The 144,179-nt window shown below is 40.7% G+C and overlaps 1 protein-coding gene across 2 annotated transcripts; it reads right to left on the minus strand.

The window, feature by feature from the left end:
* Positions 1 to 19,495: 19,495 nt before the first annotated feature.
* On the minus strand, positions 19,496 to 107,528 carry RASGRP3 (RAS guanyl releasing protein 3). 2 transcript variants are annotated; one of them, XM_030800109.1, is made up of 19 exons: positions 76,027 to 76,057; positions 74,662 to 74,827; positions 71,598 to 71,730; positions 68,244 to 68,440; positions 66,823 to 66,925; positions 63,112 to 63,174; positions 62,417 to 62,548; positions 60,998 to 61,145; positions 59,044 to 59,217; positions 58,552 to 58,668; positions 55,707 to 55,982; positions 48,401 to 48,478; positions 43,322 to 43,438; positions 38,962 to 39,077; positions 33,227 to 33,374; positions 28,191 to 28,227; positions 25,743 to 25,868; positions 25,049 to 25,407; positions 19,497 to 21,340 (listed from the first exon to the last, which is right to left on the minus strand). In XM_030800109.1, exons 4-19 carry the CDS (start codon positions 68,311 to 68,313, stop codon positions 21,332 to 21,334), a joined length of 2,073 nt encoding a protein of 690 aa, XP_030655969.1. In that variant the 5' UTR covers positions 68,314 to 68,440; positions 71,598 to 71,730; positions 74,662 to 74,827; positions 76,027 to 76,057; the 3' UTR covers positions 19,497 to 21,331. The 2 variants fall into 2 exon arrangements, with proteins under 2 accessions (XP_012357028.1, XP_030655969.1); XM_012501574.2 differs by lacking the exons at positions 74,662 to 74,827; positions 76,027 to 76,057 and adding an exon at positions 107,305 to 107,528 and having other exon boundaries at positions 19,496 to 21,340.
* Between the last annotated feature and the right edge of the window lie 36,651 nt (positions 107,529 to 144,179).

A 144,179-nucleotide genomic window follows, 5' to 3' on the forward strand; every position in this document is an offset into this window, starting at 1 on the left:
CTTAAATAAATGGAAAAATGGCTCTTTCCAGGTTTTCCTTTTATAATAATATAGCTAGAAACCGTCACTACTCATCTCTGGCCACTGGGTGTAGCTGTTGCTACACATACTAGGCAAAAATGTCTTCAGTTTTTAGGGTTTTTTTGTTATTTGCTTCTCTGTTCTTCCTAAGATTGGGGGACTTTTTTTTAAAAAGGAAGTAACAAAATATAAATGTGTTTATCAAAAGAGAAATTGTGTTTCCTTTCTACTAAATTGGGCTTTTTCAAAGAATCAACTCATGTCATGCCATTTAAAATAATCTACTTGCTACTGAGATAAGCACATTCTTCTGATAACTAAAACCATCTTTGAAAACCCACGTTGATCGTTTTAACTTTACCTGTTTATTTTTCAGCTAACATTTACAATTATTTTTAAATGTTCAAATTTGAAGACAATTTCAAGTGTTTTATCATTAAAGTAAATTAAGGTTTTAAGTTGTCTTGAATGTTGTGTTGGTTTCTTTAAATGGTTAAGTAATTACGTTTATATAGGATTTCCTATTAAAATAAAATTGTCAAGGTTTCATATCTTAAATGTATCATATCTTAGGATGTATTTATATTTAGTATTTGCTTTGATCTGTTTTGTAGCCTCAGACTCCACAATATAGCTAATGAATACAGGTTTCATTCTTTTGAAAAATATTTTGATTTATCTTGACGGTTGATAGATTGCTTTTTTGAATATAAGCATGTAAGAACGCAAATGATACATTTCTCCCTGATAGTTCTGAAGTCTGCAGCTCCTGCTTCAAACTAGATTTTCCCCCAACATTATTATTTTTTTAAAAACTTTTATGTTCGGGGTACGTGTGAAGGTTTGTTATATAGGTAAACTTGTGTCACAGCGGTTTGTTGTACAGACTATTTCATCATCCAGGTATTAAGCCCACTACCTGAAGGTTATCTTTTCTGTTTCTCTACTTCCTCCCACCCTCCACCCTCAAGTAGACCCCCTATCTGTTGTTTCCCTCTTTGTGTTCATGGGTCCTCATCATTTAGCTCCCACTTGTAAGTGAGAATATGTGGTATTTGGTTTTCTGTTCCTGTGTTAGTTTGCTAAGGATAATGGCCTCCAGTTGCAGCCATGTTCCTGCAAAAGACAGGATCTCATTCTTTTTTATGGCTATATGGTATTTTATGGTGTGTACATGTACCACATTTTCTTTATCCAGTTGGTCATTGACAGGCATTTAGGTTGATTCCGTGTCTTTCCTATTGTGAATAGTGCTGCAGTGAATATATGCGTGCATGTGTCTTTATGGTAGAATGATTTATATTCCTCTGGCTGTATACCCAGTAATGGGATTGCTGGGCCGAATGGTAGTTCTGCTTTTAGCTCTTTGAAGAATCGCCATACTGATTTCCACAATGGTTGAACTAATTTGCACTCCCACCAACAGTGTATAAGTGTTCCTTTTTCTCTGGAACCTTACCAGCGTTTGCTATTCCTCCCCCGCCCCTCCCCATTCTGAAACCATAAAAGACTTGAGTTTTTTCTCTGGAACATAGATCAAGTTCTCTAGAAACAGGATATTTCAAACCACCAGTTAGTTTTATTGTTATGTTAAAGTTCTTAGGTTTTGTATAGAGAGTATCTTTTGATCTTCTACACATTCTTAACCTTAACTTGTAAATAATGATTTACTGGAATAGGGCATATGAGAATTTCTTAGAGAAACAAGTGAAAAATATTAGGAAAGAATTTTTAACATGAAATCTTAAACTGTTATCTCTTAAAACAGATACAGTGAGACAGACAGTACCTTTAGTTAATGTTCTGTTTCCTCCTACTTCTAGGAACTAGAATAGGATGTCAGTATTCTCTATGAAAACTATTAAAGAGGTACCACTATCATTTTTATTTCTTGCTCTAGATCCAAACTAATCTAGTGGCCAACTGTGGCAGACATAGAATAGACAAATTCTTGCTGAGGGAAGGCATTTGAATCATTTCTAGATATACTTAATTGATTTCCCAGTGCCCAGATTACCTCCATCCTTAGACTTAAATTTATTTTTAGGTTGTGCCCATTATATCTTTCTGGATACTTTGTCTATCTATATTACATCCTTTTGAAAATAGATTTTAAATATGTTTATATTATTTAATCATACCCCCGCCTCCCACTTTGGGTAATTTGGATAGCATTTGATCCATTTGTTTTTTAACAGAGAGGGTTACCTAAATAAAATTTAGGTATTTATTTGTATTTTACCTAAATGAAAAAATGAGTTTACCTAAATAAAAAAATACATTCATCACAGAATACTTAGCATTTTATGACTTCTTATTTTCCTGTTTTTCTTGTTTTTCTCATTCCTCATTATCATGGTAATAACTAGAAATGCTTTTTTTTTCCTGTGGTTTCCATATTTGTATACACTAATGTATTCCTAGGGTTCAAATCACTGATTCAAACAGGTATGCATGTCAGTGTTTGAACTCACTTTCCCCTTGCACAATTTTAGTCACCTGCAGATGTGTGGTTGTAAGTTGGAGTAAACATAACTGTTGGTGTGAGAACTTCCACAGTAAATCATTCCCTGCCCACTAAGTGTATAAATAAAGAGGCGGGGGGCAGAAATAGGGAAGAAGAAAAAAGGCCTGGCCAGGCACGATGACTTAGCCTGTAATCCCAGCACTTTGGGAGGCTGAGGTGGGCGGATCATCTGAGGTCAGGAGTTCAAGACCAGCCTGGCCAACATGGTGAAACCCTGTCTCTACTAAAAATACAAAACTTAGCTGTGTTTGGTGGCGGGCGCCTGTAATCCCAGCTACTTGGGAGGCTGGGGCAGGAGAATGGCTTGAACCCGGGAGGCAGAGGTTGCAGTGAGCCGAGATTGCACCTCTGCTCTCCAACCTGGGCAACAGAGGGAAACTCCATCTCAGGAAAAAATAAAAAAAGAAGAAGAAAGGCCTGTAGTTCAGTTCAATAAAAATGAGTCTCTGCTATATTCTAGCACTGTGCTGTGCTGAGGTAGAAAGTCCATGCCTTGAGAAGTGTCTCAGCATGGACTGAGTGACAGAGCCAGAAACATAGGTAACTGTAGCATAAATAATAATGAAAGTTATGTGTGGGTACTAGGAGAGCATGGTGTTTCTGTATTGCTTATATGGGGTGGAAATTGGCAGAAATTGGAAAGATTGCAGGGGTCAGGTAATAGAGGGCTCTCCATGCCGTCCTGAGTAACTTGGAGCTACTTTGTGTACCAGTAACACAGCATATTCAAGTTTGGCTCTGTGTAAATTTTTGGCTCAAGAGTAGGGGATAGACTCAAGGAGGAGGGCAAAGATTGGAATCAGAAGCATAGAGCTTAAACTAATGTGGTAGATATAGTAAGGATATAGAAGGGGCAGATTTGAGAATTATGTAGGAGGCAAATATAGGAGTGTATTAGAACAAGAAATTTAGTATGAACCTTGGTTTTTGGTTGTTTTTTTTTTGGTTTGTGATTGAGTGGATGATGAACTACCAATTGAAATCGAAATTATAAGAAGGGGGAAAGGTGTGCTGGGAGAAAGGACTTCAGTCTGAAACTCCAGAAAATGCCTGGAGACAGAAGTTTAGGAATGATCTACATCCACTGATTTTTGCATTGAAACATTTCATCAGAAAATTGATTGCGAATTAAACCATCCAAAAAGGGAGGAAAGGGGCAGTGGACCAAGGATGGAATCTTAAGGATTAATCAGTTAAGGGATAGATGGAGCAAGGTCACAGAGTAAGAGGGACACCTAGAGAACAGTGGCGTGGAAGCTTCGGGTTGGTAGTAAGAATGGTAATTTATGACTGTTATTACTGTTTATTGAGAGCAACATGAGTACTATTATTACCCCTCTTTTCACATGTAAAGAGTATGAAGCCAGGATAGTTGAGAAGACTTGCCCATATCCATATAGTTAGTAAGCAGGGGAGCTGGAAGAAACCTAGGGCCATCTGGCTCCAGAGCTCAGTAATGCACAATTCCAGATGCTACAGAGAAATTCAACGAACTAGAGCTGAAAAATAGCCATATGTCTTGCAGCGTTTTTGTGTTGGTGTTTTCTTGTGGCATTTTCAAGAGCAGTTTCAGAATAAAAATGAGACCAGTTTTCTGGAGTTTAATGAAAGAATGAGAAAAGGAACCATAAATTTAGATTATAGTTGACCCTGAACAACAGGTCCACTTATATGAGAAAGTTTTTCAACCAAATGCCGCTGGAAAATACAGTATTCACAGGATGTAAAGACCTCCGTATAGAGAGGGGCTGATATTTCATATATGTGGGTTCCACAGGGCTGACTGTGGACTTGACTATGTGTGCATATTGGTATGTGCATTAGTTCAGGGGTCCTGGAACTAATCTCCTGTATACCAAGGGACCACTGTAGTTCTAGAAGCTTCACTGAGAAAGGACAGAGTAAAATAACAGTATAACATTTAGTGGAATGAAGTGATGTACTCTGAAAGGTTACAAAAAGCCAGGGAAGTCTTAAAGAAAATGTAACTGAAAATCTTTAAGAACCCAAAAGTATCAATAATAGAATTATTTAGGGGTTCAAAGCAAGCATATCTAGTACTCTCTGTCCCTTTATTTATTGGTTTATAAATGAATAAATGCACAAACGACAGGCCTAGACTGGAGTGATCATAGCTTACTGCAGCCTCGACCTCCCAAGCTCAAGTGTTCCTCTCACCTCAGCCTTCCGAGTAGCTGGGTCTACAGGTGGGCGCCACCACACCCGGCTAAGTTTTTTCGTTTTTCATAAAGCCAGGGCCTCGCCATGTTGCCCAGGCTGGTCTCAAACTCCTGGGCTGATGTGATCCTCCCACCTTGGCCTCCCAATGTGCTGGAGTTACAGGTGTGAGCCACAGCGCCTGGCTTCTTACTTTTATTTATGAGGCATTTACAAAATGGTCGAGATAACAGGCTTTTTTTGCAAAATGTATGAAAAGTACTATCAAGTCCTCAGAACAGGTAAGTTTATTCCCAGTTATGCAAAGTTTCCAGCACTTATCAAGGCCTTAGTCAACACCAGCTGTAATATCTCTCAAGGCTTAACTGCTTCAGAATTGTTTCTTTTCCAATAGAAACCAATTTATGTGGTATGGTGTGGAAGATGATCAATCACAAGTTAACTACACGAATGTCTAACTGTAGAGAAATTTGCTTCATTCTAACCCTCAATTAGTAGAAATTAGTGAAAAATTTTGTAATGAAACGAACAAAAAGTAAATTACAACCTAAAAGGATGATGAGCCAGGGCTTTTCTAAAAATCTTATTTATAATGATAATGAAATGTAATAAATTTAAATTTTGTGGTGCCACTCTTTTAAGGTTAACACCTTATCAAGTTATTTAAGTGCTTACTCTGGAAAAAATAATAGAAACCATTTTTCCCCTAGACACCTACTCTATAACAAACAGGCAATGAAATTTGTACCTGTGTTAAAATTTGAGAGCAATGGGTGGATGCAACAAATATTTGCTTAACAATTCATTTCAATTACCAGGAGGCAGTCTGGTACACTAGCTACGTGATGTTGAGCAAGTTATTTAACCCATCATGTTCCAATCTCTAAAGTGAGAGTAATTCCCACCTTCTTAGAAGAGCTGGGAGGATTAAGTGCGATGATCCCTAGAAAATACCACAATGTATAGCACATAATATACACTCAGTGTTTATTATCAATACAGAGGTAACTAATATTCAGGAACTTCCTAAGCACAATCTTAGGGAGAAATCTCTTTACTCCTCCTGGTTCAGGTTTGGAACAAATTTGCAGAGAAGGGCATAGCACTCAGTGATTTCCCCTTCCTACAACTTCAAAACAGCCTAAGATATCCTGAGTACCCAGACATAAAGAATCTATGATGGGCATTCGGCTCTGCATCTGTTTGCTTTTTTTTTTTAAACTGTACAACATGATGTTCAAATTTGCTTTTGTATTCTAGCTTTTTTTCTAATAAATTGTTTTCCATAGTATTCAGTGTGTGACTATGGAGAATAGAGCTGCTTTGTAAGAGCATTGTTAAGGACAACAAAGGGACTGAGCTGAAGATTGGGCGACTTTGCTCACTGGCTCATGTTACAGAATTTTTTTTTTTTTTTTGAGACAGTGTCTCGCTCTGTCACCCAGGCTGGAGTGCAGTGGCACTATCTCGGCTCACTGCAACCTCCACCTCCCGGGTTCAAGAGATTCTCCTGCCTCAGCCTCCTGAGTAGCTGGGACTACAGGCACATGCCACCACGCTGGCTGACTTTTTGTGTTTTAGTAGAGACGGGTTTTCACTGTATTGCTAGGATGGTCTCGATTTCCTGGCGTCGTGATCCGCCCGTGTTGGACTCCTAAAGTGCTGGGATTATAGGCGTGAGCCACCACACCCGGCCACAGAATTCTTTTCATGTCCCTTTAGAACATTCCCTCTCATTGGTCACACTTTTATTTTCTCATCAAAAACAAAATAGGCTGGGTGCAGTGGGTCATACCTGTAATCCTCGCACTTTGAGAGGCCAAGGTTGGAGGATCACTTGAGGGCAGGAGTTCAAGACCAGCCCAGCCAACACAGCAAGAGCTCATCTCTAAAAAAAAAAAAAAAAAAAAAAAAAAAAAAAAATTTTTTTTTTTTTTTTCATTAGCCAGGCATGGTGGCACATGCCTGTAGGCAGGAGGATCGCTTAGGCCCAGGAGTTTGAGGCTGCAGTGAGCTATGATTGTGCCACTGCACTGCAGCCTTGGCAACAGTGAGAACTTGTCTCTAAAAAAATAACACGGCCAGGAGTGGTGGCTCACCTGTAATTCCAGCACTTTGGGAGTCCCAGGCAGGCAGATCACCTGAGGTAGGAGTTCGAGACCAGCCTGGGCAACATGGCGAAACCCCATCTCTACTAGAGATACAAAAATTAGCTGGGCATGGTGGTGCGCACCTGTAATCACAGCTATTTGGGAGGCTGAAGAAGGAGAATCACTTGAACCCAGGAAGGGAAGGTTGCAGTGAGCCGAGATCAGGCCGCTGCACTCCAGCCTGGGTAACAGTGAGACTCCATCTCAGAAAAATAAAAATAAAAAATAAAAACACAATAAGAAGATAGAATGATGCCTATGATTTAACGTGTTTTCCAAAATGGAATAAGGAATAGTGCATGAAGTCACTGCAAGAGATATGCTGCTAAGTCAAGTAAATTTAAGCAACGGAATCGGTTTCTAGATCATCTTCCACAGTTACTTTTTACCAAAACTAGCTGAGAAAACAACTTTTCCCAATTTACATAAAGAAGGCATTCTAACCCTTTAAATCCTTTTGTATTGTATGTATTTCCCTTAAGGATCAAATTGACCTGTCTGGGGATATTCTGAATTCAGACCAACTAAAACAATATAGGTTAGTTATGTGGGTTGTTTTCAATATAACCAGAATATTTTATGAAAACCAAATCTGTTAAGATACACTAGATAAAATAGATAAACTGATATATGACTTCTTTCACATTCAGTGACCTCTATGCAATAAGCTAGTTAAAACCTATGCTATTAAATCATGTCATGAAATATTTATTCCAATCAGTCAATGCTCATTTCATCTTATAGCAAACAATAAACTTATTTAAATTTATGATGAAATATTTTGTACATAAACTTTAAAACAATCAGGTAAGCACAAGGGCTTAAAGACCACTAATGTGGTAAATGCCTTTATGTGTGTCTGAGGGATACTTCATTATAATGCACTGTCCCAGACCAGAGAGGGGTTTCTCTGAATATGGTAAACCAGATCAAACTTTTTCAGACTATAACCTCTACCATTTTCTGTGATAGAACACAACCTTCGAAGTCATTTTAGCTACAGGAAAAATAAGAGTGATGGAAAGAGAATTGTATTGGGAGTTTTTAAAAGCTTCTTGTCTCAGTTCTGCTAATAACTAGTTCTGGGTTTTTCTATTTCATTAAGTGAGAATCAAAAGGATAGCTGCACATTCTGCTGTAGTCAGTCCTCACATTTGTCATTGTTACCTTGCCTCCCTTTGTTCCTCTGTGACATAGACCCTAAGGAGGATCCATACCATTCTGTTACTATTATTATTAATAATATTATTTAATCTTTTTTTTTTGAGACGGAGTTTCATTCTTGTTGCCCAGGCTGGAGTACACTGGTGCGACCCCGGCTCACTGCAGCCTCCACCTCCTGGGTTCAAGTGATTCTCCTGCCTCAGTCTCTCGAGTAGCTGGGATTACAGGTGCCCGCCACCATGCCTGGCTAATGTTTGTATTTTTAGTAGAGTCGGGGGTTTCACCATGTTGGCCAGGCTGGTCTTGAACTCCTGACCTCAAGTGATCTGCCCACCTTGGCCTCCGAAAGTGCTGGGATTACAGGCATTAGCCACCACACCCAGCCATATTATTATTTAATTTTTAAGTGGTTATTCATAGTTCAGAATTCAAAATGAAAAAAAAAGTTATTCAATGAGCTCATCTTCTCACTTTTGCCCTCAGCCACACAGTTCCCCTCCCAAACACAATAATTTATTAGGTATGTGGTGTTGTCCTCTCTCAGAGATGTTTTAAACATATAAAGGGAATAGATAGATTCATTATTTCCCTTATTTGTATACTGATGATGACATATAATACATAATGTTTTGCATCTTGGTTGTTTTTAAAAAATTTATCTTGGAGACTTCCTATCAATTTATATAGAGTTTCTTCTTTGTTTAAAACATCTGAATGGTATTACATTGTATGGATATAACTATTTAACTAGGTCTTTATTGATAGATTTTTGGTTATTTCCAGTTATTTCCAATCCTGAACAATACCCTTGTGAAAAACCTTGTTTACTTGTAGTTTCTCTTATGTCCAAGTATAGCTTGAGAGATCACAAGTAAAAACATGGATTCTGGACACAGACTGCTGGGGTTTGAACCCTGGCTCTACTTATGAGGTGTGTGTCTCTGGGCCTGTTACTTAACTTCTCTGCCTCAGGTTCCTCATCAGTAAGAACTTTAAGGTTAGTGCAGAGATTTGGTGACACGCCCTGTGTAAACTACTTAGAACAGTGGCTGACATATGCTGTAACTAGTAGTTACTGCTATTACTACTATTGTTATTGTCATTCTCATTTTCTTTAGGACAAATTCCCATATATGGACTTACTAGGTCAAAAAGAAAGAACGTTCCTAATCTTTATGGATGGCCAAAATGGTCTCCATCAAGGATATACAAATTTACATTCCCAGTAGTGATGTATGAATAGAATGTCTGTTTCTTGCACTTGTGCCAAGAGAGTATTCACATTTTTTTAGTCTGATGAGTGAAACTGTTATCACAGTGTAGTTTTGTTGTTTTGTTTGTTTTTTAACAGAGTCTCACTCTGTCACCAGGCTGGAGTGCAGTGGCGCGATCGGGGCTCACTGCAGCCTCGACCTCCCCAGGCTCAGGTGATCCTGCTGCTTCAGCTTCCCAAGTAGCTGTGCGCCACCACACGCGGCTAATTTTGTATTTTTGGTAGAGACGGAGTTTTGCCACCAGCCTGCTGCCCAGGCTGGTCTCGAACTCCTGGACTCAAGCCATCCACCCACCTCGGCCTCCCAAAGTGTTAGGATTATAGGCGTGAGCCACCACTACCAGCCCACAGTGTGGTTTTAAGTTGCGCTTCTTCTTTGTGAGGGATGTGACATGGTTTTATGAATCCCTTGGATTTCTTTTGGATTGTCCATTTAATTCATTTGCTCATTTTATTTGAAACCAGGACATTAGATTTCTTATGAATTTGTAGCTCTTTATCTATTAGGTAAGTTAGCTCTGAGTTAGTGATAGGATTTGAAAATGTTTTAAAATATTTTTGTCTATTTTTCCCTTAACTTTTGGTATAATAAGCCAATCAGACTTTTCATATCACAGATTTTTGTCAATCTTCTTTCTTATGGCTTTTGGGAACTGTGTCACACTTAGAAAGGGTTCCCCTGTCCAAGACAGTAATTAAAAATAATTTTCATACTGTTCATTTCTATGGTTCTATCCCTTTCCATTTAAATCACTCATTCATTTGGAATTATCATGGTATAAGTTTTTTTTTTTTTTGAGGTACAAATTCAAATTTATTTTAAGATTGCTACCCAATTGTCTCAAATCATTCATTGAGTAATATTTTCTGAAATGTTATGAGATGCCCACTTTAGCATATGTTTAATTACTGTATTGCTGCTTATGTTTCTGGATGTGCTGTTCTATCTATGCAGGCATCTGTAATACACTATTTTACTTGTTGAGACTTTATGTTTTAATATCTGGCAGGGCTAATTAATACTCATTACTCTTGTTCAGATATTTCCTAGCTATTTGTGTTTGGATTTCCTCCATGCATTTTAAAATCAATTTGGTAATGCCAAAAACAAAATCTTCTTAGTGTTTTTGGGGAATCACAGTATTAAATTCAAAGGTTAACTTGAAGAGAACTGAAATCTTCATGATGATTTCTTCCTAAGAACTTGAAGCCTTTCCATTCCTTTCAGTCTTCTTTTGTGTCTCTCATGAACATTTTAAAATTTTCTTCATATAGCTTGCTTGTTTCTTAAGTTTATTCCTTGATATTTTATCTATTTTTGTCACTGGTCTTTTATGTTTTCTAACTGATTGCTGTCTACATTATGAAAACTATTTGTCTATTAATTTAATGCACAGCTACCTTGTTGATTTTTCTTACTGTTTGTAATAAGTTTTCATTGATTTTCTTGGGTTTCTAGGTATAGGATTATATTACAGTAATTATTTTGCCTACTTTTAAATACACATCTATTTTCTTGTTTATTTATTTGTAGTATCTAGTACCTCAAAAGTAATGTTAGGTAATCGTGATGACAAGCCTTGTTATCTTGGACAAGTTCTTAGTATAAATGCTTGCATTATTCCCTCATTAAGAATCTGGGGCGGGGCATGGTAGCTCATGCCTGTAATGCCAGCACTTTGGGAGGCCAAGGCAGGCAGAGCCCAGGAGTTAGAGACCAGCCTGGGCAACATGGCGAAACCCTGTCTCTACCAAAAAAGATACAAAAATTAGCTAGGGCATGGTGGAGGCACCTGTAGTCTCAGTTACTCAGGAAACTGAGGTGGAAGGATTGCTTGAGCCCAGGAGGCTGAGGTTGCAGTCAGCCGAGATCATGCCCACTGCACTAACAGCCTGGGCAACGAAACGACACTCTGTCTGAAAAAAAAAAAATTTGTAATGGGTAATGATGGTTTTGGGGTTGAAATAGATATATTTTAATCATATTTAGAAATTTTTATTTTGACGTTTAAGAATTTTTAAATCAAAATATATGTTGAATTCTGTCAAACATTTATTTAGCATTTATTATTATGATCACATAGTTTTATTTTTACATTAGCATACTTATATTCATAAATATATGAATATTGAGCCATTCTTGAATTTCTACTAAGAATTTTTATATTTTTACTGTATTTACAGCATTCTGATTTGCCTTGATATTCAGAAATGAGATTATTCCAGTTCTCTTAATTTGGACAATTCTTACTGGGTTTTGGTATCAATGTGATATTTTCTTTTTGTTGTTGTTATTGTTGTTTTATTTTTTATTTTATTTGTTTCTTCACAGAGAGTCCTATTGCAGAATAATGTTATACTCCCTTCATTTAAAAGCTTCTAGAAGTTTTTTCTTTGTGTTTTAAAACAATGTAAGTTACACCGAAATTATCTACACTTTAAGAATTTGGTAAAAATTTTCTGAGCCGGATGATAATTTTGGACAGTAGCTCAACAGCTGTACTTTTTTTTTAAAATTCTTAGATCAGTTTTTGTAAATTATATTTTCCTAGACAATTATCCACTTTCGGTTTTTATTTATTTTTTGGCTTGGATTTGAGAAGTTTAGCCATTTATTTGTACTCTTTCTCATCTACAAACGTATTTAAGACTAAAACTTTTTATCTAATTAGTGCTGAAGCTGAATCTTGCAGTTATTCTGAGCAGTATTTTCATGATAATTTGCTAGTCTTCGACTTCCTGTCTTATTCAAGAGCTCTTTGGAAGAGGTAGGTTTTGTGTTGTTTTGTTTTCATTTCTGAACTTTGACTACTTCATTTTTCTAGTTTTGCTATCAAGTTCTAAATTTATAGCATTATAGCATAATTTCCTCTGTATTATTTCCCAGTATTGAAACTTAATTTTTCTCTTGTGGCCTAATCTGTGGTCAATTTTTGTGGCTGTTTCATTGAAGAAGATGGAACAAGAGATATATCTCTGTTTTCAAAGGACAGAGTTCAATATGTACATTTATCAATTGTAGCATCATGGTTTAGAGTACGGACTCTGGAGCCAGATCGATGAGAATAAAATGTCAGACTCACTGCTGTGATCTTATGCAAATTACTTCATTTCTCTGTGCCTCAGTTTCTTCATCCGTAAAATGGCTAATGGCTATAATAATAGCATCTATCTCTTAGGGTGTTGAGACGACTCAATGCATTAATATGTGCAAAATATTTTGAACAGTGTCTGGAATGGAATAAATACTATGTATGTGTTAGCTGTTATAAGTATTTAGATCTACCTTGTTAATTAGTTCTAGAGCAGCATCACTGTCCAATTGAAATATAATACAAGCCACACATTCAATTTTAAGTTTAAAGTAGCCATGTTAAGGAAGTTTTTTAAAAGTGAAATTTTATTTAACCCATTATATCAAACCCATTATTATTACATGTATCAACAGAAAAAATTATTAACAACTTATTTACCTTCTTTGTTTTGTACTAAGAATTTGAAATCTGGCATATTTTGTACTTAACGGCACCTGTCAATTTGGACTAGCCACATTTCAAGTGCTCATTAGCCACATGTAGCCAGTGGCTACTGTGTTGAATGGCACAGGTCTAAGCGCCTTATTTTTTGTGTACTTGGTACTTGGTTATATCATGAGCTGAGTGAGATGTTAATAAATATCTCATACCACTAATATATTTCCATGTATCTTTGAATCATCTATTCTTTTTGTTCTATAAATGATGATTCTCTATAATTTGGTACAAAGATATTCATAATTATATTTTGATTGTGATCTGTATCTTTTAACATTAAAATGGGCCTACTTTTGTCTCTCTCTTTTTTTTTTTTTTTTTTTTTGAGACAGAGTCTCACTCTGTTGCCCAGGCTGGAGTGCAGTGGCTGATCTCGGCCCGCTGCAAGCTCCGCCTCCCAGGTTCATGCCGTTCCTTTGCCTCAGCCTCCCGAGTAGCTGGGACTACAGGCGCTCGCCACTACGCCCAGCTAAGTTTTTGTATTTTTAGTAGAGACGGGGTTTCACCATATTAGCCAGGATGGTCTCGATCTCCTGACCTTGTGGTCCACCCACCTCGGCCTCCCAAAGTGCTGGGATTACAGGCATGAGCCACCGCGCCAGGCACACTTTTGTCTCTTTTTGTGCCTTTTTTTTTTTTTTTTTGAGACAGAGTTTTGCTCTTGTTGCCCAGGCTGCAGTACAATGGCGTGATCTTGGCTCACTGCAACCTCCACCTCCCGGGCAATTCTCCTGCCTCAGCCTCCCGAGTAGCTGGGATTATAGGCATTTGCCACTTCGCCTGGCTAATTTTGTATTTTTAGTAGAGACGGGGTTTCTCCATCTTGGTCAGGCTGGTCTCAAACTCCTGACCTCAGGTGATCCGCCTGCCTCAGCCTCCCAAAGTGCTGGGATTACAGGCGTGAGCCACCGTGCCCAGCCTTTTTTTGTGCCTTTTGCCTTGAATTTAATTTTGTGTGATACTATATTTATATTCAATGTTTTCTTTCTGCTTGCATTTGTTTGGTATATATTTGCCCATTTAAAAAAGTTTTTAGCCACCTGAATCACTTTACAGCAGGTCTCTTGTGCACAGCATAGAATTAGGGTTTTTTGGTGGTGGTGTTATCAGGCTGAGTACCCTTTAAAAAAAAGTGAGTTTAGCCCATTTATATAACAGATGTTTGAACTTAGTTCTCTTATATTAAGTTCTGTTTTCTGTTTTTATAACTTTTAACTTTCATATAGAGTCTCTTTGCTTTGGTTTTTTGCATTTACTCTGATATTTAGGAAGACTTAAAATTTTGCTGTAATGTGGACCTTTATAACTATGTAGAATTGCCTTCACCTTACACTTCTTTAGAAAGAATTACAAAAAAAAAAAAAAAAAGTGACCTAAAACCTGGAAATAAGGCAGAAGATGGCTGTATGTCCTCGGGTGTCATTCTGCAGCAGTGTCTGACAAGCCTGCCTGAGAGCCATCTGTCTTTCCAGTTCTCAAGTTCAGTACCCAACTAGCATCATCAGCGCCAGCATCACCTGGGAACTTAGAAATGCAAGTTCTCAGGCCCCACCCCAGACCAACAGAATCAGAAACTCTGTGAATGAGGCCCAGCAATCTGTGCTTTAACAAACCTTCAGGTGACTCTGATGCATGGACAGTGGTTCGCAGCCAGTAGCAATTTTGTCACCTAGGGGACATTTGGAAATGTCTGAAGACATTTTTAGTTATAAAGGAAGTGCTAATGGTATCTAGAAGGCAGAGGCCAGGGATGCTGTTAAATACCCTACAGCGCACAGGACAGCCCCCTTCCCACTTCCCAACAAAGAATTCTCTGTCCCCAAATGTCAATAGTACAGAGATACAGGAACCTTCTTTAGGGGAATGTATTTTTGTTTCATTTACTGTTTACTGTGGATTAAGGCTCAGTTTCTAACTTCCAGAAAATGGGTAAGATACAACAGATTTTTGTCGGGTAGAGGTGTAAATTATTTCTGTCTAGTAGAGAAGATAACCTCAAAGATTATGGTTTAATTGCCTTGTAGGATATTATATTCATGTGTGCTGTGTAGCAAAATACCCTAATACCTAGTAACGTAAAACAATAAGCATTTATTATTAGCATGATTTCTGTGAGTCAGGAATTCATTAAGTAGCTTTAATTCTTGGAGAAACAATTTTCATATGCTCTGTAGCAATTTTGTTTTCTGGTGAGTTTTATGACATCTGTCTAACTGTCCTTTTTATTTTCTTCTCATATCCCCTTGGTTTTGGTTTTACCTCTGTTTTAATTTTGAGCTTTTATTCAAAATCTGTGGGAAGTTCCTGTAGGGAAGGAACCAGGGTAGAGTTCAGGCCAGGTGAAATTTCTCTTATGATCCTAGGTTTTGAGTGTGAGTTCAGTTAGTCTTAACATCTTGCTGCGCACTGGCAACTATGGGATTGTTTTTTTTTCATCATAAAGAACCTCTGGCATTCTGCTGTCACAGAAACAGATTCCTTCTAGCAAATATTGCTTGTCAGTGTGCCCTGGCTCTCCTGCTTCTCAGAACCAAACAGGCCCAGGAAGCTTCTGCCACCAGCTAATATATCCTTGTTTCTTCTGTTGTAAACGAAGATTGAGGATTTGCACTTCAGAGTGTGCCCTTCTCTCTGAGCGGGATATTTGCTGCTGCCTGGGGTGTGTGTGTGTGTGTGTGTGTGTGTGTGTGTGTGTGTGTGTGTGTGATATTTGCTGCCGCCTGGTGTGTGTGTGTTTTGAGGCAAAGTCTCACTCTAGGCTGGGGTGCAGTGGCGTGCCTGTGTGTGTGTGTGGTGTGTGTGTGTGTGTGGTGTGTGTGTGTGTGTGTGTGTGTTTTGAGGCAAAGTCTCACTCTAGGCTGGGGTGCAGTGGCGTGATCTTGGCTCACTTGCAATCTCTGCCTCCCAGGTTCAAGCGATTCGCCTGCCTCAGCCTCCTGAGTAGCTGGGATTGCAAGTGCATACTGCCATACCTAGCTAATTTTTGTATTTTTAGTAGAGACGGGGTTTTACCATGTTGACCAGGCTGGTCTTGAACTCCTGGCCTCAAGTGATCCACCCATCTTGGCCTCCCAAAGTGCTGCAATTACAGGCACGAGCCACTGCACCCGGCCCTGTGTGTATGTTTTAAATAATTGCAGCTACTGAATCCGTCTCTCCCAGAGTGATGTCAGTCCTTGTCCTCCTTCCTGCAAGCCCCTCTGATCAGTCTCTGATGCTCTCGACCATCTTTCCTCTGTTGGGCCAGGATTTGAGTTCTCACCAGCTTTTTCTGTAAATGGAAATTGGTTTTTTGTTTTTATTCTCATTGATGCTTTTTTAAATGATTTCTAGTAAGAAAAGGAATAATGATTTATTTTCCCCCAACTTTTTAAAAAATCACAAACCTTTATAAAAGTTTAAAAAATAGTACAATGAACAGCCACGTACCCTTTACCTAGAGTCAACATTTTGGTATTTTCCCACATTTCTTTTTATCTTTCTGCACAAATAGAAACTGTTTTAAAATTTTGACCCTTTGAAAGTTGCAGATATTGATACTTTATCCCTAACTACTTCTCCTAAAAAGAGAGATTCTCCTACATAACCATAAAATTGTTACCACACTGAAGTGAATTAACATTCATTCAATACATCAACTAATACACACTCCTTATTTATTTATTTATTTTGAGACAGAGTCTTACTCCATCACCCAGGCTGGAGTGCAGTGGCGTGATCTTTGGCTCCCTGCAACCTCTGCCTCCCTGGTTCAAGCGATTCTCCTCCCTCAGCCTCCCAAGTCTCTGGGATTACAGTCATGCGCCACCACGCTCAGCTACTTTTTGTATTTTTAGTATTTTTTTTTAGGAGTTTCATCATGTTGGCCAGGCTGGTCTCAAACTCCTGACCTCAAGTGATGTGCCTACCTTGGCCTCCCAAACTGCTGGGATTACAGGCATGAGCCACTGCACCCGGCCTATACTCCATACTTAAACCTTTCCAGTTGTCCCCCAAATGCCTGCTTTACTTTTTTCTTTTTCTTTTTTTTTAATCCAGACGGTGTCTCGCTCTGTTGCCCAGGCTGGAGTGCAGTGGCACAATCATAGCTCACTGCAGCCTCGAACTCCTGTGTTTAAGTAGTCTTCCTGCCTCAGCCTCTCAAAGCACTGGGACTATAGGCGTGAGCCACCGCTTTCTTCAAAATTTGACCCAGAATCCAATCAAGGTTTGTAACATCGCGTTTCACTGTTGTGCTTCATTCAATCTTTTTTGATCCAAAATTGCCCTTTCCCTCCTTTCTCTGTTCATGATATTTTATTTTTGAAGTGTTCAGGCCAGTTACTTTGCAGAATACTCCAAGTAATTCTTTCTTTATGCTCCTGTGGATAAACTGCATGTCACTTAGATTCTGAATGGGTATGAATTCCAACATGATATGCTAGTAACATTTTTAAAAGACAAGATAAAGTAATCATTTTTGTTTGAGGTCTGAGTGCTCTCTAGACTTAGGCCAGCAGGTTTTGGATGCAGCCAGGAGGAAGCCATTTCCTGATTAAGCCTTAAATGCCAAGTAGTTTCCTATACCTACCCACTTTCAATAGTTGTAAAATACATTCCAGTTATCAACGAAATGCTTTTTATTTTAAAAAGTAATATTTGTTTTCCTCCTGTCTCACTGTGTAAACTAATAAATTCTTTCAAGAGCCAACCTTTTGAATATATTTGTGTTTCATCCCATTTATGTATACCCAATATATGGATTTTTCTGTAACCTCATTTACATTTTACCCATTCGGTTTCTTAATCTTGCAGGTCTATTTTCAAACAGGACAAGACTAGTCAGTGTTACAATCAAACCAGAACTAATCCTATACACACATAGTGCCAGAAATAAGAAAATCTCTTTTGACTATTTTCATTAATACTTCAGTTTAATCTTTTTTTTTTTTTGACAGAGTCTTGCTCTTTTGCCCAGGCTGTAGTGCAGTGGTGCCATCTCAGCTCACTGCGAGCTCTGCCTCCTGGGTTCACACCATTCTCCTGCCTCAGCCTCCCAAATAGCTGGGACTGCAGGCGTGCACCACCACGCCCGACTAATTTTTTTTTTTGTATTTTTATTAGAGACGGGGTTTCACCGTGTTAGCCAGGATGGTCTCGATCTCCTGACCTTGTGATCTACCCGCCTCGGCCTCCCAAAGTGCTGGGATTACAGGCATGAGCCACCGTAAATCCTTTTTTAACAGAAAATGTGGTTAAATATTGGGTTTAGAGCCTCCAAATATACAGCCATATAATATAGAGAAAATCTGGGCTCTTGAGACAATTTTAGAGAAGAATCCTGCTTAATTGCAAAATAATAACATAAGGTCTTTACAAATACTTTTACATATATTATCTGACCTGATCTTTACCAAAACTCTATGAGGTAGTTGAAGAGGGTGGTGAAATCTCTTTTTTTCCAAATGAAGAAATTGATGCTCAAATAGATGTACCTGACTTGCCCAGGATTCCATGACTATAAGCAGCCAAGATGAGATTTCAGTCTGTTTGGGAATTGTGTGCTAAAGATACACTTTTGTGGTACAGTTTCACTGAATTGATCTCCTCAGTCATTCTAGAGCTTTATATATTTTGGTAAAATTAACATATTTATCTTAGGAATAATTAAGCTTCCTACCATCAATAACAGTTTGACGTTCTCTTCTGTAGAAGTCCTGCCTTCATTTTTAAATTGCAAACTCCTCTGTCCATTGTAGAGACTTACCATGAAAATCTGGGCACATTATTGCTTCAAGGGATATCCATTCAACACAAGGGTTCAAATAACCAATCATGGCTTCTATGGTTTAGGCAGATCTGAGAAAGCATCGTCAATTCGTAGATGCTCCAATGAAGATGCAATTGTAGCATTTAATAAATCCTGCCTTCATACCTTATTTTCATTGTTAAGAAGAGTTCACTTTTGTTTTTCCTTTCAATTTTCAGGGCGACAGTGATCATCAAACCTACAAAATGAAGGTCAGGAGGAGTCAATTGTGATTGTTCTTTTTGCCCCATCATGGATTTGCCTATTTTGTTTATTTTACTGATGATGTGGAAATTGGTAGATTGGAAACATCAGAGTCATTGGTTGTCAGTAAATGATATAATCAGAATTATAAGGCAGTTTTGTTATAGACTTAAATTAGTCTTCAGCAAAGTAATAATAGGTGTGTGTGTGTGTGTGTGTGTCTGTGTGCGTGTGTGTATACAGTAAGTCCTCACTTAACATGGTCTGTAGGTTCTTGGAAACAGCAACTTTAAGTCAAATGAAGTATTCAAACTGGTCCTCCACAAGGTAATTTCATTCAATTTCCTTTCGTTACAACATTGATGAGAAAAAATGTTGGTCTTGTTATAGTTGTTTCAAGACCAACTTCAAGTTGTTAAAGTAGCAGTTTCCAAGAATCTATGGACAAATGAGGACTTACTGTGTATATACACACACAATATACAGGCCCATATGTAATTTATATAGGTATATACATAGTTATTTGTTCTTTTTTATTTTTTACTCGTTACATGTAATATCTTTGTCACAGGAAGGCTGACAATATAAAACTTCCTGTGTATGAAAACTCAAAAATAACCAAAGTGGCAAGTGAATAATTCCTTTGAGAAGCAAAAGAACAGTACAATGTTTATTAACACGTTTCTTCCTGAATTTTCTTCAATTTTTTTAAACACACAAAAAAGCTTTTCTGTACTTAGATTGCTGTTTTCTGTTTTTAATGTTGTTAACATGCATATCATTGCATTTATGGGTAGTAGTAGATAGTGTAATATACATGAAACCAACATCTAGGGATGGCTGCCTTCTGAGTGCTTTACAGATGGTGCGTTCTCTTATTTTCCAGCTTAATCACAGCTCCCTCAACTGATAACTTCACTTCAGCTGCAGTATTTCCAATCTGTAAATCTGGTTGGCACAAGTTGGTTTTAGCATATTTGGAACCATATTTTAAATCACTGGAACCACTTTGCCTTAATGCCCATGGGCTGTCAGCTCCCAAGGGCCAAGACCAAGTTTTTCTTAACCTTGTGCATATAGCATGGGACCTGCCCAGAACAGGTACTCAACAATTTTGCTGAGCAGAACTGTCCTCAATGGAGAAAAGAAAGGAGAAAGGCTTTACTGAAGACTGCCCCAAATATAAACAAATTCCATTTTAAATGGAATATATACACTTTAGCCCCCAAATGCAGACCAGTGCACCTCTGTGTAGTTTCCGACTAGTCACCTGGTAACAGATCATTCCTGTCATTCACAAGCTCAGTTCCATCTCTATTTTTCAGTATCTTGAATCAAGTTCTCTCTCCTCTAATCATGGAAGAAATAGACCCATAACTAGTTATTTTGGGTAAATGGGAGCTATCTAAAAGATTCGATATTTTAAAAGCTTAAATGAAATGTTAATCAAATATGATTTATGATTATTTTCTTTCTATGAATATTCTTTAACTGTGGAAGGCAGTTTCTTAGAAAGAGAACAAGGGTTCTCTTTTACAACCGAAAGTTTTTTTTTTTTTTTTTTCACAAAATTCTTGAGTTTTAAAAAATTGATGGTTGTTTTGCATTTCATCTAGTAGCTTATTCAATGGTTTGTTTTTCTGCTAAATGTTAACCTTCAAAACTTGAATTAATTTCTTAATTGCTATTTCTACTTCAGGAATCTTAAGAAAGATGGCTTAACCCAGTCAGAAGGGACAAGCATAATTTTCTTCCATGGCTATTGTAAGTATTAGGAGAGCTTTCACGACCATGCTATAGCTTCCTAGTGATGCAGAATTGGTAAGACTTGTGTGATATATACATGTGTGACTTGTTACATATCATAGCAACTGTATAGTGGGAACGATGTAAACAGCTTCTCCTTGCAGTTGACCATCATTAGAAGAATCACTGCATTCCAGTGTCTGATGAGCTTCCTTGTCCTCAGGAAAATGTTAAGTCCTGGTCCCATCCAAAAAGCACACCAAGAAAAACAAAACAAAACAAAACAAAACAAAAAAAACAAAAAATGAAAAAGCCTCTCTAAATAAACTCCTTGTTAACTGTTCCCTGCCACAGCACACACAAAAGTTTATAAAAATATTGAAAGGATATTCTCACAAAAAAAGCGAAGTCTGAGTTTACAGAATGAGTATCAAGTACATGCAAAAAAGCTTTCATTTCACCCGTATATAAATGGTCTAGAGAAAGATACATGAGAAAAGTACTGACTACATAACACAGTCTTTGTGGCACTTAACTAGGGGTAGGGGAGGAGGAAATAAATAGTTCATAGTTAGGGTCAATTCTCTGTCCCATAGTCCAAACATGGAGATCCCACAGTGTCCCAAGGCAGTAAACATCCAGGTATCTTTCCAGATAACTTCCTGAGAGTCAGAGCTTTCTTCAGAGTTTCTCGTCTTGCCCCTTCCGAAAGCCAACATTATTGCCTTCAGTTTCTGCAGCCTGAAGTCAGCCATCCTGAAACACAAATTGGAACCTACTTCATGGCTGGATCTCATGTAACAAAATAAGAGTGTTCCTAGAAAGCAGTTTTTCAGATGAATTTGAGGGAACATCTGAAATGATCAGTACCTCGTAGTCTCAGGATTTAGTGGGAATTAGGAGATCACGTAGGTAGCTGGGTGCAGTGGCTCACACCTATAATCCCAGCGCTTTGGGAGGCTGAGGTGGGAGGATCACTTGAGGCCAGGAGTTCAAGACCAGCCTGGTAAATATAGCAAGACCCCATCTCTACAAAAAATAAATAAAAACCAGCTGGGTGCAGTGGCACATGCCTGCAGGCCCAGCTACTTGGGAGGCTGAGATGGGAGGATCTCTTGAGCCCAGGAGTTCGAGGCTGTGGTGAGCTATGACTGCACCACTGCAGTCCTGCCTGGGGGACAGTGAGATCTTGTCTCAGAAAAAAAAAAAAAAAAAAGAGAGAGAGAGAGAGAGATCATGTAGTTCACCCAGCACATGAACTCTTAAAGACTCCCAATATGGAGTCCAACTAGGATGTTGACCTTAAAGGGTGTACCACAAATCATTAGTCCCTCAAAATGATCCTTGTTAAAAGGTTTCCCTCTTAGAAATCCACAGTGTAAATTAGTGCAAGAGGGCACTGAGAAAATCTGTAAGTCTACATATGTATATGTACATATCTATGACTATATATGTATATTACATATATTCATAAACATATTCCATTTTATTTAGTCAGCATTTCCCAACCCTTTTATGATAAATATTTGTTGACTAAATTTAATTTAGTAGAAGATAAAGGAAAACAAAAGAAGAAGTTTAAAGGAAATACATGTATTCTTACTGCCAAGAGAGTAATCTCGAACTGTTCTGACATGTAGGGGCTATGTGGTCACTGGGGAGATGACATACACTGCCACAGAAAATGTTCATACGCTTATATTTTAAAATGAGCGTAAATCCTGGAACTCCGTTGGAGGAAATACACAGATTACAAACACAAGTACCTTTTCTGTGTTCTACAGTTTTTAACTACAGGACTCACAAACATCATCTGATACTAAATAATAAATGTGTAGGTCAGTGCTCCTAATGTCATTTATTGGTCTTGCCTGGCAGAAAAAAAATCTTAAATTTGAAAACTCCTTTGTCTACATATTCAACCCCTGGGTATAATTTTGTCATTTTTTTTTTCCTTCTTGCTTATTCCCTAAACAGAGCAAACATCTCATTTGTTACTGATTTGAATGGTACTGAGACTGTATACCATATATATGCATTTCATACAAGAGCATACTTCCTTCATTAATTAGCACAGATGAAATTAAATACTTGTGGTCAGTGAACCACCCTGTGCTTTAAGAGATAAAAACACAGCCGGGTGTGATGGCTTACGTCTGTAATCCTAGCACTTTGGGAGGTCAAGGCAGGTAGAATACTTGAGGTCAGGAGTTTGAGACCAGCCTGGCCAACATGGTGAAACCCTGTCTCTATTGAAAATACAAAAATTAGCCGGGCGTGGTGGCACGTGCCTGTAGTCCCAGCTACTTGGGAGGCTGATGCAGGAGAATCGCTTGAACCTGGGAGGCGGAGGTTGCAGTGAGCTAAGATTGTGCCACTGCACTTCAGCCTGGGTGACAGAGTGAGACTCCGTCTCAAAGAAAAAAAAAAGAGAGATAAGAACACAGAAAGTATAAGAGAACATTTGAATATAAAAGTTCAATTTCCAGGAAACAAAATTAAATTTTTAAAAAAACCCAGATACTTGTTTATATTTCCTTTTAGAGATTAATGATCAGGATATCTTACCTATTTGATTGTCTTACACCCAACAGGCTATGAATTTCTCTTAACTCAGAAGCACAGTTTAAGTAACTTGAATTGTGAGAGGCCAATAGTAGTGAGCTCATGGCCAATTTCACTATTTGTTAAACAAAAGCAGGTTCTCCTCTGAATTCAGAGATGCCCATGAGGCGGACGCCATCCTGAGCACTCCGGTAGGCGTCCTACCATCTACCTGGAGAAGCTCTTTTTCTGAGATTCCAGGGGCAGCTACAGCACCCACGGAAACAGCCTCTGCAGGCTGAGTTGGTGTACGGGGTGACTAGACAGGGAATCCAGAAAATCATCTTGCACAATGGTTCTTTGCTTTTTTGGATCACATACCCCCATGAGAACCTGTTTAATGCATGGACTCCTCTTCCCAGAAGTGACCACATGTCCATGTATATTTTACATAGAGTATAAAGTGCTGTCATGAACACCCTGAAGCCATTAAATAGACCTCAGGTTAAGAGCTGTTGGCACCAAATCATGATCTTTCTCTTATTCTCGTTTATATTCCCAGCTTGAACTGTGCTAGGCCAGTAAAAGAAGTGGGGGGATAGGACTGATAGAGTTGCCAAGATGATCAGTGAGGGAAATCTTAAAAATAAAGTGGGTGTTGCAAATCTATAGAGACAGAAAATAAATTAGTTGGCTGCCTAGGGCTGGGGTGAGTTGGGGGAGAATGACTGCTTGTGGGTGTAGGATTTCTTTTTGGAATAATGAAAATGTTCTAAAATTAGATTGTAGTGATGGTTGCACAACTTTGTGAGTATACTAAAAGCATACTGAAAGTATACTAAATTGCATACTTTTAAATAGGTCAGTTTCATGGCATGTGAATTACATCTCCAAGCTGTTTTTAAAAGTGGATGTTATAGGAAACAAAAAAAGTGTATCAGCGGAAACTTACAATAAACCTTGTATGACCAGAGATAATGGGTGGCCTCCTTACGCACTGCCTTCAGTGAGGAAGGAAGTAGGGGGATTTCTGGCTAAAGGTCATTGGAGTTTTTCTCATCATGGGAAATGTATGGAGACGTGTGTTTAGGTCTCCTGAAGAGTGGAATGTGGAGGACCACCCATAAGACTAGAGAGCACTGGCTTGATCCAGTAGGATCTCTGCCTAACCCAATATTCTGTTTATGAGAACAATTTGACAGGGTGGCAATGGCTGTCCTCCATGACATTGCTTTAAATGTTAGGAATATCATGCCAATTTTCTCAAATCCTTTCTCTTAATACACTATAGACTGTTAACTAATAAATTTATCTAACTCCATCTTGAATCAATTTCTGTGTCAGCATACTCTAACAAATTCCATCTGCATCCTACTTTGCTTTGCATGATTTTGCTCATGCGGAGGCAGAGCCTGGTTTAGAGATCCTCAAGGGCCTCGTATCTCTGATTCTCACCACCCCCTTTTCCATGATGCTGTCAAAAGCTTCTTTTGAGTAGAGTGAAAAGTTTCCAATTCTCCTTTATCTAAAAGTCTTGTGCTTCCACTCCCTTTCTTGAGTCTGGGCCCTGGTTCTAGCTTGGAAAACCAAGCTGATCTGTATCGTGTACTAGTATCTTGGATATATAGTCATGGGTTTCTGGGGCGTCATTTCAGTATGCACACATGACAGCCTTCACTAGGTTTCAGAACTTGATCTGGTTCAATTTTTTACATCATGAAACTGAGATCCATAAGGAAGAAACATATGTCCAGGGTCACATAGCTAGCCAGTGGCAAGACTAAAAGTGATATATGTGTTCATTCCCAACCATTCTGCTTTCAGAACTATCAGGCTGCCCCCCAGACCCTCCATAACGCTCATCCCAGCGCTTTCAGCCTCCTTCTTCTGGTTTTCTTTGTGGGTTGACCTAGCACTTACCTCACCATCCTGTCTGGTCTCTTCTCCTTCATCCTGGTCAGGTTCAAACTCCGTGCCTCGGTCCACAACATCCACACCAGCATGCACCCTGGGCTGCTCATTTTCCCATTTGGCAAAGCCTTTGTCCTTTGCTGCTTTGTCATGGAACTTGGATTTCATTTTAGGGAAGGTGTGGGACCCCGAGTCCCCCCAGCCAGCCTCTGACCAGACAGGTTCAGTCTGGGTGGCCTGGCTGGTGGTGGCCCTCTGTAGCCTCACGGAGATCTTGCGAGAAGAGCCTGTAACCAGTGTGATGGCTCTGCTGTCTAAATCCCTGTGTCCAGCAGTGACTCCAGGGAACTCAAACACCTCATCCTGCGCTGGAAGTGAAAGAGGATGGTGATTATTTGACATCTGACTGCTTGATAGCAAAACATCAAGGTTAGTGCCAACAGCACGAGTCTGGCATGCAACGTCCTAGAGGAACCGACAAGGGACAGAACTCAATTAGCTGCAGGCAAGTTACATGTTCCTGAGACTAGAAAGCAGAGAGAAGCAAGGATGATTCAAGGGTTTAGCCACCGCTGCTCACCCTAAAGAAGGCCTTAGCGTTTAGAATGACTGACCAGGTTTAGACCCAGAACCTAAATGAGGTCCAAGTGTGAGGAGACAAGCAGAAAGAGACCATGGCAGCAAAGAAAGCAGAGGGCATTACCTGGGGGCAGCGAGGGGCTTCCAGGCAGTGACCCATGACCACTGCTCAAGGAGGGCGCCCGGGCAAATCTCCTGCAGGCCAGAACCAGGAGGTCTTTGCACTGTTTGTGACAATTGGCTCCACAGTCTGAAAAATTCCAAGGGTGTCGCAGATGATTAGTGTGTCTGATGTTGATTGAGTTTCCAGGGTGGCACTTGATTTGTCAGCCCTCCCCTCCCCCACCCCAGTTTCTGTGTTGAATTTCAGAGTTGAGCTCAGGCCCATGGGGTACGTCTAGGATCTGGAAAGGGGCCATCGGTCCGCACTTGCCTTCCTGAGGTTCCGAAAGTTCTCTTAGATTTGCTCAGCTTGGTTCTGTATGCAATTGAGGACCTAATGAGCAATTGTGCCTAGGGATCAAATAGAGTCCAGCCTGAGAGGTCAGTTGCCTTTGCCCAAAACTAAATGCAAATCAAATGGGGTTAAGAGTCTTTCCCAGGCTTAGACGGAGTCCCCACAAAGAGAGCCTAAGCCAGGATTAGGGCAAGAAGCCTCAGCTTCTAGTCTCTCCCAGGTCAACTGTTGCCTCTGATCATTTACTGTGAGGTGTTCCTTCATTCAACACTTGTCTGGATTTTTTTTGTTTGTTTGTTTGAGATGGAGTCTCACTCTATTGCCCAGGCTGGAGTGCAGTGGTGGGATCTCGGCTCACTGCAAGCTCCGCCTCCCAGGTTCACGCCATTCTCCTGCCTCAGCCTCCTGAGTAGCTGGGACTACAGGCGCCCACCACCACACCCGGCTAATTGTTTGTATTTTTTAGTGGAGACGGGGTTTCACCATGTTAGCCAGGATGGTCTCAATCTCCTGACCTCGTGATCCACCCGCCTCAGCCTCCCAAAGTGCTGGGATTACAGGCGTGAGCCACCGCGCCCGGCCTTGTCTGGATTTTTTCTCTTCTTCATTTTCCAAAACCTTTCAGGGCCAGTGATTATATCTTCTGCTTCCTTCCTTTGTATAGAAACAGAACACAAGATGGGCATATGCTCAGTAAATATGTTCTACATTTGCTTATGGCTTTGAAACAGCGTGCAGCAGCGTCTGTGGAATTGCCCATTAGGATGTTTTAGATAAGGCAGTAGAATGTTAATTACTACTTGGGGTAGAAAAATGTGGCCACTTCAGATGGTGGTTCACAATTATTTCCTATGATGAGGGTCCTCCACTTCACTGAGAATCATTGAATAGAGATGATCATTTCTCTCCTACCATCAAAGAGGACTTTTGTAACTATTTCCAGTACCCATTTTCCCCTAAGTGATTTTGTTTCAAATAGTCTTAATGATGTGTTCAATCTATTTTAATTCGTTTTTTTTCACTTTATGTGCCGTTAAGAAAATACAAGAGATAATCCAAAGATGTAATAGATTTTCATCTTTATAAAATTGCGTGTGTGTGTGTGTGTGTGTGTGTGTGTGTGTATTTTAGGGTATGAGGATAGAAACCAGAATAAAACTAATGACTCACTGCTGGGCAATAAGATCTTGCAGTATCTTTGCTGCTTGAAAGTAAAAATCTAAGTTAGACCAAGGCAAGTGATAGAGAAGCACTAATGGGAAGGTCCCTCTGAGCACTAAACAGTGGCTTCCATTGAGATTCGGGAAGCTTTTTGTTCATGCAAAATGAGGACGAAATACTGGAAAACGACTGGAGAAAAAAGGCATCCCTGGGGAATAACATTCATCTGAAGGTATTCTGTGATTAAGATGTTCCTTTTTGTAGTTTTATTATATTTTTTCAAAAGCATTATAAGATTCTTAAAAGAACCATATAAACTGTCCGCATAAAGTGTCTAGCAACTTCTTAACAGTAATGTATACTTGATCATATATGTACAAGTAGCAACACATTCCTAAATGCTTAATATACATGCATATTGCATTTGTCAAATATATTTGATTCAATTGTTTATAAACTGAATTAAATGGGAAAGATAGAGGAACGCATTCATTGAAAAGGACAAAAATACATTTTAAGTTTTCTCCTTGTTTTTTGTCACCATCTATGTGATTTAGTAGAGAAAGGAATAGCTAAGTGTGAGTGGGAAGAAGTGCCTATGGATTAGAGAAATCGTGTGTAGGTGTTTTTCTTTGAAGGAAAACGTTCTTATATTCAGTATTTTAGCTAGGCTTGTCCCACTCAGAATTCCCACCTTAACTGGACGCTGCTGATTCCAAAGAACTAGATTTATGTGTGTTGATAAGAGTGGTTTGTAACAAGCTATAAAATTCCAATTTTAGCTCTCCGAAACTCCAGAAACTCCTCCTCAGAGGCAATCATTCTCAGTTGCCATTGACCCAAAAGACTGAAATTCTGAATAATGCCAAGAGCTTTTGTAGTTTAACCAGACAAATTTGATTCTTACCCAAAATGTCACATTTTAAAAATTGTAACAAAATAACATTGATTTACCTTTGCATTTGTATCCTTGCTTGATTATGCCCCAGAGCTGTAACAAAAGACAAAGGAATGTCAGGGAATCTGAGGATAGATCTGGAAGGAAAACAAGGCCACTGAAAAGGAAGTCCTGGGAAGCTTCAGGACTGGCCAGGCACAAACAGGATGTAGCCACTCTTAACACCCTTCCTGCCAGATAGAAGAACCCTCTCCGGGCCCCTTCCAGCTGTGGTGATAACACGAGTTTCGTTTCCCTTTTCTTTCTCGGAGCCAACTGGGAGCCGGGATTGGAAACTACTAAAGTTTGATGCACCAGACTTTGGCCTGATGGGCTCTCAGCAAAACGTACAGAGGAGCTGGCCACTTGGTCTTTGGGAACCCCTGGCTCCCTCTTTTTAATGACACTAGCTGCTCTTAGTGCCCACTGCAGGAAATGAAGCAATGGAAGAAGCGCACCTCATATGAAAGCATTTGGATTTTGCTAGGCTATTTTCTGAGTAGTATTTGTCCCGTGGAAAAATACAGAAGAGGAAATGATCTTAGTTATTCATGTCTTCATTCTCCACATTTGCTCTATGTTTGGCCTTTGCCAGGGTTGTAGGAGATGTCGAAAAAGCTCAGATTCTGCCAACCAAGGAGTCTGTGACATCCTCGTGGTTAACAAGTAGGAAGTGACAAATCCCTGAGGGGAGATGTGAGGGCTGCAGTTCCACGAGGGAGCGTTTGCCCAGGGGGTTCAGGGACATCCTGGTGGTGGTGTCTTCGCTCTCCAGACGGACTCCTTCTAAACACCATAAAGAAGAGGGCCTGGCCGGTGGCTCACACCTGTAATCCCAGCACTTTCCGAGGCTGAGGTGGGCAGATCACGAGGTCAGGAGATCAAGACCATCTCGGCCAACATGGTGAAACCCCGTCTCTACTAAAAATACAAAAATTAGCTGGGCATGGTGGTGTGTCCTGTAGTCCCAGCTATTCAGGAGACTGAGGCAGGAGAATCATTTGAACCCGGGAGGTAGAGGTTGCAGTGAGCCAAGATTGCGCCACTGCAGGCGACAGAGCGAGATTCTATCTCAAAGAAAAGAAAAAAAATAATAAATAAATAAAATGCAAATGTCTCCTAGGACAGAGCAATATTTTGTCTTAGGGACAGGAAGGATTATCTGACAACTAAGTAGAAGCAAGGATGGCTGGAAGAGAGAGAAGCATGATCCAAAAAAGGGCACTGGTGGCCAGGATCATCACAGCTTGATCTTTATGATAATCTAGTTTGCTTCTCTTTTGTAAAAGGTGTATGTGATGATCCAGGAAGTTAGATAATCTGTAATCTCCCACAACCTGGAAATTCTTTCTCCAGAGCCCTTGGTAATGATAATAGCAATAATAATGATGATAGCTAACATTTCTTGAACTCTTGCTATGTGAGAAGCACAGTTAGGCTCTTTTTATACATATTAGCTTTTTTAATTGCTCATGATGTCCTTATGGTGTAGGTAATAGTATTTTTCTCATTTTTACAGATGAGGAGACTGACCTACAGAGAGGTAAAGTCCCTTGGCAAGGTCTCATAGCTAGTGAGGGAAAGAAGAATGTGTCATTTGAGGGAAAGACAGGAAGCCATTGCTCCTGCATACTCTTGTGTGAGCAAAGGCACTGAGGTGGGACATGAAAGGATAAGATTTAAGAAGAGACATCCTAATATCCAGATATGTTACATTATTAGCATTGTGGCAGGAACTGCTGAAAAAGATACAGTCAAGCAAGAGTGCTGGGGGTAGGGGTGGGGAGGTAGGTTTGCTAATGCTTACTTAATAGCCAGGAACAAACAATAGCTAGGAAGAGGCACTGGGTCAGTGTGCCTGCCAGGAACAGAAGAGGATGAACTCATGTGGATGGGTATGCGGGAGTATTTCCCACAGTCCTTTGATTTGAGACTACCGGCTGCTGTCATATTTGGAGTAATTGTGGTGTAAGGAGCACTGGACTGAGAGTCAGGAGACCTGGGTGTGACTCATGGTTTTGCTGCTAATGATCTGTGTGGCCTTGGGGGAAGTCACTTAACTTCTCCAGACCTCAGTTTCTTCATCTACAAAATAAGGGAATTACTAACACTCTTTCAGTTCTGGAATTCTAATTCTAAAATAAATCTTCTGCAGAGCAAGTCTGTTTGTCTTCCTTAACCTTAAAATGGAATTTATTTTAAAAGCAGATGGTTCCGGCACTGGAACCATTCTCCCATAATTCCTTTCAATGACACATCTATAGAGCTATAGTTATAAATTCCTTTGAAAACCAGTGGGCTTTTTGACATGAGTGTCAGTAAAGATCGAATCAAATTGTACCAATAAAATTAAATATATTTTAAAAACAAAAACAGATGTAAAAATTTTAAATGAGTTAATTTCAATTAAACTCTCAAAGTATCAAGGAATACATAAAAAAATGTGTACTCCGAGCCATGTGACGTGCAACACATCTAATAGTATTTTATCATGCAACAACATGGCGGGTAAGTATTAACTCCCTTTTACAGATAGAAATAGACCCAAAGATGATGAATAACTTGGTCAAGGACATAGAGTTAGCAAAGGCAAAACTTTAACCCAGGGTTCCAGACTCCAGGTCCAGAGCTTTCTACTTCATCACAGCTGCATCAAGAATGTAGCACCAGCATGTCTGCTCCAGTGAATCAGGGAGACAGGTGTGGAACTTCCAAGAAAGTCTACCTTGCTGCTCCTACAGAACCAGGGTCTCTGTAAAAGGGAGGGACAGGACAGAAGGACTAGAGAGCAGAGATAAGACCTTGAGTTTGTTTCTCGTTTGTTTGTTTGTTTTTGAGATGGAGTCTTGCTCTGTCGCCCAGGCTGGAGTACAGTGGCGCCATCTTGGCTCACTGCAAGCTCCGTCTCCTAGGTTCACGCCATTCTCCTGCCTCAGTCTCCCGAGTAGCTGGGACTACAGGCGCCCGCCACCACACCCGGCTAATTTTTTGTATTTTTAGTAGAGACGGGGTTTCACCATGTTAGCCAGAATGGTCTTGATCTCCTGATCTCATGATCCACCCTCCTCAGCATCCCAAAGTGCTGGGATTATAGGCGTGAGCCACCGTGCCTGGCTGAGTTTATTATTATTATTATATTTAGAGATGGCAGTGGCAGGGGTCTCTTTATATCGCCCAGACTGGAGTCGAACTCTTGGGCTCAAGCTATCCCCCTGCCTCAGCCTCCTGAGCACCTGGGACTACAGGTCCATGCCACAACACCCAGGACCCTGAGATTTGATAAAGGCTTTCTGACTCTCATAGCCCACCAAAAGACAGATGCATCATCCTGACCAGCCTGACCTTTTGTTTACTGGGTCCCACTCTGTAGGAGCGTGTTATGCACAGCCCCATCCCACATCAGAATTTTCAGGCCTAGATATTTCCAAAAATTTCCATCAGAATAGAGAAACTAGAGAAACATGAAAAAGGAGACCATTTTGTTTTGTTTTGAGACTGAGTCTCGCTCTGTCACCTGGGCTGGAGTGCAGTGGCATGATCTTGGCTCACTGCAACCTCTGCCTCCCAGATTCAAGTGATTCTCCTGCCTCAGCCTCCTGAGTAGCTAGGATTACAGGCACCTGCCACCATGCCCTGCTAATTTCTGTATTTTTGGTAGAGACGGGTTTTCACCATGTTGGCCAGGTTGGTCTCAAACTCCTGACCTCAGGTGATCTGCCTGCCTTGGCCTTCCAAATTTCTGGGATTACACACGTGAGCCACCACGCCCGGCCAACCATTTGTTTTATGATAAAATGGTCTGGTCACACAATCCCAGTGGGGATACTAAAGAAGAACTTCACCTTCTCTGCAGTGAATAAAGAGAGCTAATTAGACTGGTTTTGCCCTGTGTCATGTCAGCTGTTATGACCACCTGGGGCCGTCTTTGAGGAAACGGCTGCCTCTTATTTACCCATTCTCAGAGGAGTGTGTGCTTGAACACAGACTCCTGCATTGGGCTCCCGAAAGCCAGTTCTTTGAGCATGGGATGGGAAAAATGTAATTTCTGGTAGCATATAATATCGGCAACAAATTCAATATGGGTCAACGAGTCAACAGGAGGACGTGGCTGCCAAATAAAGCTAACACGACTGAGCTCTGACATCTAAAAAAAGGGGCGATTGTCATACTCATCTGGATGCTGGGCCTCCCTCACCTGGAATACCACATTTCCCATTTTATTTAACTTGGATTATCAACTAGAGACATTCAGGGCCCAAGAGTTTCTATTAAGGCCAGGATCAAAAACTGACCTTGATTCCCAAAGAATTATCAAAGGTGGGGGAAGGAAGCATGCAGTCTTCATTTGTTGCAGTGGTGTAGGTGAAGCACAGGGCTGACAGTCAGTACACCTGTGTCGGAGTCCACGCTCTGGTAATGATTAGCTGTGCAATCCTCAGGAACCTGGGTTATCCTCTTTGAACCTCTATCTTCATAAGCAAGATGGTGAAAGTAAAATACCCACTTCAAGGGCTTGCTATGAGGATTAGTTACCGTAATGTCTATGGAAGTACTTTGTTACCCGCCAAGCATTGAGTAAATGTTATTTATTATTATAGCCAGCTTCTCTCCAAAAAGATTTTTTCTTCCTTTTTGAGTTGTGAATTATTGAACCATGCCTTGATGGATTTCTGGTCACTAATACCACATGAAATGAAAACTGGAAGGAACTCGCTAAGATAAATGCACCTCTTAATTACAACCACTTATGAATATTAATGATGAATGCCAGGGCTCATTGGGCTGACACTTTTCCCTGGCAGGGATTAATAAACAAAACCACTCTCTTGAGTTAACAGCCCTCACCAGCCTTCCCTGTTTTTGCTAGCCCTGCATTCCTAGAAAATAATGAAACCTTTCCTTTGGTGTTTAATCTTTAATTTCAGGGAGCCATCACGTTTTACTTCTGATTCAAAGCAGACAGTGAACTTTATTTAGTGTATCATTTTCCTACCTTTTCAGAATGCTACACAAATAACTACACACCTAAGAAAACAACGGAAAACAGACTTACAAATCCCGCACAGTGTTCGCAGAAGGTTGGCTTGAGATAGGTCATCTCCTGAAAATTATGGATAAATCCTGGTCCCATTTTACAGTGTAGTTGGGATTTAGCTCTCAGGAAGTAAGCCATCATTTCATCTTTACTAATTAGGCCATCCCTGTTAAAAGAATCAAAGAAGGGAGGGAATCTTTAAATAACAAGTTGCTAAGTAGCTGCCACACTTTAATCACCCACCTCCCAGACCTTTGTGGTCAAAAGCAGATGAGGAATATTCACTTCTCTATTACATCTCAGAGAAGGAGCGAACCTCAGAAGGCATCTTCAGGTGTTCAAAGCCTTTTTCAGTAAGCAGAAAATTGTGTATGTGTGCACCCTGCATGTGTGTGTGCAGGAGCATATTCATGTAGCACATGTGGCCTGTGCACTGCAGCACAGAAAGTCTTTATTATGAAAAAGCAGGTTCCTGAAGGACATCTTTCTAGTCCTTGCCTAGCTGTAAGGTTGTTGCAAGAATTAGGATGATGGAGAAAGGCAGAAAACTGTAATAACTGGGCTGACCATTCTCAAATTCATTCAGCTTGACGCTGTCCAGGCCCCTGGGTGATATTTTCACTCACATCTTAATGTCTCACAGCCCATTCACTGCACTGGCTGGGAGCAATTCTTCCAGATCTGCTCCACACAGAACAAACCTCTGGTCCTTCCCACCTTCCTACCCCTACTCATCACATACCCTGACTTCTTGTTTATCAAAAATGATCAAATCGGCCAGGTGCGGTGGCTCATGCCTATAATCCTAGCACTTTGGGAGGCCAAGGTGGGCAGATCACTTGAGGTCAGGAGTTCAAGACCAGCCTGACCAACATGGTGAGACCCCCGTCTCTACTAAAAACACAAAAATCAGCTGGGCGTGGTGGCATGTGCCTGTAATCCAAGCTACTCAGGAGGCTGAGGCACGGAGGCAGAGACTGCAGTGAGCCGAGATTGCACCACTGCACTCCAGCCTGGGCAACAGAGCGACACTGTCTCAAAAAATAATAATAATAACAATAATTGGATCCACGTGAGCTCTGTATTGCTTCTTTGCCCATTAGCATGTGCTGGCGATCACACCTTTCCTTTCCAGTTCAGAATTCTTTTCTACCTCCTCTGTCCTCTCTTGGGGCTCCTCTCTCAGAGGAAGAGTTGCGCCATCCAGCACTCTCCAGCCTCACTGGGACTCTTCTTCCAGGTTATGCTCAGTCTCTTCCCCTGTTTCTTCCTCCATTCACAAATACGCTCAGAACTTTCCCACCTGAAAAATCCCCTTCCTCAGTCCTGCCGCCATCTCCAACAGGTGTCTTTTCTCTCTTCCTTCTTTTACTCCCGAAGTTTTCAAAAAGAGAAATCATTAGGCTCTTTTATCATTTCCTCCAGGTACTCTTTATGCCACTTGAGTTTCTAACCCTACAAATCTGTCACCAGGAACATCCTCAGTGGCCTTTTCTCATTGGCAGGAAGTAACATGGAGACGTTTCCTTCTTTTGGCGCTCTCCCCTTAGGCACCCTGGAATTGCATGCCTCCCCGCTTCTCCTCCTTCCTCTCCAGCTCCCCTTTCTCCAGCTCGCCTGCACGGCCCTCTGATTCCTTTCAATGCCTGCACGTAGGAGGGGAGTCCCTGAAGGCTCATTTCTCAGGCCCTGAGCTCACCTCCCTCTAAGCGTTCCCACCAGAGTTTGCTCACAAGATGGAGATTCCAGCTTACAGTGGGGCTGAAGACTTAATCTCCATCTCCAGCCCTGACTGTTGTCCTGAATTTTTGCACCACATCTTCAACAACTTGCTAGGCCTCTCTTCCTGATGATCCACGCTCTGTCTCAATCAACGGATCTAAGTCCAACTTCATCTCTTTCTTCCCCGTACTCCCTGCCCAGGCTTCCCTATTGCTGTTTGCTGTACCACAATTTTCCCCAGGCTTGAGAATTTAAGATCCCTTTCTTACCTCCTATGCAAAATAACTTTGATTTTTGTACATTATAAGTATTATTATTAAAGTTATTTTGCATAGGAGGTAAAAAAAAAAAAAGGATTCTAAATTCTCAAGCTTGCGGGGAAATTTGGCACAGCCTAGCACACAACAGTTATTTTTTCTGCTCCTCCAACCGTCCACCATCAAGGAGGCATCAGTGTCTATTATTCCCTTCTTTGTGTTCTTGAGTTCTCATCATTTAGCTCTCACTTAGAAGTGACAACGTGTGATATTTGATTTTCTGTTCCTGCGCTAGTTTGCTAGGGATAATAGCCTCCACTTCCATCCGTGTTCCTGCAAAAGACATGATCTCATTCTCTTTTTTTTTTCCTTCTGAGACAGAGATTTGCTCTTGTTCAGGCTGGAGTGCAACGGCACGATCTTGGCTCACCACAACCTCTGCCTCCTGGGTTCAAGTGATTCTCCCGCCTCAGCCTCTGGCATGTGCCACCACGCCTGGCTAATTTTTGTATTTTCAGTAGAGATGGGGTTTCTCCATGTTGGTCAGACTGGTCTCGAACTCCCGACCTCAGGTGATCCACCCACCTCAGCCTCCCAAAGTGCTGCGGTTACAGGCATGAGCCACCGTGCCTGGCAATCTCATTCTTTTTTATGGCTGCATAATAGTCCATGGTGTATATGTACCACATTTTCTTTATCCAATCTGTTATTGATGGGCATTTAGGTTGATTACATGACTTTGATATTTGAATAGTGCCACAATGAACATTCATATGCCTGTGTCTTTACTGTAGAATGAGTTATATTCCTCTGGATATATACCCAATAATGGGATTGCTGGGTTGAAGTATAGTTCTGTTTTTAGCTGCTTGAGGAATCACCATACTGCTTTCCACAATGGTTGAATGAATTACACTCCCACCACCAGTGTATAAGTGTTCCCTTTCCTCTGCAACTTCGCTAGCATCTGTTATTTTTTGACTTTCTTTTTTTTTTTTGAGATGGAGTCTCACTCTGTCACCCAGGCTGGAGTGCAGTGGTGAGATCTTGGCTCACTGCAAGCTCTGCCTCCCAGGTTCACTCCATTCTCCTGCCTCAGCCTCCTGAGTAGGTGGGACTACAGGGGCCCGCCACCATGCCTGGCTAATTTTTTGCATTTATAGTAGAGACGGGGTTTCATCATGTTAGCCAGGATGGTCTTGATCCCCTGACCTCGTGATCCACCCACCTCAGCCTCCCAAAGTTCTGGGATTACAGGCATGGGCCACTGCGCCCAGCCAATTTTTTGACTTTCTAATAATAGCCATTCTTGGCTGGGCACAGTGGCTCACACCTGGAATCCCAGAACTTTGGGAGGCCAACGCAGGTGGATCACCTGAGTTCAGGAGTTCAAGAACAGCCTGGCCAACATGATGAAATCTTGTCTCTACTGAAAAAAAAAAAAAAAAATTGCCTGGCCTGGTGGTGCATGCCTATAACCAGCACCTCAGGAGGCCGAGGCATGAGAATCACTTGAACCCAGGAGGCAGAGGTTGCAATGAGCCGAGATCGTGCCACTGCACTCTAGCTTGGGCAAAAGAACGAGACTCTGTCTCAAAAAAAAGTAATAATAATAATAATAGCCATTCTGACTGGTGTGAGGTGATATCTCATTGTAGTTTTGATTTGCATTTCTCTAATTATCAGTGATAATTGAGCTTTTTTTCATATGCTTATTGTCCACATGTATGTCTTCTTTACAGAAGTGTCTATTCGTGTCCTTTGCCCACTCAAAGGAATGGGCACAGGTTTCATAATGAAGATGCCATAAATAATCTTTATTATATATATGATAAATTTATTAATGCATTGTCTCACAAATTTGTTACATCATTTGCTACATACATTTGTGTAACAGTGCATTAGCTCATCTCCCCTCCTAGGGACTTACAACGTAACACACTTTAGCCTATTAAAAGCTTTGGGAAGTCACACAGTAAAGACACCTATTTAATGAGATTTAACCCTGTGTTTCTCATTAGTTAGTTCCTTTTTCAAAAGTACTAATTAATAGCTACTTCTGTGGAACATCGTTTGGAAAACAGTACTTAGAGAAAACATCTTTTTGAGACTTTCCAGTATTAACCACTCAAACCTTTAGTCTCATGTAAGCAAGATATGAATAGTCCAAACCTTCATTCGTAGAAAACAGTTCTATAGATATCAATAAGTAGAGATAAGGATGATATAGAGATAGAAATAGACACAGATATTTGCTAGGACAATCTCAATTCTGTCTCTAGAACCAACAGATAAAAGAAATGAAGACTGGGAAGTTATTTTAAGTCAATGTCGTATTTACATGTCACTAATAGTAATGAACTAAGCAAAGAAGTGGGTAGTTAGCAGGCAATTTAAATTTTACTTTGTAAAGGAAGTTAATGTTTCTAATTGAATTTATTTTAAAAGTATTCTTTGTTCTGGGTATATAATGAAGATGAATTTAAGATTTTAAGTTATGTTAATGTGTCAAGGCTTTTCCTGGTATGTTGAATTACAGATTTTATTTTTTAAATTCAATTTAAAAAAATGGTTAGAGACAAGGTCCCACTATGTTGCCCAGGCTGGTCTCAAACTCGTGTCTTCAAATAATCCTCCTATGTCAGCCTCCTAAAGTGCTGGCATTACAGGTGTGAGGTATCGCACCCGGCCCCAGATTTCGTTTTTTAAGAATTCTCATACCAGCAAAAATATTAGAGGATTTTAATGTAATTTAATTTGCCCATTTTACCAAAACAAAATCCAGCATTTCCTTACAGGTGATTTTTAAATTAGAAACTAATCTCGTACAATTAACAATTAATCAAATTATTAATGCCAGGATTTCTCAGCAATTTTTTTTTTCAAATCATTATTTTCTTTTAATGAGTTGGGTTTTAGTGTCTAAAGTGATTTAATTTTTAGGAATAATTTGACGCTAAAAAGCAATATATTTTTTCTTTGTCAAGACAACCTTTGATCAATCAAAGAAAAAAAGCATGAATGCTTCTTGGCTGTCTGCAGCTATCGTCTGCTTTAATGAAGACTATAAATAAGTTTTTTTTTTTTTTTTTTGAGACAGCATCTCACTCAGTCACCCAGGCTGGGGTGCAGTGGTGCTATCTCAGCTCACTGCAATCTCTGCCTCCCAGGCTCAAGCAATTCTCCCGCCTCAGCCACCCAAGTAGCTGGGATTACAGGCCTGTGCCACCACGCCCAGTGAGTTTTTGTATTTTTAGTAGAGACAGAGTTTCGCCATGTTGGCCAGGCCGGTCTTTAACTCCTGGCCTCAAGTGATCTGCCTGCCTCAGCCTCCCAAAGTGCTGGGATTATAGGCATGAGCCACCATGCATGGCCAAAATTTTTTAAAAATCTTCATGAGTTTTAAGATTGCTTTCAGGTCCACTAATTTTGAGGACTGTCCCAGGTTAGATCTAACTATATTTCTCCTCTACTCTTTTTTGGTGGAGATTTTTTGAGGTTGAGAGCTAAGCAATAGAAGCAATATAGCGAATGGAGCGTTTGGATCATTTACAAATGTGCACTTGTGTTCAACACTGACAACATGGTCTTCCCTGTGATTCCATTCAGGTCATGTTCATACACACCAAGAAAATAATCAGTGACAAACCTCGCTCATCAAAGCACTACGGTTGAAGCTGTCAAGATGTAAATTACAAGTTTCCCTTCTCTCCTCTGATAATAATTTTCTGCTTTAGGATAGTTGCATTAAAATAAAACAAAATTAAAACTTACTGATCTTTGTCCAGAACACAGAAGGAATCCAAGAAGGGAAAATTGGCAGCTATACTTTCAAAGTCCTCTTGGGAAATGTACCCATCATGGTCGTGATCATAGTTTCTAAATACAGACTGCAAAGGAAAGATAAGTATTTATTGAACGACCATGAGGCAGGCTCTGAACTTGTTATTGCGAAAGCAATGATAACTAGCATATGATCCTTTCTATCAAGGAGCTTAGAATCTCGTGAAAGATAACTAAGTCAAGAAGCGTTTATATTATAACAAGACAAATGGTCTGCTGAGGATAAAAACAGAGTAATGGTTGGATGTGGTGGCTCACACCTGTAATCCCAGCACTTTGGGAGTTGGAGGCAGAGGTGGGAAGATCACTTGAGCCCAAGAGTTTGAGACCAGCCTGAGCAACACAGAGAAACCTCATTGCTACAAAAAAAATTTTTTAAATTAGCTGGGCATGGTGGTGCATGCCTATAGTCCCAGCCACTTGTGAGGCTGAGGCAGGAGGCTTGCTCAGCCCAGGAGTTTGAGGTTACAACGAGCCAAGATCACACCACTGCACTCTAGCCTGGGCAACAGAGTAAGGCATCATCTCTAAAAAATAAATTTAAAATAAAATTAAAAATAAAACTTCGGCTGGGCGCGGTGGCTCACGCCTGCAATCCCAGCACTTCAGGAGGCCGAAGCAGGTGGATCACCTGAGGTCAGGAATTCAAGACCACCCTGACCAACATGATGAAACCCCATCTCTACTAAAAATGAAATAAAATAAAAAATTAGCCGGGCATGGTGGCATACGCCTGCAATCCCAGCTACTCAGGGGACTGAGGCACGAGAATTGCTTGAACCTGGGGGGAGGAGGTTGCAGTGAACCGAGATGGCACCATTGCACTCCAGCCTGGGCAACAATAGCAAAACTCTGTCTCAATAAATAAATAAATAAAAACAGAGTGCTATGGGTCGGGGGAAAAGAGGAGGTAGATTAAGAAAGGTTTCCTGGGAAAAGCAAGGTTTAAACTGAAATCTCAGGGTTGAGTAGAAATTGGCTTAGTGAATTTACAAATTCCAATACCATGACAATAGAAAATAAAGTTGTAAGGTGTTATCTCAAAAATTAAAGTGTACATTTAATGCAGTTCCAATCAAAATCCCAGTAGGGGTTTGTTTTAAATGAACAAATTGATTATAAAGTTCAAATCAAAGTGAGTATGTTGAAAACAGGCTAAAAATTATTTTAAATGAAGAGTAATGAGGGGGAACATGCCCTTTCAGAAATCAAATATTCTACACAGCTACATTAATCAAAACAACATGATACAAATTATCACAGAGAGTGGAGTCCAGAAACAAACCCATGTTTATATAGGAATTTATCAAAAAGTGTCTTTTAAAATCCACAGAGAAATTATGGATTATCCAATAACTGCTGTTGAGTTAAATGACTAATAATCTTACAAAATAAATTACCTCCAAACTAAATTCTAGATGTATTATATATTATTTATTTATTTATCTTTTTAGAGACAGGATCTCACTCTGTCATCCAGGCTACAGTGCAGTGGCATGATCATAGCTCACTGCAGCCTCAAACTCCTAGGGTCAAGCTATCCTGCTGCATCAGCCTCCCAAAGTGCTGGGATTATAGGCATGAGCCACTGCACTAGTGAATTATATAGTTTAATGTAAAAAAATCCAAAGCTATAAAAGTACCAAAGATAAATAGATGAAAATATTTTTCATGTTTCATAATCTTTGTGTGAAAAAGGCCTTTCTTGTCATGACATCAATGTCCAAAGCCATAAAAATATTTTATTTAATAAAATGCAAAAAAATTGAATCAAAAAAGCTCAATTAACAAATTTTAAGATAAATGTCAAACAGATCAAGTTATTTGCAGCATACATGAGAGCAAAGACACAAAAGTCAAACAGGCAATCACCAAATAAAAATACAAATGGTCAATACATCCATGGAAAGTTATTCAGCTCAGCTAATCATTACAGAAACATTAATGAAGTTTTTTTAACCTCTCAGATTAAATAAAATCTTAAAATACTGTAATCGATCATCTTCTAGGGTATGAGACAACAGGTACTCTTGTATCAAGTTAGTGACGTAAATAGTCACAATATTTCTGGAGAACAATCAGGAATTTTAAGTGCCTACTCTCTGACACAGCAATTCCACTTCTAGGAATCTGTTCTAAAGAAATAATTGAACAAAGTTGTATAAGATACACATGTATATATATGTAGTATATGTGTGTTTATATATACGTAGAGATAGAGAATAAAGTCATATAAGATAATCTACAAACTATCAGTGGTTATCCTTGAGAATAGAATTACCAAGACCTGCAAGTAAAGCTTTTTATTTTCTATAATTTATGTAATGCTTTAATATTTTTGATGATTCTATCTTCCTTTATAATCAGAGAAGAATAAAAAAAGTTTCCCATTGCCCTCTGCAAAATTAGGTTTTCAAAAAAATTTGTAAGTTCTTTCTGCAAACACATGTATACAAATTTATATTTGATTTTGATTCCAGTTTTAATTAATCTCCAGTTTTAATTATTCCCAGTAGTTTCTGTCTATTCTGTCTATCGATATTGCCCTGTGTTGCAAGTATTTTGGGAAGTAGGTAAGGTATAAATGAATGAATTAATTAAAAATGTGACTAAAATGAGCCCATCTCAAGCTTTTTCATAGGTAACAGAATTGTGCAAAATCAGAAAACATTACCTTTTTTTTTAAATTCCAGTATCATTACTTAACCATAATAAAAATAGCTTAAATTTAACTATTTTGGAATGCCTACTATTTATAGTTTAACATCCCTATTTATACCACGAGTAGTAGATTTTTTGCGGAGTAAAATTCATCATAAAATCCTGGTCTTTTGTTTGATTGAACCAATGGTAAGGAATTTGGAGAAAAGGGAAGCGAGAGAAGGTAAGGAAGACAGAATGAGACAGAAAGAGAGAGAGAGAAATTCCCCAGACACACATACACACACACACACACACACACACACACACACAGAGAGAGAGAGAGAAATTCCCCATGTGGACTGAGGAAGTCAGTATGTAGAATGAGACTGGAAGAGGGAACAGCTCTGCCTTCCATTTCCTGGCTTCAGACATTCCTGAGGGGCAACTCAGTCCTTGCATTCCCTGGGGACCCGTAGATCCTTTTCTCACCTTCCCCAGCTCCAAGCTGGGTCTGTTACTACCACGGGCTCCACTGGACCTTACCTCCTTCTCAGTCCTTCCCTCACTAATATTCCTCTTGGCACCACCCTTTTCCTGCCTGCCTCACACGCTCCACAAAATTTTTCTTTCAGCACCTCCTAGTTCCCTGAATTATTCAAGATATAAGACATTCTTTCTTTTTCTTTAAATATCTTCTCCCAGCAAAAAGCACATTCTATCCCAAAGACTCAATTCTGTTGCACCAGCAGATGTACCTACCAATCCATTGAAGTAGACATTTAATTCAGGATCGCAGTTTCCTGTACCCGAAATGTTTCCGTGTTCCCCCCATCGGCACTTCTACTTTTTTTTCTTTTTTTCTTTTTTTTTGAGACGAAGTCTCACTCTGTCACCCAGGCTGGAGTGCAGTGGCGCGATCTCAGCTCACTGCAAGCTCTGCTTCCCGAGTTCACGCCATTCTCCTGCCTCAGCCTCCTGTGTAGCTGAGACTAAAGGCGCCCGCCATCGCGCCCGGCTAATTTTTTGTATTTTTAGTAGAGACGGGGTTTCACCGTGGTCTCGATCTCCTGACCTAGTGATCTGCCCACCTCGGCCTCCCAAAGTGCTGGGATTACAGGCGTAAGCCACCGCGCCCGGCCCTACTCTTTTTTCTACACGGAAAACTCTGACAGAGCCTTGTCCTACATTAGGTGATTTTTCTAATCTCAATAACATCGGGCTGCTGTGTCATAAAATTCCAAAACTATACAAAAGGAGAAACTATCCAACTTACAGGATTTCTTTCCTGCCCTTGGGTAATCAATTTATTGGGCATCTTAGTGGGACCTATGTGGGTGTTTCATGAGTGATTCTAATCCCCAATCCCTTGAGCTGTTGACAATGACAGATGTGGCAAATGCCTGGGAAAGAGAGGAGCTGGAAGTAGCTGAGAGTATCTGGGCAAGAGAGACAACAAAGGGAAGAGGGCCTTTCTGATCGACTCTCCCCAGGGCCCAATGCCAGGTAGCACTAAGTGCCTGCTAAATCGTTCCTACCTGCCAGAGGGTTGTTTTCATGGGTTCCATCAGATTCCTGGACAATTGCAGAATATTCTGGAAAGAGAAAGGGTCTTCTAGTGCCCTCTCTTTATTCTCCCTCAACCACTTACCTCCACTAATTTCCTTATGTGCTTGTTGATGACCGTGGGGTCTGGCTTTGGCATCACCCCTAATGCCCACTCCAGGGGCACCACAGGCTTGTTGGGCGTCGTAGGGGAGGTAGGCTGCTGATAAAAAAAAAAAACAAAAAACATATTTTTCAACTTTATTATTATTATTATTTTGAGACAGGATCTGGCTCTGTCACCCAGGCTGGCGTGCAGTGGTGTAATTTCGGCTCACTGCAACTTCTGCCTCCTGGGCTCAAGCCATCCTTCCACCTCAGCCTCCCAAGTATCTAGGACTACAGGTGTGTGCCACCACGCCTGGCTAATTTTTGTATTTTTAGTACAAATGGGGTTTCACCATGTTGCACAGGCTGGTCTCTAACTCCTGGGCTCAAGCAATTCTCCGGCCTGGGCCTCCCAAAGTGCTGGGATTATAGGCATGAGCTACCACACCTGGCCATATTTTTCAACATGAACTGGGGCCTTGAGCAACTAGAACCAGGGACACTGAGAAGAATGAATAAGTTTTGTATATTCATAATACCAGTAGAAATTTACATTTTGTAAGCTATTAAATGCTTATAAAACAAGCATTCTTATGTTAATGGAATCTAACTGTAACTAAATACATGTTTAGATACTGCCTTTTGTTTAACAGCAACTTAAATTCTATTATTTTATTTTTATTTTTTATTTAATTTTTTTTTTTTTTTGAGACAGAGTCTCTCTCTGTCACCCAGGCTGGAGTGCAGTGGCATGATCTCGGCTCACTGAAACCTCTGCCTCCCAAGTTCAAGAGATTCTCCTGCCTCAGCCTCCCAAGTAGCTGGTATTACAGGCACCCACCATCAAGCCCAGGTAATTTTTGTATTTTTAGTAGAGACGGGGTTCCACCATGTTGGCCAGACTGGTCTCGAACTCCTGACCTCAAGTGATCCACCTGCCTTGGCCTCCCAAAGTGCTGGGATTACAGGTGTGAGTCACCACATCCAGCCTAAATTTTATTATTTTAAATGGGAAAAAAGCAATGTGCTCCCAGTCCATCCAAAAATCCTATCCAAGTTCTCCAAATATCACTAAAACTTTTATATAACAATCCATCATGGATTTTTGTGTAATACAGGATGTAAAAACAGCAGTTATCGAGTTCTCTAATACTTAGTGATCAGTTATGGTGCATGCAGCAAATGGGTACCAGTGGGTGGCCAAGTTTATGTCCTTACATCTGCACCTTGCTCAATACGCTTAAGCACTTCTGACTGTTCTGCCAATCATTAGGTCTCTCTGGCCCTCTTTGGTGAACTTTCTTTCTCCACAGATTTTTCTGCATTCTTACAAGACATTTGCATATAAAATTGTGGGGAAGATGGTAGCATAATGCATAACATGCTTGGACAATATAAGCACAGAACACAATCCTTTCAGGAGACCAGCCAAGACTGGTGTTCACTTTATATCCTCTCCCTGAAACCTTCATAAAGTGTCAACATTTTTGCTGGTGCACACATGCAAATCTATTTTTTTCTATCTTTTCTTTTTTTATTTACATTTATAGAGGCTGGGCACAGTGGCTCACACCTGTAATCCCAGCACTTTGGGAGGCCGAGGCAGGTGGATCACCTGAGGCCAGGAGTTCGAGACCAGCCTGGCCAACATGGTGAAACTCCCTCTCTACTAAAAATACAAAAAAATTAGCCAGATGTGGTGGCACATGCCTGTAGTCCAAGCTACTTGGGAGGCTGAGGCAGGAGAATTGCTTGAGCCAGGGAGGTGGAGGTTGCAGTGAGCTGAGATTATGCCACTGCACTCCAGCCTGGGAGACAGAGCAAGACTCCGTTTCAAAAAAAAAAAAAAAATTACATTTATAGATATATATATTGTGTGTGTGTGTGTGTGTATGTATTTTAGAGACAGGGTCTCACTATGTTGCCCAGGCTGGAGTGCAGTGGTTATTCACAGGCACCATCCCACTACTGGTCAGCACAGGAGTTTTGAGATATATATGTATATCCTATTAGTTCTGTCCCTCTAAGAGAACCCTAATACAATTATCTTCCCACTCCATCCCCTTTCCAGCTCCCCATCCTGCTAAGAGCCACCTCTATCATTCAATAAAACCTCTGCATTCACCATCCTTCAAGTCCATGTGACCTGATTCTTCTTAGATGCCAGACAAGGACCCAGGTACCAAGAAGGTAGGGTGTAAAAGCCTGTCACCCTGACTCTCCACTGAGCTGGTTAAGACTTAGCCATCCATGGACAGCAGCCGCTAAAAGAGCATTAACTGTAACACACCCCTAGATGCTGTCTTGGGGCCAGAGCCCAAAAGCACTCTCCCCGGCCCCCACGCCGGCACCCACTTGTCTGTATGTTCCCCCTCCCGCAAAGGGCTTGAAAGTGGCCACACCCCTGTCGCAAGTCTCAGTGAAGGGAACCAGGGAACTCTCCCATCTCAACAGGACATGTCAAATAGGCTGACACTCCACTTAAAGAAGAGACAGAAAGAGACTGGGAAATGTCGTGTTAGATTCGTAGGATTTTAGCACTTTACAAGGGACTTTCGAAAGCTTTTACTCTTACAACAAATAAAAAGACTTTTCTATGTTTGATGGAAATATCTCCTAAAATTGGAAAAAAAGGATCCTGAAAATAAACTAAAGTAAAATAAAGACACACAAGGCAGGCAAGTGTGCTAACATGGCCATTCCTATGTTGTTCCTGAGATGAAGGATGGTAGAAACAGCACTGGGATGGAAGACAGGCCTGACACTGAGTCCCAGCTCTCCAACTTAGCAGCTGTTTGATCCGAGTGAGATACCTACTCTCACCAGACCTAGTTTTCTTTCTTTTCTCTTTCTGTCGTTTTTTTTTTTGTTTTGTTTTGTTTTTGAGATGGAGTCTCGCTCTGTCGCCCAGGCTGGAGTGCAGTGGCGCGATCTCGGCTCACTGCAAGCTCCGCCTCCCAGGTTCACGCCATTCTCCTGCCTCAGCCTCTCCGAGTAGCTGGGACTACAGGTGCCCGCCACCACGCCTGGCTAATTTTTTGTATTTTTAGTAGAGATGGGGTTTCACCGTGGTCTCGATCTCCTGACCTCATGATCCACCCGACTCGGCCTCCCAAAGTGCTGGGATTACAAGCGTGAGTTTTTTTTCTTTTTTTAATTTTTTTTTTTTTGAGATGGAGTCTTGCTCTGTTGCCCAGCCTGGAGTGCAGTGGCGTGATCTCAGCTCACTGCAACCTTTGCCTCCTGGATTCGAGCGATCCTCCCACCTCAGCCTCCTAAGTAGCTGGAACTACAGGCACATGCCAGCATGCCCGGCTAATTTTTGTATTTTTAGTAGAGACAAGGTTCACCATGTTGGCCAGGCTGGTCTCAAACTCCTGACCTCAAGTGATCTGCCTGCCTCGGCCTCCCAAAGTGCTGGGATTACAGGTGTGAGCCACTGCACCTGGCCCAGACCTAGTTTTCTTAACGGAGTTAGTAAGATAACCTGTGTATGATGCTCTGCCAGGCATTCAACAACTGGAAGTAATTCTGGTGCCCAATTGTTGTCAAGAGGTGGAAATTCTGTATGCACACATACAATAGGGCTTAACACACCATGGCCAGGTTCATCATGACAAAACTACAGAATTAGGTAGGGGCTTACAAATTCCTTTTTGGTTTTCAATAGCTTTGGCTTTCTTGCTAGCTTTCTTAGTCTTGCTAGCTTTCTTAGTCTTGCTAGCTTTAAAGAGTCTGGGTCCTCACTCCTACCATTGCATGTGCCATATCATCCCACGTGGCTCTGTTCTGCAGTATTTCCAGGAGACGAGCCTCTGGGGACTGGCAGGAAGGAGAACACACTCATGGAAGCATATGCACTATTTTAAGAACAGATGTTACCAGGTCAACTGACTCAGGCTCAAGTGCATGCCCTGCCAAGGCCAGAGAACGGCTTTCACTGCCATTCTGTCTCTTTTGGTCTGACGGTTCAGAATCACAGTAGGTATTAATAAACTTAGGGGGCATAGTCACTGCTAATATGTTATAGAGTTCAGTTGGTAAGGATGAGATCTTTATAAGAGAAATGATCTCAAGATGTGATTATAAGAAGCAAGCATAGGCATTTTACCTTCAACATGCAAGCCTCAACCTCATTATAAATTTTAAACTCATCCAGGCATTTTGTATTAGTGCGAAGCATATCTAAAATATAGTCCATCCACTAAAACCAATGAGTGGTGTATATTCAATAATGCAATTTCTTCAATCTCATTATATAATGTTTATTTACTAAAGTTTGCCACCTATTAAGTGAGACACCATCCAATGTGACATCCAAATTCTGAGTTGAATCAATGGTTAGTAGAGAAATTTGTAAATTATGATCAAGATATTTAAAATTTTAAATCTAATTTAATGTTGAATGGAGCTTTTTTAAAGCCTGAAACAGTTTAAATGATCTTTAACATTAAGATCAGTTATTATTCCTTTCCTTTCTTTTTGGTCCTAGGTGTATTGAGTTCTTAGCAGGAACACAACAAATAGAAGATCAATTATAAAACAGAGTAATAAGAATGACGTTCTTCCTCTTTATTAGCCTCTGGTATGAAGACATAATTATCAAACTGTCAGGGCTAAGCTGTCCCATTGATAAAATGGGAATAATGGCCGGGTGCAGTGGCTCACGCCTGTAATCCTAGCACTTTGGGAGGCCATGGCGCGCGTATCATGAAGTCAGTAGTTCCAGACCAGCCTGGGCCAACATAGTGAAATCCCCGTCTCTACTAAAAATACAAAAAAAAAAAAAATTGCTGGGTGTGGCAGTGTGCACCTATAATCCTAGCTACCTGGGAGGCTGAAGCAGGAGAATCGCATGAACCCAGGAGGCAGAGGTTTCAGTGAGCCGAGATCGCACCATTGCACTCCAGCCCGGGCAACAGTGCAAGACTCGGCCTCAAAAAAAAAAAAAAAAGAATAATGTCAATTTTTAAAATTCTTCCATTTTAGAACATAAAGCAACATTGTAATAGCCAATTACTGTAAATGACAAAAAACAGTGATTGGTACTGGTCCTTAGAGAGAAAATAATACCTACCGATTTAGAATTTCTAGGCTCCAGCACCAGTGAGAGTTTGTAAATATCATCTTCAGTGTGATAGAGGTCCAGGGAAAGCTACAACAAAATTAGAAGGGATAAATATATCGGATTACATTTATTTATTTATTTATTTACATTGCCGAATTTTTTTTCAAGTTGAATGTTTAAGTTCACTGTCTAATACAGTAATTTGAGTAAATGCAGAACAATAAAAAGACGGCACGCAGAGACGGAAAACGAAATTTAAAAGAGAAAACATTGGCCGGACGCGGTGGCTCACGCTTGTAATCCCAGCACTTTGGGAGGCCGAGGCGGGCGGATCACGAGGTCAGACGATCGAGACCACGGTGAAACCCCGTCTCTACTAAAAATACAAAAAAAAATTAGCCGGGCGTGGTGGCGGGCGCCTGTAGTCCCAGCTACTCGGAGAGGCTGAGGCAGGAGAATGGCGTGAACCCGGGAGGCGGAGCTTGCAGTGAGCCGAGATTGCGCCACTGCACTCCAGCCTGGGCGACAGAGCGAGACTCCGTCTCAAAAAAAAAAAAAAAAAAAGAGACAACGTTAATCCTGGTTAATCATCAGTATTGACGAGAACCATCAACTCAATTCCTCAGCAGTATTTACTGAGCAGCTCCCAGGTGCTCAGTGCTGAGTCACAGATGAGGAATACCTGATGTTCCCAGGCTGGAAGTGCGGACAGATGCAAACAATAAGACTTGTAAATGTAATAAATGCTGCCTTTGAAGTTTCATTAAAGAACTGTGGAAATAAAGGAGCAGTTAACTAGGCTCCTATTATTTGAGAGCATTGTGCTAAGTCCTAGTGAGGCAAGCTGATATAAAATCATTTCTTGCCCTCAAGGCCCTGATAATTTATTTGAATAAACAGGGCCTGAACCTAAAAAGCTGTGTTTGTAGCAATAAAAGGCAGCACATGCTGAGTGTGAAGTAGTTTCTCCACTTTAAGTGCTCCAGGAACCGGTCAGAAATCAGGGAGGCAGCATAGTAAATACGCGAGGGCAGAGGCTGTTAGTCAGGCAGGGCTGGGTTCAAGCATGCAGCCTGCCACTGGCTAGCTCTGTAACCTTTAGCAAGCAATTTCCTCTCTGACACTCAGTTTCTGCATCTGGAAAATGGAAATGATCGTAAAAGTCCCTACTGAGTTGGATTTGTGTCAGGACCAAATGAAATAATGCATGTAAAGTATTTCACACAGGACCTGGTACACAATAAAATCTCAAGAAGTGTTATTTTGTAGTGTTAATGTTACTGTTATTATCGCATTTGTTATTAGTTGTATTATTATTATGCATAGGGGCCCTGGAGACAGAAATGATCAGGACGGATTCATGGAGGTTCTTGTGAATTGGGACTTAACCAGGAGGACTGGGACTTAATTTGGACAAAAGAGAGAGGAGGATCATTGTAGGCAAGGACAACACCACAGATCCAGGTTGGAGAACATGGATAAACTCCGTAAAGCCTTACAATGCATGTTTCCACTCACCTAAAACAGAAGTCATGAGGCTTAAAATAAGCCTGAACCATTCTCACCTAGTCCTTTAAAGCTAGTACACTCAATGAATCACATCACTTCCCTGGCCATGAACATAAGCAGTGCTGGCTCCCTTCTTTGACCATGTAGGAATGAAAAGTTTTCTTTAACATATTTTATCTAACATGTGTATGAGGGTGGAGTGTGGGGGAGAAGAAAGAAGGAGGAAGCCAGAGAAAACTCAGAGGCGAAGATGTTTTCAAAGATTCCTTTTCCTGTTCTACTTCCTTTAAAAAAGAAGTTGGTGTCATAAAATTTCACTTTCAAATCATTCATTCAACAAATATTTATTAGTAATCTACTATGTGCCAGGGACTGTTCTAGTCACTGTTCTAGCAGCTGCTTGAATATAACATTTAAATTAAGGACTTTATAATCAGGTCACATTTCTTTTACCTGCACTTTGTCACAAAGTTTTTTTTCTAAACAAAATAAAACTGACTTAACTGTAAAATCTCCCCAGTATCATTTCAAGATCATGACAATCCTGCTTACAAAGAAGAGACATCGTATTCACCTCTCCCTGAACAGCAATCACTCCTACCTCGCAGGCTGTGCCTTTTTACAGGAAAGGAAACACCCACATGTCACAAACAAATGCCTTTGGGAGCCATACCATTATATAAAAGAGCCAAGTAGGATGTGTAAAAGGTACATTTTGATAGAAACATTGATACCATAATGTCTTATTTGGAAAACAGAGTCTTTGCAGATGTAATTTATTTAGGGATCTTTCCTCTTAGCGCCACAATAAAAAAAAATGTGTGATGATAAATGGGACCTGACACCACTCTCTTTTAGGGAAGTCACAGGGAGAGATGTGGTTTGTGATGAACATCGCTACTCAGCGATGACAAATTGCTGTCAGCCTAACTTTGGACCCTGAGTTGCCAAGTCTTCTGATTTGTTAAGAGAAGCCAGAAATCTGGAGTTTTAGATAAACTATCCCAATTTTTAAACACTGGGAACTGACAACGACAAAATTTTAGGATTCCATGTGGGCCAAATAAAATACATCAGCCGTGGGCAGTTGCCTACTATTTTGTAATTCCCACAACAGACAACTGCGCCAGGCTCTAAGCCTCATGAAAGTGGGCAGCACATCTGTCTTTTGCACCTCTGTACCTCTAGTCCCAGCTTGCAGCCTCGCACTGTGAAGGTTACATAAATAAAGAGAGAAAACCAAGTGACTCCTTCCTTCTGAATTCCCTGTTATCAGGAGTTAGTCCAGACTTGGAGGAGCACCAGCATCTGCTGGAGATGAGATGACAGCAGCACTACCACAGCCAACCAAGAATCCAAATAAGCCACACACTAAGGCGGGGAGATGCTCTTTCAAGAGAAACAGAACATCCTTGGGTATTTCCATGTGTCAAATGGATAACTGGCTCAGCGATGGAAATGTTTTGGTAGTCTCCAAATACTCGCTCTCTGCTTATTAATAGTGTGAGCCTGGGCATGCAGTTAACCTTCCTGAGTCTCAGTCTCCTGATCTGTGAAATGGGAACCATAAATAATAGCTGCTCCCAAGAACGATGGTGAAGATTAAATGAGCTAATGGGTGTCTGACTAGGGTTTGTTTAGAAGGTCACAAATGCAGGGTTTGGCTTCCAGTCATGCACGAGTCAAATGCCACTGTGCTTATCCATGAATGTAAAGCTGCCCTCGGGGTTACTCCTAGCATCTCTTCTTTCCCAGCCATGATTCTACTTTCTCTCTCAGATCTCCTCTGGGCTTTACGGACCTGCCCAAAGGGTGATCTGTTCCACTTTCTACACACCTTTTTTATAACGTGGGCTGCTCGTCCATGGAATTTCAAGAACATTTGCTTTTGTCAAACATATTTTGAGCCTGGCTGTTTTCTTTCTGACAAATGTTCCGATCCACTGTTTCAAGTTGTTGCATTTACCAACCTATCCTTTCAGCAAAGTTGGTTGCAGATTCAGTCTTCATTAGGATCTACATTGGCTGGACTGTTTATCATAAAATAAAACACACCTGGACATCAGACTGCCTCTACTCACCATTTTTGAAACTCTTCTTATTCTTCTTCTTCTTTTTTAAAAATGAGACTAAAATTAAAAATACAGGGGCTTTCCAGTTATTTGCATGTACTCAAAATGGTAAAAGTAACTGATAGGGCTAAAAATACCATGAAAAGATTCAAACTATTTCATACCCCACGCAACAGAAGCATCAGCTTTTGAAACTCCTGGTTACGTGAATTGAGATGTAAGGGAAATGTCCTCTCCAGATATTCCCTGAAAGGAGGAACAATACAAATCCCAACAGTTTGGTGGCGTGGTCCTCCTTCCCTCAACATGACTGGTGCCGTATTCAAGGGGCCAAGGATACAATGATAAAAATGACAAACATAGCCCCCACCCTCATAGATTTTGTCCTGTAATTACTTCCTTTACTGCACATTGTGAGGAGGGGGAGAGAGCAGTATTAATTAATTTTTACAGATGTGAAATAAATTAGATGTCAGCAATGTGCCCACATGAGAGAGCAAATGTCCATTTGAGGGGAACCCGGCCCAGGCTGGGATGCAGAAGTTTGCTCCCTGTCCTTTGTAAATCTCAGTTTCTTCTTCTGTTAAAAAAAAAAAAAAAAAAAAAAAAAGGAAAGGGCAGGGGTGATGTTACACTCACAGCCCTGCCCAGGCTGCATTGCAGGGTGTGTGTGAGAATTTACTGAGGAAATGTATGTGAAAAGTGCTGTGAAAATTGTAATCAACTATTACAGAAAGTTAAAGCACTGCCATACAGCCTACCACACAGAGTAGGCATTTCATAACTGTTGATGAACATAAGGGTTCTCTTTTTCTGTCCTCCAGGGCTGTCCATCATATATAGGCAACCTCAGCTGGAACCATGTTCAGATGAAAACAATCACTTCAGGTGAAAATTTAGGAGTCCTGGGGCAAAATGAAGCACTCCTTCCAATGCTGGCATGTGGACGCCTTCGCATGCATTGGGGCAGCTGTGGTCAGTCATATGGTTCTAATCCAGATATGTGTGTGCTTCCTAAAATGGCCACTGGGCTCTAGTGACCACAAGATAGAAACCTCCTCGGTCCTCATGTTGAGGAGATGAATCCTCAGGAGTCAGGAAAAATGAATGTATACTCCTATGCACTGAACTTTCTTCTTGGCTGTGGGGAGAGAGAAGATCTTGGCTGGAAGTTTGGTGACTCATACACAGGATTGTGCTATTGTGATGAGCTATTGGGCTGGTACTACAGAATCAAGTTGACTCTTGGTTCCTTATTCTCAAGGCTCCACCGGTTCTTACATCTAGAATCCTAGAAGTTTAAAGCTGGAAAAGACCTCACAAATGAGCATAAAACCCTTATTTAAAAAAAGCCAAAGTCAAGGCTGTTAGCAAGGAGACATGACCAAGCAACTGCAGAGGGAAGGCTGAAAGCAAGGTCTCACATCTAGGATTTTGCCACTACACTATGCTACCCAACACGGCGGTTACTAAATACGGCGCTTGATGGCTTCTAAGTTTTCCTTCAATATGAGAGAGAGAGAGAGAAAGATTCCTCCCCAGCAAAAAGGAATTTTTTCTTAGCCTTTATTTCTAGAGTTCAAATTTTTTTCATTTTTACTCCTGAAATTTTTTTTTTTTTTTTTTTTTTTGAGATGGAGTCTCGCTCTGTCGCCCAGGCTGGAGTGCAGTGGCGCCATCTCGGCTCACTGCAAGCTCCGCCTCCCAGATTCATGCCATTCTCCTGCCTCAGCCTCCCAAATAGCTGGGACTACAGGCGCCCGCCACCACGCCAAGCTAATTTTTTTGTATTTTTAATAGAGACGGGGTTTCACTGTGTTAGCCAGGATGGTCTCGATCTCCTGACCTTGTGATCCGCCAGCCTCGGCCTCCCAAAATGCTGGAATTACAGGCTTGAGCCACCACGCCTGGCCAGTACTCCTGAAATTTTATTGAAAATCCTTCACTATTTCTCTAAATATCTCTTTGTCATAACGTTGCTTGTTTTGTTTATAGCTCAAATTAATTTCCCTACCCCATTATTATCTTTTATCTCTATGAGAAATTGCCCAAGGGTAGGCACCTGCTCTCTGAAATTATGCTTGACATCGTGGACAGCTTGGACACAGACACTGGAAGCCTAGGCTCCACATGGAGACTGGTCTGCAGACATCACCTGTGGCTGTAGGTCTGCAGTCTGACTGGGGCTGCAACTCTGGTCACTTATTCATGGAAACAGATTTACATGGCAAATCATTAATAAATGAAGGTGCTTGGATTATTGTGAGTTGTGTTCCCTGCCCCCAGTAAAGAAAGTCTATATATTTACTATTTGTCACAAAAACTCAACTTTAAGAGATCTGTGTTTCTGTGTGTTGGCCACTTCTGCTTTATTTGAAGGGTATAGCTGCATTATTGCCTACACTTAGGGGTTTATTCTTTGGTAAACAATTACATGGTCTAGGAACAGTTTGTGAGAAGGGCGAGAAACCACACTCCTATTCCAACGCAGCAGACCTAGGGGATTTAGGCTCCCAGAAATTAAGAGGAGTTATTGGTTTCATTTTCCACAGCCATACAAGGAAAACAGTTAATTCAGTATTGCAGCTGAGTTTCAGATGCTACAGTGTTATAAACCCAAACAGGGAAGTTGCACCTCTACTTTTGTTTAAGGAAGGGTGAGTGAATTTTGTTATGCCTCTTCTTCCCACAAAGAAGCAGCCAGTGGGAAATGTTCTCTTCTATACACCTGTTGTGTCTAAAAGTTCTAGGATGCGGAGACCAGCTAAACATGTGTGCCACAAATGCCAAAAAAGTATGAGTGGTAGGTGAACTTCTTTTGTCTAAGCCACATCATTCCTAAATACAGCATGCAGTTCATTTATTGAGTTCCTAAATATGCCAGGAACTATGAGAGGTGCTAGCGATATGATATGTAAGGCAAGTAAACAGAAAAAAAAATCGAATAAAGAGTGATACCTCCTATAGTTAAGGAAAATATAAAGTGCCAGGGTGACATAGGACAGATGCATGACTGCTTTGGAGAGGGAGAGAGAATGCTCCAGAAAGACAGGCTTTTGAAATTGAACTTGCCACCTGGATGGGTTGGGATGGGATTCTCTAAGCAAGTCCAAAGGCCAGGAAGCAGAAGACAGCATTTCATGGGGTGGAAAGTACAAGAAGTTCAATATTTCTCAAAGGCTGGTAAAAGGTGGGAGAGGGTGATGGCAAAGAAGGCTGGGCTGATGGTCAGAGACTGAGTCTTCAAGAACCTCGAATGCCAGACTGTAAACTACATCCTGGAGGTTTGGGAGGTTCATAATGGGAACAGGGGGATCACAGACAAGGTCCTTGCATTACTCCAGGCTTCAGCCAAAGCAGTGCATTGAGGATAAAGAGGAGCAGATGACTGGAGGACATACAGAAGGATGTGATGAGTTGGATGAATGTGGTGAAGGAGAGTGAGGGCTGAGGCAGAGTCTGGAGGAGCCTCTCTAAGAACTCCAGAAGTGGAGTCATATGGCAGAGACTGGGCCCCGCTGAACAAAGGTAGATTTCTTTGCCCCAAGATTTGCTGGTTATGGAAAATATTAATCAGGGCTCCTTTTCCCTTGTTCTATGAGATTTCCTCTCATCTATTGACTCTGAAACCAATTTTCCCCCAGAATGAATTGCTGGCACACATCTTCCTATGTCTCCTGGAAAGAAAGGTGCAGAGAAGTTATTGAGCCCAAACTTGGCTCCTTGGAACTCACCGTGAGCAGGTTGATCAAATCCATGTTGGGTTCTAAGTGGTGAGAGGCATTCTGCAGGGAGACTAGTTCACTCAGGGTAACGGAGAGCTGGTGCATTTTCACAATGTTCACTTTGTTCTCCTCCGTCCAGTCTGGGAAAATGACATGGACTGCTATCAAGTCTTTCAAGTGTACTCCAAGGATGGGGATTTTGAAGCCATCGCAGTCGGCAAAGGCCTTGCGGTAATTGCAGTAATTGCCGTTGGAGGAGACCAACTCTGTCATTTCATTCCAGTTCTGGGAACAGATGGAAAAGCAGAATTTTCAAACAACTTTCCCTTCTGCACACCCCCAGGCCCTGCAACGTGTGGTTAGGAAATTCCTCAGCTACTGAGAAAGGTATTACTTGCACCAATGTTGCTGCAGGGAAATATGAATCAGGAAAAAGAAAGTTAGAGAAATGTACTAGGCCTGGCTATGCATTGAGCAGCCTATTCCATTTTGCTATAAAACGGAAATAGCCTACACATCTGCCTACCTACTAGGGATGTTGGGATATTAAATGGCATCATGTATACTTAAGTGTTTGGAAATTTATGAAAATATTACTGTCCACAAATTCAAGCATGTCGAATATTAAAATTGTTTAGTTGTTCCAAGAAAGTTGCATTCCAGATATTACTTGAGGTTAATCTGGGACAGTATGGGGTAGAGAAAGTTGCAATGCGGTGTGAGATAGCTGTGGTTCTATATTCTGCCTAACCAGAAGGGTGACCTTGAGCAAGTCACTTCACGTTTCTGGGCCTCAGTTTCTTTCTCTGTAAGTAAGAGAAGTTCCAATACATAATTTTAAAAGATACACTGGTAGTTCTCCAAGCCTCTATAAGCTTCTATCAGATTCTTATTCTTCACAACATTTAAAATTTGTTTTTGCTTTTTACTTGAGATTTGGTACAAAGCTAAAAGAAAATGAAACACTTATTACCTAATAAGTTCCATTATACTTGGAATGAGTACAGAGTTTGAGGTCAAACAACGGTACTTCTGTGGCTTGCTTCCTCTTGTTTATATGGACAAGTTATCGTTGGTTGCTTCACAGCAACCAGACCTTTCTAGCAGACCCCAATTTCAATTAGTCTACTCTCTCCCAAAGCAGCCCTTGTGACTCAGACAGAGCTGTTTCCATTTCCAGAACCAAGAATGGGTTCTGATTTATCATCAGAGTAATTGCATCCCTCTAGTTTGTGATTGGTTCAGGAAGTCAGGGTTAAGCCAATCAGTACATTGTATTACTCTGGCAACTGTTATTGGTCCAGGGATGGACCTAAGACCTGAGTTGGCTCAAAAGGTCTTTAATTCTATGAGTGAAGAGTTGAAGTGAGAAGTCTTCCCTATCTTCAACTTTCATGAACAAGGGAACATAATTTTTCGGTTGCTACAGACAGCCCAATTAGGAGAGAAACCAGTTTGATGAAACAAACAAAAAAACAAAACTCTCTGATACTCAGAGGCAGGCAGAGCACCTGAGTCAAAGGTCTAATCAGACCGTGCCTGCTCTGTCTCTGGACTTCCAGGTATGCCCCCCAGGGTGGAGTGCAGTGGAATGATCCTGGCTCACTGCAGCCTCAGACTCCTGGGCTCAAGTGATCATTCCACCTCAGCCTCCCAAATAGCTGGGACTATAGGCACACACTGCCACACCTGGCTAATTTTTTTTTTTTTTGTAGAGACAGGATCTAGCTATGTTACCTAGGCTGGTGTCGAACTCCTGGCCTCAAGCAATCCTCCCACCTCCACCTCCCAAAGTGCTGAGATGACAGGTGTGAGCCACCACGCCTGATGGACAATACATTTGCTTATTGTTTAATTGCTGTAGAAGTTTTTTTCTTTTTCTTTTAAACTCACAACTAAAAGTGTCCTTATTGAAGTAGCAAAGTGCACTTTTACGTGAAAATCTTTTCATAAGGATGAAATGCTCCTTTTTGCTCAAGAAGAAAAACAACTATCGTGTCGTGAAAATAAATATGGCAGAAAAGCTCAGTTTGGAAAATGATCACTGTTTTTAATATATGTATTTATTTTTTCATGACAATTCAGTTGTAAATCTGAGGATTTCTATACAAGGCCTATGTCTTCCCCTTTCTATCTTCTGATGTGCCCAACACAGTGTTATGAATAGTCATTCAATGACTTTATTTCAGGAAGTAGGGTAGGAACTATTTCTGTCCTATTTACCTTGTGTATCACAGTGCCTATCACATAGTAGGACCAAATAGATACCCGTTGAATATTTACCATTACAGTACGTAGGGGGTTTTTTGTTTTGTTTCGTTTTGTTTTGAGACGGAGTCTCGCTCTGCTGCCCAGGCTGGAGTGCAGGGGCGCGATCTCGGCTCACTGCAAGCTCCGCCTCCCGGGTTCACGTCATTCTCCTGCCTCAGCCTCCACAGTAGCTGGGACTACAGGTGCGTGCCGCCACACCTGGCTAATTTTTTTGTATTTTTAGTAGAGATGAGGTTTCACCGTGTTAGCCAGGATGGAATAGATCTCCTGACCTTGTGATCTGCCAGCCTCCCAAAGTGCTGGGATCACAGGCGTGAGCCGCCCCGCCCGGCCACTACTACAGTATGTTAATGGTATGTCAAAGCATTCTTCCTGGGACACTCACCACCACCTCCAACCTGTTTTTCCAGGTGGACTCAGCTGATGTGGTTATTACCTTTCTACTTTGTCCCCATGTATAACCTACCACTGGTTTAAGAGAAAAACTTTCCCACTCTGAGTGACATTTGTTAGGCGTATACTAAACCCCAACAATTTACAAATGCATTTTTTTTACTTTTGATTAGGATCAAATCTACTGTACCTTTGTAACTTCTGAAGAAAGATGAGAATGGGTCTCTTTGAGACGTGAAATGGAACTATGACTGAGGCCTCCCACCACTGCCATCAGGGTGTTAAAATTTTTGAGCTGAAGGAGCTTCTGCAATAAAAATGCATCAATGCTTTTTAAGGATTTTTCAATTATTCTAAACTTTCTGAATTACAAGTAAATTTGTGCACAATTTTAATAACAAGAAGCTAAGGAAAAAATTACATCAATTTAAAATGAAGCACAGATAGAATCAGAGAAATATATTATTTCACAGAAAAATAGCTACATTAAATGCTTCTAAGCATTGCTTTTTGAAAGCAATCTTCTTGCATGGCAAAAATACGATTTGTTCATTAGACATCAGCGAGTAGTTTAGTTGTCCGATGCCCTTATACTGTGACCACCACATTTCCTCAATGACTTTTCTCAACAGAGTGAATGAACATCTAGAACTCAAGAACCCTGTCTGATTACCAGACATACCTTTGCAACATTGATAAACTTTGTGATGACTTCTGCCCTTTGCTGGGGGGTTGGTTTGCTAAGAACCATCAACTGGACCCACTTAGAGATTCCATTAAATAAAGCAATCGATCTTTCCAAGGTTGGATTATTCTCCAGGCAGCCATGGATGACATAGCTTTGGTAATCAGTGAACTAGGAAAGGAAGATTCAGAGATTCTGAATTATAATGGAGCCCTTGTAAAATCAAAAATTAGAATATTGCAGAGAAAAGGTGAGATATTGTTTCATAACAACACAATTTCTTGTATTTCACATTTACAATGGCATCCTGAAAGTTTGAATATACATGTGTCTTTAAAATGTTATTTTGCTGCTTTTCAAACCCGACTACTCACCCCACGCACAGACACCCACTATTACACATCACAGCTTTGGTGGGAGGAGAAAGAGGCAAGATTCAAAGTTGTATTCCAATGAGTTCAAAATTTACTAGGTGATAAGATCCACCTGTGGCACTTGATAAAATGCTAGTTCCTGGGAACACTCTAGGTGTAAACGATCACTACCTTCAGAAGAAAAACCTAAGAATCTCCTCTTTTTTTTTTTTTTAACCGAGTCTCGCTCTATTGCCAGGCTGGAGTACAGTGGCGCGATCTGGGCTCACTGCAATCTCCGCCTCCCAGGTTCAAGCGATTCTCCTGCCTCAGCCTTTTGAGTAGCTGGGACTACAGGTGCAAGCTGCCATGCCTGGCTAAATTTTTTAGTGTTTTTAGTAGAGATGGGGTTTCACCATGTTGGCCAGGATGGTCTCGATCTCCTGACCTCATGATCCGCCCACCTTGGCCTCCCAAAGTGCTGGGATTAAAGGCGTGCCTGGCCAAGAATCTCCATTTTTAACACACTGCTGGTGATTCCAATCAGGCAAGTTAAAGATATAATGGTATACAATAAAGACGAGGAAATGAACGTAAATATAATGATTTCAAATTAGCATCAGTTGTAAAGTTGTTTCAAGAAAAAGAAGACAGAAGACAAAAAATCAATTGAAGTAAGGCTGCTCTTTAGCAAGGCAAACACATTTTCAGAATGTTAGCATGGATGTCAAAAAATACATATGAGCTTTCTATCATATAAACAGTGCAGGGGACTCCCTCCCATGGCCTGCCTGCGGTGAATTGTTAAGGTCCTCTCCAAGTAGGATTACTTAGTGAAAGAATCAGTCTTTCAGAAATTCATGCTTCTAACCAAGACAGTCTTCTTTGCAAGCAATAATGTAATTCATTCTCTGACACCTTGGAAAAGGAGGAGGAGCGACTTCCCCAGAGCTTGGCGAGACAAAGCAAAGTGGCTGGCTGATTGTGAACCAATGTGGAAAATGTTATCACAACGGGAGGATAGAAAGCAGGAGGCTAAGAAATCACAGACCAGAGAAAGAAAAGGGGGAGTTAGAGAAGGAATGAGGCTCCATCAAGATGAGTAGGAAAGAAAAGTTTAATTCAGGATCTCTATCTCTGGGAAAGAAACAACCTGATGTTGAGATTCTCCTTAAAGTCTACAATTCCTATTTTCAACCTACACCCATAATTAGCCATTTCTACAAATCTGAACCTAACTAAATATTTTTTTCCCAAAAACGAAGGGCCTAACAAAACATGTTCACTTGGGAGAAGTCAGTGGAGCTAAATCAACCTTGAATGGTTAAATCTCCACTGACTATTTAGAAAAATCACGCTTTAATCCTATGAAAGGAGACATTGAAAATAGCAACAGAAATATGGCTCCTGAGCCATAAAATAAAGACAGGATAATATTTCTCTTTGGTTAAAAGGGATTGTTCCTGTGAATTAAGGGCACTTTTCCAGCAGAGCACAGTGATAGAAGCTGCCAACACTTCAGAGTATGAAAATGCAGCTCTTGGGAAAGTTGGCATGGTGGTTGTTATCCTTGGAAGAATAAATGTCAGGTTTCTTACTGAGATCCTTCTAAAAGATTTATGCTCCAGAAAAGTGAGGTGCTCAGCCAATTCAATGGGCTCCAGATGGTCAAACAGCAGACAGGCTTTTCCCTTCTTGGATACTTTTTTCCTCTGTGTGACTCTTCTCATCCAGTCATAGGAAGGACTATAAAAGAAGAGTGAGTCCGGTCAGTGTGTTGAAAGCCCATTTCGCTCAATGGAAGTTATTAACCTACTGACTCTGTAACTCTTGGCTTGCTTCCAGGGGCTTGTGCAAAATACATGCCCTGTCTTTCATATCTGAAGAGAAAACCACCGACCAATTGCCAATAGAACATAAACTTGGAGTTGTTTTTCCAGATAGAGTAGGTTTTGCACTGATCCATCCAGAATCTCTTACTTAGTGTCTTTGTGACCAGCAAGGTCTGGATCGTACAGGAAAGGTTGCGGCTAGTATATAAATTTGGGAGTTTATCAGGATATAGATGGATGATTTAAGGCACATGGAAACCACTAGAAGCTGTGGTTCTCATACTTTAGTATAACATGAACTATCTGAAAAGCTTGTTATAAAGACAGAGGCCTGGGCTTCACTGCCAGAGGTTCTGATTTATTAGGAATGATCCTGAATAATATGTATTTTCACCAAACATGCCTTATAATTCCTGGGTCATTCACTGTTGATTACTACTGAAGAAGTATTCAATAATAATCGACAGTGGAAAAACAGAGTAGACTATGAATACACAACACACAAGAACATACATTTGCAAGATGGATAGCCATATTTAGGATCATCAAATAGTCTGCCCCGTGCAAAGTTACCTAGTTGATATGAAAGTGGCCTAATTGCACCAGTTACCTAATAACTGAGCTAACCAGCTCCCGGCACATCTATGGTCAACCACCATAAGGTTGTTGTTCTGAGGCCAACCTCAGCAGCACCATGGTACAGAGCTTCTCAAGCTTGCATGTGAATCACCTGGGGATCTTTAAAGTGCAGATTCCAATTCAGGTTTAAGGTGGGGCCCAGAGGCTGCATTCCTAATGAGCTCCCAGGTGACGCCAATGCTGCTGGTCTGCGGACCACACTTTAATCAGTGAAGGCGTAAGAGACATTAACTAGATTCAGACTCAGTAACTAATACTGAGCATCTATTGCATGCCAAATGCTTTCATGTGCTATCTTATGTCCTTATTGGATGTTCATAATAATCCCATGAGAAAGGTATCGTCCACATTTTACAAATAAAAAAACTGAAGCTTGGAGAGATGAGTTGTGTCCCATACGGCTTGTGCTCACTGAAGCAAGGCTTTCCTCACAGAAGCAAACCTGGATTCAGGAGTGGGATGGACTCAGAACAAGTGGGGTGATCACTACTTCCTCCCCTAAGCGGTGGACTTATTGGGTGTGAAAGACGTCGGTGCCACTCTTACATGCTGGATATGTCGATGAGGCTGACGTGTTTTTCATATCCTAGTTGACTAGCTACTTCCCGAAATTCCTCAGTCATACGAATCAAACCAAGATCCAAATTAAACTCTGCAGGAAACTTCAGAATCCAGTACCTGAAAGGCATCAGATATTTTTGGCAGCTGGAAGATTGCAAGTTGGATATCTATGGAAACAATTGTACCATTTTACAGACTACATTTAACACCAAATCCAGGACCATCCAGGACCATACTTCAAATTAGCCATCTCCTGTCTCCAAACCCCCATCCATCACGTGGAGCCTGTCTCTGCCCTCCTTCAATCTAAAACCACTCCCACTCATAGCCTGTCTTTCAGTTGAGAGGAAAACCTTCCTTCAATTCATGGTGAGTAGATGGGAATGGGTGTGGTGAGGGAGTAGAGAAAATAAATCCACCCTTTCTAAGAGCTAGTTTCATTCCCTAATCACATTTACTACTACTTGATCTCTAGTCCAAAAGATAAAGATCCCCCCACCCCACCCAACAGAGAAGGGCCAATTTTAACAAAGTTGGTGGGAGGGGTATCAGAGTAGAGTCTGTAGTCAAACTAGGTCTGCAGCTTGGGGAAAAGGAAATTGTCCACAATTCCAGAACTAGAAACTACAACCATGCCAGAACCAGAAGCTACAAGAAATTAAATTTGTAAATATATTTACCTCATGAAGTAGCAGATCTTTAATCGAAATTCATTGCAGCTTTCTCCAGTGGCATTTCGATACGTAAACCAGTTAAAGAAAAAAAATCCTTGCACCTCGTTTCCTTTGCAGACACCTGCAGCTGTGCCCTCAATGTATACCAACTCCTAATAAGAGGACCATGCTGGGGACATTTGGGGTTATATAGACACTCAAATACGGAGAGAAGTGGCCTCTGATGACTTCAACACTGAACAATTGAAACTTGATTTATTATAGCTCTAGAATGCATTTTTTTGGTCTGAAGAAGCCACTTACAGGATTAGTTTTGCCTTCCTCCACACTTATTAACCAATAACTGCCAACTGTAATTACAAATAGACTGGCAACTATACACAATTAAAATTGATAGTACAGAGAAACACTATATTTTTTTGAGACAGAGTCTCGCTCTGTTGCCCAGGCTGGAGTGCAGTGGCGCAATCTCAGCTCACTGCAAGCTCCGCCTCCCGGGTTCACACCATTCTCCTGCCTCAGCCTCCTGAGTAGCTGGGACTACAGGAACTCGCCACCATGCCTGGCTAATTTTTTGTATTTTTAGTAGAGATGGGGTTTCACCGTGTTAGCCAGGATGGTCTTGATCTCCTGACCTCGTGATCCGCCCGCCTCAGCCTCCCAAAGTGCTGGGATTACAGGTGTGAGCCACCGCGCCTGGCCGAGGAACACTATTTTAACCAAAAATATTTTGTATTTAGGATTAATGCCTTACACAGTTATGCATCACATAACGACATTTCAGTCAATGAAGGACTGCATATATGACAGTGGTCCAGTAAGATTATAGTGAGATTGAAAAATTCCTATTGCCTGGTGACATGGTAGCCAGCATAATGTTGTAACCCAGTGCATTACTCATGTGTTTGTAGTGATGGTGGTGTAAACAAACCTGCTGTTGTGTGAGTCACATAAAAGTCTAGTGTATACAGTTATGTACAGTATATCGTACTTGATAATGAGAATAAATGACTGTTACTGGTGTATGTATTTACTATACTATTTTTTGTTGTAATTTTAGAGTACTCCTTTTACTTACGTAGAAAAAAAAAGTTAAAACGTTAACTGTAAAACAGCCTCAGCAGGTTCTTCAGGAGCTATTCCAGAAGAAGGGATTGTTATCATAGGAGATGACAGTTCCATGCGTGTTACTGCCCCTGCAGACCTTCCAGTGGAACAAGAGGTAGAGGTGGAAGACAGTGACATTGATGATCCTGAGCCTGTGTAAAGCTAAACCTAGGCTAATGCGTGTGTTTGTGTCTTTGCTTTTAACAAAAAAAGTTTAAAAAGTAAAAAAAAAATTTAAATAGAGTAAGTTTGTAGAATAAAGAAATTAAGAAAGAAAATATTTTTTACAGCAGTACAATATATTTGTGTTTTAAGGTGTTATTACAAAAGGATTAAAAAGTTTTAAAAGGTTTATAAAGTATAAAAGTTACAGTAAGCTAAGGTTAATTTATTATTGTAGAAAGAAAAATATTTTTATACTTTGGTGTAGCCTAAGTGTATAGTGTCTATAAAGTCTACAGTATTGTACACTAATGTCCTAGGCCTTCTTTTTTCTTTTTTTTTTTTTTTTTTTGAGACGGAGTCTCGCTCTGTCGCCCAGGCTGGAGTGCAGTGGCGCAATCTCGGCTCACTGCAAGCTCCGCCTCCCGGGTTCACGCCATTCTCCTGCCTCAGCCTCTCCGAGTAGCTGGGACTACAGGCGCCCGCCACCACGCCCGGCTAATTTTTTTTTTTTATTTTTTAGTAGAGACGGGGTTTCACCGTCATCTCGATCTCCTGACCTTGTGATCCGCCCGCCTCGGCCTCCCAAAGTGCTGGGATTACAAGCGTGAGCCACCGCGCCCGGCCATGTCCTAGGCCTTCACATTCACTCTCCACTCACTCACTGACTCACCCTGAGTGGCTTCCAGTCTTGCAAGCTCCATTCATGATAAGCACCCTATACAGGTTTACCACTTTTTATCTTTTATACTATATTTTTACTGCACCTTTTCTATGTTTAGATACACAAATACCCACCATTGTGTTACAATTGCCTATAGAATTCAGTACAGTCACATGCTGTACAGGTTTGTAGTGCAGGATCAACAGGCTGTATTATATAGCCTAGGTGTGTAGTAGGCTACAGCATCTAGGTTTGTGTGAATACACTCTGCGATGTTTGCATGATCATGAAATCATCGAATGATGAATTTGTCAGAACGTATCCCCGTCGTTATGCTATGTGTAACTGTATGGGTACTCTAATTTCTTCCTTAATATTTGAAAATGTCACTTTCAGGTATATTAATACCCAAGTTGTGTTATTTACTTGTAAGTGTCTTTATTCATATTTTTTTTAACAAATATCTATTGAGCTTGTGTATATGCCAGGCATTGTGGATATAGCATGAGCAAGGAATCCAAAGGGAGGAAAGTTCATAGAAATGTCGATTCACAGGCAGTCTTCAACTTTCCACATTAAATGTTACTATGCCTAAATATCCCTTTTTATTTGTGTCTCATGCATTGGTGGCCATGCTAAGGGTGAGAATGCTGTTGGTGGGTACACTCTTTGGACAATGTCTAGATTGTCAGGAATATGGCCAGACTGAGTCAATGCCCTCCATCCTCACCTATGTTCTACACTTCAACAGCGGACTCATATGACCCTTGGACCACTGGGAGCTAGGATCTTGCTCACTTCCACAGACCTTATAGACTCTCTAATGTCCTTTTCTGCTCTGAGGTTGTGAGGAGGATGAAGAGAAGAAGCAGAAAGTGGAGGAAGCTTGAACTGAACAGGTGGACACCTACTGGCTCCAGAAGCCTTGGCATGCCCTAATAACACTGGACGGTGCCTCTCCCTCTGAGGCGGTGCCTCTCTCTCTAAGGCTCCCCCTCCCTGTAGAGGTTCTCACTCATCTCCAGGGCCTCATGGGCTTGAAGAAGGCAGAGACTGCAGGCACCGACATTAAAGATTGTATAATAAGCATTGGCTCTCAGGGAATAGAACCTTTTACAAATGGGAGACTGCATTTTCAGTCATTTGGCTTTCAACCACTTTTCTGGACTGCATTATGTAGAGAAGCGGTAGACTGCTAAAAGCCTTCATTACGGAATGGTGTTTCTAACCATGTGGGATTTTTTTGTTTTCATTTCAGAAGAAAATCTAAAATTAGTATCAGTCAACAAATTATAATAAGCCTGCAAGAATGTTCATTGTGTCTTGGCAGCAAGGGGAGATGTGAAAACTAAATTGATGTTTGTGCCCAAGTGAGAGCATATTATTTTGGCTGTATTTCCATATGATTAAGCTGCATCCTCTATGCCCACCATTTTGTCATCCCAGAAGAAACAAATTTGGTCTTGAATCATTGTGAAATATTCTCTCATTGTTCTAATAACAGAAATGTTTAAGACAAGTTAGAAACTTCCAGCCTACAGTTCCTGCTTCATTTTATATCTTAGCGATTATTTTCAAGTACAGCCAAAACATCCAGATGGAGAGTCAACTATCTGGTCTATCATCCAGATGTGTTTCGTCTAGACATCTATATATATTCACAAAAGAGCTGGATAACCGAAGACTATTTATTCATCTTAATTTACTGGCTTTGGATAGACACTCTATCTAAATACAGAGCTTGATTTATGATTGTAAAAATTACACAGTAGTTGAAAAGATATATGCAGAGAAGTTTTTCTGCCAATTCAGTGGAAGATAAATACCATCGGTGCATCAGTAGAACTATTCTTGGCAAATAACTATTATTCAGCTCTCCATTGTCATCTGTTAGAAAAATAAAACAAGAAGTGAGGAGATAACAGTGCTATTCTTTACTTTTTCTAACATCAGTAGAGAAGAAATAGTGTCATATGTCAAAAACGTTTCATAGACAAACGATCTCTCTTTTTTTTTTTTTTTTTTTAAGATGGAGTCTCGCTCTGTCACCCAGGCTGGAGTGCAGTGGCACGATCTCGGCTCACTGCAACCTCCACCTCCCTGGTTCAAGTGATTTTCCTGCCTCAGCCTCCTGAGTAGCTGGGACTACAGGCGCCTGCCACCACGCCCAGCAAATTGTTCTATTTTTAGTAGAAACAGGGTTTCACCATATTGGTCAGGCTGGTCTTGAACTCCTGACCTCGTGATCTGCCCACTTCAGCCTCCCAAAATGCTGGGATTATAGGCGTGAGCCACCGCGCCTGGCCGACCAGTGATCTTTTACCTCCTACTTCGGCTAGTATTTCCCTGCAAGTAAAGGTGGGTGGGTCTTACCCTTCCTCTGGTCTACAGTTGACAGTTTTAATAAATGAAATTCAGGACAATCAGTTAAATTTGAATTTAAGAGAAATGATGATTAATTTCTGTATTGTAAGTATGTCCCAGGCATTATTTAGGTCATACTTACACTAAAAATGTTTGTCAGAAATTCAAATGTAACTGGTCATCCTGTATTCTATCTGGCAACCCTGCTCTGGTTTAACTCTGGTTTCTATAGTAATCAATTTAATAAATAACTACTCCCATGTGGGTTGACTTTCTTTGTGCAAGGGATAACCCAAAATGCTGAGGTGGATACAAAAACAACAACACGAGGAGCATACAGCTGAAAAGTGTATAATCTGCAGATATGACGTGTATGAATGTAGAATGTAGTAAATTGTGCTACTCACATTCGTCTGAATCAAAAGACCAAGAAATAATTACTGACGCATATGCCATGTGCTATCAATGGGATGTGGGATGGGGGAAGAGGCAAGCAGCGTTCCTGACCAAAGAGACTAGGAATGGTACTATGAACATCTGAGAGGGCCCTGAAGCAGAATTTCAATGAAGAGAATATGACCAATGGATGGTGGTAGAAAGGTGCAGAGAATGTTCCAGAAACATTAAGTAGACAGTTTGACTGGTGTATGAGCTGTGGGCAGTAAAGGGAAAGAAATATGGAGGGCAATGAAACTGGAGAGACAGACCCGGGTCCATTCAAAAGGCCTTAAATACCAAGGTACAGAGACTGAACTCTGTTCCACAAGCAACTTGCCTCTGAGTAGAGGAAAATGAGAGAATCGAGAGATCCAAAAGAGATGAAAGAAGAAAAGGCTCATACCAAACATCTCAATGCAAGTGCGCAGCAGTTCATCTAATGTTGCTGCTTTCCCAAGGCCACTTGATCCCATGGTTATTTAGCCGTTGTCAAAAAACTAGAGACATTTTCAGCATCAGATAGACCATCTCCATAATCATGCAAGTCAGCGATGTTAGTGCCTAGTGGTGACCCGTCCTTAGTTGTACTTCAAGAAAACTCTAAAAAAAAAAACAAAAAAAAACAAGAGAAAGTTATTAGACTAGAGCTCAGACCCCATTACAGCATCACTTTCTTACCTGGAAAGATAATGACTTCCATAGACTGTATCTTTCTACAAGAAAAGTATCATAGTGACTGAGATTACATCAACCTTTATGATGCCAAAATACCTGCTAAGCTGTACCCACGGATGGATGGTGCTTGGAGACCATGGAAATGTTCCGTTATATACCATCCCACTTCACAGCTGAAATTTTTTAATGCAATGTTTTATACTTTCCTTATATCCTTTTTTTTGTTTTTGTTTTTGAGACAGAGTCTCACTTCGTCACCCGGGCTGGAGTGCAGGAGTGTAGTAGTGCGATCTCAGCTCACAGCAGCCTCAACCTCCCGGGTTCCAGCAATTCTCCCACTTTTGACCCCCAAGTAGCTGGGACTACAGGCACACACCACCACTCCTGGCTATTTTTGGGGTTTTTTTTGTTTTTGTTTCCTAGAGATGGGTTTTTGCCATGTTGCCCAGGCTGGTCTCGAACTCCTGAGCTCAAGCGATCTACCTACCTCAGCCTTTCAAAGTGCTAGGACTACAGGTGTGAGCCACTGCACCCAGCCACCTTTCCTCATATTCTTAAGTGATAAGATATTCAAGAATATTATAAATGTTACTTGGTTTAATATTAACAAAAGAATATGTAAGGAAAAAATTTTTAGAAGCAAATATATTTATAAACATCCTCAATGATTACATAAATATTCAACAACTATAACAAATTCTACTTGCCTAACTGAGAGTAAGATTATTCTTTGCAGTGGTAAAAATACTACTGTTAATTTATTGAACACCCACATTATGTACTATGCACCATTCCAAATGCTTTGCATATATTATCGAACTTGACCTTCACAACAATGCTGTGAGGTAGTAATTATTATTCCCAGTTTACAGATGAGGTGATGGGATTCACAGTGATTTAGCAACTTACCCAAAACCATACAATTATTAAGGCCTAGAATCAGGACTCCACTATAAAATAAAGCTTCTGTGTTCCCTTTCTTCTTACTACTTCTACGAGCATGGATATCACAAACCATCATAGTTTTGCCTGCTAATCTAGTGTAAAGGGCATCACTCCTCCACATCATCTCAGAAAGAAGATGTAAGACAGATTATCTGTTACAGAGGCAGAAGGAAAATGTGGGGATGACAGCTATCCCATTTGCCAGCACCGTCATGGGGAAAATGTGATTGGCAATAGCCTCTTATAGTTGCTTACACTCAAAAGCATCGCTGCTGGATAGATATCATCACTTTATTTTATAGAGCAGGTCCTTGATGCCAGGTCCCCACAGGACTTGGAGCAGGAGGGAAGCTGTCATGATGTAAGACATTTATCCACTTTAGACATTTTAGTAGGTAAATGCAGCCATTGAGGATTCATCTCATGAGTTGTTTAAAGTCAATGTCTATTTTACTCTCGAACTTTATTTATTCAACTGGCAATCATTGAGCACCTGACCTATGCCAGGCACTTGGTTAGGCATTGAGGCTGCCAAGATGAACAAATCATTGTCCCATTCTTACCTTCATCAGGGTCATAGTCAACTTCAGAAAACAAACATGCGAATGAATAGGAAAAAATACCTAATGTCCATATGTACGGTTGTATTTGTTCAGTGAGACCACTGGAGTGACATTGGAATGAGTCTGTTCACCAGGCACATAACTCTGGGGAAAAAATGTTTGCCCTCTATTCATTCTGTGAAAGAACCAGATTCTTGTGCTGAAGGTACCACTCTTAGAATATAAAATAAAGGGTTATTTCAAGTGTTCAATAAAAACAGCAGAAACGCTGAATCAAACGCTCTCCCAATTCTGCTGCTCAAATGATTTGTGAAAGCAGATTATTAAAGTCATCTGGAACTAACTTTTTAATATATTTTAACAAAGTTACCTTATCTGTAAGGCCTTTCCTGACCTATTTAAAATAACGCACCTCTCAGCTCTCACCCACCTCTCACTTGGCATGTCCTACCGCCCTTCCTGGATTTATTTTTCTTCATAACACTTAACACCATCTGACAAACTATATATTTTACTTGTTTATTTGTTTTTAAATCTCTATAGTGCCATAAACATAAGCTCCGAGATTGTAGAGATTTTTGTGTTTGTTCTCTGGTATACTCCTTAACACCTAAGGTTTTGCTTGTCACATAAAAGATACTCAAAAATTATTCACTAAATTAATAAACAAGTGGATTAATGGGTGAGGAAATGAATATCATGAAACTTGTCACAGGTTTGTCTTTGAATATGAGTATATTTATGTGAGTGTGTATAGATACCATACATTTTTAAGAGACTTTTTAAAGTTTGTTTACTAAATCAGCTTTAAGTAAACATCACTGGGACAAAAATTTCTGCCAGTTTTCTAAACTTAATAGAATCTGCCTATATTCATCATCAGAACTTGCCTTTTCCAAGACATTCTGGGACAGAACTTCTCTGATTCCTCTAATGTAAACTCTATCAGTACTCTTAAAAGTCAAGATTGAACAATTAACGAGTTTGATTACCTTCATGTGTATACAGACATTTTTTTTTATCCTGTTACTCACCGAACAGTAGACATATTACTTAGAACAAATAGGCCTAGACTAAACTGATTTCTCAATTCAAAACCAAAATTATTCAGCTGAGCTGTCTGAGGAAGGTGCTGACATCCCCAGAAGGGGTTAGAGATAACCTGGAACCAAAGATTCATCACCATGTTTAGGGTTCTATTTCTGATCTGCAAAGAAACTGGCACATGATGGGCCTGGTGGGCCGGGCTACCAGGTTACAATCTGTTTCTGCAATCACTAGATGTGTCTGAGTCTCTGCTCCACCTTCTGTCACCTGCACATTTACCTGAGATCTCATTTCCTACGTGTGGACATTATTGTGTCTACAACTGCCTTTTTCAAAATAAGGCTTATTACAAAAGCAATATACACTTATTATTTAAAATAGGACATTAAGGAAAAAGTTATCCCTAATCTCATCAGCTAAAGATAACTCCTATTAACATCATAGCATGTTTCTTTTAGTTTCTCGAGGCATATTTAATTTTTATGAGAATTCTTACATAATTTATGACAATTTAAAGAAATACTTACCTGTTGTTTCCATACAGATACAGTTCCAAATCTGAAAGAATTTTAAGGGCAGTTAGCATCATTGGGAAATGCACGGAAGAAGCGGTCTGTAGAACTGGTTTATTCAACCTGAATGTTAAGTACTTTGGGGAACCTGACAAAAGAACAGAAAGAAACCCCCATATAGAATTAGATCGTGATAACCCCAAAGAATCCACATTGTGTTAAGGCATTTTCAAAAACTTTGAGTTATAGGTGGTATTTGAGATTTTGTCTAAACTTCACCCACAACATCAATTAACAAGGGCAAATATTCAAAATAGTTATTTGGTAACACAATTTTTTTAAAATCAAGTGAGCTTTTTGCAGCCTATTAAAAACCCACATATGCAACAAAACCAAGTTCTATACACATAGTGTAAACTACTATTTCATACAAATATACTTATATCAGTGGATTACTCATTAAGAATTTCCAAACATTGAAATGTTAGTAAATCCTCAAAACAGTCTGTGGTTGTGACACTGAACTCTGACCCTAAATCACTACTGATTGTCTCAACATGAATGTCAATGTTATTTTAGAGCAGGTTGTTCAGTCTCCCAATGGGGACTTGAGGAGTTGCTGTTTGTTTAGGACTTGCTGTAGTGTTGATAGGTACTCTCCGGCTGCCATGAAAATTATTGCTCTCCAGCATACACATTTTCTCCCAAGTCTGAAAGGGACACAATAAGCCCAATTTCTCCTAGGGTTTGAATTATTTCTAAAAGAAAAGTGTTATTTTTAAAGGCCAATAGAGTTTTGTTGGGCGTGATTTCAAAGGCTATGATATGTTCCCGTAGCAAAAGGACGTTCATTAACGTGACTTGTGAAGCCTCTATTGTCAAAAAACATCCTTCTGAGGTTGCCTAGGGCAATAAGAACTGTGCTCCCAATTTTAGAAATAATAAAAGGTAGCCAATTCCATGTAACAGTTCATTAACAGATATAAATGAGCATACCAGGCTCTTGACTCAGAACCTCTCCATTAAAAAAAAATGGGTTTCAACATTAGGTAACTGAATGGGGAAAGTCTGACTTATCTCTGAGTAAAATGTCATAATGCTGCGTACTTCATTAGACTGTTTAAGGAGTTAGTGAGGTCACGTAAAGTGAATCCATCACGGAGCCTGCAGAACGCTGAGTGCTCAGGGAAAGGGTCTCGTTTTACCTGCACTACTTCTTCCCCTCCCGTATTAAAAGTCTTTTAAGTTGAGGCCTGAAGTAGAGGACCAATTTGTAGAAGCGAAAGGGAGAGAAGTGTTCATTTAGAGAAAAGATATTCGAAGAAAAAATACGATGACACTGGAGCACCTATTGGTTGGCCAGGCAGCCTCACCAGCAAGGGACTCCAATTCCCAAAGGTTCTCAAGCCAAAGTTAGGTCATGACTGTCAGAGATACTTCCAGACAGTATCTAGGAAGAATGCCAAAATGACAGGGAAGCTTTCTCTTGGCTCTAGAATTGTAGGATTTATAAGGTGAAATATTGTAACTAGTAAGTATTCAACAAATCATTTTGAAATGATGTTGGCCATGTTAGAACTTTCAACGATTGTCTTGTCTATCACATTATCTCTATTCCAAGATAAAAGAATTTCTTGAAGATCCTTCCCTGCCAATGGCAGTTATTATCTTTATGCATAAATGACTACATAAATATCTTTACATTCACATGACCTCCATATGGAGACAAAAAGATTTCTCTAAATGACTAATCCTTCACGAATACAAGTGGTAATTGTTACAAACCTTGAAGCCTTAAAGATTAATGCCAAAGATGTCAGCATTCATTGTTCTGGAAATATGCAAGCTTAATTTCCCTTTACCACCACAGACATGAGATTTTTTTTTTAAGTGTTGTGATTATATTACCTGATACTCCATAGGAGAATTAAGATTGAGTTTAGTAAATGAAATAATAAAAACTCTGAAAGACAATTAATTTATTTGATAAATACTTACTGAGGATCTACTGGACACCAGACACTGAACAGAATACTAGAGTGGCTGGTAGAAGGGGTTGGTGTTGGGGAAGCGAAGGATAAATGGATAAGCAAGACAGATACAATCCTTGCCTCTATAGTCTAGCAAAGAATTAAAGGAACAATGACAATAAAATATCTTATGGAGCACAGAGCAGGTAGGGAGGGGCACTAATTTAGTCTAGAAGCCTGAGGAGTTTTAGCTTAGTAAAGAAGATGGCAATTATGAGAAATCGAAAAGACATTTACAATGACTAAAGTGTTATGGCAAGAGATGAGACTAAAACATCAGTGGAAGTAGCTCATGACAGTATTGTAAGCTTTAGTAAGGAGTATATCCTTTATCCAAAGGGCAACGGGAAGCCATTGTTTGAAAGGAGAGTGGCATGATCACATCTGGATTTTTTTTTTTTTTTTTTGAGATGGTCTTGCTCTGTTACCCAGGCTGGAGTGCAGTGGCGTGATCTCAGCTCACTGCAACCTCCGCCTCCCAGGTTCAAGTGATTCTCCCACCTCAGCCTCCTAAGTAGCTGGGATTACAAGCATGTGCCACCACACCTGTCTAATTTTTGTATTTTTAGTAGAAACGGACATTTCCCCATGTTGGCCAGGCTGGTCTTGAACTCCTGACCTCAAGTGATCCACCCACCTCGGCCTCCCAAAGTGCTGGGATTACACGCATGAGCCACCACACCCTGCCTGATTTTCTTATTATTTTATTTCCAATGGTATCTTAACGTCCTCTTCACCATATCAAGCAAAACTAGGTGAAATGGGAGCTAGGATCTGTGCCCTGGTGAGGACACCACCTAACAAATGCCAACCTTGCTTTAGTTCTGAGGCTCGGACTTATGGAAAGTGTAACTAGACCATAACAACAGAAACTCAGAATTGCTTCTTGAATGCAGGGGAGATTTGCCATATACATTGTTCCAGAAGTTATCTGAAATAATTTTAGAAACATGACATGGGTAGGTGATACAATAGCCCAAAAAGCAAGGAACACTAAACTTCCTCTCAAAAACAACAACAACAACAACAATAAAAAAACAAACAAATACCTCCAGGAGAAGAGAAACGAGAAACATCAGCCCTCTACTCTGGACAGAAATAATCCTGATAATTCTGGTTCCTTTCTTCTCTTTTCACGATGGCTTTTGTACATTTTCTCCTCTTGATAAACCTCAGAAGGTATCCATCATACCTTCTGGCAGATGACCGTGTCTCCTTTTTAGAGTAAATGGAAGTTGCCAGACAGAAACTTCCTTGATTTCCTTCCATAAAAATGAGAAATTTACCTACATGGATGGCCTTTTTGGGGATCTCTCCTGCTATTGCATTGAAAGAAGTGGCCCTCTTCTTTATCCAAGGTCAATCCCTCTACCTGTGCCTGGATCCCTTACTTTTGTCCTCCCAGGGACCATGTTACGTGAATTAACTTCTCACTCTTCTGCCTCTTCCTCCAATATTTTTTTTTTCCTGCTAACTCTTAGCACTTAAAGATGCCCAGGTCTTAACTCAGAAGTCTGTAATGGGTATCTAGAAGTTAACTCAAAATTTCCTCTTGATATGACCAAGTGAAATCATTTAAAACAAAATTTCTCCTTGGAGTCTCAGGCATCTTTAAGTCAATACGGCCAAAATGAACTCATCATTTTCCTCCCACAAACTTGTTTCTCCTCCCCTCCACTCTCAATTTCTCAATCGCAGAGGAATGGCACCATCAGCCAACCAAATATCTAGCTAGAAATCTGGGAACTATCCTTGATTCTGATCATTCCCCATAGCCAATGGATCAGTAAATCTTTCTGAATCTATTTTCAAAAGAAATTCTGCAACCAACCACTTCTTTCCCATCTCCATGGACACATGCTGGTTTAGACAACCATCATCTCTTGCCTGAATGATTTTAACCAATTACTAACTGGTTTCCCCATCCTCAGTATGGGTCTTTACTACAATCTTTCTCCATTCTGCAGCTGGAAGAATCTTTTAAAAATCCAGATATAGGCCAGGCACGGTGGCTCACGCCTGTAATCCCAGCACTTTGGGAGGCTGCAGCGGGTGGATCACTTGAGGTCAGGAGTTCGAGACCAGCCTGGCCAACATGGTGAAACCCCTCCATCTCTAATAAAAATACAAAAAGTAGCCAGGCGTGGTGGCACATGCCTATAATCCCAGCTTCTCAGGAGGCTGAGGCAGGAGAATCACCTGAACCTGGGAGGCAGAGGTTGCAGGGAGTCAAGATCCTGCCACTGCACTCCACCCTGGGCAACAGAGAGAGACTCCGTCTCGAGAAAACCATTTCTCTCCCATCCTTTGACTTGATCCAAAATATTACATTCTGGTAACTACCACCTGAGCCACCTTTCTTATGATCCCCACCTTCTCCACTAGGCTTTCTGCATCTCTGCCCCACCACTCACACTCTCCAATGCTCTCATTAACTGAGTCTTGCTCTGTCACCCAGGCTGGAGTGCAGTGGTGTGATCTCGGCTCACTTCAACCTCTGCCCCCCGGTTTCAAGCAATTCTCCTACCTCAGCCTTCCGAGTAGCTGGGATTACAGACACACGCCATCATACCCAGGTAATTTTTGTATTTTTAGTAGAGATGGGGTTTCACCATGTTGGCCAGGATGGTCCTGAACTCCTGACCTCAAGTGATCTGCCTGCCTTGGCCTCCCAAAGTGCTGGGATTACACGCGTGAGCCACTGTGCCTGGCCTCGGTTGACTCTTTATATTTGAAATTCTTTGTTTATTTCTGCATTGGTCTTGTTTCTGTTTAAATTTTCCTTCTCATTCCTTTTAAGTTCACTCCTCTGTTCTTTGAATTTCTCTTTCTATTTTATTTTCTTCAATCATGTGTTCTTCCCAGTGTGCTCCACCAAAGTCATACTGTCATCACTGTCAAACTTGTTTCTATCACAAACCTACTGGGATAGTATGAATATAAGAAATGGGCCTGGTGCTTATGGCAAAGTTCACTCATTGTAAATGGACCACAACTGATGACATGAAGACTAAAGTCCCCCATATTTATGGGTGGTGAAGCAGTATCTCCAAAGGTTATTTAACAATGACAGTAGGAAGGAGCCATGCTTAATACTGTAATTTTCAACTCTAAAATACATTTTTTGTCCTTCTTGCATTGGATGTGTTTATTTAATGTGATAATAGGATTTTCCTAGATTTTAAAATTTTTGTTGTCTGTCTGTTTTATCCTGAAAAGAGATTTCACTAAGTTAATGGGGAATTAATAATCAACATTGTGCTGGATTTTAGAAAATGAAGTAATAACAGCATCTAAAAATACCATTTGTTGGTGGCAATGTAATGTGACAGAAATAATGTTGGGAAAATTACCTATATTATCTTTAAATCTTATAACACCCCGAAAGCTAAGGTCTTATTATCTCCATTTCATGGATAAGGAAATTGAGGCCTAGAGAGGTTAAATTACTTGTCCGGTATCATATTACTAGTTAAGTTGCAAAGCCAAGTCCAACTCCAAAAATTTATGTTTTTCTACTACCCACAAAAATTTTAGCTGTTGTTAAGGCCTGCCCATTAGATCAATTTCTAGACATTGTCTAAAACAAAGGTTTGTTATTCCCTGTGTTTGGCTGGTAAGCATTCTATCACTGGCCCTATTGTCTGAAAATGAATAACCTTCACTATTACGGCAAGCTTGGCAACTCAGGGAATCACTGGTACCAAGTACTGAACAGAAGTCAATAACCAGCTCAGAGCTCATCTCATAAGGCCTTGTTGCATTTTCTGGTAACAAGTAACAAGGCTTAACTGCATTTTATTTACGTTTTCTTGGTTACTGGTATTGAATATTGGCAACCAAACCAACATATTTACAGCTACCTGACATAAGTTGAACAAGAAATGAGAATCTTAGAGAAGCTTTAGTAATAAATACCATGAAATTCCAAAGTCCCACCAATGGGGTATTTTCCTAGCATTTGGCTGCAGCCAAACATAGCAGGGAAATGACATATACACATGCTAGACACCTGCAGTTGGATGGCTTCCAGATGGACACATTCAACCACATTGAAGGATTATGACCTACTATGGCAACTTGAGTGCTCACTTTCTAAATAATGCCCCAAAGTAAGACCCAGAACTAGGAAACTTGAGCGTCAGAAGTTAAAATTTTAAACTTCTTTGGGAAAATCATTTTTTTAAAGATCAATATTTTCTTCTCTCAAAAATACCAATATTGTATTCCAAAGAATCCTGCTGGCTTGGCATGGTGGCTCACGCCTGTAATCCCAGCACTTTGAGAGGCTGAGGTGGGCGGATCACCTGAGGTCAGGAGTTTGAGACCAGCCTGACCAACATGGAGAAACCCCGTCTCTACTAAAAATATAAAATTAGCCGGGAGTGGTGGCTCATGCCAGTAATCCCAGCTACTCAGAGGCTGAGGCAGGAGAATTGCTTGAGCCTGGGAAGCAGAGGTTGTGGTGGGCCAAGACCATGCCATTGCACTCCAGCCTGGGCAACAGGAGCAAAACTCTGTCTCAAAAAAAAAAAAAAAAAAAAAAATCCTGTCTGTGGTCCTAATGCTCTGGAAGTACCTGGTCTCAAATTCCCTGAAATAAAGTCACATTCCCTTACTCCTTTGTTGTTCCATTTACTTCTGAGTGGATTTGATGCTGATCATAATGGTGGTGGTGGTGGTGGTGGTGATGATGATGATGATGATGATGATGATGATGATGATATGGAGGAGGAGGAAGAGAAGGAATCATTTAGGTGCTCTTCATGTTGATCACAGTGTTGAGATTTTTCCCCAACAAACTCTGGGAGGCCAGGCTCCTCCCAAACAATCCAGCAATAACTAAAATGCAGCTAAATCTTGCTTGTTACTTAATTCTCACCAAAAAATGCAATGAGGTCTTGTGAGATGAGCTCTGAGCTGGTTATTGACTTCTGTTTAGTACTTGGTGCCAATACCAACGTGCTCTGCTTCATGTGCTCACTATGAACAGGAAGGCATTTTTAACAACTGCATAAGTAAAATTCTTAGGGATCATCCCACTGGATCCAGATGACAATCTCCAAGGATAGAATCTACACAAAAGAGGCTCCAAGGGAATGAAGACATTACATGGAAAGCCCCTAAAAAGCAAGAGAATGTGAACAGAAGGTGTAGCCTGGACTACAAAATCTCTCCCAAACTACCATCACTCTAGGCTGGGAGTAGAAGCTGACTGTCACTAAAAACAAGGGGAAAGGATTTGAAAACAGAAATTCTAAGTTGCTACACAGGAATGCAGCAACAAGCACTAACATAATGAAAGATTGCCTTTAAATGGACCTCCAGGTTCTCAGAGAAAGGCATTAGTTTGGTTGGGCACAAAAGCCAACGTTTATTGTCTATTAAACATTAAACACAATGTTTACAGCAATAGGCTGGAGGTGTAGAGAGTCCATTCTCAACAGCATACAATCCCATGCAGGAGACATAATATAAATCAGTTATCATAAACCAATGAGTCCATTAAGTCCGGTGACAGAGACAGATGCCCAGGACATTGCAGGACCACAGAAATGGGACCAAATTCCACCTAAGGAGATCTAGGAGGCCTTCTTGACAGGAAAGATACTAAGCTTTATGGGTCACAAAATTACAATAGAAAATACAGGCTAAGTCCAATAGTGTCAGACAGTGAGGTGGTTGGAAATATCTGAACATGATTCCAGAATTAGGCATAGGATAGACATATGCAATTTGCAATCCAGAAATTTATCACTATGTGAAAAATGAATAAGAATACACATGAGACAACAAAATTTAGATTAAAAGCTGATGACAGAGAAAATGACTGGGGTCAGTTAGGGATATATTGAGTTCTGAACCACCTTTGGATTTTTTTAAAGGCACAGATAAATGAAAGGATTGCAAAAAGCATAGGGGTTGCACAATGCTGCTTTATTTTTATTATTAATTTTATTATCCAGTTTCACTATTGACAGTGATAAGCTTTAACAAATAGATTTCCTTTACCATTTAGACACTAACTTTGTATACATAGATATTGAAGATGTAATATGAGTTTCTCTTTTCTAAGATAAACTGTACTGTGTTATCATCTAAGTGAAAACATTTTGCTCCTATTTAGAAACCCATGTGTTTATAGTACTCTTTTATGGGATGGTAACGTCTCAGTTTGAAATTACTTCTGAAATCAGGGATTTGGAGCTAGACTTTTTATTGGAATCAATTAACGGTAGAGTACAGGAGCCAAAAAAAAAGTGTGTTTAAAATTATTTCTGTGCTCCCAAATAAAGTTACACAGCTTGAAGCCCATAATTAGAAGGCTCCACTTAATGACTTTGTCATTCCCTTTTATTTCAGATGATTTTCCTGCAGCAAATGGTTCTTCTTTTCTCTAAAAGAAAAACAAATCTCAAGAGGCAATGATATCTGTCTTCCTCCCATCTAAGACATCAACTAATTTCACCTTACTCCTGAAATGGAATCACAGTCCATACCTACAAAAAAAGAAAATATAAGTGACTAGAAAATTTATGTAGTATCTTAGGTCCCATTTAACTTCTCTGAGGCTCACTTTCATCATCTCTGACATGAGATAAATACTATGACTCTGCCCTCCTTATCAGAACAAAAAAAATTCATTTCAAAAATGTTTTAAGAGCATAAATCATAGTGAGAAAAAAGGAAGTCCTAAAATTGTGAAGTGTTCCCAACTAAATTTGTAAAGTGGTTGAAATTTAGAATATATATTTTCCATTAGAACAATATTATAAATGGATTAATAACAGATTTACATGCGAAACAGCCTGTCAAAATACTAAAAGAGAACTTTGGGAGTTCTTAAGAATTTTGGAGGTTGATAGACTGGTTTGCTACCATGCCAGATTAGCTTTCAGAAATGCCACAACTCTGAGAAACTAGGGTTTCTGATGGGTATTTTGGACTCATTAGTGGATCTAGAGAGACAGAGAATGAGAAAGAAAGAGGGAGAAAAAGCTAGCTTTTCATAAAGTAAAGGTTAAAGATTTAGAGGAAGGTTGACCATGGTGGCTCACACCTGTAATCCCAGCACTTTGGGAGGCCAAGGTGAGCGCATCACCTGAAGTCAAGAGTTCGGGACCAGCCTGAACAATATGGTGAAACCCCATCTCTACTAAAAATACAAAAAAAATTAGCTGGGTGTGGTGGTGCGTGCCTGGAGTCCCAGCTACTTGGGAGGCTGAGGCAGGAGAATCCCTTGAACCCGGGAGGCGGAGGTTGTAGTGAGCAGTGAGCCAAGATTCTGCAACTGCACTCCAGCCTAGGCAACAGGGCAACAGAGGGAGACTCCATCTCAAAAAGAAAGAAAGAGAGAGTTAAAAGAGTGGGAATAAGGATGTTGTTGGTAGGTTGTAAAAGGAGGAATTAATCAATTGTAATTTACTAAAGTGTGAGCAAATTAAGACAAATGAAGGGAAGCTCAGAGTGAACTAATTTCCCTTGACCTGCCATATGAAGGTATCTGCACCCCCCACCCCCCACCCACCTCCACACTCAGAAACAGCACCATGCCTTTCTTCTCTCTTCACCAGTTCCCTGGTGTAACTGTCTAGAGTTCATGCATCTTACCACTTCTCCTTCCTCTAGCTTGTAACTCCCCTTATATTTCCTCTACATAAGTAAACGTGAGGTGTCTTCTGACCAAAACCAAACACTAACAAAATTTAGCAACCTCTACTGGCCATCTCTCCCATCCCTCACAGCCAAGTAGAATTTGCTGGTTCTATTTTATCCTCTCTTCAGACCACCCAAATCAAGCTCTGTCTAACTCCCCTTCTACTTCCTGCCCTCATACTCCATTCAAACTACTCTGGCAAAAGTCATTACACCGGCTAAGCTCTCTTCATTGTCTTCGTACGCTAAGGCTCAGCCGCAGTGTGGTACTTCTTGACCACACCCTCCCTTAAATTCTCCTTTTGGCTGGTTTTCCTGGCAACATCTCTTCCCTGGTTTTTCTTTTATGCCTCTGGTCACACCTTCGTCGTCTCATCTGCAGACTCCTCTCCTACTGCTGGCCTCTAAACTGCCAACGGTTCTCAGGTCTCCATGCTGAACTCATCCACAGAAGTGGCTTCAACTACCACCTCTATGATGATGACTCCAAACCAAAAAGAGACCAGCTACACGCAAACTACAGAGGAAGGGAGTAGGGTTTGGAGACAGGCGGACTTGGGATTGCATCCTAGCTCTTCTACATACTAGCATGTGACTTTGGACAAGTTTTACTTAACATTTGGGTAAGTTTTCGTATCTCACCCTCATCCATCGCTAGTGGAAATGTAAAATGGTACAGTCACTTTGGAAATGAGTTAGGTAGCTCCTCAAAAACTTAAACATAGAGTTATCATATGATCTAGCAAATTCATTCCTAGGTACATACCCAAGAGAATTGAAAAATGTTCATAGCAGTATTATTCATAATTTCCCCAAAGTGAAAACAACCCAATGTCTATCAATCGATAAATGGATAAACAAAATGAAGTATCTCCATACAATGGAATATTATTTAATGATAAAAAGGAACAAGGTACTGATACATGCTACAATATAGATGAACCTTGAAAACGTTATGCTAAGTGAAAGAGGCCAGACACAGAAGGCCACATATTGTGCAACTCCATTTATAGAAAATATCTAGAATAGGCAAATCTATAGCAACAGAAAGGATATTAGTGGTTGCCAGGCACTGAGGGAAGGCAGGAATGGGAAGTGACTGCAGTGGGTTCACTGTTTCTTTTTGGAGTGATAAAATTGCTGTCCAATTTGATAGCGGTAGTCGTTGAAGAACCTTGTGAATACACTAAATACCATTGAACTGCACTTTATTTTATTTATTTATTTTTTCGAGACGGAGTCTTGCTCTATTGCCAGGCTGGAGTGCAGGTGGTGTGATCTCGGCTCACTACAACCTACGCCTCCCAGGTTCAAGGGATTCTCCTGCCTCAGCCACCTGAATAGCTGGGATTACAGGTGCGCACCACCATGTCCGGCTACTTTTTGTATTTTTATTAGAGATGGAGGTTTCACCATGTTGGCCAGGCTGGTCTCAAACTCCTGACCTTGTGATCCGCCTGCCTCGGCCTCCCAAAGTGCTGGGATTACAGGCATAAGCCTCCGCACCCACCTCTTTCTCACTTTTTTAAACTGCTGTATCTCCTATATTTCCTTCCTTGGTCTATGGCTCAACCTGCCTCCCAGTATTCCATGCCAGAAACTTGGGACTCACCCTAGATTTCCTAGCACCCTCTTTTGCCATCCCTCATACCCAAGTCTGATCACCTACCTCCCAGTTGTTTCTTCTACTCGCCCATTGCCCTTTGTCTCCACCGCCTCTCCTGGGTTCAAGCTGTTGACCCGTTTCCCCTGGCCCACCGCAGTGGCTCACTTTTCAGACTTCTAGATTGGTTCTCAGTTCCTGTTTATCTCCCCTCTCTCCTAGGCCCAAATCAATCTTTCCAAATTATCAGATTGATTGCGGAACTCCTGTCTCCAAAATTCTTCCACAGTTCCCTGTGGTCTTACATAAATAGAAAGTCCTTCCCATGGCATACAAAGCCTGTCCCCTGCATTCCCTCCCTCCTCTATCCTCTCTTTACTCCAGCACATGTGATACTGCTGTGAAAGGGAACTCTGGTTTCACAGACCCCATGCTTTGCACACATTGTTTCTTTATTTTTTTGAATGTCTCTCCTCTCCCAATACTTATGCTTGGCAATCCCCTACTCACTTTTCCAGAATTCTCCTCCTCCCTCCTCACCCTTCCCGGTGGATTTTGGCGCTCAGCATACTGACTTCCTTTAGCTTTGTAAAATTTATGTTACTGAATGGTTCTGTTGGTCTCTCCACTGGCTTAAGAACAAAACTATTTTTTCTATCCCCTAGCCCAGAAGTGTGCCTGATATCTTTATATGACTAATTTTCTCTGCCATCATATACTTTTGACATGGTCTCTAAACTTCAAATTGGTTTCTTCTTTAATTTTCTTCTCTGATCTTATCTTCTATGTTTTTTTTTTTTTGGATTTGATATTTTAATGGGGCATGTAGTTCTCTGAGTATAGCTCAAGACATAAGTGATTTGATCTAAATCAGTTGACCCTTACAAGTGATTTGGGTCAAATCATTTATGTAAATATTTCAGATTTTTTAAATGCCAAGATTTTGCTACTTAATTAACATTGTGCATTGAGATACCAAAAACTGGTTTTGGTTTTGTTTTGTTTTGGTTTGGTTTTTTTGAGACGGGGTCTCGCTCCGTTGCCCAGGCTGGAGTGCAGTGGCGTGATCTTGGCACACTGCAACCTCCACCTCCTGGGTTCAAGCAATTCTCCCACCTCACCTTTCGAGTAGCTGGGACCACATGTGCGCACCACCACACCCAGCTAATTTTTGTATTTTTGGTAGAGATGGGGTTTCATCATGTTGCCCAGGCTGGTCTTGAACTCCTGAACTCAGGCGGTCTGCCCACCTCAGCCTCCCAAAGTGCTGAGATTGAGCCACCATGCCTGGCCAAAAACTGGGGTTTCAGTCACTATATAGAGTGAGGATTAGGTGTCTGGACAAGGCCAGGGAGATAGGTGGTTTGCCTTAGGGAGGGACTCACTGTCCAGGATGGGGCTAAGACCAGGCATAGGGTGAATCTTAGGAGAGAAACAGAGGTAAGAAATGGGAGGGGGCTGGGGATGAGCCTAACCTTATTCTTGTCTTGATGTTTCTCTTTCAATTACTGAATACATTTATTCCTTTTATATTAACAGGCCCATAATGGAATTTCAAGATATGCTTCCCAATTTTTAGTATTACAGATTGTTAAAGAGGATAAAATTACAATGAATACTTTTCCAGTCACTTTCTTGTCTGTTGAATAAACACTTATTTCTGTGCCAGACACTATGATTAACACCATGGCGGAGGTACAAGTATATGTCAGCCACAGACTGTGATCTCGGAGGCTTGAGGATCTAAAGAGGGGGCACACATGGACAGAAGTTATGATCCGGGGCATTATGAAAGTGTTATGAGAGAGGTAAAAACAAGGTGACTCATAGAACTGAGCTGTGCCTAGCCACACAAGCAGGGATGCACTGGGCGGAGAGAAGAAGGAGAACGCTGCACACAGAGAAAATGGCACTGAAGAAGGCAGGGAGGCATGGAAACACGGGAATGCTCACAGGATGGTGAGGTCTTCAAGTTGGTCTAAAAGTATATATTTGTTCATTCTTTCACTCAAAACCATTTTGAAGGGGAGAGAGGGACTATCATGTTCTGAACATCATAATGAAAGTTTCTGTGAAAGCCCATGTGACATAACCCAACACAGTCCTTCCTTGCTGGCCTTACACATTTTTCTCGTTCTTTAGTGAGTTCTTTTCTAAGTACAATGTAATGGTTAAGAGCCTGGACTCTAGAGCCAGACCACTGGGATCAAATTCAACTCTTGAACTTTCTAACTGTGTGGTTTGGGGGCAAGTTATTTAATTTACTGTGTGTCTGTATCTTTATCTGTATGATAGAAAAATAATAATGTCTGTGTTGTAGGGTTGTTACGAGAACTAAATAAGTTAATAAAAGGTAAAGTGCTTATTAACTGCCGCATAGTACGCCCTCAATGAGTGTTAGCTGCTGTTATTATTTTCTTGGTAAGGGATCAAAAAGTGCCCTCTACTGAGGGATGCAATGATTCCTATTTCCGTCACTCCTCTCAAATTCATAAGCCACATACATTTTACCTACATATACCCACTTTGCAAAGAAAGGAAAGAAAGAGAGAAGGGAGAGAGGAAAGAAGGGCTGGAGAAAGGGAGGGGAAAAAGGCAGTGTAGGCTAGAAATTTGTATCATGAAATGAGAACTAGTTTAAATCCCATTTCTTCTATGACTTAGTCCATATTTTCTTAAATGAAAATTCTATAATATGCTTCTTACTCTGTATTATTCATTACTTTTGTAAGTTAAAACTAGCTATCTCTGGGCACACCACCCAAACCATTCAATGATATCTTTATTGATCAATTTACAATCTAATTTTTAAGAAGCATTTATTAAACACACACAGAAATTACTCAAGGGAATACAAAGACACATATCTTCCCACGAAGAGGTTAAAGAGCAGGAGATTTCAGTAGATACATTTAGAAATGTCAGTAATAGACCAGTGAATCTTGAATGGGATCCAAGTCTGGACATTGCATTTATTCTTCTGTAGAATGAAAATAAATGCATGTCAGGTTATTAATGTCCCTAAAACAATTTGGGGGAGTGGATATTACACAAAAACATTTCCACCAAGAAAGTTTTGCTAACAGATCTACTAGCCATAATAAGGATGCTGAAGAGTTGAAATAGTAAGTGAAACCAAGCTGGGACTAAAATTAAAAAGAGAACCTCATCAGCTTCTGTGGTAATTTGTGGGGATTTCACAAGTCTGCAAGTTCACAGCTTCAGACCCTTGCCAATCTTTATCTCACCACAATATCTCATTTCTACTGGCTTTTCAAACTTTGTTTCTAATCTCCAGTTCAGGAAACAGAGAATGTATATATTTATTTAATTATCTTAGCACCCTTTAACTATTAATCATGCAAAACTTGAAAGTATTCACCAAGCATTTAGGTAAAAAGATACTTCTTTACTACTAAATGCAACACAAAATATTTTATTATATTATTAAAACAGAAAAATACAAATTAAAATGCACAAATCTCACATTAACTTATTACTACATACTTGAATTGGGAGAAAAAGAAAAAAGCTACCATTAAAAAAAATCAATGAGTAGGAAAAAAGTGCTGAAATATCTAAAGCTATATTTACACTTGAAATGTCAAGAAATACTCAAGACCCAAAACGTATTGCTTTCATGCATCTAAAGCAATGTGATGGGAGTACGGGTTTGTTTTTTTTTGTTGGTTTGTTTTGTTTTGTTTTTAAGATAAGGTCTCACTCTGTCACCCAGGCTGGAGTGAAGTGGCGCAATCTTGGCTCACTGCAACCTCTGCCTCCTGTATTCAAGTGATTCTCCCATCTCAGCCTCCTGAGTAGTTGGGACTACAGGCATGTGCCACCACACCTTGTTAATTTTTGTATTTTTTGGTAAAGACAGGGTTTCACCATGTTGCCCAGGCTGGTCTTGAACTCCTGACCTCAAGTGATCCACCCACCTCAGCCTCCCAAGTGCTGAGATTACAGGTGTGAGCCACTGTGCCCAGCCCAAACGTTTATTTTTTGTCAACTAGAAAATTCCTCATGTCATCTAGATATATCCAGATCTCCAAATCTTTGTTGTAACATAGGCCCTATCTGAATCATTCTAATGAATTCTTTATTAAGGACCATATTCACAGCAAGATGACTACAGATGCCATAAGCCTGACATCAGCAATATCTTACTTCAATGTGCTGTGGATCCTAAAATAAAATCACACATTCCATATTAACCCAAGAACTCTGGCTCTGATGCTATAGGAATGAAATGCAAGAGCAGAGTTCCTGTCCACACACTATAAATATTGTCCTCAAATGCTTTGCTTTTAAAACTTTTTTCTCTTTATCTGATAAAGCCTATTTAAAGACTTACGAATAATGAACCATGAATCTTCGTCCTTTCTCCAAATCGAAGATGGTGCAAGCTAGTAAGTTCTACCTCACTCAACATCTACAGGTTATAAACAGATTTAGCCCCTAGATGTATATTTCTTGTTAGGCCCATACAGGATTGGCTCTCACAAAGTTTCAAAAATTTCGAATTAATTGTGAAAATGTACAAATCTGAAACTTTACTTTAAAAATCCAGTTTTCTAGGTTCTTGTGGAAAAATTGGTTCTGCTTATTTTAGGGCTGCATCCCCATGAGGCAACATTTGGATGGAGCTGAGCAACTGACTGACTCCCAGTTCCCCAAAGTCCCTCCTACCTTCTGCTGTCTCCCCAAATTGAGACCAAGTGACATTACCATTTACCATCCCACTATGTGCCTTTTCTCTTTCAGTAGATTTAAGAGGAAAGTGAACTATCACTTGTTCCAAACAGAGAAAGAATTGTCCTTTTTTTATTTTAAGAGATGAGGTCTCATTATGTTTCCCAGACTGGTCTCAAATTCCTGGGCTCAAGCAGTCCTTCTGCCTCAGCCTCCCAGAGTGCTGGGATTACGAGCATGAGGCACCATGCCTCGTCCAGAATTTTTCTTATTCTTAATTCATTTCACTCATTACATCATTATAATCCTGGTCCTGTAAACCAGGGGTCCCCAACCCCTGGGCCATGGCCTGGTCCATGGCCTGTTAGGAACCGGGCTGCTCAGCAGGAGGTGAATGCAGGTGAGGGAACATTACTGCCTGAGCTCTCCCTCCTGTCAGATGAGCTGCAGCGTTAGATTCTCACAGGACCGCAAACCCTATTGTGAATGAACTACACAAACAATGGATCTAGGTTATGTGCTCCTTATGAAAATCTGATTACTGCCTGATGATCTGAGGTGGAACAGTTTCATCCCAAAACCATCTTCCCAACCCCCAGCCCCTGCCCTGTCCGTGGAAAAACAGTCTTCCACGAAATCTGTCCCTTGTGCCAAAAGTGTCAGGGATTGCTGCCGTAGACATCTGCACTTACAAGCCCTACCTCAGACTCACTGAGCTGCCTACTGACACCACACACGCAAAAGCTAAGGAGGATCTTTCAAAGTGCAGATCTTTGGAATGTTACTGTTTGTGGACAAGGAAGAATGCCAAGACAGTTACTATGCTCACTTAAGCCTTCTGGCATATGTTTACTTAAAACGTAATTTCAAATTGCAAGACAAATTTCACCTCTTGCCTGAACAAGAAAGTAAATTTGGAGATTTCTGCAGCATTTGTCAAGCTTGGTTAGTCTAAGACATTAGTATTTATTTCCACTTGTAATATCCTCTAAATGTCTAGATTGCCTTCAAGTTTTAGAGTTTCCTCAGATTTCTGGTTTATTCTTTTGTATTAATAGAAAAAGTTCTCATAATCAGCAAAATAGTCATTAATGATTTCTAAAGAGTATGGAACTGGGTGCCAATGCCCCCTCAATACTTTACTTTGTAAAGATTTAGAGAAACTAGAATGTACATTGGGCTACCTGAGAAAAAAATATGTACCTATTCGTGCTTAGAGGCAAACATTTTCAGATTCCACACACTATAGTGAGTATATAGTTTCACTCTCTCCCACTTCCTCTCTAGGTTGGTTTGGATTTGTTGACTACGAGCCACAGCTTACTTTTCCATGTCAGACTCAAGGAAAACACAGATATTCATCACTGTAGACCCTTCAGGATAATTTCCTGTAGGATAATTTCTAGCCCTTAGAATGAGTCACTTGTATAATTAGTGACTATACAAGGTGAACTGGTACTCTACTTTTGTTGTTGTTTATTACTCTAAAAAGAAAAACCAGAAACCAGGGAAGGGTTATTTACTGATCAGTGCAGCTGCGAGCCTTGGTCTCTAAGCACCTGGTTTCATCATCTTGGTCATTCACGTCTTCTGATAGTGTTTTTAGTCTACTCAGAGAAAACCGTAGCTCCAACAGAGAAAGAGGTTGTGCTAATAGGCGACACAGAATATTTCCACTTTTCAAGGGGATTTTTTTTGCTTAGTTGCCAGTTTAACTACCTCATTCTATAAAGGAGAGCCGCAAGGCCAAAATGATAAGGTGATTTGCCTAAGTTGTAAATGGTGAGTTAGTAAAAGAAAGGAAAATATTCCATCATAGTGAGCTTCTATAGAATCCAGACTCATACTGGGGTCTCTAAGACATAAAAAGCATATGAGGCAGTAGGCTGATTTTGAACTAACGCACTTGCTTTAAAAACATCTGGGTTTTCTGACACAAAGCCACCCTTTTGCCATTTTGAGATGGAGAAATGAAACAGCTTTATGCTATCATCAGTCATGGAATTTCTGCTCACTGGTCTGATTTCAAGGGCACCTATTTTTTTAATTTTGTCAAGATTATTCCAATCTGGTCATCTCTCCTTGTCAAAAGATTTTTTCTTTTTTTATTCAGCAGTCTGGTCTAAAATGATAGCAGGGATTTCAGTAAAAAGCTCTAATCCCTGGCTGTTGGGTGCCGGGCATCTGAAGCAGGTCTGGATGTCTGTGAGATGGGTGAAGGTGACTTGGTGGAGGTGAGCTGGAGAAGGTGGAGTCTGGGAACTCTAAATGGGCCTTGGCAAAAACCATTGGTTCTCTGGCTCCAACACTTGGGTCCTGACACTATTCATTTACTCCTGTCACATTGAATCCCACAGATTTTGCTGGTTTCTTTTAGCCACTCAAACCTTGGCTTCTCTTTTTAACCCTTCCAGAAAAGACTTTCAAGTGCTCCTCTGCCCAGTCCAAACTCATTCTGACAGCACCACTAGGGACTCTGCCCCTGCTCTCCCAGGTGTTGGACCAGCTAGTCTGCATACCGCAGCTCTCGTTGTTCTTGTCCCCAAATTCTACCCACATCAGACAACGGCAGCTTTCTCAAGAGGGATAGGGATGGAATAAGTGGATTTGTCTGGAGCAAATGCTTCCCACATTGTCAGCTGTTTAGGGCTCAGGTGGCTCCAATCTTAGCCGTGGGGAGATACTTGCCTGCTTTACTAAATGGATAATTGTGTCTAGGAGGATGCATGCCTCTTATTAACTGCTTGAAAGAAAATTCAAAGAGGCAACCCTTGGTTCTGGTAGACAACCTGCCCAGTGAAATGAACAACTAAAAAAGAGGTACACACTCAGCATGATGGCACATCATTCTTCTGAGTGACCTTCATACTTCACCCTGTCACTGCGGACTCATGAAACCTGGGCAGAGCGAGCCAGGCATGGTACTACTGGCTGACCTGCTTCAGTGCACCAAGGCTCCCATATGCCTCCCCAGAACATTTGCTCACTAGAACGTCCCCCTCCCCATCCTGATCCCTCCATGGATCAGTAAGCGTGAGCACAGCTACATTACGGGCCAGGGCAGCTTCCTGGGTAGAGGCCTGTCTTAGCCCAAGCTGGTATAACAAAACACCATACACTGGGTGCCTTAAACAATGGAAATTTATTTCTCACAGCTCTGGAGGCTGAGAAGTCCCTGTGAGGACTCTCTTTCTGGCTTGCAGATGGCCACCTTCTTCCTGTGTTCTCACATGGCAGAGAGAGAGAAGTCTGGTGTCCCTTCCTCTTATAAGGACACCAGCCCTATCAGAGATTACAGCCCCACTCTTGTGACCTTGTTTAACCGTAACTACCTCTTTATAGGCTCTATCTTCAAACACAGTCACATTGAAGGTTAGAGCTTCAACATATGGATGCTGGGGGTACAAAATTCAGTCTACATCTAGGCTCTCAACCAAGGATCGGAGATCTATACAACCCTGAAATCATATACAGAATTTTGTGTATTTGTGTCCGTGGGCTTCTTTCTAGGGCAAAGGCCCATAGCCTTCCTTGGGGGCTCGAAGGGGGTCTGTAATAAAAGTTTTATAACCTCTACTCAAACACACAAAGGCCAATTGCCCCAGAGGATTTCTGAAGAAGACAAAGGGAAATCAATATTCCTGAGATTCTACCATTCGATGTCATTTTTTATTACCTTAAAGCAAATGGACTTGCCCAATGCAAAAGGAGAGGAAAAATAACTTCACCTCCTGATTCTCACCATCAGTTGTTTGGAGTCACAAAAATTTAAGATACTGAAATTTTCATCTCCTCTCAAGATTCCATAAGCAACCTCAGGCTGAACATTCAATTCTGAAAACAGGTTTTCTCTTTTGCAGAAGTACCTATGATCCTGTCCAGCTCTAGATCTACTACGCCTGACTCCTGCCCATGAAGTTGCTTCCTTCTCCACTTTGTTCACCCCCGTTACCCTTCAGCACCTTGGCCAGATGCCAGAAAGTCCACTGTGCTCTATCCTAGGCCTCAGCCACGGGCTACTGTGCTGTGCTGTCCACCAGCCTCACCTGGCACCTCTCAGTGCAGGGCGGCTGAGAGATGGTTGCGAGGCTGCATAGACAATTATATAATTCTAGCCACATCACAAAAACACTATCCAATGGTAGCTTTCAAATAAAACTTGTAACAATGAGGACTGATGATATTTTGTTGGCTCACAAACCACAAGAGTTCAGATGCAAACGCAATGCAGTCCTCAGACTAAGGAAATTGATAATACACGCAATCTCTATACCATCTTGTGTGCAATTTTGTATGTAGTTAATGTCTTTCTCCACAGGATATTAAAAATGTCCTTTAAAATGATTTGGCAAATAATAGCATTATTTCCATGTTATAAATAAATAAGTTGGAATACAAAAAGATTAAGTATTAATACACTTCCAATTGATTAATCAATCTATCCATCAACCAATAAGCAGTTATTAAATAGTACCTTGTTTCTTTCTTTTTTCTGGGTGACACTTAAGTGTGACTTTATTTATTTATTTTTTTGAGACACAGTCTCACTCTGTTGCCCAGGCTGGAGTGGAGTGGCATGATCTTGGCTCACTGCAACCTCTGCCTCTCAGGTTCAAGTGGGTCTCCTGCCTCAGTCCCCCAAACAGCTGAGACTATAGGCAATGCACCACCACGCCCAGCTAATTTTTGTATTTTTAGTAGAGATGAGGTTTCCCCATGTTGCCCAGGCTGGTCTCAAACTCCTGGCCTCAAGCAATCCACCTGCCTCAGCCTCCCAAAGTGCTGGGATTACAGGCATGAACCACCGTGCCTGGTCTAAATGTTATCTTTTAATCTAATAAAAGTGTAACTCTGACAACAAAAGCAGCTAACTCTTACCTTGTCACGGAAAAAAATGTGTCTGTTTTAGGCCCAGTATCCAAATCATACTTTACGGGCTCAACAAATATGTCTCTACCTTCCAGACATTATGCCAGGGCCTGGGTATCCGGCAGTGAACTAAACAGGCCAGATGAGAAACTCTATGTGTGGATCTTGAGTTGCAGTTACATATACAATTTGGAACTCCAGGGAAAGATCTGAGATGGAATTTACAATTGGGCGTTATCACCAGGTGAGCAGTATTTAGCGCCATGGCAATGGTTCAGATCGCTCTGGAAGAAAGTATAAAGAGGCAGGACAAGAGGACCCACTCTTAAGCCTTGGGCTTTCCATCATCTAGAGGTGAGAGAGGGGAGGAGGAGCAGCAAAGCATCTTGAGGAGCTCCTGTCAGAGAAAGAGAAGGAAAACTTAAAAGCATGCTGTGCCATGAGGCCAGGGATAGAATGGAAGCTGAAGCTGTCAATCATGTTGAATGCTACTGCAAAGTTAAATAAGAGAAAGGGAAATTATCTGTTTTTTTAGAATTTAACACAAGGAGGTCACTGGTGACCTTGACAAAGGTAGTTTTACAGAACTGTGGGCAGAGGCTAGGTTGGTGTGAGTGCAAGAGTAAATGAGAGGTAAAGAAACAAAGATAACGTGTAGAATATGAGCTCAACAAGTTTGTTTAGAATTGCAGTGAAGAGAAGTTGGCAGAGGTTGTGGCAAGCAAAGGGTATTTTTAAAAGATGAGAGTTACTGAAGCACACACCTATGCACTGATGAGGAGAATCTAGTAGAGGAAGCTGAAAACTCAGAAGGAAGAGAAGATAACCAAAGGGAAGAGGATAGGTTCCAGTTATAATATGAAATAAGGAAGAAAAAGAACATGGTTACAAACATGGATACTAGTTATAATTAGTAAGGGGAACATGAGAAAGAATCACATAAATCAGAGATATACAGTCATCGGGTTGGCAGCAAGAATGTATCAAATCAGCCTGCTCTGATGCCCTCAGTTCTCTTTTCCTGAGTTTTTGAAGATGAAAAAAGCCAGAAACAGAGAAATGAACTTCCCAAGTCCCAGGATCAACTGTCCCATGACTTATGACCTAAAGATCCTTTGTTCTGTCCTCATCAACAATGCGTCAGCTGGGAGCAGTGGCTCACACCTGTAATCCCAGCACTTGGGGAGGCTGAGGCGGGAGGAGTGCTTGAGCTCACAAGTTCAAGACCAGCCTGGCCAACATGGTGAAACCCCCTTCTCTACAAATGATACAAAAATTAGTCAGGTGTGGTGGTGCCTGCCTGTAGTCCCAGCTACTTGGGTGGCAGAAAGGTTACAGTGAGCCAAGATTGCACCACTGCACTCCAGCCTGGGCAACAGAGCCAGACTTTGCCAAAAAAAAAAACCCACAAAAAAATCCCCAGAAACAACAATGTGTCCTTCATTGCTTTGAATATTTTCTGCTGACTAAATATCAGTATCCTTGCCTGCCAATATTTGATCTTTTGGACACCAAAGAGTGCTGTCAGCTTGTGTTGTGAACCATTCAACTTGGCTTTTCATTCTGAAGGACTGGCCATTTGACATCTCATCTCCACCTTGACGCCAGTGCAGCAGTATTTCTGCAAGTGTATTAGGCCATCACCACTTACTGCTCAGCAGCAGACAAGCAAAAATGTTGCATGTAACTCATCTAAAGTGTCTTTAAAGGCGTGTTTGAGTGAGATTTTTAATTGTTTCACACAGATCAGGATTTCTCAACCTCGATACTATTGACATATTTGGTTGGATAATTGATTGTCATGCAGGGCTGTCGTGAGCATTTTGGGATGTTTAGCAGCATCCTTGGTCTCTACTCACTAGATGCCAGTAATACTCCACTGCCACTCCCAGTGGAGACTACCAAAAATGTCCCCAGACATTGCCAAATGTCCTTTGCAAGGCAAAATCACTCTCAGTTGAGAACCACTGATACAGACTGACGCCATAACATCAAAATGGAAACCAAAAAAAAAAATCAATCACATCTCTAAAATCTTTTCTGGTATCAGAATGTCTGTTTCTTGTGTAGGCAAATGCCTGGCTATTTGAGTGAGTTTTTCAGTTTCCAAATGAATACTCGATATCTTCATCAACAAAAAACATTTGAATGAACATGTCTTTTAGACATCTCAACTTGATTTTTAATTCTTGAACCAATCAGCAAGATTTCACATGTCAGAATTTGACATAATTGAGAACATTTTAAAGCTTTCTAGGTCCAAATGTATTCCCCGCCTGACTAACTGGTGGATTTTGGCCCTTGTTTTATTCCTTTGCTAATCATTTTCAGTTGTGTTTTGTTTTTGCTTTTTGTCATCAGCTGCTTTAATCCTCTTCTGGAGGAAGTCAGAAGATAAATATGAACACAGGCATTTTTTGTTCCATTGTGTATACAGAGTTCTTTTTTTGTGAGAGCATTTTACCTCCCTTCCTATGGCCCAGCTACTCGGTCCCATGGAGCCTTCAGCAATCTCACAATGACTTGATATGGAAGGCATTACTTTTTTACTAATAAAGCATCTTCTGTGTTCCATTATTACTATTCAGAGTTGTTAGAGGTAAGGAGTGTTGCTCAATGAGAAACTATTAGAAGTAATTTGTTCTAGTACCAGCTCTGTCAGTTACTGGCAAAAAGCTTGCGTTTCTAGGTGTCAGTTTCTTCACATTCAAATTCAATTAACACTTATTGAGAGGAACGTGCCTTGCCAGGACAATACTTGATAGTTACTCAAAGGCTGTTTTGTAGTAGGATGTGGCTGCTCTGTATGGCAACAACTTTTGAAAATCAAGAGGTTCTCAGTTTCTTGCTTTCATAAATAATCAAGTAAGAATCAGCCATGAATTGTGTTAATCTTTCTTGAATCATGGCTTTTCCCATTGAGAAAATAAATGTATAAGTTTAATCTCTCTTGTATGAAATATAAATTCTGCAATAACTAACTCTAGTTGGTAATATACATATATACATGATAAAATGTTTAGGAATGAAGTGTACTGCTGTCTGCAACTATGTTGCCCAGGCTCGTCTCGGAATTCCAGAGCTCAAGTGATCCTACTGCTTCAGCCTCTCAAAGCGTTAGAATTACAAGCATGAGCCACCATGGCTGGCATTAATGGCTTTCTTAAGGTGCAGCAATCAGAATTATTCCAAATGCTCTGAGTCTCAAAGTTTTGTTGTTGTTTTCTTGAGATGAGGTCTCACTATGTTGCCCAAACCGGCTTCAAACTTCTGGACTCCAGCAATCCTCCTGCCTCAGCCTTCCGAGTAGCTAGGACTACAGGTGGAAATCTCAAAGTTTTGTTTGAGGGTAATAGGAAGATTTTTTTATTTGTTTCCTATAGTCTCTGTATAATGCTGAACCAGGCTAACCGCTTTTCAAGGAATCCTTTCCCTATATAGGCTAATGGCATATTCATATGCTGATTATTCAAATTAAAACCTCCAAAACTTCTTTAACTCCCTCCTTTCCTGCATACCCAAATACAATTAATCTCAAGAACTATCAACTTTATCTTTTAAACATTTTGAAAATTCTTCCACCCTTTCTATTATCATTGTCTTCGTTCAAACCTATCTTTGAAGTCTTCTTTTGGTCTTTGGTATTTTTCTTTCTCTGATCTGTCCTCCTTATTGCCTTCAGAGATTTTTTTCCAGAATGCAAATGTATTCATGTCATCCCTCTACTTGACAAACTACAATAATAGTTAAGAATTATTATTAGTTATTTTGGATGTCTGAATGACATTGTGAACTTTTTAAGAGAGCTTATCTTTTAGAAACACATACTAAAATATTTACAGATGGAATGGTGAAATATCTGGGATTTACTTCAAAGCTAATATGGGAAGGGGAGAACATCGGTAGGGATATATAAATTAAATAAGAATGACCATGAATTGAAAATTGTTAAAGTTAGATAATAAATGGGGGTTAATTATAATTAATTTTGTCTATTTTTTTTTTTTTTTGAGACGGAGTCTTGCTCTGTCACCCAGGCTGGAGTGCAGTGGCGCGATCTCGGCTCGCTGCAAGCTCCGCCTCCTGGGTTCACGCCTCCTGGGTTCACGCCATTCTCCTGCCTCAGCCTCCGGAGTAGCTGGGACTACAGACGCCCTCCACCGCGCCCAGCTAATTTTTTGTATTTTTAGTAGAGACGGGGTTTTACCGTGGTCTCGATCTCCTGACCTTGTGATCCACCTGCCTCGGCCTCCCAAAGTGTTGGGATTACAGGCGTGAGCCACCGTGCCTGGCCTATTTTGTCTTTTTTTTTTTTTTTTTTTTTTTTTTGAGACGGAGTCTTGCTCTGTCACCCAGGCTGGAGTGCAGTGGCGCAATCTTGGCTCACTGCAAGCTCCGCCTCCCGGGTTCACGCCATTCTCCTGCCTCAGCCTCTCCGAGTAGCTGGGACTACAGGCGCCCGCCACCACGCCTGGCTAATTTTTTGTATTTTTAATAGAGACGGGGTTTCACCGTGGTCTCAATCTCCTGACCTCGTGATCCGCCCGCCTCGGCCTCCCAAAGTGCTGGGATTACAAGCCTGAGCCACCGTGCCTGGCCCTATTTTTATATATGGTTGAAATTTGCCATATATAAGGGTTCTCAAAAATACCAATATGCTTCAGAAGGGCAAACACTACTGTTAACCACCCAGAACCACCTTATCTTTGCTCCTTTTCTCCCCTCCCTCTTCCAACATGTACTCTATGTTTCAGCTCTATCAAGTTACACGTTAGTCCTGGAATGCACTTTCAAATATAGTCTTTTTCTTCTTGAACAATGACTTTTTATCCTTTTGTACACAGCTTAAATGTCACCAACCCAAGGGAATCATCCCTGATTCATCCTGATATAGTTAGTTATCTCCTTTCTCTGAATTCCCACAGAACATTTTGGAAACATTCTCTTTTACAGAATATACATTTATGTATTGTAAGATGATTATTGTAACCTTTTAAAAATATTGGTCTATTTAAACAGTAAAATCCTATGGGATAAATTCTATATTCTTCATGTTTGTGCAATATGCAGCACAAAAGCATATGTTTAGAAATACCAAGTGAGGCCAGGCGCAGTGGCTCACACCTATAACCCCAGCACTTTGGGACGCCGAGGTAGGCAGATCACTTGAGGTCAGGAGTTCAAGACCAGCCTGGCCAATATGGCAAAACCCCATCTCTACTGAAACAAAATACAAAAATTAGCTGGGTGTGGTGGTGGGCACCTGTAATCCCAGTTACTCAGGAGGCTGAGGCAGGAGAATTGCTTGAACTAGGAGACAGAGGTAGCAGTGAGCCAATATTGTGCTACTATACCCCAGACTAGGTGACAGAGTGAGACTCTCTCTCTCTCAAAAAAAAAAAAAAAAAGAAAAGAAAAGAAAAAAAAGAAAAAAGAAAAGAAAAGAAATACCAAGTGAATCATTTTGTATGAAAATATATTCTGGATGTTGTCCCTTACTTTTGTTACCTACATGGAAATCCTGGATTCTACTAGACTGTACTTCCTGAAGTTTTGGTTGAGAAAAATTTCTAAAACTGGTGATTAAAGCACAAAACAATTTTCCAAATATATTAGCCTCTCATCCACAAGTTAGACGTGAGATGGTGTTCCAAATAGTTGCAGAATTTTATGCATGACACATGTCTCAGTCATCTTTGTAGCTGAAAAAGACAAACCTTCAATTCTTACATAATAAATCCACCATCATTGGCTTAAGTCAACCTAAGTTCCTGCAAATTCCAAGGAGAGGTTGAAAGCAATATTCCTTCTAAAAACATAAAGAATTAAAATAGCATGAGATATTTTACACTGGTTCTGCTTCAAGGTCTGCTTGGTCCTTTTATCTATCTGTAATCATGGCCCCAAGAAGCATTTCATGGGAATGAATATGATTGTCCCTCTTGGTGCCAATATTATGTCACTTCTTGTAAAAACCAAATATATTTTAAAGCAAACTGTCACTGCTAGTTAATCAGCTAGTCCAACAGTCAAGATCTTTTTCATACCTGTCACCATCTGAGATAGTATAATGATTTTTGAGTGTTGCCAAAGGCTTAGCTCTGCAGTAGCACCCTGCCAAAGATGCAGAGCAGCACAGTTGAGAGAACACCTCAATAATAAAAACTGAATGTGTTCTGGGTAGAAGCTAAAAAGAGACTGCAGGGTGCAATCACAAATCCAGAGTCCAAGGATATTTCTTTGTCCTACAGCATCCTTCTAATAGAAATGGGTATGTATTAGGCATGACATGACATAATGTCAATTGCATGATGGGGACAGCAGAATCTCAACTCTACAGAATGGCTTCCCTTTTCATAGAGTTTGGTTGTTGTTTTGAGATGGAGTTTCACTCTTGTTGCCCAGGCTGGAGTGCAATGGTGCAATCTTGGCTCATCGCAACCTCTGCCTCCTAGGTTCAAGTGATTCTCCTGCCTTAGCCTTCCAAGTAGTTGGGATTATAGGCATGCACCACCACACCTGGCTAATTTTGTATTTTTAGTAGAGACTGGGTTTCTCCTTGTTGGTCAAGCTGTTCTCGAACTCCCGACCTGAGGTGATCCGCCTGCCTCAGCATCCCAAAGTGCTGGGAATACAGGTGTGAGCCATCGCACCCAGCCGAGGGCATCAGTTTTAACACAGACATAGTGAGAGACAGGGTGATTGGATGAAAAAGGCACCTACTTTGTTTCCAGGCAGACTAGGACTAGCCTCTTACTCACTGGCTTGTGACCTTCTACAAGGTATATGACTTCTCTAAAATTTATTTTTTTCTTCTGCAAGAGTGCTAATGCTGTCTACCTCTGAATGATGTGAAAATAAGTGTTATTTTATTTCCTCTCTCAATAGCAGACACAATTTAAATGCCTACAAGAGAAGGAAAGTAGAAAGAGATGGATTCATTTCGGAATCAAGAGTGACTGGGGAGAGAAATGGATTACAGAGAAATCTCCAGCACCACCATTCAGACTGGGCGCTGTCCTTACCATAAAAAAATAAAGATCTCTAAAACATCATGTCAACTCATATGATTTTGAACGGCAAGCATTCCATGCATAAATGGAATACTTTCTACTTTTAAAAAACAGAACTGAAAGCTGAGCAGAATTCAAAGTTCAGTCAAATTGAACTCATGGTATGAGTTTTCCAGAACCAAATATGGAGATTATACCCAATTCTTATTTAAAACTGTTTAAAATTCTTGAGTAGTTTATGAGCTCCAGAAATCTATATTAACTTGAGACTTGAAGAGATTCATCCCTGATAGTCACAAGCAAGTTGTTAGAGTGTGGCCAGAAAAGGACATTTCTTCTTTACTCCCTTCATTCCAGGTCAAGGGAGTTCTGTAAAACCAACCCATGTGTGCACATTCCTAGGAAAGAATTCCTCCTGGTATCTTCCCAAAGTTAATTTAGGTAAAAGACTCCAAGGAAACTTGGTTCAGCCAAATTTGAATTGCTGGATGGAGGGGAAATTTTTACTTTCTCAAAACAAAACAGAGAAGTGACTAAGGCAATTTTTTTTTAATGGAGTCTGATTCCATCACAGATTGATCACCTCTCTGCCTGAGTTCTTCCATAGCTTAGCTTAGCATAGTTCTCTACCAGGTCAGGAGATCGAGACCATCCTTTTGGTCAATTCATTAACTATTAAGGTCTCTAGCATAGTACAAACACCCCAGATGGGAAAAGGACAAGCAATTACAACTGCATACATACACTCAAATGCGGTTATTTGTCTGTGATTTTTGAAACAATTCAACAACAGAAATGTAGTGACTAGGCCAGGCGCAGTGGCTCACACCTGCAATCCCAGCACTTTGGGAGGCCAAGGCGGGCGGATCACTTAAGGTCAGGAATTCAAGACCAGCCTGGTCAACATGGCAAAACCCCGACTCTACTAAAAATACAAAAATCAGCCACGCGTGGTGGCAGGTGCCTACAGTCGCAGCTACTCAGGAGTCTGAGGCAAGAGAATCACTTGAAGCCGGGAGATGGAGGTGGCAGTGAGCTGAGATTGTGCCACTGCACTCCAGCCTGGGTGACAGAGTGAGAATCCGTCTCAAAAAAAAAGACAGTGGCTAAAACATGCTTCTGGGATTAGATGTGAATTTAATTTTTTTCCATATTATTTTCCTCATGTTACTAGTTCTGTGTCAAAGTTGCACCTCAGAGTTGAAACTCTGAGAACACTTATAATACTTTAGCAAATCAATGGCATAATGATCTTTCCAAGGGGCTTAGAACCTATTGTGGGGTGGAGATCGATCCACCTGAACCAACAAAGATAAGGCAGCATTTGACAAATAGAGAAGACTTCAGAAAATAAAATTACCAATCTATTCAAATAGAAACTTAAAAGATGGGATATCTACAACCACAGAAATCATTTATACATTGAGTTGAATTCTCCATTTACGATAGGGGCATCAAGGTTTCTATCACCCCACATTCTACAGACCATAATCCAGGAAGGTATACTTTTAACTTACTATTTCATATTTTTTTTAAAAAAATCGTAGTTGTTCCCTTTTGTCCTCTTGAAAGGTGAAGAAATTTCTGAATATTACAGTAATCACTAAAGAAAAATCCTCTTTGAGTCAGCTCAGACATTAAACATTTTTCAGGATATTTTTTAATTCAAAGAAGGCTAACTTTCTCATTCATACTCAGAAAAAGTTACTTTAGAAAGAAACACTACAATAAAGACTCTTTGTCACAAAGCTGTCCACATGTTTTTCCCCTACCTCTAAGCCCTGGCCATTACAATATGCACTGTAAAATCATCAGGCAACATGCACTGCCATTTTTATGATCTTGGCAACATTCTGATTGTTGCCAATCAGATGCTATCATACAATGAACTGAATTGCCATATTGGGAAACTGACACACAGTGAAGCGTCCCCATTATTCTAGCAAGTTAAGACTCTCTCAGTTGTGGGCAGATAATCATGCGAGGGAAATGATCACAGTGGACACTATTCATGGTGATTAGAGTACACTATACCTCCACAGGAATAAAGGTACTGTACCCAGGCAGAACTTTCAAGAATGCTGATGGTTTTGTTGGGCAAGGAGCGTGCACATTGAAGAGCAGACTGCAGTTTTCATATCTCAGGAAACAACCAAATTGTCTCTAAAAGCTGAATGCAACATCATGCCATAGTTGGTATAACTCCAACTTGACCACATGAGTCTTCAAGACAGAAAAATGATCACTAAGTTCCTTTAAAAATATTATCCTAAGCTGCGGCCGGGCACAGTGGCTCACGCCTGTAATCCCAGCACTTTGGGAGGCCAAGGCGGGTGGATCACGGGGTCAGGAGATCGAGACCATCCTGGCTAACATAGTGAAACCCCGTCTCTACTAAAAATATAAAAAAATTAGCCAGGCGTGGTGGCAGGCACCTATAGTCCCAGCTACTTGGGAGGCTGAGGCAGGAGAATGGTGTGAACCTGGGAGGTGGAGCTTGCAGTGAGCTGAGATGGCACCACTGCACTCCAGCCTGGGCGACAAAGCGAGACTCCATCTCAAAAAAAAAAAAAAAGTTACCTTAAGCTAGCCAGGCACAGTGACTCATGCCTATAATCCCAGCACTTTGGGAAACCAAGGTGGAAGGATCACTTGAGGTCAGGAGTTCGAGACCAGCCTGGCCAACATGGTGAAAACCCGTCCTACTAAAAATACAAAAATTAGCTGGGTGTGGTGGCACACGCCTGTAGTCCCAGCTACTCAGGAGGCTGAGGCAAAGGAATAGCTTGAACCTGGGAGGCAGAGGTTGTAGTGAGCCAAGATCGTGCCACTGCACTCCAGCTTGAGTGACAGAGTGGGACTCCGTCTGAAAAAACAAACAAAAAAAATTACCCTAAGCAAATACTGTGTCTGCAGACTAAGCTGACCCTGTTTCCAAAGTCAAATGTCCATAGGCTTTGGAAATATCATGAGGGGCATGTCGCAAATCGGTTCTCCATTCACTCTTTGCCTATCAGAAGAGAATACAAATTACACAACTTTTTATCACCAAAGACAATTCCACAGATTATGTAAGTGCATGGTCATGAAATAGTTGAAATTGGTCTTTCTTTGAAAGATAGCATAACTAGGCCAGGCGCGGTGGCTCACGCCTGTAATCCCAGAACTTTGGGAGGCCAAAGTGGGTGGATCACCAGGTCAGGAGATTGAGACCATCCTGCTAACATGGTGAAACCCCATCTCTACTAAAAATACAAAAAAATTAGCCAGGCGTGGTGGCGGACACCTGTAGTCCCAGCTACTCAGGAGGCTGAGGCAGGAGAATGGTGTGAACCCGGGAGGCGGAGCTTGCAGTGAGCCGAGATCGCGCCACTGCACTCCAGCCTGGGCAATAGAGTGCAACTCCATCTCAAAAAAACAGAAAAAAAAAAAAAAAAAAAAAAAAAAAAAAAAAAAGAAAGATAGCATAACTAACAGAAAAAGCCCGGCACTTGGAGTCAGTAGACAAGAGATACAGTTGAGCTCTGACAGTTACTTTTCCCATGACCATAGACAAGTCACTCGTTTTCTCTCGTCGTCTGTTTCCTCTTTGAAAACAATGGTGATGATACCCTCCCTCTTTCATGGGATTATGGCAAGGTGCAAGAAAGTGCCTTATGCCGGTATATATAAATGCAGGGGTTCGTCTTCTCAATACCAAAGATGAGCTCAAAGATCAAAGCACAGCGACTCTACACACCACAGACTTTGAAGCTATAATCATCACTTGAAACAGCAAAAAAATCCAAAGACTTCAAATCCCATAGAGCAGTGGGAACATGACACAGGAGCTGTTAACTCCAGGGACTGTAAGTGAGCAATCAACACCAAGGGAAAGGAGGATCCAGGAAAGTTAACTTTTTGGAAGCAAATGTCTTTGAAACACACAATCGGGCAAAAACAAAGAAACAAAATAGGCATTGTATCCCAGAATGTGTTTCCTTATTGTGAAAGGACCCCAAAACGAATCAAGCATTTTATTTTCTTTCAAATCAGCTCCAGAGTATGACTTGTGGACTCTGTCATGATTCTGAGTCCACTTCACGTGTACCCATACAACACCCCCTATACAATGCCAATTTCTACAGGAGTGAGCAATTCCTAGCAAGGATTGGAGGCAATTCCCAGTGGTTGTGGTCTAGCAAACCACATCACTGACTACTACTGAGTTGGGCTTAGTTTTAGAGGCAGCAGGCAGGTGGGATTAAAGATTAAAAATTCTTTCATGCAGACCGGGTGCAGTGGCTCACGCCTGTAATCCCAGCACTTTGGGAGGCCGAGGCGGGTGGATCACCAGGTCAGGAGTTCGAGACCATCCTGGCTAACACAGTGAAACCCCGTCTCTACTAAAAATACAAAAAAATTAACCAGGTGTGGTGGCGGGCACCTGTAGTCCCAGCTACTCGGGAGGCTGAGGCAGGAGAATGGCATGAACCCAGGAGGCAGAGCTTGCAGTGAGCCGAGATCACCCCACTGCCCTCCAGCTGGTGACAGAGCGAGACTCTGTCTCAAAAAAAAAAAAAAAAAAATTCCTCTTTCATGCTATAAATAGCTTGATCTTCAAAATGTGTCATCTTGTCAGAACGACCTTGCAGAAACAGTGATAACTTTCTCAGAGATATCCGCACACGGCACACTTGGTTGATTTTTCTCCTGATTAATCAAAGGTCCCCTGCTGATTACATACTACTTGGTGCTCTTTCCCATTATCTCCAACCCTAATTTTGACACTTAACCTAAAGTGGAGGAATGTGGACAGCCAAACAACATTTTTAAAAGGATTCAGGAGGCAGGTTTCTTAAGGGCTCTGCGTGTCTGATGACCCAGAAAATCCACAGGTTTATGGCCCACCCATGAGACAGTCAGAGCTTTAGATATGCAACTGGTGTGCGGAGAAGTATGACTCAGGGTAAATGGCAGGTGCAGGCAGCGGAGAAAGGCACACCTCTCCTCCCTTGCCACTGCCAGCTAGTCCCCTGCCCTGTGACCCACCCCCTACACCCACAGCTCAAAAAAATGGAGCAGAGGGGCAGAGGGCATGGTTTCTATTCATTAACAACCTACTCAGACAACCAACCTTCCAGGCTGAGCACAGGGAACAGGTCTGATAATAGCTTTATCAACACTAAGCCAGCTATTTGGGGTGGGGCATGGGTGGAGTGGCTGCCCTCCAAAGGAAAGGAGTGACAGGAAAAATGGAGGGAAAGGCCAGAAGGGGCATGGGAGCCCTGTGCTGGAGGTTAATAACAAAGTTCCCGGTTGCTGTTCTTACCAACATCAGGACCATCACTGAACTATTTTCAAAGAGAAAAACATGCCACCAGCCAGTGATCCTACAGAGCTTGGGCTTGGACTGTCACAGGGGGAAACCTAGCCCTTCCTGTCATGTAGAGCTCGAAAAGGCCACAGCACACATTGTGTGTGTAATCATATTGTGCTGGAAATACTCTCATTTGCATGTTGTGAGTTTTTAAATTTAAATGTGTGGGATTCCACTTTTATTTTTAAATGTATACAGGTTCTACAGTCAGATCCAGGTGTCCATCCTGTCTGTGTTACATATGGTCAAGTAACTAAGGGTGTCCCCTCCTGTCTGTGTTACATATGGTCAAGAACCTCAGTTTTCTATCTATAAAACTGGAATAATAATATATAACACATAGAGTTATTGTGAGGAGACTATGAAAATAAATACACTTGTTTAGCATATCGTTTGGCATAGTAAGTGCACAATAAATGTAAGAGATTGTTATTAGTGTTGAAATTATGATGGTAATAGTCGTAGAAGCCTTGAACTCTCTTCTGGCTCTGCACTGTGACCGTGAAAAATTTGCTACAGCTTCCTCATCTTTGAAATGAAAGAGTTAAATCGCACATTCTATCATTCCTATCCAGGTCAAAAAGTCTTTGAGTCAATGGATGTACTATCTGCAAATAAAATCATTATTTTTTTGCTATTAATATTTTGAAAAGTCAGGGTATCATGGGTTTTTCAAAGGTCTGTTGGCTCTCAAAAATACAGCAGTTGGATAATTGAACTGCTCCCATTTAGACATTCCATTTTATTATGGGAGGCTCGATGATTCCAGAGACACAATTTCACCAGAGGGTTCTCTTCCACTATAAACCTGTGGAAAAACTGAAACTATACCAGGAACAAACTCCCTAAAGAATGACTCAGGAGGACCCCCCCTCCCCCAGCAGTCAGACAGGGAAGTCACAGACCACATGGCCACGGGCTGACCCAATGACCTCACACAAATGCCATACAGAGGAACAGAGAAGTTGGGACTATTTTTCCTCATTGGCCACTCTAGATTTTGTGGATTCTTCTACATTTTACAGAAAAGAAGGTGGAGAACTTCTCGATGTCAGACTAGCCATTTGTTTAGACAGGGCATCTGAAACTGCTTCCATCGGAGAACATTGGTTGGTGTGGTACTAAAGACCCACTGTGTTGAGGGAAACTCAACCGCAGAAGTGGCGTGCCCTGGGTCATTTTTAATCCATTCTCCACAAACAACAAGGGGTGGTAAGGATAGGGAGAGAACAGTGTTCCCTCATGGCAGGGGGCAGAGGGTGAAAAAAAACCGTATAACTTGAGCGTGTGTGAGAATCTATTTGTCACACGAGGAAACAAGCGCACTCCAGGTTGTCCTAGGCTTATCACAAGCAAAACAACTATTTGGTGAGACTTCAAATAAAAACAGCCCCTTTCTGCCCACCCTCCTCGAGGTCCATGCAATCTCCAGAAACAGGAACCTGTTTGGTTATCTCCCTGCATCCTCTGATTCAAAGACCTGTCACTTTCAGAGCTTTACGTCATCAGTTTAGAGCTCTGCCCTCTCTCTTTTCCCCTTTTGCCTTTCCTCTGAAGCATTCTGTCTGGTGACTACCAAGGAAGGACAAAAGTCACTGAACAACAGCTCAGTTCCAGCATGGTGCCTGCTTCAAGCGCCATTACTGCTGAATAAACCTGAGAAAGAGCCGGTCCTCTCCGTAATTTGGATGCCAGGCCTCCCAGAGTTAATCATCAGCTGCAGGCAGCACTTTCCCAGTCAGGTCATAAACAAGGAAGAAACAGCCCGAGCATCATGAAAACACTAAAATAAGGAAGACCAGGGGCAACTGAACATTTTAAAGTAATGAAGGTGAATTCGCTTGTTGGGGGGAAGAAAAAGTAGCTATAAAATACAGCTTTCAATTAGTTGGAAACCATGCAAGAAATCTAAATATGATTTCTAATGTGAATCTAAATGTTATTTTGTCAATCTTCTATATTGCAGATAGTTCTACACAGTTAAATGAGATATTCTCAAAAACTGAATAGGAAAAATCAAATCAGCCATACAATAAATTCACAAGTTATTTTAAACAACTACGTTTTCAGGTTTCAGTGGTAGAAACAGATTAAAATCAAATCTAGTCATCAACTCACTTCAATGAAGTCTCTACTTCATAACCTGAATCTTGACTTTGGACCTAAACACCATGGACCAGAAAAATCCTGAACACTGGGGAACAAACTATCTGTTTCCTAGACAGGAATGAAGCCATGTGCCCCATTCATCCTCAAAGTTACAAGACACCATTGCCGAAAATAACAGGTTCTAAAAAAGGGCTGTGAAAACACCAATGGCTGTTAATAGGTACAAATAAAATATCTCCTTCTATCGTGCCAGAGGGAAACCAAAATCAAAATAAAAAGTTGTTGGTGGCTTGCAACACACACACACACACACACACACACACACACACACACACGGAGAGGGAATGAAAGAGAGACAGAGAGAGAGGAAAGTTCTCCAGTTACTTACTAGGGTGGTTTTGTCGTGGTATTTTTCACATCAGCACTCTGCCTGTCCAGCTGCCAAGTGCCAGAGCACGCCGAGAGCAGCTGTTTCCTTCAAGCTGGGGCTCTGAGTCTTAACCAGTCACATGTACCTCCTGATAAATACCGCCCGCCACCGTGCCAGGAGGTCAGAAACTGAAGATCATTCTTCTCCTCACTCGCAAACCACCTCATAACCCCTGACTTGGCTCAGCCATCTCATGAGCATGCAGAGCGGGATATTCCACAATTTGTTTTCCTTTAGTGACAAAAGCCGAACAGCTGATAAGTCACACTGAAGGGCAGGTCACTGCAAGTGGAAAGTTAAATGTGTTTGTGTGTGTGTGTGTGTGTGTGCAGAGGGGGAGACTGGCAGGCTCCATGCTCTCTCATCTCACTCAAGTTTTCACTGGGGCTCTCGAACAGCAAGAGAAAGGATCACCAACTCGCACAGCAGGTGGAAGTTGCTCTGTGTTAACCCCGGAGTACAACTGTTTGGTTTCGTTTTCTCAGAATCTCAGGCTCCAGTTTGTTAGACCAGCCACAAGCCTGACTAGGTGGCTGGTGCTGGGGAAGGCAGACCCTCACTCACCATCTAAGAACGCTTAGGTTGGACTTCAAAGGCCGGGGCTGCTAAGCGGAGGGACGCTGAGGGGCAAATATGGGAGGGGTTAATGAAGACTGTCAAAGGCAGCTTTATCTGAAGAGCTCTTGGAAGTGATTTCAGGTAGCTTTAGACCAGACTTCCGCATTGTTATCTGTTGAATTGCATCGACCAGTTGAGATTATCAGCCAGTGAGTGTGAATGCAAACAGAAATTATCACCAAGTCGACAACGCACTTTACAGACACACTACTGCCCCCTTTGGTGTGCTGGGAACTTGGAGCAAACTGCCGTTTTCTGTGCTGCTCGCAAACGTGGTAAACCATCCCTGATGTTTTGTTGAATTCATATGTCTCACCTGAGCTGATGTCCCCATCCTTCCCTTTTCATCCTCCCTTCCAAGGAAAGCCCTTGAAGTATCTGACTTTGCGTAGTGTCTGACCTTGGATGTCTGACTTCTTGGTATAGTAAGGGTGACACTTCCCCTAATCAGTGTCTGAGCCCGCCCTTCAGGTAGAGATATGACATAGAGGCAGCCTATTTGGCAAAGTGAACATCCAGAAAAGATGGTTGAAGTCCCCAAGGGGATTTCTGAACCATAACGAGCCTGTTAAACTATTAACCCTGATTTTTAATACATAATATCTTACTCAGTATAAAAGCCTGTGTGAGTAATCTTTTATATTTAGGCTTTGTCTCATAATTATTTACAGTGTTAATCAAACCAGAAATTTCCCTCCATACAGAGGATACAGTGTTTTCTAGAATAAGAGAAAAAGACAAAAAACCCTCAGTCTCACCATACTATCAGGGGAGTAATTTGTTGTCAACTTGTGAGAGCCCAAAGAGCAAATGGGAAAATTTTGTAAGCACCAAAACAAATCCCTTCCTCAGCATTTAAAATTAGTAATAGAAATAAACTTCAGATATAAAAATGCAATGCATAAAATACACATTTCCCTCAAAGGCATTTTTGTTTATGTGTTGATGTGACAATCTTCAATTAGAAACAGAAAAAGAGGCCTACCGTGGATTTGAAACATTATTTTGATTTACTTACCCCCTTGTATTTACAGTAATAGAAACTTTTGTGATCTGATGGCATCCATCAATCACTTTGTTTACAATTGACTGGGTTAATTATTCTGATGATCCTTTGCATGCCACATAAAAAAACAGGGACTTCTAGAAACTCTTCAATGCCCAACAGAGACAACAGCCTCAGGAAAGTTAAGTTGTATTAGTCCATTCTTGCATTGCTATAAATACTTGAGACCGGGTAATTTATAAAGAAAAGAGGTTTAATTGGTTCACGGTTCTGCAGGCTATGGAGGAAGCATAATACTGGCATCTGTTCAGCTTCTGGGGAGGCCTCATGAAACTTACAATCATGGTGGAAGGCAAAGTGGGAGGAGATGAGTCACATGGCCAGAGCAGGAGCAAAACAGAGAGGGGGCACTTTTAAATGACCAGCTCTTGCCAGAACTCACTATCGGCTGGGTGTGGTGGCTCATGCCTATAATCCCAGCACTTTGGGAGGCCGAGGAGGGTGGATCACCTGAGGTCAGGAGTTTGAGACCAGCCTGGCCAACATGGCAAAACCCTGTCTCTACTAAAAATACAAAAATCAGCCAGGTGTGGTGGTGTGCTTGAACCTGGGAGGCAGAGGTTGCAGTGAGCCAAGATCAAGACCGCACCACTGCACTGCACTCCAGCCTGGGCAACAGAGTGAGACTCTGCCTTTAAATAAATAAATAAACAAATAAATAAATAAAAGAACTCACTCACTATCATGAGAACGGCACTAGGAGGATGGTACCAAACCATTAATGAGAAATCTGCCCCTATGGTCCAATCACCTCCCACCAGGCCCCACCTCCAACACTGGAGATTACATCTCAACATGAGATTTGGGTGGGCACAACACCCAAACTATATCATAAGTGTAAAGTAGGAGTCCCCAGCCCCCATGCCATGGACAGGTACCTGTCCCTGGTCTGTTAGGGGCCAGGCTGCACAGCAGAAGGTGAGCAGCAGTCAAGGGAGCATGACCATCTGAGCTCTGCCTCCTGTCAGATCAGCTGTGGCATTAGATTCTCATAGGAGCGTGAACACTATTGTGAACTGTGCATGCGAGGGATCTACACTGCATACTCCTTACGAGAGTCTGATGCCTGATGATCTGAGGTGGACAGTTTCATCCTGAAATCATCTCCATCCCCTCATTCCCAGTCCATGGAAAAATTGTCTTCCATGAAACTGGTCCCTGGTGCCAAATACATTAGGGACCACTGGTGTAGAGGTTCTTTTCTAGTTCTATAGACAGGAGAGGAAGGGATGGATCCTAAATCCTCCCTATGAAGCAAATTGTTAACACAGAGGCCAAGACCCAGGACCCTTTCACTCAGAGTCCAGGAGTGTGACTAAAGGTTCTACGATGACACAGCCTTGCAAAGAAATGAGGGAGATCCCATCTTTCTGCCCACACTCCCTACCAGTTCCAAGCATTGCCTTCGACTCAAGAAGAGGTGCCCTCTTCCTGTCAAGAGGCCACCTCCTACCTCGGCTTTGCGTCTCACCCTGTGTCTCCCACCCCTTTAGGACTCTCAACAACAACCACGCCTTCTCTTGCTATCAGCGTGCGCTCCTCATTAGCTAAACATGCTCACGTTCTCACATTGTCTTTATATCCTAACAACAGTCTTTTTGATTTTTTGCTGTTTTTTTTTTTTTTTTTGAGATGGAGTCTTGCTCTGTTGCCCAGGCTGGAGTGCAGTGGCGTGATCTCGGCTCACTGCAAGCTCCACCTCCCGGGTTCACGCCATTCTCCTGTCTCAGCCTCCTGAGTAGCTGGGACTACAGGCGCCTGCTACCACACCTGGCTAATTTTTTGTATTTTTAGTAGAGACGGGGTTTCACCATGTTAGCCAGGATGGTCTCGATCTCCTGACCTCATGATCCGCCCGCCTCGGCCTCCCAAAGTGCTGGGATTGCAGGCGTGAGCCACCGCCCCCGGCCAGCCTTGCTCTTTTAATTACTGCCCTAACTCCTGCATTCCCTCCACAACTAAGCTCCTGAAAGAATACTTGTCTTCACCATCTCACATCCCATTTAGTCTCAACCTGCTTGTGGCTTGGCTTTTTTTCCCTCACTTCACTGAAACTGCTCTTTCCAAGTCCCCAAAGACCAAAGGCAACTGACAATTTTTGCTTTTTTTTTTTTTGAGACGGAGTCTTGCTCTGTCACCAAAGTGCTGGGATTACAGGCGTGACCCACCGCGCCCGGCAATTTTCATGTTTTTAGTAGAGACGGGGTTTCACTATGTTGGCCAGGATGGTCTCGAACACCTGACCTCATGAGCTGCCCGCCTCAGCCTCCCAAAGTGCTGGGATTACAGGCGTGAGCCATCTTACTTTACCTTTTGGCTCTATTTGTCCCAACTGACCAAGCACCCCTTGAAAAGCTCTCCTATGGTGTCTATAAAATTTTACTACTACCTCCTTCATCCTTAGGTCTGGACTTCTCTTCTGCTATCTGCCCCTTAAGTGTGAAAATCCTTTCTTCTCATCTTGCACTCTTACCGTCCCTCATATGTACTGATTTATTAGTGAAGGTCTGCGGTGATTTCCTAATTAATCACCTTGCCTCCAAAAAGCCTGTCTCTGCTCTCAATATATGTTATACACTCTAGGACTGAAAGCCTCTCCGGGCCATCGTAGGCAACTTTGTATTCCCAGAACCTTCAGGGCCTCACTCTCACTCTAGCTGCCTGTTGCTTTTGTACATTTCACTGCGGTTACATTTCTTTCTGTATTATAATTAGGTCTACATGTGTCTATGTTCCATCCAAACTTTATCAACCTAAGACAAAGCTTATGACTTATTCATTTTATATCCTGCAGTGCCTAATACAATGCCTGGCATGTATGAGACACATGGTGGAAACAACCCTCAATGAATAAATGAATAATTAAAGAGAAGGATCTACTGTCTAGCCCGTTAAGAAAAAAATATAAGAAAAGTCTGCAAAACTTGATTTTACATTAGGCTACCAAAAAAAATTGTAAGTAATTTCTTTCCAAAAGAAATTGGCCATATTCTATGATCACACTGTAATAAAACTATACATTAATTACAAAAGTACAAGTCAAAAAGACCCCAAGCTCTTGGGGAAACTTTAGAGTTCTTAAAAAAAAAATCATTGGAGAATAAATTAAAAACACAATTACAGAATGAATGCTTAGAAGGTTTCAGTGATGAGAATACCACATATCAAATACTGGGAGACATAGCCAAAATAATAATTAGAAGCAAACTGACCCAGGAAGAAGTCAAAAAACAACAGATCAGTAACCATGGAAAAATGTAAAAGTTAATAAGGAATTATTTCCAAAAAAAGCTTTTAGTTCAGATTACTTACACAATCAAGTTCTCACTGAGCTTCAAGCAGAATTAATTCCCATGGTATATGAAGTGTTCAAGTGGACAAAAGTAACAGAAAGCTAACATAATACCCTGTCTTAAAATAAAAACTGATAAAGCATAATAAAGAAAACCACAGACTAACTTCATACATAAACATAGGTTACCCTAAAGATGTAAAAAATAAGGCTGGGAATAGTGGCTCACCCCCGTAACCCCAGTGCTTTGGGAGACCAAGGTGGCAGGATCACTTGAAGCCAGGAGTTTGAGATCAGCAGGGGCAACATAGCGAGACCCCATCTCTAAAAAAAAAAAAAAAAAATAGCCCAGTGTGATGGCAGATGCCTATAGTCCTACCAACCTGGGAGGCTGAGGCAAGAGGATCACTTGAGCCTAGGGGTTCAAAGCTGCAGTGAGCTATGATCACACCACTGCACCCCAGACTGGGCAACAGAGAAAAACTTTTGGATTGCCACGATAATCTTGAAAAATCATTCAATAAAATTCAATATCAACTTTTTAATTAATAAAATTACAGAGACTGATTCTTAACATGATACTCATGTTAATTCAAATCTCAAATCAAACACAGGCATCATACTTAATGGTAAATACTAGAAGTATTAATGTTAAAATCAGAAACAAGAAAAGCATGCTCATTGTCACTACCATCCATTTAGCACTGTTCTAGACATTTGAGCCACTGCAACTAGGCAAGAAAAAGAAACTGAAGAAGAATTTTATGAGAAAAATGGAGACAAAAATATTCAACCTGCAGATTGAGTAATATTCATTTTCTCAATAGAACAAACTAAAATTTGCTTCTAAATAATTAAAAAGTGAGGTGAACAGTTACAAATAAATATACAAAATATATATAAAATAAGTATACAAAATTAATTGTTCTGGCCACAAAACAATTATATGGAAATATATGAAATTTTCCATATTACCCACAAAAACTTAGAAAACATAATAGAAAATAATGCTTAGCTGGGCATGGTGGCTCACGCCTGTAATCCCAGCACTTCGGGAGGCCGAGGAGGGCGGATCACGAGGTCAGGAGATCAAGACCATCCTGGCTAGCATGGTGAAACCCCATCTCTACTAAAAATACAAAAACATTAGCCAGGCATGGTGGCGGGCCCCTGTAGTCCCAGCTACTTGGGAGGCTGAGGCGGGAGAATGGCATGAACCCGGGAGGCAGAGCTTGCAGTGAGCTGAGATAGTGCCACTGCACTCCAGCCTGGGTGACAGAGCAAGACTGTATCTCAAAAAAAAAAAATCTTAGTTATAGTATTATTTATAATAGCAACAACAACAATAATATTTCTAGGAATAAAAAAAGTGAATAACCTATATAAAAATGTAACTTTACTGAGAAAATTAAAAACAGTTTGATACATTTTTTTTCTGTATCGGAAAGTTTTTCTGTATTGGAAAACTTAACATTGTAAATATATTAATTCTCCCTCAAATTAATTTATAAATATAATCAAATTTTGCTTAAAATCCCAAAGAAATTTTTCAAACAGGTCAAAAATCCTAAAGTTTATTTTAAAGAATAAAAAACTGAGAATGGTAAAGAAAATTTTAGAAAAGAACCACGAGGGAGATATTAGGTACTAAATAGGCTAAAAATAACACGACTTTAAAATTTGGTACTGGTGCCAAAAGAACTAGAGCAATGGAACAGAGCCAAAAGCCCAGAAATACACATAGAAGTACTACAGTAAAATGTTTATTGTATTTGTTAAATATGGTTTTTAAACCCAGTGGGAAAAGAATAAACTATTCAATAACAGGTTAAATCATTAACTATTCAGAAAAATAAAGATGCAATCATTACTTCATGCCATACACAAAATGAAAGCATGGTAGACTAAAGAGTTAAAGGTAAAAACGCTGTACAGCAGCACGGTGGCTCATGCCTGTAATCCCAGCACTTTGGGAGGCCAAGGTGGACATATCACTTGAGGTCAGGAGAGCGGGGGAGTGTGGTCTTGCCTGAGCACCTCTTATTCTGTTTCTCAGGGAGGTCCCAATGGGCCTTTGTGGCTATCTGAGCCACCACCTTAGGTAGAAATTCCCAAAAGGTACCAATCTCATACAGGCACTGTCAGATAGTACAATTTCCCCTGCTAGCAGCTCCCTCCTGGAGCTGTGGGTCCATTTGCCCTACACCAAATTCCACACAAGCTGCATCAAGTTGGAGACGCAAAACCTGCTGTTAATTTGAAGCACTAACACACACCACGTCTCATCCCATCTCTGCCTTCCTTTCCTTTCAGAAGACTTTGTACGCAACATTCTCTTATTCCTCCAGCTCAGTAAATTCTACCTTGTGCAATCTCTCTTTCAGACACATAAGCTTTTTTGATACCTTCTCTTTTTTTCTTACAACACTTGTCTAAAAATCATGGGAGTTTTCTCTACCCTTCTTGTTCTTCCCTCTTTCTTCCCTTTGAACTGTGTGTGGGCCACAGTAAGCACCCAGTCACAGTCAGTTAATTATAAGAGTTGTGCTAGCTACATGCCTGTAACAAATAAAAAGAAAGAAAAATTTTTGAAAGCATCAGAGAGTAGTTTGCAACCTCTAAAGCTCCTGAATCAAACAAATCAATATCAATAACTGAAAAAAATATAGTGCCTGTGTTCAATGTGCATTGCATTTAGGAATTCATAAAAGTACCTGATGAAAATCTCTGCTCTCAGTCTCTCTGGCAGAAAAGAGGAACATGTAGAAAGGCATATATAAGTAATCGTAATTATTATATATAATACCAAGTAGAATTTATTAATATATATATAGTTAGTATGTTACTAATATATAACAAGCTAACACCTGTGCAAAACACTCATTTAATTCTCATAGTAGTGATCTAAGGAGATGCTATTATTACCCCTAGATGACTTTTTGTGAGGTTAACTAGCCTGCCTGCAACTAGTGAGCAGCAAAGAGGGATGTAAACCCAGGTCTGTCTGACTTCAAACCCTGAGCATTTACCTCCCCAGAATGAGTTAGCAGCCACGGAAGTTTTCCTAGACTTGCTCATCCTCTTCTAATTAAACCTGGGTCACGGAAAATTTTTTAAATTATGTTTACAGTATACTGTAGTCTATTAAGTGTGCAATAGCATTATGTCTGTTTCCCCTGCATCTGCAGTTACTTCCTCCACTGAAATCTTTTTTTTTTTTTTTTTTTTTTTTTTGATACGGAGTTTTGCTCTTGTTGCCCAGGCTGGAGTGCAATGGGGCAGTCTCAGCTGATTGCAACCTCCGCCTCCCAGGTTCAAGTGATTCTCCTACCTCAGCCTCCCAAGTAGCTGCAACTACAGGCACTCGCCACCATGCCCAGCTAATTTTCGTATTTTTAGTAGAGACAGAGTTTCACCATGTTGGTCGGGCTGGTCTCGAATTCCTGACCTCAGGTGATCTGCCCGCCTCGGCCTCCCAAAGTGCTGGGATTACAGGCCTGAGCCCATGCCCAGCCCCCTCCACTGAAATCTTAAACCCCTCAAAGTCGTCCATGAGGGTTGGGGTAAACTTCTTTCAAACTCCTATTAATGTCAATAATTGGACCTCCTCCCATGAATCACGAATGTTCTTAATGGCACCTAGAATAGTGAATCCTTTCCAGAAGGATTTCAGTTTATTCTGCTCCTTTCAATTTACTCTGGTCACATCCATCAGAGGAATCACTATCTACGGTAGCTAAAGCGTTACAAAATGTGTCTCTTAAATAGTAAGACTTGAAAGTTGGAATTACTTCTTGATCCATGAGCTGCACAATGGATGTTGTGTTAGCAGGCATAAAAACAACATTCATTTCTTTGTACATCTACATTAGAGCTCTTAGGTGACCAGCTGCAATGTCAATGAGCAGTAAGAAGGAATTTTTTTTTTTTTTTGAGCAGTAAGTCTCAACAATGTCAACAATGGGGTTAAAATATTCAGTATACCAGGCTATAAACAAATAGCTGTTATCCAGGCTTTGTTGTTCCATTTATAGAGCAAAAGCAGAATAGATTTAGCATGATTCTTAAGGGCCCTAGGATTTTCAGATTGGCAAATGAGCATTGGCTTCAACTTAAAGTCATCAGCTGCATTAGCCCCTAACAAGAGTCAGTCTGTCCTTCGATGCTTTGAAGCCAGACATGGACTTCTTTCTAGCTATGAAAGTCCTAGATGGCATCTTCTTCCAATTTAAGGCTGGTTCATCTACATGGAAAATCTGTCGTATAGTGTAGCTACCTTCATCAATGATCTTAGCTAGCACTTGTGGATAACTTGCTGCAGTTTCTCCATCAGCACTTACTATTTCATTTTGTACTTTACTTAATAACATGTTTATTTATTTATTTTTGACACAGGGTCTTGCTCTGTTGCCCAGGCTGGAGTGCAGTGGTGTGATCATAACTCACTGTAGCCTCAAACTCCTGGGTTCAAGCGATCCTCCCACTTTGGCCTTCCACCTTGTACTTTTATGTTATGGAGATAGTATCATTCCTTAAGCCTTATCAACAAACCTCTGCTAGCTTTAAACTTTTCATCTGTGGCTTCCTCCCCTCTCTCAGCCTTCCGAGAATTGAAGAGAATTTGGACTTTGCTCTAGATTAAGCTTTGACTAAAGGGAATATTGTGGCTGGTTTGATCTTCTGTCCAGACCACTGAAACTTTCTTCATATCAGCAATAGGGCTGTTTTGCTTTCTTGTCATTCATGTGTTCACTGGAGTAGCACTTTTAATTTCCTTTAAGAACTTTTCCCTTTGTAGTCAAAATTTGGCTGTTTGGCACAAGAGGCTTGGCTTTCACCACACCTTCCTCACTAGGCTTCATCATGTCTAGCTTTTGATCTAAAGTAAAAAAATTGTGACTCTTTCTCTCACTTGAACACTTAGAAGCCATTGTACGGTTATTAATTGGCCTAATTTTAATACTGCTGTGTCTCAGGGAATAGGGAGGCCTGAGGAGAGGAACAGAGGTGGGGAAATGGCCAGTTGGCATAGCATTTATTAAGTTTGCCAGCCTATATGGGTGTGGTTTGGAATGCCCCAAAACAATTACAATAGTAACATCAAAGATCACAGATCACAGGCTGGGTATGGTGGCTCACACGTTTAATACTTGGAGAGGCCTAGGTAGGAGAATTGCTGGGGCCCAGGAGTTCGAGACTAACCTGGGCAACATAGTGAAACCCCATCTCTTCAAAATGTAAGAAAAGAAATCAGCTGGGTGTGGTGGCACGTGCCTGTAATCCCAGCTATTCGGGTAGCTAAGGTGTGAGGATCACTTGAGCAGGGGAAGTCAAGGCTGCAGTGAGCTGTGATTGGTCACTGCACTCCAGCCTGGGCGACAGAGCAGGACTTTTTTTTAAAAAAAAAAAAACATCATTGATCACAGATCACCAAAATAGATATAAAATATAATAATAATTAAAGGCCAGGCACGGTGGCTTACACCTGTAATCCCAGCACTTTGGGAGGCTCAGACGGGTAGATTGCCTGAGCTCAGGAGTTCAAGACTAGCCTGGGCAACATGGTAAGACCCCGACTCTACTAAAATACAAAAATTTAGCCAGGTGTGGTGGCATGTCCCTGTAATCCCAGCTACTTGGGAGTCTGAGACAGGAAAACCACTTGAATTCAGGAGGTGGCGGTTGCAATGAGCCAAGATAGTGCCACCGTACTCCAGCCTGGACAACAGAGCAAAACTCCATCTAGTAATAATAATAATAATTTAAAAGTTTGAATATTGCAAGAATTACTAAAATGTGACACGAGAAATAAAGTGAACACATGCTAATGGAAAAATGGCCCTAGTAGACTTGCTTGATGCAGGGTTGCCTTAAACTTTCGATTTGTAAAAAAACATAGTTATCTGTGAAGTGTAACAGAGCACAGCACAGTAAAATGAGGTATGCACATGTACAAATAAAAAGAATGAAAGGGCTGGGCGCGGTGGCTCACACCTATAATTTTCAGGAGGCCCAGGCAGGCGGATCACGAGGTCAGGAGTTCAAGACCAGCCTGGCCAACATGGTGAAACCGCATCTCTACTAAAAATACAAAAAATTAGCCAGGTGTGGCGGCAGGCACCTGTAATCCCAGCTTACTTGGGAGGCTGGGGCAGGAGAATCACTTGAACCTGGGAGGCAGAGGTTGCAGTGAGCCGAGATTGCGCCATTGTACTCCAGCCCGGGCGATAGTGCAAGACTCTGTCTCAAAAAAAAAAAAAAAAAAAAAAAAAGAATGAAGGAGCAGACAGCCTCTACCACAGGAGGGCTGCCAGAGGCACCTGTACACCCCAGCCTCTGTGGGCCCCCTTTCTTCAGCATCCTGGAGAAACTCCCAAATTTCCAGACAAATTGGTCCAGATTAACAATCATCTTCCCCTTTCAGTTCTCTTTCTTTTCCCTCTCTTTTAGCTCTTTTCTTTTCTTTCTTTTTATTAAACTTCATTCACTTTTTAAAACATACTAGCTTTAGCATAAACGCATTTATTTATTATAATTCACTTAAATTTACCTTTATGGCAGTGTTTCTCTCCTAACATTTTCTGTCCATCTAATCATCTTCTATAAACTAGCTTGGATTTCTAGCTGAAGCTGGATTCAGTAAAACCTGAGAAGGAAAATTTAGCGTTCATGCCACAAAACACCTTGTTTAGCATAATTACTTACATACAACTTTCTCCCCCAATTATTTTTATTTCAAAACTATTTGATTTGACAGCAAGTTTCATTCATTTTTGAGGCTCTCACTCCTATAAACTGCAGATGAGTGGTAAAGTTAATCTGAATCGAGATCTTCTGAAATGCCACTGTTGATTCTGGGATTCTTTTCATTCGTGAAAAGAGTTTCTTATAGTAAAATAAATAAATAAATAAAAATCCTGAGGCAACCTCTGCATTTTTCTGAGAATCATTTTAGTGTGCAGAGAATACTATAAGGAGAATTTTCAGATTTATGATTTCCTTTCTATTCAAGCATTAGTATAGTTGCTATTTCAAAGCAGAACTACAAAGCTGATTCAGGGATAAATGACACAAAGTAAATATTTAAATTCTTTTTCTTGAAATGTGTGATAGCTTAATGCATGAGGTGGGGGCGCAATTTGATCTTCATAAGAATCACAGGAAAACTGCAGTTAGAAAACTCTACATCCGGCCAGCACAGTGGCTCATGCCTGTAATCCCAGTACTTTGGGAGGCTGAGGCGGGGGAGTCACCTGAGGTCAGGAGTTTGAAACCAGCCTGACCAATATGGTGAAACTCCATCTCTACTAAAAATACAAAAATTAGCCGGGCTGTGGTGGCGGGCACATGCAATTCCAGCTACTTGGGAGGCTGAGGCAGGAGAATCGCTCGAACCCGGGAGGTGTAGGTTGCAGTGAGCCGATCGCACCACTGTACTCCAGCCTGGGAAACAGAGCGAGACTGTCTAAAAAAAAAAAAAAGAAAAAGAAAAAAAAACCTCTACACCCTCTTGTTCTCAAATGCGAACTCTAGGCTTCTTCTGCCTCTTCTCCTCATCTTTGCATCACAGCCTCACTCTTAAATCAACAATCAATACAGGCCTCCTTTTGAGTCCGCTAAGCTGTTCTGGGTTCACATGGCAGCCCACTAGCACTGGCTGGAGAACAAAGCTCACTTTCTTTCTTCATTTGTTTTTTTTTTCCTCTTTCCAAATGAATGAATTTTTACATCATGGCTGTAATTATAAAATAGCCATGTTAATTTGATACCAAATCCATCTGCTCAACGTTGTGCATAATTCTAAACAATGTCAATGTTCCAGTTAATCACTTTTGCTCTTCACTTTAATTACCAAATTATCCAAACCCAGCTAGCTAACTACAAGTCCTATTTTCCAGCCTTAGTGCCAAACCCCTTGCTCAAGTTTTAATTCAACCATCACAGCCTCTTGGTTATAACCTCGTGAGGCCTGGGCTTTTAACCTCATTTCCATTATTCCATGTCCTTTTCTGAAGTATCACTCCCTTTGTCATACATTTCTTAAATAGCACCATGATTTACTTACACTGTATTTGCTCAATCTCTTGGCTGCAGTCTCGGTATTACTTATAACTTTGGTGTAGAAAACCTTTGGATAAAATATTTTTATGACTTCCTGGGAATCCATAGCAGAGTAAGAATCTGCTGAGGAATGAGGATCTAACATTATTGCTATAGGATTTCTTATTTGTAGATCATAAGGCATAAACTAAGAAAGCACGTTCAGAAACACATTTTAAAAAGTGGTAGGAGCCGGGCACAGTGGCTCACGCCTGTAATCCCAGCACTTTGCGAGGCCGAGGCGGGCGGATCACAAGGTCAGGAGATCGAGACTATCCTGGCTAACATAGTGAAACCCTGTCTCTACTAAAAAGAAAGGAAAAATTAGCTGGGCATGGTGGCGGGCGCCTGTAGTCCCAGCTACTCAGGAGGCTGAAGCAGGAAAACTGCGTGAACCCGGGAGGCGGAGCTTGCAGTGAGCCAAGATGGCGCCACTGTACTCCAGCCTGGGCGACAGAGTGAGGCTCTGTCTCAAAAACAAAAACAAACAAACAAACAAAAAGATTATTTAAATCTGGCTGGGTGTGGTGGCTCACACCCATAATCCTAGCACTTGGGGAGGTCGAGGCAGGCGGATTGCCTGAGCTCAGGGGTTCAAGACCAGCCTAGGCAACAAGGTGAAACCCTGTCTCTATTAAAATACAAAAAATTAGCCAGGCATGGCGGCTTGTGCCTGTAGTCCCAGCTACTCGGGAGGCTGAGGCAGGAGAATTGCTTGAACACAGGAGGTGAAGGTTGCAGTGAGCCGAGATCGTGCCATTGCATTCCAGCCTGGGCAACAGGGCAAGACTCTGTTTCAAAAAATATGTATATCTAATATCTAAAAAATAATACATGCCCACTGTAGCAAGTTGAAGAGTACAGACATATACATAAGGAAAAATGTAATAACCCTCTTTCCTATCCATTCTCATTTCACTGAGATAACACACATCTTTCTCTATCCTGTATCAAAATGCAATATAGGATAGAAAAAGGTATCTCCTACATATATATGTATGGGGTTCTATTTTCAAATACAACTTTCAAAACCCCATTACTCTGTAAATTGATTTTTCCCTTAATAATGTATCATGGCCATTTATATTGGCTCCAAAATGAATCATATAGATTTATTATTTTTAATAGTTGCATTCTACTCTGCAGTACAGTTATATCATAGTTTATTCATTATCTGAATATTCAAAATGTTCCCAGTTTTTGCTTCTATGAACAGTGTTGCACTAAACATCCTGGTACATGTATCTTTAGTTGCTAGTGCTTTTATTTCCATTGCATAAAGTTCCAAAATTGGGAGTATTGGGATTGCAAAGTTATTCATTTATGATTGACAAAGATTCTTTCCTTGACCAAACTCTAGCCAAGCTCCTGTGAGCTCTCTTCTCAACGAGGCTTCAATCCTGGCCTATAAAGACTTGAACAAACTCTAATATGGAGTTTGGAGAGAACTGGAGAGAACTCAAGGCTGCCAAAAAATTTATTGCTTGTTACAGAAAACACAGAGGACAAGGCCTCTGTCCCCCAGTCTCTCTGGAAAGACAGAATCCTAACTTCAGCAACTTTCAGCTAGCAGACACAGCTGGCTTCATTGCATTTACACTGACCAACCCTTTCTAATTTTTCACTTTCCTGACTCAACTGAGGCCCTCCTTGTCCCCTCCCTTAAAAATGCCCAGTCACTTCTGTACAAATCAAAGTTGAGCTCAGTTCACACTAGACTGTTTTCACTATTATAATAGTTATAACTGATTAAAATCTGTCCTTACCACTTTAGTGTCTGGCATTGTTTACCTTTAATGCTCTATATTTCCAGTTATTTTTCCAAAAATGAACTAACAGCAATGCAAAGCTATAGACTTAAAATGTCTCGGCCAGGCGCAGTGGCTCACGCCTATAATCCCAGCACTTTGGGAGGCCGAGGTGGGCAGATCATGAGGTCAGGAGATCAAGACCATCCTGGCTAACACAGTGAAACCCCATCTCTACTAAAAATACAAAAAATAAGCCAGGCATGGAGGCAGGCGCCTGTGGTGGCAGCTACTCGGGAGGCTGAGGCAGGAGAATGGCGTGTACCCGGGAGGCAGAGCTTGCAGTGAGCGGAGATCACGCCACTGCACTCCAGCCTGGGCGACAGAGTGACAGAGTGAGACTCCATCCCCCTCCCAAAAAAAAGTCTGAGAAATGTCCACTTTGAGGATCAAGATTGTAATATGAGAGGCACTAAAAATTTATTTCAGCCTTATATCCCACCAGGCATATTTATGAAATCATTTATGTTAAAAATGTTAGCTTTTTTTCCATGTAGAATCATAATTTTTTTTAAAAAGTATCTTAAATCTAACTGATTAAAATTTGTCAAAGTTAAAAGTTAGAGTCTATTTGCCCCCAGTTAGTCCTTATTATCTGCACATACCACAATTTCGATGAACTCTAAAGATCATTGAAGCCATGGAATCAACTGCTGATTGGGTAAAAACAATTTTTTTAATAAGCAAACGTGAACTGATGTGCTATTAAGGACAAAAATGTTAAGGTTGGACTAAAAATATTTTATTATACTTTCACAGCATGCAATGGTGCTGGTGGAAAAAGGGTCAGTCACCTTCTCACTTGTTTCTACCTTATTTTCTGCACTGTGGTCTTGGTAATTGAAGAGCCAGCTCTTCCACATACCATCTGAGGCAGAAATAGGGTCCACTATCTAAACAGGGACAAGGGGCACCAGTGTCTACAGCTATACTCCTCCTGGTATGGAATTTTATCTATACCCACCTCTTCTGAATTACATGGCTTCACCACATAGTTTGATTTGGGGCTCTGTAGTAAAAGGTTGAAATATATCTGTCTATATTTTTAATAGCATATATATTCCGTGTTACTGTTAACTGATATGGCTACACCAGCCAACACATTCTAAAACACAAACAACTGAGCGCAAGTTTCCCTGACGCACAGAGAAAATAATAAATTATATTCAATATAAATTAAGGGAAAATTATTCACATTGCCAAAGCATTCTTTGTTTTAGAAAGCTACTCATTAAAGGATTACAAGAAATGTGTGCACCCCTGGTGCACTAAAAATGGCATTCAACCAACCAAAATTCAACTCACACGATTCAAGAACACATTTATTAAGTAAAATAAACATAAGTCCGATTTTGGACCCAACTTACTGGCCCAGATGGTCTGTATCCTTTCTTTCAGAACAAAAAAAAAAGTGGGCAAGCAGTTCCTAGGTGCCTGTGATAGACAGCTATTTCACAACCTCCCCAGGGTGCTCAAAAGTCACCTGCTATAAATAGCTCCTCAGCACTCACATCAGAGTCCTCAGTTGAAGGGCCAGGTGAAAATATAAATTGCCTGAAATATGTCCCCTGCATTCTAATTCCATAGGCTACTATTTGCTGAACATTCTCAGTAATCCTCCTGACAATTTCACTATAAATATACTTAAAAACTTTTTTTAACCATTTTCTAAACTAGTAGGAGAGGTATTGTGGTGAGGGGTAAGAATGCTGCCCACCAGGAACAGGAAACCAGGATTCTCGTTCCGCAATCAGTCACGTAAGAGCCAAGTAAGTCATTTAAGCCTTTAAGAATAAAATTCCTCATTTGTGAAAAGGAAATGATAATACTCAACTCAAAGGTGGCAGTGGGGGTTGGAAATAATGCATTCCACATCAGGATTTTATCTTATAAAAATGACATGACATTTGTAATATCAAAAAAAAAGAGGCAATTCATCAAACAATCTTAATGCATTCATTCAAAGCTGTATACATCATGTAGCCATGAAAAGGATGTAACGGAAAGATGATCTTGATGTAGTAAGTTTAAAAAGTGGGCTAAGAAAAACCACTACGCATTTAGCCCCATTTTTATTACAATAAAGCATGTTTTCAAATGCACATAAAATATCTGCAGTGACAACAAACCATAAACATATATCTACTTTGAAGAAAAAAAAGAGGGTTCCAGGTCTTTTTTAAAAAATATGACTAATTTTAGTTGAGTATATTCATTTATAAAAAACTTGGATTGTGTCTATAATTAAAAATTAAAAACAATGAAGAAAACAATGGGAAATAATTAGTGTGAAGAAAGCACTTAGTGGTCGGGCATGGCAGCTCACACCTGTAACCTCAGTACTTTGGGAGGCCAAGGCAGGTGGAACACTTGAGGCCAGGAGTTTGAGACCAGTCTGGCCAACATAGGGAAACCCCATCTCTATCCACACCTGTAATCTCAGCTACTTGGGAGGCTGAGGCACAAGAATCGCTTGAACCTGGGAGGCAGAGGCTGCAGTGAGCTAAGATAGGCCACTGCACTTCAGCCTGGGTGACAGAGCCAGACTCCATCTCAAAAAAAAAAAAAAAAAAAAAAAAGAAAGCACTTAGCACAATGCCTAGTAGACTTTGACAAATGGTGATTATCATAGTTACTTTTGTGTAGAAGCTACAGAACTCTTTAAGTAAAACAAGTTTACATAAAACTAGCAGACCTTGGTAACATGCAAGTTATGCCTGTGTGTGAATTGGATTAATTATTTTTGGAAAAATGAATTTTTAAAAAATTGTGGTGATTATCTCATGGGTATATAAATATGTCAAGACCTCAAACTGTATACTTTAAATATGTGTGGATTATCACATGTCAATTATACCTTAACAAACTTGTTTAAAACAGAGTGGAACTAACATTTTCAACAGGAGTAAGATGGAAGACTGAGATCAGAATTTAAAGTTCCTAAGGTCTTTATGCTTTTCAGAAGACTGAATATATTAATATTAGACTTTGTTAAATCAAGTATGTATTTTAAAGTTGCAAGTACCACCACTAAAACAAAACATATAGATTATGTAACTAATTGAGGGGAAAAATTGGAATAAAGAAAATTTGAAATATCCAAAAGAAGTCAGGAAAGAAAGAATGATAAATCAAAAATAAAAAATAACATTACTATCTCAATAATCACAGTGTAGATGGTCTAAACTCACCATTAAAATGTGAAGACTAGGCCAGGCGCTGTGGCTCACGCTTGTAATCCCAGCACTTTGGGAGGCCAAGGCGGGCAGATCACAAGGTCAGGAGATCGAGACCACAGTGAAACCCCATCTCTACTAAAAATACAAAACTTAGCCGGGCGTGGTGGCGGGCGCCTGTAGTCCCAGCTACTTGGAGAGGCTGAGGCAGGAGAATGGCGTGAACCCGGGAAGCGGAGCTTGCAGTGAGCCGAGATTGCGCCACTGCACTCCAGCCTGGGCGACAAAGCGAGACTCCGTCTCAAAAAATAAATAAATAAATAAATAAAGACTATAATTAAATAACAAACAAAAAGATAGATCCATTTTTACTCAGTTCAATTCCACAGGTGCAGGGCTATATGTGTGTAGTAAGAGGATCAGATACCTCTCCCCAACTCAACTTCTTTTAACTGCTTTTCTGAAGCCTTGAAATTAATTGAAGGAAAGTTCTTTATACCAAAAATAACAAAGGAAAGTAACTTTGGTGGGAAGAGGAGAGGGTGGGAGAAATGGAAAGGAGACAAAGAGAACTGGCAAAGAAAAATGTTTCCATGCCATAATTTCAGCAAATGTGTAAATTAAATGCACATGAAATTGTCTAACTGATATCCAGCTGGTTTATTGAAAATGATGTATCACTTGCTACCTAAAATGAGACAGTCGGGGCAGGTTGGGGCTAACATCTGGGACCTCCTAGCTGCTCTTCCCCCCAGGAGGTGTCATGGTAAAAATACTTTCCTGAATAGTGGAGCTAGAACTCCTCTAAGGAATTTGAACTAAACCAGGCCAGATGATACAATTCAATGGTTCTTTCATACAGTCTGCAAAACTTGGTTAGATTGTTTTAATCAATCTTATCGGGAAAACAGATGGAAAGTCCTTCCCAGAAGTTAATCCTTCAGTCTTATTCCAAAAGTAGGCCACATGGCTCCTCAGGCGGTCTGCATTTGGCAGCACTTTCCCAGTCTCTATCGATTTTACACGTGTTGGGACTGATGTTGAGGGAATTGTGGGTGAGATACTAGGAAACTATGGACATTAATGAAGTTCATTGCCTGTAAGCAGCGTCTCTCCAGATATCGTTCCCAGCCCAGTTATCTACGAATTTGTGATCCTATCCTGATCACTGGGATGATAAAATAAAAATTGCACAGGACTAAGAATCAAAAGATATGGCTTCTTATCCAGCCCTGACTTAATCCACTCAAGGGACAGTAACTGAGTCCAGAATATTACCATTATGAGTTCACCTCAATGATCAAGCAACAAGATGAGAATGGCAATATTTGTTTCATGAATTTCTTAAGAAGAATTGAAATAATATAGAAAAATCTTCTTTGAAAAACCATAATATATGGTAAGGCGGACTTTTTTCTTACATTCATAAGACTGTTTTAAGCTTTCATGGACCTTTGCCTACATGACATCATCTCCTATAGAAGAGGGTGAGAAGCTATAGTTGACATCTATGACACTGTTTTCCTGACATTCCCACTCTCCTCCATTACCACCTTCAACCACCCCATCTGTCCCCCCTACCTTGGCCCAGATGAGCATGTGACTCAAACTGAGCCAATCATAGTCCCTCTCTTTTTTTGGCCACATTTGAGTATTCCAGGAATAAGCATGTGATTGAGGTGGATGATTCCCTAACCAAATGACTCCCTTCCCCAAATTTTTAGGACATAGAACCAGAAAATCCTTTTTCTGTGGCAAATATACAAAGGTATAAAACCTACAACCTATTAGCAGTTATATTTTCTGAGGGAGAAATTTTCACTTAATATTCCATTTTCAAGTGTAATATGTCTGCCTTTAGGTGGGCCTGGTCCAGAGACCAGGGTCCCCCAGCCTAAACACCCTATATTTTACTCTGTTGAGAGAATAAACTTCCAGCCTTCTGCTATGATGAGAGATGGGTGATCTCCCACTTGTGCAAAAACCCTTTGATCTCATCTTAATGGAGTTCCAAAAGGAAACAAAGGTAGATAATGTGTGTGTTAAGCCCATCTTCAGCTGGAAGCTCAAAATCTTTATAATACACTCATTGCTTTTTATAATATTCTTAATCCATTTTGATGTCTCTGGCCCTTGGGGCCCAAATACTGTCATGCCTACCCCAGACCCTCTACCTTGGTCATATCTTTCCAGTCTTATGCTCTATATTTAAAACCATCCCTCCTCCCATAAAAATTCTCCTTTCCTTAGTTACAGGGTTACATCAAACAGAGAAAAGTATAGATGCATTGATGTCATATCAAAGTAACAGGAATTGACTCACCCCTCTCTGTACTATGTATGGCTTTTTAAAAAATAACTTTACTTAAAAAGTAGAAGAAGACAGAGAAAATACAGCCATCTCAATTCACAGAGACAACTTCAAAAGAAACCAAACCTGCTGACATCTTGATCTTGAACTTGACATCATTGTTAAATCAAAGTAACAAGAATTGACTCACTCCTTTCTGGACTATGTATGGCTTTTAAAAAAATAACTTTTATTTAAAAGAAGAAGAAGATAACTGTGAAAAACACAGCCATCTCAATCCACAGAGACAACTTCAAGAGAAACCAAACCTGCTGACACCTTGATCTTGAGCTTCAGCCTCCAGGATAGTGAAAAATGAATTTCTCTTGTTTAAGCAAAAAAAACCCCACTTTTATTGATTTGTATGTGTGTAATTTCAAAAATTATATATGTTTATCATAAAAAACTTTTAAAGTATAGAAAATTACAAAGGAGAAAAATAAGATCAATTTTAATTACATCTTTTATAACATTAGTTTGGCATATACATGTGATAATCTGCAGATGGCCTCCCAAGATCCTTACATATCCTCACGGAGTCCTTGCTCATGCTGAATCAGGACTGACCCTGTGTGACCAATACGATACATGAAAAGTGATGACGTATGACTTCCAAGGCAAGGTCATAAAAAGCCTTGCATCTTTCATCTTGGTTTCTTGAATCTCTCACTCTGAAACAAGCCAGTCAGATGCCACCTTATAAGGATATTCAATATGCCCCATAGAGAAGTCCATGAAGAAAGGAACTGAAGTCTCAGCTAACAGCCAGCACCAACATGCCAGCCATATAAGTGAGCCACCTCAAAAGCAGACGTCAGCAAGATGGTGGAATAGAATTTTCCAGCACATATCCCCTTGCAGAAACCCCAATTTGAACAACTATCCATGCATGAATGTACCTTCTCAAGAACTAAGAATCCCAATGAGAGATTACATAACTAGGGTGTAGTACAGAAATAAGAAAAGGCACATTGAAGAGGGTGAGAAAGAGTGTCATATTACTCATGTCATTCCTCCCCCCCAAGGGGTGCACAGCACAGAGAAAGATATCTTCCCTGTGGAGGAAGGAGAGTGAACTGAAAACCCTACTTTGCTATGGACCCCAGCATCGGGCCCAGTTCAGTGAAATCCAGTGCCAGAGCAGCCCTCATGATCCCAAGCTCTAGGCTAGCACCTGTGGATAAGGGCATCCAGGGCTACCCTAATGCTGGGCCAGCCCCTATGGCCCCAGGCTGCAAGCAGGCCTCTATAGAATCAGGCTTCAGCTCCATTCAAGCACCACACCAATACAACAGCACTAGGCTCTACACCCAGAGGCATGTCTGCCACAGCAGCTCAACCTCTAGGCCAAACCCTGCAGACACAGGCTTCAGGCAAGTCCCAGTAACCAGTCTAGCCCTTGTGTGGACTCAGGCTCCGGGCCCATCCTAGAACAAAGTGGGCCTCTATGAACTCAGGCTCAAGGTCCATCTTAGGGACAGGTTGGCCCCCATGAACCTAGACTTCAGGCTAGCCCCTGCAAACACAGGATCCAGATGCACTCCCGTGAATGCAGAATCGAGGCCCACCCCAGGAGATCCAAGCTCCAGGCCTTCCTGCCTGCTGACTCAGGCACCAAGGCAACTTGCCTGAGAATACAGGAGCAAGCCTGCCCTCAGATTCCACCAAACAACCCACCCAGAATCTCTAGATAGACTGACTGGTGAGAGCTTTCCAAAGCCAATGTGTAAAAGGTAGAACAGGTGCTTACTTCTTCATATGCATAGACATCAACATATAGCCACAAAGATAGTGAATAATAAGGGAAACACCACCACCAAACAACAAAATTAAGTAACTGACCTTAAAGAAATGGAGATCTATGAACTGCCTGTCAAAGAATTCAAAATAATCATCTTAACAGAGCTCAGCGAGCTATAAAAGAATACAGATAACTAAATCAAATCATGAAAACAATATGAAAGCAAAATAGGGGATTTGATGATGGTATAGAAACCAGAAAAAAGAACAAGGCAGAAATTCTGGATCTAAAGAACATAGTAATGGAACTGAAAATTCCATAGAGAGCTTCAACAGTAGCCTCAATCAAGCAGAAAAAAGAATCAGTGAGCTCAAAGAGAGATCATTTGAAATATTCAGCCAGAGAAACAACGACAACAACGAAGAATAAGTAAGAATGAAAAAAGCCTATAGGATTTATGAGACAACATCAAGCAATCCAATATGTACATTAGGGGATTCACAAAAGTAGCAGAGAAAGAAAAAAGAGCAGAATGCTTATGTAAAGAAATAATGATAAGAAACTTCCCAAATCTGGAGAGGCAAATGAGCATCCAGATCTATGAAGCCCAAATAGCCCCAAGCAGATTAAATATAAAGAGATCTTCACCAAGACACATTACAATCAAATTCCCAAAAGACAAAGAAAAAACTTTGAAAGCAGCAGTAAATGAAATTGAATCCTTATGTCACATACAAAAATGAACTCAAAATAGATTAAAACTTAAACTCAAAATAGATTAAAAAATTAAACTTAACACCTGAAAACTATAAAACTACTACAAGAAAAGATAGGGGAAAATCTACTTGACATTGGTCTGGGCAATGATTTCTTAGATATGACTCCAAAAGCACAGGCAACAAAAGTAAACACAGAGAGTTGAGGTTGCATCAAACAAAAATGCTTCTGCACAGCCAAGTAAATAATCAACAGAATGTAGAGAGAGCCTGTGGAATGGTAGAAAATATTTGCAAACTATGTATTATATCTGATAAGGGACCAATATCCAAAATATGTAAGGAACTCAAAGCAACTCAATAACAATAAAACAAATAATTCAAATTTTAAAATGGGCAAAGGACCTGAAGAGGTGTTTCTCAAAAGAAAAAATACAAATGGCCAATAGGTATGTGAAAAAATGCTCAGCTGGGCACAGTGGCTCACACCTGTAATCCCAGCACTTTGGGAGGCTGAGGCCGGCAGATCACGAGGTCAGGAGATAGAGACCATCCTGGTCAGGAGATCAAGACCATCCTGGCTAACGGTGAAGCCCCGTCTCTACTAAAAATACAAAAACAAAAATGGCCGGGCACAGTGGCTCATGCCTGTAATCCCAGCACTTTGGGAGGCTGAGGTGGGTGGGTCATGAGGTCAGGAGATCGAGACCAACCTGGCTAACACAGTGAAACCCCATCTCTACTAAAAATACAGAAATTAGCCGGGCGTGGTGGCGGGCGCCTGTAGTCCCAGCTACTTGGGAGGCTGAGGCAGGGGAATGGTGTGAACCCGGGAGGCAGAGCTTGCAGTGAGCCGAGATTGCACCACTGCACTCCAGCCTGGGCGACAGAGCGAGACTCCGTCTCAAAAAAAAAAAAAAAAAAAAATTAGCCGGATGTTGTGGCAGGCACCTGTAGTCCCAGCTACTCAGGAGGCTGAGGCAGGAGAATGCTGTGAACCCCAGAGGCGGAGTTTGCAGTGAGCCGAGATTGCACCACTGCACTCCAGCCTGGGCAACAGAGAGAGACTCCATCTCAAAAAAAAGAAAAAGAAAAAGAAAGAAAAGAAAAAAGAAAAAAACATTTAAAATAGAAGTATCATATACTTCAGCAATCCCACTTCTGAGTATTTATCCAAAGAAAATGAAATCAGCATGTCAAAGAGATACCTACACTCCATATTTGTTGTGGCATTATTTACAATAGCCGAGATGTGGAATCAGCCTAAGCATCCATTGACAGATGAATGGATAAAGAAAATGTGGTATATACAAGGAAGTGCTATTTAGCCTTAAAGAATAAGAAAATTCTGTAATTTGCAACAACATGGATAAACCTGGAGACTATTATGCTAAGTGAAATAAGCCAGACACAGAAAGACAAGTTCTGCAGGATCTCATTTTTACGTGGAATCTAAAAAAGTTGAACTCAGAAACAGAGTAGAATGAGGGTTGCAAGGGGCTGGGAAGGGGTGAGAATGAGGAGGTTTTGATCAAAGGGTACAAAATTTCAGTTTGACAAGATGTATGAGTTCTATTGTACAGCATGGTGACTATAGTTAATAATATTGTATTGTATACTTGAAAATTGCTAAGAGGGTATATCTTAAATGTTCTCACCACAAAAATAATGATTGGTATATGAGGTGATAAGTATGTTAAATAGCTGATTTGATCTTTTTGTAAGGTATACATATATCAAAACATCATGTTTTATATATAAATATATACAATTTTAGTTTGTCAATATCTTAATAAAGATTGGGGGCTGGAAATAACGAAAAGAAAAGTAAATCTCTAGTCCCTATTGAGTCTTCCGAAGTGACATCTGACTGCGACCTCACAAATGAAACTCCTTAATCTGACCTTCTCCTGAATTTCTGGCCCATAGAAATCATGTGAGGTAATAAATGATTACAGTTGTTTAAAGGCACTTAGTTTTGGAATGATTTGTGACACAGAAATAAGTAATAAAATATATTTCTTATCTTTACTAAAATGCAAATGGGCAAATATACAAAAGTTTGCATTTTGTATTTGCTATATATCATAAATATTTCCACTGTATTAAATATTCTTTTTTTTTTTTTTTGAGACAGAGTCTCATACTAGCACCAGGCTGGAGTGCAGTGGTGTAATCTCGGCTCACTGCAACCTCTGCCTGTCAGGTTCAAGCACTTCTCCTGCCTCAGCCTCCCTAGCAGCTAGGACTACAGGCATGCACTACCACGCCCAGCTAATTTTTGTATTTTTAGTAGAGATGAGGTTTCACCATGTTGGCCAGAATGGCCTCAATCTCCTGACCTCACGGTCCACCCCCCTCGGCCTCCCAAAGTGCTGGGATTACAGGCGTGAGCCACCGCGCCTGGCCTAAATATTATTAAATATTCCAATATCATCAAATATTCTGTCGTATGTCATCAAACATGGTTTTTTCTAGATGCCTGCACAATATTCTATGCTATCTACATAGTATAATGTATTATGTCTTAAAAGTAAATGTCTGAAAAAATAATGTCTCAATTGCAATGATGAAAGGTTGGTTGAGAAAAAACATATATGCATATATATGCAAGGTAACTCTGCATACTTTGTTAATACTTTCATTCATTCATTCACCAAATTTAAGATTAGAAAGTTGGTATGTGTCATTCACCTGATCTTATGTCTGGTAATCCAGGAGAGGTAGAAATGATTAAGGCATTGTTAAGGTCTCAATTCACACTTGCACAGCACTTGGCTTTTGTCTAAACCTACCTAAAGCCCCAAACAGAGAGTAATCATGTTATACCTGGTATGCATAATTTGAAAAACATGTCTAATCTCTACCACATGTAAATTTGTGTCCTAATGAATCTCATTACAACAAATGATACAAAATATTACTTAAACATTTATTATATGTAAGGTTATATCTGGTTCCCAGAGGGATTTCTTTAAAATAGTTTTATTGAAACATAATTCACATACCATACAATTCACTGGGTTTTGCTATATTATATAGTTAATTTTTAAATTGTAATAAAATATATATAACATAAATTTGCTATTTTGACCATTTTTACATGTACTATTCAGTGGTATTAATTACATTCACAGTGTTGTGCGATCATCACCACTATTTCACTATTTGCAAACTTTTTTATCACACCAAACAGAAACTTTACAACTATTAAGAAATAACTCTCTATTCTCCCTTCTCCCCCAACCCCCAGCCACTTCTAATCTACTTTCTGTTTCTATGAATCTGCATATTGTAGATATTTCATATAAGTGGAATCATGTAATACTTGTTCCTTTGTGTCCGGATTATTTCACTTAGCATGATGTTTTCAAGGTACATTCATATTTTAGCATATATGAGAACTTCATTCCTTTTTGTGGCTGAATAATTTCCCATTGCATGTCTATGCCACATTTTGTTTATCTCTTCATCTGTTGATAGACATGTGGGTTGTGTCTGGTTGTGTCGGCCTTTCAGCTATTATAAATAATGCTGCTATGAACATTAGTGTACCACAGAGAGATTTTTTTTAAGCACAAAATAAGGCCTAGACATGAAGGAATTTATAATTAGTTTGTTGAGAGAAGAAACTCTTGGAAAATTAACCACAGAGGCAAATAGTAGTTGAATAAAGAAACACCACCAGACATGGGATTAACTATATAAGAAAGGATTTATATAGTATTACAGTATATAAATGTTATAGCATTTCTGAAGAGGGCAAATTCACTCAAGACTGGTGACAGCTTCATCATCAAAGGAGGAAGAAGAAAAATGTTGTTCACTTCATCATTTACAAAGTTTCTGATATCACAGTTTCAGTGGGGTTGAAAACAGGCGATCAGATTTTATGTGTTTAAAATCCGAAAGAGAAGTGAGAAAATAAAGGTAGTATGTGATGGAATACTCACTGAGAATTTTGGCAGTGAAATCAGAGAATCCAAATGGGTCATTAGAGGGGTGCTGCAGGTTCAGGTAGATTGGGTGTAGTTTCCATGGCAAAGAAGAGATATGGATGTTTTAAAAGAAAATATCCTAGAAACAAAAGAAATTGAGAGAAGACATTGAAGAAGGATGCATTCATTGACCAGAAGGTGGGGAGACAGTTTCAGATAGAAAACACAGACGTGGGTTAGGTGCGGTGGCTCATGCCTGTAATCCCAGCATTTTGGGAGGCCAAGGCGGTCGGATCACTTGATATCAGGAGTTCAAGGCCAATATGGTGAAAACTCATCTCTACTAATACAAAAAATTAGCCAGGCATGGTAGCGCACGCCTGTAACCACAGGTACTCAGGAGGCTGAGGCAGGAGAATGGCTTGAATTTAGGAGGCAAAGGTTGCAGTGAGCCAAGATCGGACCACTGCACTCCAGCCTGGGTGACCGAGCGAAACTCTGTCTCAAAAAAAAAAAAGTGCACACTCCAAGGTTGGGGCACCTCTTTGAGTAGCATGTGGCACAACTACCGAATGTTTTGTCTTTGTCAGAGGGCCTCCATTACCAGAGAAACAGCCCTAGTTCCCAGCAGAAGAAATAAGAGATTGTTCCAGAACAGTCTGTCCCCCTGGCCCAGCCTCCTGTTCCTTGGGCTACATACATAATCTCAACTCACTTGTAGGTCCCTGATTCTCTTGCTGTTTTGTGAAATCAACCAGTGAGACCACTCAACCCAGATTTCTTGACCTTCCCTGAAGGCCCATTCATGCCTGACTTGGTCACTCCTTCCCTCTTTTTTTTTTTTTTTTTTTTTTGAGACGGAGTCTCACTCTGTCACCCAGGCTGGAGTGTAGGTTCACACCATTCTCCTGCCTCAGCCTCCCGAGTAGCTGGGACTACAGGCACCCACCACCAACACCTGGCTAAATTTTGTATTTTTAGTAGAGACAGGGTTTCACCATGTTAGCCAGGATGGTCTCGATCTCCTGACCTCGTGATCCAACCGCCTCGGCCTCCCAAATTGCTGGGATTATAGGCGTGAGTCACTGCACCCGGCCCACTCCTTCCTCATTTTCTAGTGATATATATTTTTAATGGTAGTCTCTGCAGGATCCAACAGTTAATGGCACTCACCAAGAGATTTTTCTTTAACTGACTCGGAAATGTGTATGTGAAGGCTAATTGCACACATTCCCTCCCTTCATTTTCCCCATCCTAGAGGCTGTTGAGGATCGTTTCTTGAGGCTCAGTCCTCTAGTCTTCCCTACCCTTTCTCCCAGGAGAACTGGACAATCATGCACAATTCTCATGTGCCTGCATATTTAATTCTAACCATTCTCTTCACTTTCCTCGCTTCTACTTCTTAGCCAAGTATTACTTCAGAAAAATCTCACCCTATTTGGGAACCCAAAAAAAAAAATCCAAAAAATTTCCCAAAAAAATTACCCTACTTGGGCTGGGCGCGGTGGCTCATGCCTGTAATCCCAGCACTTTGGGAGGCCGAGGAGGGTGGATCACGAGGTCAGGAGATGGAGACCATCCTGGCTAACATGGTGAAACCCCATCTCCACTAAAAATACAAAAAAATTAGCAGGGCGTGGTGGCAGGTGCCTGTAGTCCCAGCTACTCGGGAGGCTGAGGCAGGAGAATGGCGTGAACCTGGGAGGCGGAGCTTGCAGTGAGCCGAGATTGCACCACTGCACTCCAGCCTGAGCGACAGAGCGAGAATCCATCTCAAAAACAAAACAAACAAACAAACAAAATTACCCTATTTGGGAACCAAAAAAAAAGTATGTCTACACATTAACAGCAGCGTTAGTCGTACTTTGTCCTTCAGGAAAAGGCAAGTATGAAGTTTAACAGTAAAATTAGACATAAAAGCCTAAAAAAGTCTCTCTACCTAACAGTCACTTAGATAAGGCAGTCCCCTTTAAAAAAAAGAATTCCATCTATTTCCTCATTTTTCTTTAGTAAATTTGCTTTTCCTCCAACATTATGAAACAAGATAAATATGATTTATCTCTTATGCTTGTCCCAGACTCTAGTACAGCACCTGGCACTTCCTGGATTCTTTACTAGTGTTTGTTGCTTTGCATGCGAGGTGGTTTTGTTGATCCAGTATATACTTTTTCCGTTTGGTTAATTAATATATTATCAATATATTAATGTGATATAATTATTAGCATATTAATATATAATATAATGTATTAATGTAGACATAATACATTAATAGTTAGATTTCATTGAATAATTTAAAATGCATTCATATTTAGAATAAATAATATAATACACTATAAATACATTGTAATAATTTCATTGTAGATACGTGGCATTTTAGGTGCAGTATGCAGTCACTATTTATAACTTTGTTTCTGTGGGGAAAATGTAAAGTGAATTCAGAGGGCCAAGAAAATTATTGAAAACAAACTTTTGGACCATTACCAATTTGTAAATCGTGCAATGAATGGTCATTATTTATATATGTCTTTAACTTTTATTTTGATTTCAGAATTTTCTGACTGGTTAAACTCTAGTTTCATAACCAAACTCTGATGCAATAAGACATGAACCAAAAATATGATCATTCCAGTTGGCTGCAACTCATTGCCAGGATTTCAGAGACCTATGTTTCCAGGTCTCTGCCATTGGTGGGGCCATAAGAACCTACAGTGTCTTCTGATTTTATCCATTTTCATCAGTTCTATTTTTGTATCTCCATATTTAGCACACAGAAGCTATCTTTATCACCCCAGCTGACTGGCATGAGAGTCCCCAAGGCATAGTGGTTATAGAAGATTATTATAGCATACTTCCTATCCTTCAAATAAGACAATGAAAAATGCAGAAAAGACATCAGCAAGTGGTCACAATGTTGGAAGTATGTGCGTGTGTGCATGTGCACTTGCGTGTGTTTTCATTGCTAAAGATTTATTTCTTTGGACTAAGTTGTAGGCACTATTAGAAGCATAATGTCTACAATGGTTTTTGGAACTCAAATTCAGGCTGTGTAATTGAATCTATTCCTATACCTACATTCACTTGAAAACATTATGGTAAAGTCTTTTACAAGCATATCGTCCAGATTTCAAATTTGGAAATTTTTTTTAAAAAACTTCTATTGCCCTAATTCTCAACTGAGGAATCCATAGTTACCCAGCCCAGGTGAAGAGCTGAATCATTCTAATAAGCCAAATCTCCAAAACTGCCAGTCCTTGGCTTGCTATTCAACTATTCAATTTTACTTGATATAGAACGTTCAGCTCAACGTTTCAGAATGGAGATGACTGTGACTATAGAAAAGGTAGCAATATCTCACAGTCTAAATTTCACATTATTTATGTAGCTGTGGGTGGCACCGTAGCTCTTCTGTTTAGATTTGCACTGTCTTATACAGTAGCCACTAGGCGCCTGAAGCTATCAACTTGCAATGAGGCTAGTCTGAGCTGAGACATGCAGTAAGCATAAAATACACACTGGGTTTCAAAGACTTATTACAAAAAAGGAATATAAAATGTTTTATTAGTGGTTTTTTATATTGGGTGCATGTTGAAATGTTATCTTGTATATATTTGGTTAAATCAACTATATTATTATTTTAGAAGGGTCTTGCTCTGTTGCCCATGCTGGAGTGCAGTGAGTGGTGCAATCATAGTTCACTGCATCCTTGAACTTCTGGGCTCAAGCAATCCTCTCACCTCAGTCCCCTGAGTAGCTAGGACTGCAGGCACGTACCACCATGCCCAGCTAATGTTTAAAATTTTTTTTGTAGAGACAGGGTCTTGCCATGCTGCCCAGGCTATTCTTGAAATCCTGACCTCAAGCAATCCTCCCACCTTTGCCTCCCAAAACACTGGGATTACAGGTGTGAGGCATTATCCCCCACTCCTTAAACTATGATATTAAAATTCATTTCATCTGTTTCTTTTTATTTTTTAAAATATGGTCACTAGAAAATGTAAAATGAACTATGTAGGTCACATTAGTGGCTCACATCCTATTTCTATTTTATTTTTTATTTTACTTTATTTTTTAAATTTTTTTGAGACAGGGTCTCACTTTGTTGCCCTGGCTGGAGTGCAGTGGTGTGATCATAGCTCAGTGTAGACTTGAACAACTGGGCTCAAACAATGTTGCCAACTCAGCCTCCTGAATATCTAGGACTACAAGCACGTACCCCCACGCCTAGCTATTTTTTTTTTTAGAGAAAGGATCTCACTATGTTGCCCAGGCTGGTCACCTGGGTTCAAGCGATCTTCCAGCCTCTGCCACCGAAATTGTTGGGATTACAGGTATGTATTTCTACAGGACTGTGCTGTAGGGTGTTCCATGATAAATAGTAAGAGCAGTAAGTAGTCTTTAAAACTGGAAGTCAGAGCTGCTGCCGAATTTTACTCCACATCAGGCTAACCAGAGGAGAGTATGACTTGAAGTGATGTAACAGCCCATGCACGTTTAGTTTCCCCATCCAAAGAATTCTAGTAATACCCAACAAGACAACTATGAACACAGGCCACTAAGAGAAATAAATAAATGTTACCACAGTATAATACTTACCTTACCTGTTTCCTAATTGATAACACATCCCTCATTTTCATCTAAGGGATTATTACTTGTGCCCATTTCATGGCATGGAAACTAGATATTGAATCATTAATTCACTTGTTTTGAGTTTTTGTTGTTTTATTCTCCTGCCCACTGCTATTAGAATGAAGACTAGGGACAATTTAAAAAATAGAAACATGAATTTGCCATTTATAAATGTAATAGAAAGTAACACTTTTAAGATTCTATGTCTGGGCAATAGGCAGTTATTCAGAGGCAAGAAAGGTCGCAGCAATATCTCTGTGCATTTTACTGGCTATGCACACAGGGAGGTGTTCACACTGACCCTGAATATTAATAAACATAAAAAGTTCAGCACCAAATCCCTGTTGTGGGATTACCGGATTACTGAATTAAAAACATATTGGAAGTCATTGCTGCCAGCAGAGAATTGTGTAACTGCTGGTAAAAAAGAAAAAAAAAAAAACAATAGTGATTTCAGGAGTAGACTGAGAACAAAACAGTAATATCTTTGTAATGTTCTGAAATTGCTGCATGAATAAAGCTGAGACGGGCTCCCCTGCATTTCCCAGTTTGATTTGCTGACCATCTTGTCTGCCCATAATTGTTTTCTGCCATTCATTTCCTCCAATTGTCAATTATTACTAAAACAATTATGAAAAAAGTACATGTCTTTGTTTCCTGTTGCTGATGAATGCAGTGAAGTCATAGAACAGGCCAGTGCATCATAATCTTTTCCATTACAATGGATTATGCTGTCACAAACAGGATACAGCCCTTTACTTAGAGGAGAGGCCATCAATGGCACTGAATTAGCACAAACATATTGTCAGCCATGACAGCAAGAAATCAGAACAGAGACTTAGCTCTGTACGTTTTGAAAACATACTGGGTTTTGTTCCTGATTATAAAAGTAGTACATGCTTATTTATCCTGGAGACAAAGTAGAAAATCAACATCACTGTTACCCCACCAACCAGAAATTTTTTTCTGAGACGTAGTCTCGCTCTGTCACCCAGGCTGGAGTGCAGTGGCGCAATCTTGGCTCACTGCAACCTCCGCCTCTTGGGTTCAAGCGATTCTCCTGCCTCAGCCTCATGAGTAGCTGGGACTACAGGCACATGCCACCACGCCTGGCTAATTTTTGTATTTTTAGTAGAGACAGAGTTTCACCATATTGGCCAGGCTAAGAAATTTCTATTGTTAACAGTTGGTGTATGACTTTTTAGCTCTTACTTCTTTTTTCATATGTACATATATATTTTTGAAGCAAATGGGGTCACACTATATATATAATTTTGTAGACTTCTTACATTCACTGAATGTAAGTGTAAATGTTCGCTTAGCATTTACTATGAACAGTTTACAATGTCATTAAATATTATTATGTAATTTAATGGCTGTATAAAATTTCATATTGTGAAACGTTATTTAATAATTCCCTTTATATTTCGGTTAGTTACAAAATGTATCTGTTATGAATAGTCTTTTACACATGCACTATTATCTGAATTTATGATGTTTTTAAGAATAGATCCCTAAAAGATAGACTTTTTGCTTTTTACTAAAAAATATATTGTGTATTTTGAAGTAAATATTTAGAATCAAAGGTCTAGGAAATCTTAATAAAAAGGCACATATGTGCATTGAAAGTTTAGTAGCCAAACATAATATATGTGCCTGCCTAAAATGGTAAACAGGTGAAGTACTTTTAATGATTAGAAAGTTTAAGATAAATCTAAAACTGTTCTATTCAAAATGCCTTTCAGGCCAACAAGCTGTAAGGGTGTATGTAATTCCATGGAGTCGTCCTCCAGAATCTCCTAGCACAACTAGCCTTCTTGATTATGCTATTTAGAGATTCCTAAGGAGCTTGCTTCTAGTGCCTGGCTCTGCTGTCTCTGGGCTGAACGTTGTTTTCCGGTATTGCCACTAGGGGGCAGCCAGGGACAAAGAGAGGAGGTTGACACCTTTGGTCTTGTTTTCAGCATAACCTTTTTCTAAAAATTGCACGATCTCATTTATATGTGGAATATTTTTTAAACACTAAAACACAGAGATACAGAATGAAACAGTGGTCACTAAGGGTGGAAGGAGGGGGGAAGGGAAATGGGGACATATAGGTCAAAGGATACAAAATAGCAGACACTAAAGAACAAGTTTGGAGGCTGGGTGCCGTGGCTCAGGCCTGTAATCTCAGCACTTCGGGAGGCTGAGGCAGGAGGGTCACTTGAGGTCAGGAGTTCAAGACCAACTTGGCAACATGGTGAAACCCTGTTTCTACTAAAAAATACAAAAATTAGTGGGTGCAGTGGCGTGTTCCTGCAGTCTCAGCTATTTGGGAGGCTGAGGCACAAGGATCACTTGAGTCCTGGAGGTGGAGGCTGCAGCAAGCCGAGGTTATGCCACTGCATTCCAGCCTGGGTGATAGAGGGGGACCCTGTCTTGAAGAAAAAAGAAAAAAAAACAAATTTGGAAATCTAATGTCCAACCTCAAGATGAAATTTAATAAAATTGTATTGTATTAGGGATTTTTGTAAAATAAGTATGTTTAGCCACACATGTCATACAAAAAAGTAACTACATGAGATTATAGATTCTTCATCACAATCTTTATTTCACCAGATAACCAAGGGAAAATTTAAGATGAGCCACTAAGGCGAAAAACGATTCAGGAGGTTAACAAATAAGGAAAACCTCTGGGTATAAATGATTTCCATTTTCTCAGACAGAGTAACCAAAAGATAGAGAATTCTACGAGGGCCACCAAAGTTAGGAACAATAGAAGACCTGGAACCTGGCTAAAAACTGGGTTCTAGCATGAGCAACTGGCATCCTTAGCTCTTTGCAGATGGAGAAAGTGAATCTAGAGCCAGAGGCTCAACATTCTGTCTATGAGTCTCATTTGTGAGGGCTTTGGCCCCTCCACATGGTGGTTCCATTTTCCATCTGCCTCTCATTAATGATGTGATCATAGACACGTTACTTAATCTCTCTGACCTCACTTTTCTCAACTACAAAATGTGGCTGGCAATGGAACCTGCCAATAGATGGTTGCAGAGGCAAAGGGAGATAATGGAGATAAAAGGCTTGACATAGAGTAAGTGCTCAATAAATGTTGTCGTTTTTATTTCCAGTTCTCACCTCCCTCCTAAGCTGTTTTCCATTCTCAGCTGTTCACTTACTATTTCTATCTGACTATTCCATCATTCCCTCAAATTTCCTATGTTTGAAACCAAAATCCTCATCCCTCTCACTAACTCCCTGACCTGCTGCTGTCTCTTTGGCCATTTCTTTGAATGGAGCCATAAAACATAACATCCTCTTGAACACATTCTCTCCTCCTATAACAATACCCAATTAGTTTACAAAACATGTCAATTTGTTCTCAGATGTGTCTCCATTGGGCTTCTTTCTCACTGTTTTCATCAGAACCCAAGCCTCGGCGCCCTGATCTCTCCCCCAGCAAGTTCTGCCTCCAACCGGCAGATCTTATGCACGCTATTTCCCTTTTCAGAACTTCTCAGTGGCCCCAGATGTCTTTAAATTCTTGACTCCTTAGTTTACCATTGAAGTCCCACCACCTTCTGAACCCAGCCTCCTCCAGGCACTTCTTTCCTGCTCCATAGGCTCACTCCCTCTGCTGCTGTCAAGCTGGCTGACTCTCAGTTCCCTTGAAGAGTTGACAGATTTGGGAAATCAGAATACAGGGCTAAGTGTGAGTTTCTGATAAACAACAAATAATATTTTCGTATAAGTAGGTCCCATGCACTAAGTCTCGTACACAGTCATGCAGTAGGGCACACTTAGACTAAAAAAGTGTTTGTCATTTATCTGAAATTCACATTGAACTGGGCATCCTGTATTTCATCTGACAGCCCTATTCCTTGGGTGCAGGAAGGCCATTCCTGTCTCTACTCATGCTTATAGCTCCATTCTAATCTTAGATTTCCTCATCTCCCTCATCCATCAGATCTCCTCCCACTTACCAAGACCCAGCTCAGCCTCAGGCCTCCATGAAGCCCGTCTGGATCAGGTCTTCCTTAGGTGGCACTCATTATCTACATCATTAATTTGGCTCCACATATAGGATGCTTTGTGTCCTGTATACTTCCCTTTTTTCAACTTAACATTGAGTTTTTCAAGGATAGAGATTATATTGTAAGTTGGAAAACTTAATAAATAGGTGTTCACGGTGTGGTGCTGCTTGTAGACCTGTAATACAGGATGAGACAGTAGGAGAAAAGTCTCCAAAAGCCAATTGTCTGAATCTAAGGTGCCTGTAAATACACAAGAATCAATGTGCAATACCCCCTCTACCCCACACAGCATCAGGCCAGATGGCAGGTGGGTGCAGTTTCCCATCTGAAGAAGAAGAAGACCTTGGCATGCTTCTCCCACATCCCTCTTCAACACATCCCCCAAGTTGCACATTGTATTTGGTGACATCTGAATTTCTTGCTGCTTCACATGGTCTCTTCAGTAACCTGATTTTACTTGTATTTAAATGTGAAGGCCAGAGTTGGCTCTATTATGTAAATTGTAAACACATGGTGATTGTAGGAGTTATTCTGGAAATAAGGCAATACATTTCTACGTAATTAATTAAAAAGCTAAAAAATTGATAATTTTTTTCAAAATTAGCTAACTCTAACTTAAAATGTTCTCAGCAGCTTGTAGATACATAAAACAATCTGTAGAACTACTGTAGAACTAGTAAGCAATTTCTAAGAACTGTATTTTAAATACCTGGCATTTCATGAATACATTTTTTTTTTTTTTGGCGATGGAGTCTCACTCCGTTGCCCAGGCTGGAGTGCAGTGGTGTGATCCCAGCTCACTGCAACCTCCACCTCCTGGGTTCAAGCGAATCTTCTGCCTCAGCCTCCCAAGTAGCAGGGATTACAGGCATATGCCACTACGCCCAGCTAATTTTGTATATTTAGTAGAGATGGGGTTTCACCATGTTAGCCAGGCTGATCTCAAGCTCCCAACCTCAGGTGATCCACCCACCTTGGTCTCCCAAAGGGCTGGGATTACAGGCGTGAGCCACCACGCCTGGTCTCATGAATATATTTATAAATCTGTGGTCATCTGGAAACCAATGACCAGCAATGAGCCTTTTACAAGTGAAAAAATATATTCTTGAAATAATATATCTAGCTCATAATTTTATCTTTCTTAAACCTTATATACAGTTAAAACATTTTCATTCTCATAATGTAAACATGGGAATGTGTCAAATGTGAACATTGTTTTGAAACTCTAAGGGAAATGAGTTCAACATGATCAGAAATCAGAATTGCTGTAAGCAACATTGCTGTAATTAGAGCCATGTGGCATGGCAATTAATTAAGTCACCTTAGATTCCACTCTGTGGAAGATCTAAAGTGGACTCAGAACTGACTTTGCAGCACTGGAATGTC

This window comes from Nomascus leucogenys, chromosome 19, assembly GCF_006542625.1.
Source record: "Nomascus leucogenys isolate Asia chromosome 19, Asia_NLE_v1, whole genome shotgun sequence".
Classification (NCBI taxonomy): Eukaryota; Metazoa; Chordata; class Mammalia; order Primates; family Hylobatidae; genus Nomascus; species Nomascus leucogenys.

Coding starts and splice junctions, on each gene's coding strand:
- RASGRP3 (XM_012501574.2), bottom strand. CDS start 68,313: ATGGGATCAAGTGGCCTTGGGAAAGCAGCAACATTAGATGAACTGCTG. Junction 61,146..62,416: donor CTCATCGACATATCCAGCAT/GTAAGAGTGGCA, acceptor CTTCTTTTATAG/TCCTTCCTATGACTGGATGA. Junction 55,983..58,551: donor TTTCTTCAGAAGTTACAAAG/GTACAGTAGATT, acceptor ATCTGTTCCCAG/AACTGGAATGAAATGACAGA.